This window comes from Lepisosteus platostomus, chromosome 21 (assembly GCF_059453375.1).
Source record: "Lepisosteus platostomus isolate fLepPlt1 chromosome 21, fLepPlt1.hap1, whole genome shotgun sequence".
Lineage (NCBI taxonomy): Eukaryota > Metazoa > Chordata > Actinopteri > Semionotiformes > Lepisosteidae > Lepisosteus > Lepisosteus platostomus.
The window spans coordinates 7,437,485-7,581,663 of NC_142631.1; positions in this window are offsets into that span (position 1 = coordinate 7,437,485).

A 144,179-nucleotide genomic window follows, 5' to 3' on the forward strand; every position below is an offset into this window, starting at 1 on the left:
GAAATAAACGCGTTTTTTCAGACAACTGAATCCCTATGTAACTGCAAGACTCAGAAGAGCCCACACACTCAGCTCTTAACCCCAGTGTGCAGAAAGTGTCAAAACATGATTTTCAGCTGAAATAAACATGTTTCTGCAAGTTTGGTCACCCCCATGTAAGTTATGGGGCAGTAACAGCACAATTTTGAAAACGTGTTTTTCAGCCCGAAATAAACGCGTTTTTTCAGACAACTGAATCCCTATGTAACTGCAAGACTCAGAAGAGCCCACACACTCAGCTCTTAACCCCAGTGTGCAGAAAGTGTCAAAACGTGATTTTCAGCTGAAATAAACATGTTTCTGCAAGTTTGGTCACCCCCATGTAAGTTATGGGGCAGTAACAGCACACTTTTGAAAACGTGTTTTTCAGCCCGAAATAAACGCGTTTTTTCAGACAACTGAATCCCTATGTAACTGCAAGGCTCAAAAGAGCCCACACACTCAGCTCTTAACCCTAGTGTGCAGAAAGTGTCAAAACGTGTTTTTCAGCAGAAATAAACATGTTTCTGCAAGTTTGGTCACCCCCATGTAATTTATGGGGCAGTAACAGCACACTTTTGAAAACGTGTTTTTCAGCCCGAAATAAACGCGTTTTTTCAGACAACTGAATCCCTATGTAACTGCAAGGCTCAAAAGAGCCCACACACTCAGCTCTTAACCCCAGTGTGCAGAAAGTGTCAAAACGTGATTTTCAGCAGAAATAAACATGTTTCTGCAAGTTTGGTCACCCCCATGTAAGTTATGGGGCAGTAACAGCACACTTTTGAAAACGTGTTTTTCAGCCCGAAATAAACGCGTTTTTTCAGACAACTGAATCCCTATGTAACTGCAAGGCTCAAAAGAGCCCACACACTCAGCTCTTAACCCAAGTGTGCAGAAAGTGTCAAAACGTGTTTTTCAGCAGAAATAAACATGTTTCTGCAAGTTTGGTCACCCCCATGTAAGTTATGGGGCAGTAACAGCACACTTTTGAAAACGTGTTTTTCAGCCCGAAATAAACGCGTTTTTTCAGACAACTGAATCCCTATGTAACTGCAAGGCTCAAAAGAGCCCACACACTCAGCTCTTAACCCCAGTGTGCAGAAAGTGTCAAAACGTGATTTTCAGCTGAAATAAACATGTTTCTGCAAGTTTGGTCACCCCCATGTAAGTTATGGGGCAGTAACAGCACACTTTTGAAAACGTGTTTTTCAGCCCGAAATAAACGCGTTTTTTCAGACAACTGAATCCCTATGTAACTGCAAGGCTCAAAAGAGCCCACACACTCAGCTCTTGACCCCAGTGTGCAGAAAGTGTCAAAACGTGATTTTCAGCAGAAATAAACATGTTTCTGCAAGTTTGGTCACCCCCATGTAAGTTATGGGGCAGTAACAGCACACTTTTGAAAACGTGTTTTTCAGCCCGAAATAAACGCGTTTTTTCAGACAACTGAATCCCTATGTAACTGCAAGGCTCAAAAGAGCCCACACACTCAGCTCTTAACCCCAGTGTGCAGAAAGTGTCAAAACGTGTTTTTCAGCAGAAATAAACATGTTTCTGCAAGTTTGGTCACCCCCATGTAAGTTATGGGGCAGTAACAGCACACTTTTGAAAACGTGTTTTTCAGCCCGAAATAAACGCGTTTTTTCAGACAACTGAATCCCTATGTAACTGCAAGGCTCAAAAGAGCCCACACACTCAGCTCTTAACCCCAGTGTGCAGAAAGTGTCAAAACGTGATTTTCAGCAGAAATAAACATGTTTCTGCAAGCTTGGTCACCCCCATGTAAGTTATGGGGCAGTAACAGCACACTTTTGAAAACGTGTTTTTCAGCCCGAAATAAACGCGTTTTTTCAGACAACTGAATCCCTATGTAACTGCAAGGCTCAAAAGAGCCCACACACTCAGCTCTTAACCCCAGTGTGCAGAAAGTGTCAAAACGTGTTTTTCAGCAGAAATAAACATGTTTCTGCAAGTTTGGTCACCCCCATGTAAGTTATGGGGCAGTAACAGCACACTTTTGAAAACGTGTTTTTCAGCCCGAAATAAACGCGTTTTTTCAGACAACTGAATCCCTATGTAACTGCAAGACTCAGAAGAGCCCACACACTCAGCTCTTAACCCCAGTGTGCAGAAAGTGTCAAAACGTGATTTTCAGCTGAAATAAACATGTTTCTGCAAGTTTGGTCACCCCCATGTAAGTTATGGGGCAGTAACAGCACAATTTTGAAAACGTGTTTTTCAGCCCGAAATAAACGCGTTTTTTCAGACAACTGAATCCCTATGTAACTGCAAGGCTCAAAAGAGCCCACACACTCAGCTCTTAACCCCAGTGTGCAGAAAGTGTCAAAACGTGTTTTTCAGCAGAAATAAACATCTTTCTGCAAGTTTGGTCACCCCCATGTAAGTTATGGGGCAGTAACAGCACACTTTTGAAAACGTGTTTTTCAGCCCGAAATAAACGCGTTTTTTCAGACAACTGAATCCCTATGTAACTGCAAGGCTCAGAAGAGCCCACACACTCAGCTCTTAACCCCAGTGTGCAGAAAGTGTCAAAACGTGATTTTCAGCAGAAATAAACATGTTTCTGCAAGTTTGGTCACCCCCATGTAAGTTATGGGGCAGTAACAGCACACTTTTGAAAACGTGTTTTTCAGCCCGAAATAAACGCGTTTTTTCAGACAACTGAATCCCTATGTAACTGCAAGGCTCAGAAGAGCCCACACACTCAGCTCTTAACCCCAGTGTGCAGAAAGTGTCAAAACGTGTTTTTCAGCAGAAATAAACATGTTTCTGCAAGTTTGGTCACCCCCATGTAAGTTATGGGGCAGTAACAGCACACTTTTGAAAACGTGTTTTTCAGCCCGAAATAAACGCGTTTTTTCAGACAACTGAATCCCTATGTAACTGCAAGACTCAGAAGAGCCCACACACTCAGCTCTTAACCCCAGTGTGCAGAAAGTGTCAAAACGTGATTTTCAGCTGAAATAAACATGTTTCTGCAAGTTTGGTCACCCCCATGTAAGTTATGGGGCAGTAACAGCACAATTTTGAAAACGTGTTTTTCAGCCCGAAATAAACGCGTTTTTTCAGACAACTGAATCCCTATGTAACTGCAAGACTCAGAAGAGCCCACACACTCAGCTCTTAACCCCAGTGTGCAGAAAGTGTCAAAACGTGTTTTTCAGCAGAAATAAACATGTTTCTGCAAGTTTGGTCACCCCCATGTAAGTTATGGGGCAGTAACAGCACACTTTTGAAAACGTGTTTTTCAGCCCGAAATAAACGCGTTTTTTCAGACAACTGAATCCCTATGTAACTGCAAGGCTCAAAAGAGCCCACACACTCAGCTCTTAACCCCAGTGTGCAGAAAGTGTCAAAACGTGTTTTTCAGCAGAAATAAACATGTTTCTGCAAGTTTGGTCACCCCCATGTAAGTTATGGGGCAGTAACAGCACACTTTTGAAAACGTGTTTTTCAGCCCGAAATAAACGCGTTTTTTCAGACAACTGAATCCCTATGTAACTGCAAGACTCAGAAGAGCCCACACACTCAGCTCTTAACCCCAGTGTGCAGAAAGTGTCAAAACGTGATTTTCAGCAGAAATAAACATGTTTCTGCAAGTTTTGTCACCCCCATGTAAGTTATGGGGCAGTAACAGCACACTTTTGAAAACGTGTTTTTCAGCCCGAAATAAACGCGTTTTTTCAGACAACTGAATCCCTATGTAACTGCAAGACTCAGAAGAGCCCACACACTCAGCTCTTAACCCCAGTGTGCAGAAAGTGTCAAAACGTGATTTTCAGCAGAAATAAACATGTTTCTGCAAGTTTGGTCACCCCCATGTAAGTTATGGGGCAGTAACAGCACACTTTTGAAAACGTGTTTTTCAGCCCGAAATAAACGCGTTTTTTTAGACAACTGAATCCCTATGTAACTGCAAGGCTCAAAAGAGCCCACACACTCAGCTCTTAACCCCAGTGTGCAGAAAGTGTCAAAACGTGTTTTTCAGCAGAAATAAACATGTTTCTGCAAGTTTGGTCACCCCCATGTAAGTTATGGGGCAGTAACAGCACACTTTTGAAAACGTGTTTTTCAGCCCGAAATAAACGCGTTTTTTCAGACAACTGAATCCCTATGTAACTGCAAGGCTCAGAAGAGCCCACACACTCAGCTCTTAACCCCAGTGTGCAGAAAGTGTCAAAACGTGATTTTCAGCAGAAATAAACATGTTTCTGCAAGTTTGGTCACCCCCATGTAAGTTATGGGGCAGTAACAGCACACTTTTGAAAACGTGTTTTTCAGCCCGAAATAAACGCGTTTTTTCAGACAACTGAATCCCTATGTAACTGCAAGGCTCACAAGAGCCCACACACTCAGCTCTTAACCCCAGTGTGCAGAAAGTGTCAAAACGTGTTTTTCAGCAGAAATAAACGTTTCTGCAAGTTTGGTCACCCCCATGTAAGTTATGGGGCAGTAACAGCACACTTTTGAAAACGTGTTTTTCAGCCCGAAATAAACGCGTTTTTTCAGACAACTGAATCCCTATGTAACTGCAAGACTCAGAAGAGCCCACACACTCAGCTCTTAACCCCAGTGTGCAGAACGTGTCAAAACGTGATTTTCAGCTGAAATAAACATGTTTCTGCAAGTTTGGTCACCCCCATGTAAGTTATGGGGCAGTAACAGCACAATTTTGAAAACGTGTTTTTCAGCCCGAAATAAACGCGTTTTTTCAGACAACTGAATCCCTATGTTACTGCAAGGCTCAAAAGGGCCCACACACTCAGCTCTTAACCCCAGTGTGCAGAAAGTGTCAAAACGTGTTTTTCAGCAGAAATAAACATGTTTCTGCAAGTTTGGTCACCCCCATTTAAGTTATGGGGCAGTAACAGCACACTTTTGAAAACCTGTTTTTCAGCCCGAAATAAACGCGTTTTTTCAGACAACTGAATCCCTATGTAACTGCAAGGCTCAAAAGAGCCCACACACTCAGCTCTTAACCCCAGTGTGCAGAAAGTGTCAAAACGTGTTTTTCAGCAGAAATAAACATGTTTCTGCAAGTTTGGTCAACCCCATGTAAGTTATGGGGCAGTAACAGCACACTTTTGAAAACGTGTTTTTCAGCCCGAAATAAACGCGTTTTTTCAGACAACTGAATCCCTATGTAACTGCAAGACTCAGAAGAGCCCACACACTCAGCTCTTAACCCCAGTGTGCAGAAAGTGTCAAAACGTGATTTTCAGCTGAAATAAACATGTTTCTGCAAGTTTGGTCAACCCCATGTAAGTTATGGGGCAGTAACAGCACAATTTTGAAAACGTGTTTTTCAGCCCGAAATAAACGCGTTTTTTCAGACAACTGAATCCCTATGTAACTGCAAGACTCAGAAGAGCCCACACACTCAGCTCTTAACCCCAGTGTGCAGAAAGTGTCAAAACGTGTTTTTCAGCAGAAATAAACATGTTTCTGCAAGTTTGGTCACCCCCATGTAAGTTATGGGGCAGTAACAGCACACTTTTGAAAACGTGTTTTTCAGCCCGAAATAAACGCGTTTTTTCAGACAACTGAATCCCTATGTAACTGCAAGGCTCAAAAGAGCCCACACACTCAGCTCTTAACCCCAGTGTGCAGAAAGTGTCAAAACGTGATTTTCAGCAGAAATAAACATGTTTCTGCAAGTTTTGTCACCCCCATGTAAGTTATGGGGCAGTAACAGCACAATTTTGAAAACGTGTTTTTCAGCCCGAAATAAACGCGTTTTTTCAGACAACTGAATCCCTATGTAACTGCAAGACTCAGAAGAGCCCACACACTCAGCTCTTAACCCCAGTGTGCAGAAAGTGTCAAAACGTGTTTTTCAGCAGAAATAAACATGTTTCTGCAAGTTTGGTCACCCCCATGTAAGTTATGGGGCAGTAACAGCACACTTTTGAAAACGTGTTTTTCAGCCCGAAATAAACGCGTTTTTTCAGACAACTGAATCCCTATGTAACTGCAAGGCTCAAAAGAGCCCACACACTCAGCTCTTAACCCCAGTGTGCAGAAAGTGTCAAAACGTGATTTTCAGCAGAAATAAACATGTTTCTGCAAGTTTTGTCACCCCCATGTAAGTTATGGGGCAGTAACAGCACACTTTTGAAAACGTGTTTTTCAGCCCGAAATAAACGCGTTTTTTCAGACAACTGAATCCCTATGTAACTGCAAGACTCAGAAGAGCCCACACACTCAGCTCTTAACCCCAGTGTGCAGAAAGTGTCAAAACGTGATTTTCAGCAGAAATAAACATGTTTCTGCAAGTTTGGTCACCCCCATGTAAGTTATGGGGCAGTAACAGCACACTTTTGAAAACGTGTTTTTCAGCCCGAAATAAACGCGTTTTTTCAGACAACTGAATCCCTATGTAACTGCAAGGCTCAAAAGAGCCCACACACTCAGCTCTTAACCCCAGTGTGCAGAAAGTGTCAAAACGTGTTTTTCAGCAGAAATAAACATGTTTCTGCAAGTTTGGTCACCCCCATGTAAGTTATGGGGCAGTAACAGCACACTTTTGAAAACGTGTTTTTCAGCCCGAAATAAACGCGTTTTTTCAGACAACTGAATCCCTATGTAACTGCAAGGCTCAAAAGAGCCCACACACTCAGCTCTTAACCCCAGTGTGCAGAAAGTGTCAAAACGTGATTTTCAGCAGAAATAAACATGTTTCTGCAAGTTTGGTCACCCCCATGTAAGTTATGGGGCAGTAACAGCACACTTTTGAAAACGTGTTTTTCAGCCCGAAATAAACGCGTTTTTTCAGACAACTGAATCCCTATGTAACTGCAAGGCTCAAAAGAGCCCACACACTCAGCTCTTGACCCCAGTGTGCAGAAAGTGTCAAAACGTGATTTTCAGCAGAAATAAACATGTTTCTGCAAGTTTGGTCACCCCCATGTAAGTTATGGGGCAGTAACAGCACACTTTTGAAAACGTGTTTTTCAGCCCGAAATAAACGCGTTTTTTCAGACAACTGAATCCCTATGTAACTGCAAGGCTCAAAAGAGCCCACACACTCAGCTCTTAACCCCAGTGTGCAGAAAGTGTCAAAACGTGTTTTTCAGCAGAAATAAACATGTTTCTGCAAGTTTGGTCACCCCCATGTAAGTTATGGGGCAGTAACAGCACACTTTTGAAAACGTGTTTTTCAGCCCGAAATAAACGCGTTTTTTCAGACAACTGAATCCCTATGTAACTGCAAGGCTCAAAAGAGCCCACACACTCAGCTCTTAACCCCAGTGTGCAGAAAGTGTCAAAACGTGATTTTCAGCAGAAATAAACATGTTTCTGCAAGTTTGGTCACCCCCATGTAAGTTATGGGGCAGTAACAGCACACTTTTGAAAACGTGTTTTTCAGCCCGAAATAAACGCGTTTTTTCAGACAACTGAATCCCTATGTAACTGCAAGGCTCAAAAGAGCCCACACACTCAGCTCTTAACCCCAGTGTGCAGAAAGTGTCAAAACGTGTTTTTCAGCAGAAATAAACATGTTTCTGCAAGTTTGGTCACCCCCATGTAAGTTATGGGGCAGTAACAGCACACTTTTGAAAACGTGTTTTTCAGCCCGAAATAAACGCGTTTTTTCAGACAACTGAATCCCTATGTAACTGCAAGACTCAGAAGAGCCCACACACTCAGCTCTTAACCCCAGTGTGCAGAAAGTGTCAAAACGTGATTTTCAGCTGAAATAAACATGTTTCTGCAAGTTTGGTCACCCCCATGTAAGTTATGGGGCAGTAACAGCACAATTTTGAAAACGTGTTTTTCAGCCCGAAATAAACGCGTTTTTTCAGACAACTGAATCCCTATGTTACTGCAAGGCTCAAAAGGGCCCACACACTCAGCTCTTAACCCCAGTGTGCAGAAAGTGTCAAAACGTGTTTTTCAGCAGAAATAAACATGTTTCTGCAAGTTTGGTCACCCCCATGTAAGTTATGGGGCAGTAACAGCACACTTTTGAAAACGTGTTTTTCAGCCCGAAATAAACGCGTTTTTTCAGACAACTGAATCCCTATGTAACTGCAAGGCTCAAAAGAGCCCACACACTCAGCTCTTAACCCCAGTGTGCAGAAAGTGTCAAAACGTGTTTTTCAGCAGAAATAAACATGTTTCTGCAAGTTTGGTCAACCCCATGTAAGTTATGGGACAGTAACAGCACACTTTTGAAAACGTGTTTTTCAGCCCGAAATAAACGCGTTTTTTCAGACAACTGAATCCCTATGTAACTGCAAGACTCAGAAGAGCCCACACACTCAGCTCTTAACCCCAGTGTGCAGAAAGTGTCAAAACGTGATTTTCAGCTGAAATAAACATGTTTCTGCAAGTTTGGTCACCCCCATGTAAGTTATGGGGCAGTAACAGCACAATTTTGAAAACGTGTTTTTCAGCCCGAAATAAACGCGTTCTTTCAGACAACTGAATCCCTATGTAACTGCAAGACTCAGAAGAGCCCACACACTCAGCTCTTAACCCCAGTGTGCAGAAAGTGTCAAAACGTGTTTTTCAGCAGAAATAAACATGTTTCTGCAAGTTTGGTCACCCCCATGTAAGTTATGGGGCAGTAACAGCACACTTTTGAAAACGTGTTTTTCAGCCCGAAATAAACGCGTTTTTTCAGACAACTGAATCCCTATGTAACTGCAAGGCTCAAAAGAGCCCACACACTCAGCTCTTAACCCCAGTGTGCAGAAAGTGTCAAAACGTGATTTTCAGCAGAAATAAACATGTTTCTGCAAGTTTTGTCACCCCCATGTAAGTTATGGGGCAGTAACAGCACAATTTTGAAAACGTGTTTTTCAGCCCGAAATAAACGCGTTTTTTCAGACAACTGAATCCCTATGTAACTGCAAGACTCAGAAGAGCCCACACACTCAGCTCTTAACCCCAGTGTGCAGAAAGTGTCAAAACGTGATTTTCAGCTGAAATAAACATGTTTCTGCAAGTTTGGTCACCCCCATGTAAGTTATGGGGCAGTAACAGCACACTTTTGAAAACGTGTTTTTCAGCCCGAAATAAACGCGTTTTTTCAGACAACTGAATCCCTATGTAACTGCAAGACTCAGAAGAGCCCTCACACTCAGCTCTTAACCCCAGTGTGCAGAAAGTGTCAAAACGTGATTTTCAGCTGAAATAAACATGTTTCTGCAAGTTTGGTCACCCCCATGTAAGTTATGGGGCAGTAACAGCACAATTTTGAAAACGTGTTTTTCAGCCCGAAATAAACGCGTTTTTTCAGACAACTGAATCCCTATGTAACTGCAAGACTCAGAAGAGCCCACACACTCAGCTCTTAACCCCAGTGTGCAGAAAGTGTCAAAACGTGATTTTCAGCAGAAATAAACATGTTTCTGCAAGTTTGGTCACCCCCATGTAAGTTATGGGGCAGTAACAGCACACTTTTGAAAACGTGTTTTTCAGCCCGAAATAAACGCGTTTTTTCAGACAACTGAATCCCTATGTAACTGCAAGGCTCAAAAGAGCCCACACACTCAGCTCTTAACCCCAGTGTGCAGAAAGTGTCAAAACGTGTTTTTCAGCAGAAATAAACATGTTTCTGCAAGTTTGGTCACCCCCATGTAAGTTATGGGGCAGTAACAGCACACTTTTGAAAACGTGTTTTTCAGCCCGAAATAAACGCGTTTTTTCAGACAACTGAATCCCTATGTAACTGCAAGACTCAGAAGAGCCCTCACACTCAGCTCTTAACCCCAGTGTGCAGAAAGTGTCAAAACGTGATTTTCAGCTGAAATAAACATGTTTCTGCAAGTTTGGTCACCCCCATGTAAGTTATGGGGCAGTAACAGCACAATTTTGAAAACGTGTTTTTCAGCCCGAAATAAACGCGTTTTTTCAGACAACTGAATCCCTATGTAACTGCAAGACTCAGAAGAGCCCACACACTCAGCTCTTAACCCCAGTGTGCAGAAAGTGTCAAAACGTGTTTTTCAGCAGAAATAAACATGTTTCTGCAAGTTTGGTCACCCCCATGTAAGTTATGGGGCAGTAACAGCACACTTTTGAAAACGTGTTTTTCAGCCCGAAATAAACGCGTTTTTTCAGACAACTGAATCCCTATGTAACTGCAAGACTCAGAAGAGCCCACACACTCAGCTCTTAACCCCAGTGTGCAGAAAGTGTCAAAACGTGATTTTCAGCAGAAATAAACATGTTTCTGCAAGTTTGGTCACCCCCATGTAAGTTATGGGGCAGTAACAGCACACTTTTGAAAACGTGTTTTTCAGCCCGAAATAAACGCGTTTTTTCAGACAACTGAATCCCTATGTAACTGCAAGGCTCAAAAGAGCCCACACACTCAGCTCTTAACCCCAGTGTGCAGAAAGTGTCAAAACGTGTTTTTCAGCAGAAATAAACATGTTTCTGCAAGTTTGGTCACCCCCATGTAAGTTATGGGGCAGTAACAGCACACTTTTGAAAACGTGTTTTTCAGCCCGAAATAAACGCGTTTTTTCAGACAACTGAATCCCTATGTAACTGCAAGACTCAGAAGAGCCCTCACACTCAGCTCTTAACCCCAGTGTGCAGAAAGTGTCAAAACGTGATTTTCAGCTGAAATAAACATGTTTCTGCAAGTTTGGTCACCCCCATGTAAGTTATGGGGCAGTAACAGCACAATTTTGAAAACGTGTTTTTCAGCCCGAAATAAACGCGTTTTTTCAGACAACTGAATCCCTATGTAACTGCAAGACTCAGAAGAGCCCACACACTCAGCTCTTAACCCCAGTGTGCAGAAAGTGTCAAAACGTGTTTTTCAGCAGAAATAAACATGTTTCTGCAAGTTTGGTCACCCCCATGTAAGTTATGGGGCAGTAACAGCACACTTTTGAAAACGTGTTTTTCAGCCCGAAATAAACGCGTTTTTTCAGACAACTGAATCCCTATGTAACTGCAAGGCTCAAAAGAGCCCACACACTCAGCTCTTAACCCCAGTGTGCAGAAAGTGTCAAAACGTGATTTTCAGCAGAAATAAACATCTTTCTGCAAGTTTGGTCACCCCCATGTAAGTTATGGGGCAGTAACAGCACACTTTTGAAAACGTGTTTTTCAGCCCGAAATAAACGCGTTTTTTCAGACAACTGAATCCCTATGTAACTGCAAGGCTCAGAAGAGCCCACACACTCAGCTCTTAACCCCAGTGTGCAGAAAGTGTCAAAACGTGTTTTTCAGCAGAAATAAACATGTTTCTGCAAGTTTGGTCACCCCCATGTAAGTTATGGGGCAGTAACAGCACACTTTTGAAAACGTGTTTTTCAGCCCGAAATAAACGCGTTTTTTCAGACAACTGAATCCCTATGTAACTGCAAGGCTCAGAAGAGCCCACACACTCAGCTCTTAACCCCAGTGTGCAGAAAGTGTCAAAACGTGTTTTTCAGCAGAAATAAACATGTTTCTGCAAGTTTGGTCACCCCCATGTAAGTTATGGGGCAGTAACAGCACACTTTTGAAAACGTGTTTTTCAGCCCGAAATAAACGCGTTTTTTCAGACAACTGAATCCCTATGTAACTGCAAGACTCAGAAGAGCCCACACACTCAGCTCTTAACCCCAGTGTGCAGAAAGTGTCAAAACGTGATTTTCAGCTGAAATAAACATGTTTCTGCAAGTTTGGTCACCCCCATGTAAGTTATGGGGCAGTAACAGCACAATTTTGAAAACGTGTTTTTCAGCCCGAAATAAACGCGTTCTTTCAGACAACTGAATCCCTATGTAACTGCAAGGCTCAAAAGAGCCCACACACTCAGCTCTTAACCCCAGTGTGCAGAAAGTGTCAAAACGTGTTTTTCAGCAGAAATAAACATCTTTCTGCAAGTTTGGTCACCCCCATGTAAGTTATGGGGCAGTAACAGCACACTTTTGAAAACGTGTTTTTCAGCCCGAAATAAACGCGTTTTTTCAGACAACTGAATCCCTATGTAACTGCAAGGCTCAGAAGAGCCCACACACTCAGCTCTTAACCCCAGTGTGCAGAAAGTGTCAAAACGTGTTTTTCAGCAGAAATAAACATGTTTCTGCAAGTTTGGTCACCCCCATGTAAGTTATGGGGCAGTAACAGCACACTTTTGAAAACGTGTTTTTCAGCCCGAAATAAACGCGTTTTTTCAGACAACTGAATCCCTATGTAACTGCAAGGCTCAGAAGAGCCCACACACTCAGCTCTTAACCCCAGTGTGCAGAAAGTGTCAAAACGTGTTTTTCAGCAGAAATAAACATGTTTCTGCAAGTTTGGTCACCCCCATGTAAGTTATGGGGCAGTAACAGCACACTTTTGAAAACGTGTTTTTCAGCCCGAAATAAACGCGTTTTTTCAGACAACTGAATCCCTATGTAACTGCAAGACTCAGAAGAGCCCACACACTCAGCTCTTAACCCCAGTGTGCAGAAAGTGTCAAAACGTGATTTTCAGCAGAAATAAACATGTTTCTGCAAGTTTGGTCACCCCCATGTAAGTTATGGGGCAGTAACAGCACACTTTTGAAAACGTGTTTTTCAGCCCGAAATAAACGCGTTTTTTCAGACAACTGAATCCCTATGTAACTGCAAGGCTCAAAAGAGCCCACACACTCAGCTCTTAACCCCAGTGTGCAGAAAGTGTCAAAACGTGTTTTTCAGCAGAAATAAACATGTTTCTGCAAGTTTGGTCACCCCCATGTAAGTTATGGGGCAGTAACAGCACACTTTTGAAAACGTGTTTTTCAGCCCGAAATAAACGCGTTTTTTCAGACAACTGAATCCCTATGTAACTGCAAGACTCAGAAGAGCCCTCACACTCAGCTCTTAACCCCAGTGTGCAGAAAGTGTCAAAACGTGATTTTCAGCTGAAATAAACATGTTTCTGCAAGTTTGGTCACCCCCATGTAAGTTATGGGGCAGTAACAGCACAATTTTGAAAACGTGTTTTTCAGCCCGAAATAAACGCGTTTTTTCAGACAACTGAATCCCTATGTAACTGCAAGACTCAGAAGAGCCCACACACTCAGCTCTTAACCCCAGTGTGCAGAAAGTGTCAAAACGTGTTTTTCAGCAGAAATAAACATGTTTCTGCAAGTTTGGTCACCCCCATGTAAGTTATGGGGCAGTAACAGCACACTTTTGAAAACGTGTTTTTCAGCCCGAAATAAACGCGTTTTTTCAGACAACTGAATCCCTATGTAACTGCAAGGCTCAAAAGAGCCCACACACTCAGCTCTTAACCCCAGTGTGCAGAAAGTGTCAAAACGTGATTTTCAGCAGAAATAAACATCTTTCTGCAAGTTTGGTCACCCCCATGTAAGTTATGGGGCAGTAACAGCACACTTTTGAAAACGTGTTTTTCAGCCCGAAATAAACGCGTTTTTTCAGACAACTGAATCCCTATGTAACTGCAAGGCTCAGAAGAGCCCACACACTCAGCTCTTAACCCCAGTGTGCAGAAAGTGTCAAAACGTGTTTTTCAGCAGAAATAAACATGTTTCTGCAAGTTTGGTCACCCCCATGTAAGTTATGGGGCAGTAACAGCACACTTTTGAAAACGTGTTTTTCAGCCCGAAATAAACGCGTTTTTTCAGACAACTGAATCCCTATGTAACTGCAAGGCTCAGAAGAGCCCACACACTCAGCTCTTAACCCCAGTGTGCAGAAAGTGTCAAAACGTGTTTTTCAGCAGAAATAAACATGTTTCTGCAAGTTTGGTCACCCCCATGTAAGTTATGGGGCAGTAACAGCACACTTTTGAAAACGTGTTTTTCAGCCCGAAATAAACGCGTTTTTTCAGACAACTGAATCCCTATGTAACTGCAAGACTCAGAAGAGCCCACACACTCAGCTCTTAACCCCAGTGTGCAGAAAGTGTCAAAACGTGATTTTCAGCAGAAATAAACATGTTTCTGCAAGTTTGGTCACCCCCATGTAAGTTATGGGGCAGTAACAGCACACTTTTGAAAACGTGTTTTTCAGCCGGAAATAAACGCGTTTTTTCAGACAACTGAATCCCTATGTAACTGCAAGGCTCAAAAGAGCCCACACACTCAGCTCTTAACCCCAGTGTGCAGAAAGTGTCAAAACGTGTTTTTCAGCAGAAATAAACATGTTTCTGCAAGTTTGGTCACCCCCATGTAAGTTATGGGGCAGTAACAGCACACTTTTGAAAACGTGTTTTTCAGCCCGAAATAAACGCGTTTTTTCAGACAACTGAATCCCTATGTAACTGCAAGACTCAGAAGAGCCCTCACACTCAGCTCTTAACCCCAGTGTGCAGAAAGTGTCAAAACGTGATTTTCAGCTGAAATAAACATGTTTCTGCAAGTTTGGTCACCCCCATGTAAGTTATGGGGCAGTAACAGCACAATTTTGAAAACGTGTTTTTCAGCCCGAAATAAACGCGTTTTTTCAGACAACTGAATCCCTATGTAACTGCAAGACTCAGAAGAGCCCACACACTCAGCTCTTAACCCCAGTGTGCAGAAAGTGTCAAAACGTGTTTTTCAGCAGAAATAAACATGTTTCTGCAAGTTTGGTCACCCCCATGTAAGTTATGGGGCAGTAACAGCACACTTTTGAAAACGTGTTTTTCAGCCCGAAATAAACGCGTTTTTTCAGACAACTGAATCCCTATGTAACTGCAAGGCTCAAAAGAGCCCACACACTCAGCTCTTAACCCCAGTGTGCAGAAAGTGTCAAAACGTGATTTTCAGCAGAAATAAACATCTTTCTGCAAGTTTGGTCACCCCCATGTAAGTTATGGGGCAGTAACAGCACACTTTTGAAAACGTGTTTTTCAGCCCGAAATAAACGCGTTTTTTCAGACAACTGAATCCCTATGTAACTGCAAGGCTCAGAAGAGCCCACACACTCAGCTCTTAACCCCAGTGTGCAGAAAGTGTCAAAACGTGTTTTTCAGCAGAAATAAACATGTTTCTGCAAGTTTGGTCACCCCCATGTAAGTTATGGGGCAGTAACAGCACACTTTTGAAAACGTGTTTTTCAGCCCGAAATAAACGCGTTTTTTCAGACAACTGAATCCCTATGTAACTGCAAGGCTCAGAAGAGCCCACACACTCAGCTCTTAACCCCAGTGTGCAGAAAGTGTCAAAACGTGTTTTTCAGCAGAAATAAACATGTTTCTGCAAGTTTGGTCACCCCCATGTAAGTTATGGGGCAGTAACAGCACACTTTTGAAAACGTGTTTTTCAGCCCGAAATAAACGCGTTTTTTCAGACAACTGAATCCCTATGTAACTGCAAGACTCAGAAGAGCCCACACACTCAGCTCTTAACCCCAGTGTGCAGAAAGTGTCAAAACGTGATTTTCAGCTGAAATAAACATGTTTCTGCAAGTTTGGTCACCCCCATGTAAGTTATGGGGCAGTAACAGCACAATTTTGAAAACGTGTTTTTCAGCCCGAAATAAACGCGTTCTTTCAGACAACTGAATCCCTATGTAACTGCAAGGCTCAAAAGAGCCCACACACTCAGCTCTTAACCCCAGTGTGCAGAAAGTGTCAAAACGTGTTTTTCAGCAGAAATAAACATCTTTCTGCAAGTTTGGTCACCCCCATGTAAGTTATGGGGCAGTAACAGCACACTTTTGAAAACGTGTTTTTCAGCCCGAAATAAACGCGTTTTTTCAGACAACTGAATCCCTATGTAACTGCAAGGCTCAGAAGAGCCCACACACTCAGCTCTTAACCCCAGTGTGCAGAAAGTGTCAAAACGTGATTTTCAGCAGAAATAAACATGTTTCTGCAAGTTTGGTCACCCCCATGTAAGTTATGGGGCAGTAACAGCACACTTTTGAAAACGTGTTTTTCAGCCCGAAATAAACGCGTTTTTTCAGACAACTGAATCCCTATGTAACTGCAAGGCTCAGAAGAGCCCACACACTCAGCTCTTAACCCCAGTGTGCAGAAAGTGTCAAAACGTGTTTTTCAGCAGAAATAAACATGTTTCTGCAAGTTTGGTCACCCCCATGTAAGTTATGGGGCAGTAACAGCACACTTTTGAAAACGTGTTTTTCAGCCCGAAATAAACGCGTTTTTTCAGACAACTGAATCCCTATGTAACTGCAAGACTCAGAAGAGCCCACACACTCAGCTCTTAACCCCAGTGTGCAGAAAGTGTCAAAACGTGATTTTCAGCAGAAATAAACATGTTTCTGCAAGTTTGGTCACCCCCATGTAAGTTATGGGGCAGTAACAGCACACTTTTGAAAACGTGTTTTTCAGCCCGAAATAAACGCGTTTTTTCAGACAACTGAATCCCTATGTAACTGCAAGGCTCAAAAGAGCCCACACACTCAGCTCTTAACCCCAGTGTGCAGAAAGTGTCAAAACGTGTTTTTCAGCAGAAATAAACATGTTTCTGCAAGTTTGGTCACCCCCATGTAAGTTATGGGGCAGTAACAGCACACTTTTGAAAACGTGTTTTTCAGCCCGAAATAAACGCGTTTTTTCAGACAACTGAATCCCTATGTAACTGCAAGACTCAGAAGAGCCCTCACACTCAGCTCTTAACCCCAGTGTGCAGAAAGTGTCAAAACGTGATTTTCAGCTGAAATAAACATGTTTCTGCAAGTTTGGTCACCCCCATGTAAGTTATGGGGCAGTAACAGCACAATTTTGAAAACGTGTTTTTCAGCCCGAAATAAACGCGTTTTTTCAGACAACTGAATCCCTATGTAACTGCAAGACTCAGAAGAGCCCACACACTCAGCTCTTAACCCCAGTGTGCAGAAAGTGTCAAAACGTGTTTTTCAGCAGAAATAAACATGTTTCTGCAAGTTTGGTCACCCCCATGTAAGTTATGGGGCAGTAACAGCACACTTTTGAAAACGTGTTTTTCAGCCCGAAATAAACGCGTTTTTTCAGACAACTGAATCCCTATGTAACTGCAAGGCTCAAAAGAGCCCACACACTCAGCTCTTAACCCCAGTGTGCAGAAAGTGTCAAAACGTGATTTTCAGCAGAAATAAACATCTTTCTGCAAGTTTGGTCACCCCCATGTAAGTTATGGGGCAGTAACAGCACACTTTTGAAAACGTGTTTTTCAGCCCGAAATAAACGCGTTTTTTCAGACAACTGAATCCCTATGTAACTGCAAGGCTCAGAAGAGCCCACACACTCAGCTCTTAACCCCAGTGTGCAGAAAGTGTCAAAACGTGTTTTTCAGCAGAAATAAACATGTTTCTGCAAGTTTGGTCACCCCCATGTAAGTTATGGGGCAGTAACAGCACACTTTTGAAAACGTGTTTTTCAGCCCGAAATAAACGCGTTTTTTCAGACAACTGAATCCCTATGTAACTGCAAGGCTCAGAAGAGCCCACACACTCAGCTCTTAACCCCAGTGTGCAGAAAGTGTCAAAACGTGTTTTTCAGCAGAAATAAACATGTTTCTGCAAGTTTGGTCACCCCCATGTAAGTTATGGGGCAGTAACAGCACACTTTTGAAAACGTGTTTTTCAGCCCGAAATAAACGCGTTTTTTCAGACAACTGAATCCCTATGTAACTGCAAGACTCAGAAGAGCCCACACACTCAGCTCTTAACCCCAGTGTGCAGAAAGTGTCAAAACGTGATTTTCAGCAGAAATAAACATGTTTCTGCAAGTTTGGTCACCCCCATGTAAGTTATGGGGCAGTAACAGCACACTTTTGAAAACGTGTTTTTCAGCCCGAAATAAACGCGTTTTTTCAGACAACTGAATCCCTATGTAACTGCAAGGCTCAAAAGAGCCCACACACTCAGCTCTTAACCCCAGTGTGCAGAAAGTGTCAAAACGTGTTTTTCAGCAGAAATAAACATGTTTCTGCAAGTTTGGTCACCCCCATGTAAGTTATGGGGCAGTAACAGCACACTTTTGAAAACGTGTTTTTCAGCCCGAAATAAACGCGTTTTTTCAGACAACTGAATCCCTATGTAACTGCAAGACTCAGAAGAGCCCTCACACTCAGCTCTTAACCCCAGTGTGCAGAAAGTGTCAAAACGTGATTTTCAGCTGAAATAAACATGTTTCTGCAAGTTTGGTCACCCCCATGTAAGTTATGGGGCAGTAACAGCACAATTTTGAAAACGTGTTTTTCAGCCCGAAATAAACGCGTTTTTTCAGACAACTGAATCCCTATGTAACTGCAAGACTCAGAAGAGCCCACACACTCAGCTCTTAACCCCAGTGTGCAGAAAGTGTCAAAACGTGTTTTTCAGCAGAAATAAACATGTTTCTGCAAGTTTGGTCACCCCCATGTAAGTTATGGGGCAGTAACAGCACACTTTTGAAAACGTGTTTTTCAGCCCGAAATAAACGCGTTTTTTCAGACAACTGAATCCCTATGTAACTGCAAGGCTCAAAAGAGCCCACACACTCAGCTCTTAACCCCAGTGTGCAGAAAGTGTCAAAACGTGATTTTCAGCAGAAATAAACATCTTTCTGCAAGTTTGGTCACCCCCATGTAAGTTATGGGGCAGTAACAGCACACTTTTGAAAACGTGTTTTTCAGCCCGAAATAAACGCGTTTTTTCAGACAACTGAATCCCTATGTAACTGCAAGGCTCAGAAGAGCCCACACACTCAGCTCTTAACCCCAGTGTGCAGAAAGTGTCAAAACGTGTTTTTCAGCAGAAATAAACATGTTTCTGCAAGTTTGGTCACCCCCATGTAAGTTATGGGGCAGTAACAGCACACTTTTGAAAACGTGTTTTTCAGCCCGAAATAAACGCGTTTTTTCAGACAACTGAATCCCTATGTAACTGCAAGGCTCAGAAGAGCCCACACACTCAGCTCTTAACCCCAGTGTGCAGAAAGTGTCAAAACGTGTTTTTCAGCAGAAATAAACATGTTTCTGCAAGTTTGGTCACCCCCATGTAAGTTATGGGGCAGTAACAGCACACTTTTGAAAACGTGTTTTTCAGCCCGAAATAAACGCGTTTTTTCAGACAACTGAATCCCTATGTAACTGCAAGACTCAGAAGAGCCCACACACTCAGCTCTTAACCCCAGTGTGCAGAAAGTGTCAAAACGTGATTTTCAGCTGAAATAAACATGTTTCTGCAAGTTTGGTCACCCCCATGTAAGTTATGGGGCAGTAACAGCACAATTTTGAAAACGTGTTTTTCAGCCCGAAATAAACGCGTTCTTTCAGACAACTGAATCCCTATGTAACTGCAAGGCTCAAAAGAGCCCACACACTCAGCTCTTAACCCCAGTGTGCAGAAAGTGTCAAAACGTGTTTTTCAGCAGAAATAAACATCTTTCTGCAAGTTTGGTCACCCCCATGTAAGTTATGGGGCAGTAACAGCACACTTTTGAAAACGTGTTTTTCAGCCCGAAATAAACGCGTTTTTTCAGACAACTGAATCCCTATGTAACTGCAAGGCTCAGAAGAGCCCACACACTCAGCTCTTAACCCCAGTGTGCAGAAAGTGTCAAAACGTGATTTTCAGCAGAAATAAACATGTTTCTGCAAGTTTGGTCACCCCCATGTAAGTTATGGGGCAGTAACAGCACACTTTTGAAAACGTGTTTTTCAGCCCGAAATAAACGCGTTTTTTCAGACAACTGAATCCCTATGTAACTGCAAGGCTCAGAAGAGCCCACACACTCAGCTCTTAACCCCAGTGTGCAGAAAGTGTCAAAACGTGTTTTTCAGCAGAAATAAACATGTTTCTGCAAGTTTGGTCACCCCCATGTAAGTTATGGGGCAGTAACAGCACACTTTTGAAAACGTGTTTTTCAGCCCGAAATAAACGCGTTTTTTCAGACAACTGAATCCCTATGTAACTGCAAGACTCAGAAGAGCCCACACACTCAGCTCTTAACCCCAGTGTGCAGAAAGTGTCAAAACGTGATTTTCAGCAGAAATAAACATGTTTCTGCAAGTTTGGTCACCCCCATGTAAGTTATGGGGCAGTAACAGCACACTTTTGAAAACGTGTTTTTCAGCCCGAAATAAACGCGTTTTTTCAGACAACTGAATCCCTATGTAACTGCAAGGCTCAAAAGAGCCCACACACTCAGCTCTTAACCCCAGTGTGCAGAAAGTGTCAAAACGTGTTTTTCAGCAGAAATAAACATGTTTCTGCAAGTTTGGTCACCCCCATGTAAGTTATGGGGCAGTAACAGCACACTTTTGAAAACGTGTTTTTCAGCCCGAAATAAACGCGTTTTTTCAGACAACTGAATCCCTATGTAACTGCAAGACTCAGAAGAGCCCTCACACTCAGCTCTTAACCCCAGTGTGCAGAAAGTGTCAAAACGTGATTTTCAGCTGAAATAAACATGTTTCTGCAAGTTTGGTCACCCCCATGTAAGTTATGGGGCAGTAACAGCACAATTTTGAAAACGTGTTTTTCAGCCCGAAATAAACGCGTTTTTTCAGACAACTGAATCCCTATGTAACTGCAAGACTCAGAAGAGCCCACACACTCAGCTCTTAACCCCAGTGTGCAGAAAGTGTCAAAACGTGTTTTTCAGCAGAAATAAACATGTTTCTGCAAGTTTGGTCACCCCCATGTAAGTTATGGGGCAGTAACAGCACACTTTTGAAAACGTGTTTTTCAGCCCGAAATAAACGCGTTTTTTCAGACAACTGAATCCCTATGTAACTGCAAGGCTCAAAAGAGCCCACACACTCAGCTCTTAACCCCAGTGTGCAGAAAGTGTCAAAACGTGATTTTCAGCAGAAATAAACATCTTTCTGCAAGTTTGGTCACCCCCATGTAAGTTATGGGGCAGTAACAGCACACTTTTGAAAACGTGTTTTTCAGCCCGAAATAAACGCGTTTTTTCAGACAACTGAATCCCTATGTAACTGCAAGGCTCAGAAGAGCCCACACACTCAGCTCTTAACCCCAGTGTGCAGAAAGTGTCAAAACGTGTTTTTCAGCAGAAATAAACATGTTTCTGCAAGTTTGGTCACCCCCATGTAAGTTATGGGGCAGTAACAGCACACTTTTGAAAACGTGTTTTTCAGCCCGAAATAAACGCGTTTTTTCAGACAACTGAATCCCTATGTAACTGCAAGGCTCAGAAGAGCCCACACACTCAGCTCTTAACCCCAGTGTGCAGAAAGTGTCAAAACGTGTTTTTCAGCAGAAATAAACATGTTTCTGCAAGTTTGGTCACCCCCATGTAAGTTATGGGGCAGTAACAGCACACTTTTGAAAACGTGTTTTTCAGCCCGAAATAAACGCGTTTTTTCAGACAACTGAATCCCTATGTAACTGCAAGACTCAGAAGAGCCCACACACTCAGCTCTTAACCCCAGTGTGCAGAAAGTGTCAAAACGTGATTTTCAGCAGAAATAAACATGTTTCTGCAAGTTTGGTCACCCCCATGTAAGTTATGGGGCAGTAACAGCACACTTTTGAAAACGTGTTTTTCAGCCCGAAATAAACGCGTTTTTTCAGACAACTGAATCCCTATGTAACTGCAAGGCTCAGAAGAGCCCACACACTCAGCTCTTAACCCCAGTGTGCAGAAAGTGTCAAAACGTGTTTTTCAGCAGAAATAAACATGTTTCTGCAAGTTTGGTCACCCCCATGTAAGTTATGGGGCAGTAACAGCACACTTTTGAAAACGTGTTTTTCAGCCCGAAATAAACGCGTTTTTTCAGACAACTGAATCCCTATGTAACTGCAAGACTCAGAAGAGCCCACACACTCAGCTCTTAACCCCAGTGTGCAGAAAGTGTCAAAACGTGATTTTCAGCTGAAATAAACATGTTTCTGCAAGTTTGGTCACCCCCATGTAAGTTATGGGGCAGTAACAGCACAATTTTGAAAACGTGTTTTTCAGCCCGAAATAAACGCGTTCTTTCAGACAACTGAATCCCTATGTAACTGCAAGGCTCAAAAGAGCCCACACACTCAGCTCTTAACCCCAGTGTGCAGAAAGTGTCAAAACGTGTTTTTCAGCAGAAATAAACATCTTTCTGCAAGTTTGGTCACCCCCATGTAAGTTATGGGGCAGTAACAGCACACTTTTGAAAACGTGTTTTTCAGCCCGAAATAAACGCGTTTTTTCAGACAACTGAATCCCTATGTAACTGCAAGGCTCAGAAGAGCCCACACACTCAGCTCTTAACCCCAGTGTGCAGAAAGTGTCAAAACGTGATTTTCAGCAGAAATAAACATGTTTCTGCAAGTTTGGTCACCCCCATGTAAGTTATGGGGCAGTAACAGCACACTTTTGAAAACGTGTTTTTCAGCCCGAAATAAACGCGTTTTTTCAGACAACTGAATCCCTATGTAACTGCAAGGCTCAGAAGAGCCCACACACTCAGCTCTTAACCCCAGTGTGCAGAAAGTGTCAAAACGTGTTTTTCAGCAGAAATAAACATGTTTCTGCAAGTTTGGTCACCCCCATGTAAGTTATGGGGCAGTAACAGCACACTTTTGAAAACGTGTTTTTCAGCCCGAAATAAACGCGTTTTTTCAGACAACTGAATCCCTATGTAACTGCAAGACTCAGAAGAGCCCACACACTCAGCTCTTAACCCCAGTGTGCAGAAAGTGTCAAAACGTGATTTTCAGCAGAAATAAACATGTTTCTGCAAGTTTGGTCACCCCCATGTAAGTTATGGGGCAGTAACAGCACACTTTTGAAAACGTGTTTTTCAGCCCGAAATAAACGCGTTTTTTCAGACAACTGAATCCCTATGTAACTGCAAGGCTCAAAAGAGCCCACACACTCAGCTCTTAACCCCAGTGTGCAGAAAGTGTCAAAACGTGTTTTTCAGCAGAAATAAACATGTTTCTGCAAGTTTGGTCACCCCCATGTAAGTTATGGGGCAGTAACAGCACACTTTTGAAAACGTGTTTTTCAGCCCGAAATAAACGCGTTTTTTCAGACAACTGAATCCCTATGTAACTGCAAGACTCAGAAGAGCCCTCACACTCAGCTCTTAACCCCAGTGTGCAGAAAGTGTCAAAACGTGATTTTCAGCTGAAATAAACATGTTTCTGCAAGTTTGGTCACCCCCATGTAAGTTATGGGGCAGTAACAGCACAATTTTGAAAACGTGTTTTTCAGCCCGAAATAAACGCGTTTTTTCAGACAACTGAATCCCTATGTAACTGCAAGACTCAGAAGAGCCCACACACTCAGCTCTTAACCCCAGTGTGCAGAAAGTGTCAAAACGTGTTTTTCAGCAGAAATAAACATGTTTCTGCAAGTTTGGTCACCCCCATGTAAGTTATGGGGCAGTAACAGCACACTTTTGAAAACGTGTTTTTCAGCCCGAAATAAACGCGTTTTTTCAGACAACTGAATCCCTATGTAACTGCAAGGCTCAAAAGAGCCCACACACTCAGCTCTTAACCCCAGTGTGCAGAAAGTGTCAAAACGTGATTTTCAGCAGAAATAAACATCTTTCTGCAAGTTTGGTCACCCCCATGTAAGTTATGGGGCAGTAACAGCACACTTTTGAAAACGTGTTTTTCAGCCCGAAATAAACGCGTTTTTTCAGACAACTGAATCCCTATGTAACTGCAAGGCTCAGAAGAGCCCACACACTCAGCTCTTAACCCCAGTGTGCAGAAAGTGTCAAAACGTGTTTTTCAGCAGAAATAAACATGTTTCTGCAAGTTTGGTCACCCCCATGTAAGTTATGGGGCAGTAACAGCACACTTTTGAAAACGTGTTTTTCAGCCCGAAATAAACGCGTTTTTTCAGACAACTGAATCCCTATGTAACTGCAAGGCTCAGAAGAGCCCACACACTCAGCTCTTAACCCCAGTGTGCAGAAAGTGTCAAAACGTGTTTTTCAGCAGAAATAAACATGTTTCTGCAAGTTTGGTCACCCCCATGTAAGTTATGGGGCAGTAACAGCACACTTTTGAAAACGTGTTTTTCAGCCCGAAATAAACGCGTTTTTTCAGACAACTGAATCCCTATGTAACTGCAAGACTCAGAAGAGCCCACACACTCAGCTCTTAACCCCAGTGTGCAGAAAGTGTCAAAACGTGATTTTCAGCAGAAATAAACATGTTTCTGCAAGTTTGGTCACCCCCATGTAAGTTATGGGGCAGTAACAGCACACTTTTGAAAACGTGTTTTTCAGCCCGAAATAAACGCGTTTTTTCAGACAACTGAATCCCTATGTAACTGCAAGGCTCAAAAGAGCCCACACACTCAGCTCTTAACCCCAGTGTGCAGAAAGTGTCAAAACGTGTTTTTCAGCAGAAATAAACATGTTTCTGCAAGTTTGGTCACCCCCATGTAAGTTATGGGGCAGTAACAGCACACTTTTGAAAACGTGTTTTTCAGCCCGAAATAAACGCGTTTTTTCAGACAACTGAATCCCTATGTAACTGCAAGACTCAGAAGAGCCCTCACACTCAGCTCTTAACCCCAGTGTGCAGAAAGTGTCAAAACGTGATTTTCAGCTGAAATAAACATGTTTCTGCAAGTTTGGTCACCCCCATGTAAGTTATGGGGCAGTAACAGCACAATTTTGAAAACGTGTTTTTCAGCCCGAAATAAACGCGTTTTTTCAGACAACTGAATCCCTATGTAACTGCAAGACTCAGAAGAGCCCACACACTCAGCTCTTAACCCCAGTGTGCAGAAAGTGTCAAAACGTGTTTTTCAGCAGAAATAAACATGTTTCTGCAAGTTTGGTCACCCCCATGTAAGTTATGGGGCAGTAACAGCACACTTTTGAAAACGTGTTTTTCAGCCCGAAATAAACGCGTTTTTTCAGACAACTGAATCCCTATGTAACTGCAAGGCTCAAAAGAGCCCACACACTCAGCTCTTAACCCCAGTGTGCAGAAAGTGTCAAAACGTGATTTTCAGCAGAAATAAACATCTTTCTGCAAGTTTGGTCACCCCCATGTAAGTTATGGGGCAGTAACAGCACACTTTTGAAAACGTGTTTTTCAGCCCGAAATAAACGCGTTTTTTCAGACAACTGAATCCCTATGTAACTGCAAGGCTCAGAAGAGCCCACACACTCAGCTCTTAACCCCAGTGTGCAGAAAGTGTCAAAACGTGTTTTTCAGCAGAAATAAACATGTTTCTGCAAGTTTGGTCACCCCCATGTAAGTTATGGGGCAGTAACAGCACACTTTTGAAAACGTGTTTTTCAGCCCGAAATAAACGCGTTTTTTCAGACAACTGAATCCCTATGTAACTGCAAGGCTCAGAAGAGCCCACACACTCAGCTCTTAACCCCAGTGTGCAGAAAGTGTCAAAACGTGTTTTTCAGCAGAAATAAACATGTTTCTGCAAGTTTGGTCACCCCCATGTAAGTTATGGGGCAGTAACAGCACACTTTTGAAAACGTGTTTTTCAGCCCGAAATAAACGCGTTTTTTCAGACAACTGAATCCCTATGTAACTGCAAGACTCAGAAGAGCCCACACACTCAGCTCTTAACCCCAGTGTGCAGAAAGTGTCAAAACGTGATTTTCAGCTGAAATAAACATGTTTCTGCAAGTTTGGTCACCCCCATGTAAGTTATGGGGCAGTAACAGCACAATTTTGAAAACGTGTTTTTCAGCCCGAAATAAACGCGTTCTTTCAGACAACTGAATCCCTATGTAACTGCAAGGCTCAAAAGAGCCCACACACTCAGCTCTTAACCCCAGTGTGCAGAAAGTGTCAAAACGTGTTTTTCAGCAGAAATAAACATCTTTCTGCAAGTTTGGTCACCCCCATGTAAGTTATGGGGCAGTAACAGCACACTTTTGAAAACGTGTTTTTCAGCCCGAAATAAACGCGTTTTTTCAGACAACTGAATCCCTATGTAACTGCAAGGCTCAGAAGAGCCCACACACTCAGCTCTTAACCCCAGTGTGCAGAAAGTGTCAAAACGTGATTTTCAGCAGAAATAAACATGTTTCTGCAAGTTTGGTCACCCCCATGTAAGTTATGGGGCAGTAACAGCACACTTTTGAAAACGTGTTTTTCAGCCCGAAATAAACGCGTTTTTTCAGACAACTGAATCCCTATGTAACTGCAAGGCTCAGAAGAGCCCACACACTCAGCTCTTAACCCCAGTGTGCAGAAAGTGTCAAAACGTGTTTTTCAGCAGAAATAAACATGTTTCTGCAAGTTTGGTCACCCCCATGTAAGTTATGGGGCAGTAACAGCACACTTTTGAAAACGTGTTTTTCAGCCCGAAATAAACGCGTTTTTTCAGACAACTGAATCCCTATGTAACTGCAAGACTCAGAAGAGCCCACACACTCAGCTCTTAACCCCAGTGTGCAGAAAGTGTCAAAACGTGATTTTCAGCAGAAATAAACATGTTTCTGCAAGTTTGGTCACCCCCATGTAAGTTATGGGGCAGTAACAGCACACTTTTGAAAACGTGTTTTTCAGCCCGAAATAAACGCGTTTTTTCAGACAACTGAATCCCTATGTAACTGCAAGGCTCAAAAGAGCCCACACACTCAGCTCTTAACCCCAGTGTGCAGAAAGTGTCAAAACGTGTTTTTCAGCAGAAATAAACATGTTTCTGCAAGTTTGGTCACCCCCATGTAAGTTATGGGGCAGTAACAGCACACTTTTGAAAACGTGTTTTTCAGCCCGAAATAAACGCGTTTTTTCAGACAACTGAATCCCTATGTAACTGCAAGACTCAGAAGAGCCCTCACACTCAGCTCTTAACCCCAGTGTGCAGAAAGTGTCAAAACGTGATTTTCAGCTGAAATAAACATGTTTCTGCAAGTTTGGTCACCCCCATGTAAGTTATGGGGCAGTAACAGCACAATTTTGAAAACGTGTTTTTCAGCCCGAAATAAACGCGTTTTTTCAGACAACTGAATCCCTATGTAACTGCAAGACTCAGAAGAGCCCACACACTCAGCTCTTAACCCCAGTGTGCAGAAAGTGTCAAAACGTGTTTTTCAGCAGAAATAAACATGTTTCTGCAAGTTTGGTCACCCCCATGTAAGTTATGGGGCAGTAACAGCACACTTTTGAAAACGTGTTTTTCAGCCCGAAATAAACGCGTTTTTTCAGACAACTGAATCCCTATGTAACTGCAAGGCTCAAAAGAGCCCACACACTCAGCTCTTAACCCCAGTGTGCAGAAAGTGTCAAAACGTGATTTTCAGCAGAAATAAACATCTTTCTGCAAGTTTGGTCACCCCCATGTAAGTTATGGGGCAGTAACAGCACACTTTTGAAAACGTGTTTTTCAGCCCGAAATAAACGCGTTTTTTCAGACAACTGAATCCCTATGTAACTGCAAGGCTCAGAAGAGCCCACACACTCAGCTCTTAACCCCAGTGTGCAGAAAGTGTCAAAACGTGTTTTTCAGCAGAAATAAACATGTTTCTGCAAGTTTGGTCACCCCCATGTAAGTTATGGGGCAGTAACAGCACACTTTTGAAAACGTGTTTTTCAGCCCGAAATAAACGCGTTTTTTCAGACAACTGAATCCCTATGTAACTGCAAGGCTCAGAAGAGCCCACACACTCAGCTCTTAACCCCAGTGTGCAGAAAGTGTCAAAACGTGTTTTTCAGCAGAAATAAACATGTTTCTGCAAGTTTGGTCACCCCCATGTAAGTTATGGGGCAGTAACAGCACACTTTTGAAAACGTGTTTTTCAGCCCGAAATAAACGCGTTTTTTCAGACAACTGAATCCCTATGTAACTGCAAGACTCAGAAGAGCCCACACACTCAGCTCTTAACCCCAGTGTGCAGAAAGTGTCAAAACGTGATTTTCAGCAGAAATAAACATGTTTCTGCAAGTTTGGTCACCCCCATGTAAGTTATGGGGCAGTAACAGCACACTTTTGAAAACGTGTTTTTCAGCCCGAAATAAACGCGTTTTTTCAGACAACTGAATCCCTATGTAACTGCAAGGCTCAAAAGAGCCCACACACTCAGCTCTTAACCCCAGTGTGCAGAAAGTGTCAAAACGTGATTTTCAGCAGAAATAAACATGTTTCTGCAAGTTTTGTCACCCCCATGTAAGTTATGGGGCAGTAACAGCACACTTTTGAAAACGTGTTTTTCAGCCCGAAATAAACGCGTTTTTTCAGACAACTGAATCCCTATGTAACTGCAAGACTCAGAAGAGCCCACACACTCAGCTCTTAACCCCAGTGTGCAGAAAGTGTCAAAACGTGATTTTCAGCAGAAATAAACATGTTTCTGCAAGTTTGGTCACCCCCATGTAAGTTATGGGGCAGTAACAGCACAATTTTGAAAACGTGTTTTTCAGCCCGAAATAAACGCGTTTTTTCAGACAACTGAATCCCTATGTAACTGCAAGACTCAGAAGAGCCCACACACTCAGCTCTTAACCCCAGTGTGCAGAAAGTGTCAAAACGTGTTTTTCAGCAGAAATAAACATGTTTCTGCAAGTTTGGTCACCCCCATGTAAGTTATGGGGCAGTAACAGCACACTTTTGAAAACGTGTTTTTCAGCCCGAAATAAACGCGTTTTTTCAGACAACTGAATCCCTATGTAACTGCAAGGCTCAAAAGAGCCCACACACTCAGCTCTTAACCCCAGTGTGCAGAAAGTGTCAAAACGTGTTTTTCAGCAGAAATAAACATGTTTCTGCAAGTTTGGTCACCCCCATGTAAGTTATGGGGCAGTAACAGCACACTTTTGAAAACGTGTTTTTCAGCCCGAAATAAACGCGTTTTTTCAGACAACTGAATCCCTATGTAACTGCAAGACTCAGAAGAGCCCACACACTCAGCTCTTAACCCCAGTGTGCAGAAAGTGTCAAAACATGATTTTCAGCTGAAATAAACATGTTTCTGCAAGTTTGGTCACCCCCATGTAAGTTATGGGGCAGTAACAGCACAATTTTGAAAACGTGTTTTTCAGCCCGAAATAAACGCGTTTTTTCAGACAACTGAATCCCTATGTAACTGCAAGACTCAGAAGAGCCCACACACTCAGCTCTTAACCCCAGTGTGCAGAAAGTGTCAAAACGTGATTTTCAGCTGAAATAAACATGTTTCTGCAAGTTTGGTCACCCCCATGTAAGTTATGGGGCAGTAACAGCACACTTTTGAAAACGTGTTTTTCAGCCCGAAATAAACGCGTTTTTTCAGACAACTGAATCCCTATGTAACTGCAAGGCTCAAAAGAGCCCACACACTCAGCTCTTAACCCCAGTGTGCAGAAAGTGTCAAAACGTGATTTTCAGCAGAAATAAACATGTTTCTGCAAGTTTTGTCACCCCCATGTAAGTTATGGGGCAGTAACAGCACACTTTTGAAAACGTGTTTTTCAGCCCGAAATAAACGCGTTTTTTCAGACAACTGAATCCCTATGTAACTGCAAGACTCAGAAGAGCCCACACACTCAGCTCTTAACCCCAGTGTGCAGAAAGTGTCAAAACGTGATTTTCAGCAGAAATAAACATGTTTCTGCAAGTTTGGTCACCCCCATGTAAGTTATGGGGCAGTAACAGCACAATTTTGAAAACGTGTTTTTCAGCCCGAAATAAACGCGTTTTTTCAGACAACTGAATCCCTATGTAACTGCAAGACTCAGAAGAGCCCACACACTCAGCTCTTAACCCCAGTGTGCAGAAAGTGTCAAAACGTGTTTTTCAGCAGAAATAAACATGTTTCTGCAAGTTTGGTCACCCCCATGTAAGTTATGGGGCAGTAACAGCACACTTTTGAAAACGTGTTTTTCAGCCCGAAATAAACGCGTTTTTTCAGACAACTGAATCCCTATGTAACTGCAAGGCTCAAAAGAGCCCACACACTCAGCTCTTAACCCCAGTGTGCAGAAAGTGTCAAAACGTGTTTTTCAGCAGAAATAAACATGTTTCTGCAAGTTTGGTCACCCCCATGTAAGTTATGGGGCAGTAACAGCACACTTTTGAAAACGTGTTTTTCAGCCCGAAATAAACGCGTTTTTTCAGACAACTGAATCCCTATGTAACTGCAAGACTCAGAAGAGCCCACACACTCAGCTCTTAACCCCAGTGTGCAGAAAGTGTCAAAACATGATTTTCAGCTGAAATAAACATGTTTCTGCAAGTTTGGTCACCCCCATGTAAGTTATGGGGCAGTAACAGCACAATTTTGAAAACGTGTTTTTCAGCCCGAAATAAACGCGTTTTTTCAGACAACTGAATCCCTATGTAACTGCAAGACTCAGAAGAGCCCACACACTCAGCTCTTAACCCCAGTGTGCAGAAAGTGTCAAAACGTGATTTTCAGCTGAAATAAACATGTTTCTGCAAGTTTGGTCACCCCCATGTAAGTTATGGGGCAGTAACAGCACACTTTTGAAAACGTGTTTTTCAGCCCGAAATAAACGCGTTTTTTCAGACAACTGAATCCCTATGTAACTGCAAGACTCAGAAGAGCCCACACACTCAGCTCTTAACCCCAGTGTGCAGAAAGTGTCAAAACGTGATTTTCAGCTGAAATAAACATGTTTCTGCAAGTTTGGTCACCCCCATGTAAGTTATGGGGCAGTAACAGCACAATTTTGAAAACGTGTTTTTCAGCCCGAAATAAACGCGTTTTTTCAGACAACTGAATCCCTATGTAACTGCAAGACTCAGAAGAGCCCACACACTCAGCTCTTAACCCCAGTGTGCAGAAAGTGTCAAAACGTGTTTTTCAGCAGAAATAAACATGTTTCTGCAAGTTTGGTCACCCCCATGTAAGTTATGGGGCAGTAACAGCACACTTTTGAAAACGTGTTTTTCAGCCAGAAATAAACGCGTTTTTTCAGACAACTGAATCCCTATGTAACTGCAAGGCTCAAAAGAGCCCACACACTCAGCTCTTAACCCCAGTGTGCAGAAAGTGTCAAAACGTGATTTTCAGCAGAAATAAACATGTTTCTGCAAGTTTGGTCACCCCCATGTAAGTTATGGGGCAGTAACAGCACACTTTTGAAAACGTGTTTTTCAGCCCGAAATAAACGCGTTTTTTCAGACAACTGAATCCCTATGTAACTGCAAGGCTCAAAAGAGCCCACACACTCAGCTCTTAACCCCAGTGTGCAGAAAGTGTCAAAACGTGTTTTTCAGCAGAAATAAACATCTTTCTGCAAGTTTGGTCACCCCCATGTAAGTTATGGGGCAGTAACAGCACACTTTTGAAAACGTGTTTTTCAGCCCGAAATAAACGCGTTTTTTCAGACAACTGAATCCCTATGTAACTGCAAGGCTCAGAAGAGCCCACACACTCAGCTCTTAACCCCAGTGTGCAGAAAGTGTCAAAACGTGTTTTTCAGCAGAAATAAACATGTTTCTGCAAGTTTGGTCACCCCCATGTAAGTTATGGGGCAGTAACAGCACACTTTTGAAAACGTGTTTTTCAGCCCGAAATAAACGCGTTTTTTCAGACAACTGAATCCCTATGTAACTGCAAGACTCAGAAGAGCCCACACACTCAGCTCTTAACCCCAGTGTGCAGAAAGTGTCAAAACGTGATTTTCAGCTGAAATAAACATGTTTCTGCAAGTTTGGTCACCCCCATGTAAGTTATGGGGCAGTAACAGCACAATTTTGAAAACGTGTTTTTCAGCCCGAAATAAACGCGTTCTTTCAGACAACTGAATCCCTATGTAACTGCAAGGCTCAAAAGAGCCCACACACTCAGCTCTTAACCCCAGTGTGCAGAAAGTGTCAAAACGTGTTTTTCAGCAGAAATAAACATCTTTCTGCAAGTTTGGTCACCCCCATGTAAGTTATGGGGCAGTAACAGCACACTTTTGAAAACGTGTTTTTCAGCCCGAAATAAACGCGTTTTTTCAGACAACTGAATCCCTATGTAACTGCAAGGCTCAGAAGAGCCCACACACTCAGCTCTTAACCCCAGTGTGCAGAAAGTGTCAAAACGTGATTTTCAGCAGAAATAAACATGTTTCTGCAAGTTTGGTCACCCCCATGTAAGTTATGGGGCAGTAACAGCACACTTTTGAAAACGTGTTTTTCAGCCCGAAATAAACGCGTTTTTTCAGACAACTGAATCCCTATGTAACTGCAAGGCTCAGAAGAGCCCACACACTCAGCTCTTAACCCCAGTGTGCAGAAAGTGTCAAAACGTGTTTTTCAGCAGAAATAAACATGTTTCTGCAAGTTTGGTCACCCCCATGTAAGTTATGGGGCAGTAACAGCACACTTTTGAAAACGTGTTTTTCAGCCCGAAATAAACGCGTTTTTTCAGACAACTGAATCCCTATGTAACTGCAAGACTCAGAAGAGCCCACACACTCAGCTCTTAACCCCAGTGTGCAGAAAGTGTCAAAACGTGATTTTCAGCAGAAATAAACATGTTTCTGCAAGTTTGGTCACCCCCATGTAAGTTATGGGGCAGTAACAGCACACTTTTGAAAACGTGTTTTTCAGCCCGAAATAAACGCGTTTTTTCAGACAACTGAATCCCTATGTAACTGCAAGGCTCAAAAGAGCCCACACACTCAGCTCTTAACCCCAGTGTGCAGAAAGTGTCAAAACGTGTTTTTCAGCAGAAATAAACATGTTTCTGCAAGTTTGGTCACCCCCATGTAAGTTATGGGGCAGTAACAGCACACTTTTGAAAACGTGTTTTTCAGCCCGAAATAAACGCGTTTTTTCAGACAACTGAATCCCTATGTAACTGCAAGACTCAGAAGAGCCCTCACACTCAGCTCTTAACCCCAGTGTGCAGAAAGTGTCAAAACGTGATTTTCAGCTGAAATAAACATGTTTCTGCAAGTTTGGTCACCCCCATGTAAGTTATGGGGCAGTAACAGCACAATTTTGAAAACGTGTTTTTCAGCCCGAAATAAACGCGTTTTTTCAGACAACTGAATCCCTATGTAACTGCAAGACTCAGAAGAGCCCACACACTCAGCTCTTAACCCCAGTGTGCAGAAAGTGTCAAAACGTGTTTTTCAGCAGAAATAAACATGTTTCTGCAAGTTTGGTCACCCCCATGTAAGTTATGGGGCAGTAACAGCACACTTTTGAAAACGTGTTTTTCAGCCCGAAATAAACGCGTTTTTTCAGACAACTGAATCCCTATGTAACTGCAAGGCTCAAAAGAGCCCACACACTCAGCTCTTAACCCCAGTGTGCAGAAAGTGTCAAAACGTGATTTTCAGCAGAAATAAACATGTTTCTGCAAGTTTTGTCACCGCCATGTAAGTTATGGGGCAGTAACAGCACACTTTTGAAAACGTGTTTTTCAGCCCGAAATAAACGCGTTTTTTCAGACAACTGAATCCCTATGTAACTGCAAGACTCAGAAGAGCCCACACACTCAGCTCTTAACCCCAGTGTGCAGAAAGTGTCAAAACGTGATTTTCAGCAGAAATAAACATGTTTCTGCAAGTTTGGTCACCCCCATGTAAGTTATGGGGCAGTAACAGCACACTTTTGAAAACGTGTTTTTCAGCCCGAAATAAACGCGTTTTTTCAGACAACTGAATCCCTATGTAACTGCAAGGCTCAAAAGAGCCCACACACTCAGCTCTTAACCCCAGTGTGCAGAAAGTGTCAAAACGTGATTTTCAGCAGAAATAAACATGTTTCTGCAAGTTTGGTCACCCCCATGTAAGTTATGGGGCAGTAACAGCACACTTTTGAAAACGTGTTTTTCAGCCCGAAATAAACGCGTTTTTTCAGACAACTGAATCCCTATGTAACTGCAAGGCTCAAAAGAGCCCACACACTCAGCTCTTAACCCCAGTGTGCAGAAAGTGTCAAAACGTGTTTTTCAGCAGAAATAAACATGTTTCTGCAAGTTTGGTCACCCCCATGTAAGTTATGGGGCAGTAACAGCACACTTTTGAAAACGTGTTTTTCAGCCCGAAATAAACGCGTTTTTTCAGACAACTGAATCCCTATGTAACTGCAAGACTCAGAAGAGCCCACACACTCAGCTCTTAACCCCAGTGTGCAGAAAGTGTCAAAACGTGATTTTCAGCTGAAATAAACATGATTCTGTAAGTTTGGTCACCCCCATGTAAGTTATGGGGCAGTAACAGCACAATTTTGAAAACGTGTTTTTCAGCCCGAAATAAACGAGTTTTTTCAGACAACTGAATCCCTATGTTACTGCAAGGCTCAAAAGGGCCCACACACTCAGCTCTTAACCCCAGTGTGCAGAAAGTGTCAAAACGTGTTTTTCAGCAGAAATAAACATGTTTCTGCAAGTTTGGTCACCCCCATGTAAGTTATGGGGCAGTAACAGCACACTTTTGAAAACGTGTTTTTCAGCCCGAAATAAACGCGTTTTTTCAGACAACTGAATCCCTATGTAACTGCAAGACTCAGAAGAGCCCACACACTCAGCTCTTAACCCCAGTGTGCAGAAAGTGTCAAAACGTGATTTTCAGCTGAAATAAACATGTTTCTGCAAGTTTGGTCACCCCCATGTAAGTTATGGGGCAGTAACAGCACAATTTTGAAAACGTATTTTTCAGCCCGAAATAAACGCGTTTTTTCAGACAACTGAATCCCTATGTTACTGCAAGGCTCAAAAGGGCCCACACACTCAGCTCTTAACCCCAGTGTGCAGAAAGTGTCAAAACGTGTTTTTCAGCAGAAATAAACATGTTTCTGCAAGTTTGGTCACCCCCATGTAAGTTATGGGGCAGTAACAGCACACTTTTGAAAACGTGTTTTTCAGCCCGAAATAAACGCGTTTTTTCAGACAACTGAATCCCTATGTAACTGCAAGACTCAGAAGAGCCCACACACTCAGCTCTTAACCCCAGTGTGCAGAAAGTGTCAAAACGTGATTTTCAGCAGAAATAAACATGTTTCTGCAAGTTTGGTCACCCCCATGTAAGTTATGGGGCAGTAACAGCACACTTTTGAAAACGTGTTTTTCAGCCCGAAATAAACGCGTTTTTTCAGACAACTGAATCCCTATGTAACTGCAAGGCTCAAAAGAGCCCACACACTCAGCTCTTAACCCCAGTGTGCAGAAAGTGTCAAAACGTGTTTTTCAGCAGAAATAAACATGTTTCTGCAAGTTTGGTCACCCCCATGTAAGTTATGGGGCAGTAACAGCACACTTTTGAAAACGTGTTTTTCAGCCCGAAATAAACGCGTTTTTTCAGACAACTGAATCCCTATGTAACTGCAAGGCTCAAAAGAGCCCACACACTCAGCTCTTAACCCCAGTGTGCAGAAAGTGTCAAAACGTGTTTTTCAGCAGAAATAAACATGTTTCTGCAAGTTTGGTCACCCCCATGTAAGTTATGGGGCAGTAACAGCACACTTTTGAAAACGTGTTTTTCAGCCCGAAATAAACGCGTTTTTTCAGACAACTGAATCCCTATGTAACTGCAAGACTCAGAAGAGCCCACACACTCAGCTCTTAACCCCAGTGTGCAGAAAGTGTCAAAACGTGATTTTCAGCTGAAATAAACATGTTTCTGTAAGTTTGGTCACCCCCATGTAAGTTATGGGGCAGTAACAGCACAATTTTGAAAACGTGTTTTTCAGCCCGAAATAAACGAGTTTTTTCAGACAACTGAATCCCTATGTTACTGCAAGGCTCAAAAGGGCCCACACACTCAGCTCTTAACCCCAGTGTGCAGAAAGTGTCAAAACGTGTTTTTCAGCAGAAATAAACATGTTTCTGCAAGTTTGGTCACCCCCATGTAAGTTATGGGGCAGTAACAGCACACTTTTGAAAACGTGTTTTTCAGCCCGAAATAAACGCGTTTTTTCAGACAACTGAATCCCTATGTAACTGCAAGACTCAGAAGAGCCCACACACTCAGCTCTTAACCCCAGTGTGCAGAAAGTGTCAAAACGTGATTTTCAGCGGAAATAAACATGTTTCTGCAAGTTTGGTCACCCCCATGTAAGTTATGGGGCAGTAACAGCACAATTTGGAAAACGTGTTTTTCAGCCCGAAATAAACGCGTTTTTTCAGACAACTGAATCCCTATGTAACTGCAAGACTCAGAAGAGCCCACACACTCAGCTCTTAACCCCAGTGTGCAGAAAGTGTCAAAACGTGATTTTCAGCTGAAATAAACATGTTTCTGCAAGTTTGGTCACCCCCATGTAAGTTATGGGGCAGTAACAGCACAATTTTGAAAACGTGTTTTTCAGCCCGAAATAAACGCGTTTTTTCAGACAACTGAATCCCTATGTAACTGCAAGACTCAGAAGAGCCCACACACTCAGCTCTTAACCCCAGTGTGCAGAAAGTGTCAAAACGTGTTTTTCAGCAGAAATAAACATGTTTCTGCAAGTTTGGTCACCCCCATGTAAGTTATGGGGCAGTAACAGCACACTTTTGAAAACGTGTTTTTCAGCCAGAAATAAACGCGTTTTTTCAGACAACTGAATCCCTATGTAACTGCAAGGCTCAAAAGAGCCCACACACTCAGCTCTTAACCCCAGTGTGCAGAAAGTGTCAAAACGTGATTTTCAGCAGAAATAAACATGTTTCTGCAAGTTTGGTCACCCCCATGTAAGTTATGGGGCAGTAACAGCACACTTTTGAAAACGTGTTTTTCAGCCCGAAATAAACGCGTTTTTTCAGACAACTGAATCCCTATGTAACTGCAAGGCTCAAAAGAGCCCACACACTCAGCTCTTAACCCCAGTGTGCAGAAAGTGTCAAAACGTGTTTTTCAGCAGAAATAAACATCTTTCTGCAAGTTTGGTCACCCCCATGTAAGTTATGGGGCAGTAACAGCACACTTTTGAAAACGTGTTTTTCAGCCCGAAATAAACGCGTTTTTTCAGACAACTGAATCCCTATGTAACTGCAAGGCTCAGAAGAGCCCACACACTCAGCTCTTAACCCCAGTGTGCAGAAAGTGTCAAAACGTGTTTTTCAGCAGAAATAAACATGTTTCTGCAAGTTTGGTCACCCCCATGTAAGTTATGGGGCAGTAACAGCACACTTTTGAAAACGTGTTTTTCAGCCCGAAATAAACGCGTTTTTTCAGACAACTGAATCCCTATGTAACTGCAAGACTCAGAAGAGCCCACACACTCAGCTCTTAACCCCAGTGTGCAGAAAGTGTCAAAACGTGATTTTCAGCTGAAATAAACATGTTTCTGCAAGTTTGGTCACCCCCATGTAAGTTATGGGGCAGTAACAGCACAATTTTGAAAACGTGTTTTTCAGCCCGAAATAAACGCGTTCTTTCAGACAACTGAATCCCTATGTAACTGCAAGGCTCAAAAGAGCCCACACACTCAGCTCTTAACCCCAGTGTGCAGAAAGTGTCAAAACGTGTTTTTCAGCAGAAATAAACATCTTTCTGCAAGTTTGGTCACCCCCATGTAAGTTATGGGGCAGTAACAGCACACTTTTGAAAACGTGTTTTTCAGCCCGAAATAAACGCGTTTTTTCAGACAACTGAATCCCTATGTAACTGCAAGGCTCAGAAGAGCCCACACACTCAGCTCTTAACCCCAGTGTGCAGAAAGTGTCAAAACGTGATTTTCAGCAGAAATAAACATGTTTCTGCAAGTTTGGTCACCCCCATGTAAGTTATGGGGCAGTAACAGCACACTTTTGAAAACGTGTTTTTCAGCCCGAAATAAACGCGTTTTTTCAGACAACTGAATCCCTATGTAACTGCAAGGCTCAGAAGAGCCCACACACTCAGCTCTTAACCCCAGTGTGCAGAAAGTGTCAAAACGTGTTTTTCAGCAGAAATAAACATGTTTCTGCAAGTTTGGTCACCCCCATGTAAGTTATGGGGCAGTAACAGCACACTTTTGAAAACGTGTTTTTCAGCCCGAAATAAACGCGTTTTTTCAGACAACTGAATCCCTATGTAACTGCAAGACTCAGAAGAGCCCACACACTCAGCTCTTAACCCCAGTGTGCAGAAAGTGTCAAAACGTGATTTTCAGCAGAAATAAACATGTTTCTGCAAGTTTGGTCACCCCCATGTAAGTTATGGGGCAGTAACAGCACACTTTTGAAAACGTGTTTTTCAGCCCGAAATAAACGCGTTTTTTCAGACAACTGAATCCCTATGTAACTGCAAGGCTCAAAAGAGCCCACACACTCAGCTCTTAACCCCAGTGTGCAGAAAGTGTCAAAACGTGTTTTTCAGCAGAAATAAACATGTTTCTGCAAGTTTGGTCACCCCCATGTAAGTTATGGGGCAGTAACAGCACACTTTTGAAAACGTGTTTTTCAGCCCGAAATAAACGCGTTTTTTCAGACAACTGAATCCCTATGTAACTGCAAGACTCAGAAGAGCCCACACACTCAGCTCTTAACCCCAGTGTGCAGAAAGTGTCAAAACGTGATTTTCAGCTGAAATAAACATGTTTCTGCAAGTTTGGTCACCCCCATGTAAGTTATGGGGCAGTAACAGCACAATTTTGAAAACGTGTTTTTCAGCCCGAAATAAACGCGTTTTTTCAGACAACTGAATCCCTATGTAACTGCAAGACTCAGAAGAGCCCACACACTCAGCTCTTAACCCCAGTGTGCAGAAAGTGTCAAAACGTGTTTTTCAGCAGAAATAAACATGTTTCTGCAAGTTTGGTCACCCCCATGTAAGTTATGGGGCAGTAACAGCACACTTTTGAAAACGTGTTTTTCAGCCAGAAATAAACGCGTTTTTTCAGACAACTGAATCCCTATGTAACTGCAAGGCTCAAAAGAGCCCACACACTCAGCTCTTAACCCCAGTGTGCAGAAAGTGTCAAAACGTGATTTTCAGCAGAAATAAACATGTTTCTGCAAGTTTGGTCACCCCCATGTAAGTTATGGGGCAGTAACAGCACACTTTTGAAAACGTGTTTTTCAGCCCGAAATAAACGCGTTTTTTCAGACAACTGAATCCCTATGTAACTGCAAGGCTCAAAAGAGCCCACACACTCAGCTCTTAACCCCAGTGTGCAGAAAGTGTCAAAACGTGTTTTTCAGCAGAAATAAACATCTTTCTGCAAGTTTGGTCACCCCCATGTAAGTTATGGGGCAGTAACAGCACACTTTTGAAAACGTGTTTTTCAGCCCGAAATAAACGCGTTTTTTCAGACAACTGAATCCCTATGTAACTGCAAGGCTCAGAAGAGCCCACACACTCAGCTCTTAACCCCAGTGTGCAGAAAGTGTCAAAACGTGTTTTTCAGCAGAAATAAACATGTTTCTGCAAGTTTGGTCACCCCCATGTAAGTTATGGGGCAGTAACAGCACACTTTTGAAAACGTGTTTTTCAGCCCGAAATAAACGCGTTTTTTCAGACAACTGAATCCCTATGTAACTGCAAGACTCAGAAGAGCCCACACACTCAGCTCTTAACCCCAGTGTGCAGAAAGTGTCAAAACGTGATTTTCAGCTGAAATAAACATGTTTCTGCAAGTTTGGTCACCCCCATGTAAGTTATGGGGCAGTAACAGCACAATTTTGAAAACGTGTTTTTCAGCCCGAAATAAACGCGTTCTTTCAGACAACTGAATCCCTATGTAACTGCAAGGCTCAAAAGAGCCCACACACTCAGCTCTTAACCCCAGTGTGCAGAAAGTGTCAAAACGTGTTTTTCAGCAGAAATAAACATCTTTCTGCAAGTTTGGTCACCCCCATGTAAGTTATGGGGCAGTAACAGCACACTTTTGAAAACGTGTTTTTCAGCCCGAAATAAACGCGTTTTTTCAGACAACTGAATCCCTATGTAACTGCAAGGCTCAGAAGAGCCCACACACTCAGCTCTTAACCCCAGTGTGCAGAAAGTGTCAAAACGTGATTTTCAGCAGAAATAAACATGTTTCTGCAAGTTTGGTCACCCCCATGTAAGTTATGGGGCAGTAACAGCACACTTTTGAAAACGTGTTTTTCAGCCCGAAATAAACGCGTTTTTTCAGACAACTGAATCCCTATGTAACTGCAAGGCTCAGAAGAGCCCACACACTCAGCTCTTAACCCCAGTGTGCAGAAAGTGTCAAAACGTGTTTTTCAGCAGAAATAAACATGTTTCTGCAAGTTTGGTCACCCCCATGTAAGTTATGGGGCAGTAACAGCACACTTTTGAAAACGTGTTTTTCAGCCCGAAATAAACGCGTTTTTTCAGACAACTGAATCCCTATGTAACTGCAAGACTCAGAAGAGCCCACACACTCAGCTCTTAACCCCAGTGTGCAGAAAGTGTCAAAACGTGATTTTCAGCAGAAATAAACATGTTTCTGCAAGTTTGGTCACCCCCATGTAAGTTATGGGGCAGTAACAGCACACTTTTGAAAACGTGTTTTTCAGCCCGAAATAAACGCGTTTTTTCAGACAACTGAATCCCTATGTAACTGCAAGGCTCAAAAGAGCCCACACACTCAGCTCTTAACCCCAGTGTGCAGAAAGTGTCAAAACGTGTTTTTCAGCAGAAATAAACATGTTTCTGCAAGTTTGGTCACCCCCATGTAAGTTATGGGGCAGTAACAGCACACTTTTGAAAACGTGTTTTTCAGCCCGAAATAAACGCGTTTTTTCAGACAACTGAATCCCTATGTAACTGCAAGACTCAGAAGAGCCCACACACTCAGCTCTTAACCCCAGTGTGCAGAAAGTGTCAAAACGTGATTTTCAGCTGAAATAAACATGTTTCTGCAAGTTTGGTCACCCCCATGTAAGTTATGGGGCAGTAACAGCACAATTTTGAAAACGTGTTTTTCAGCCCGAAATAAACGCGTTTTTTCAGACAACTGAATCCCTATGTAACTGCAAGACTCAGAAGAGCCCACACACTCAGCTCTTAACCCCAGTGTGCAGAAAGTGTCAAAACGTGTTTTTCAGCAGAAATAAACATGTTTCTGCAAGTTTGGTCACCCCCATGTAAGTTATGGGGCAGTAACAGCACACTTTTGAAAACGTGTTTTTCAGCCCGAAATAAACGCGTTTTTTCAGACAACTGAATCCCTATGTAACTGCAAGGCTCAAAAGAGCCCACACACTCAGCTCTTAACCCCAGTGTGCAGAAAGTGTCAAAACGTGATTTTCAGCAGAAATAAACATGTTTCTGCAAGTTTTGTCACCGCCATGTAAGTTATGGGGCAGTAACAGCACACTTTTGAAAACGTGTTTTTCAGCCCGAAATAAACGCGTTTTTTCAGACAACTGAATCCCTATGTAACTGCAAGACTCAGAAGAGCCCACACACTCAGCTCTTAACCCCAGTGTGCAGAAAGTGTCAAAACGTGATTTTCAGCAGAAATAAACATGTTTCTGCAAGTTTGGTCACCCCCATGTAAGTTATGGGGCAGTAACAGCACACTTTTGAAAACGTGTTTTTCAGCCCGAAATAAACGCGTTTTTTCAGACAACTGAATCCCTATGTAACTGCAAGGCTCAAAAGAGCCCACACACTCAGCTCTTAACCCCAGTGTGCAGAAAGTGTCAAAACGTGATTTTCAGCAGAAATAAACATGTTTCTGCAAGTTTGGTCACCCCCATGTAAGTTATGGGGCAGTAACAGCACACTTTTGAAAACGTGTTTTTCAGCCCGAAATAAACGCGTTTTTTCAGACAACTGAATCCCTATGTAACTGCAAGGCTCAAAAGAGCCCACACACTCAGCTCTTAACCCCAGTGTGCAGAAAGTGTCAAAACGTGTTTTTCAGCAGAAATAAACATGTTTCTGCAAGTTTGGTCACCCCCATGTAAGTTATGGGGCAGTAACAGCACACTTTTGAAAACGTGTTTTTCAGCCCGAAATAAACGCGTTTTTTCAGACAACTGAATCCCTATGTAACTGCAAGACTCAGAAGAGCCCACACACTCAGCTCTTAACCCCAGTGTGCAGAAAGTGTCAAAACGTGATTTTCAGCTGAAATAAACATGTTTCTGTAAGTTTGGTCACCCCCATGTAAGTTATGGGGCAGTAACAGCACAATTTTGAAAACGTGTTTTTCAGCCCGAAATAAACGAGTTTTTTCAGACAACTGAATCCCTATGTTACTGCAAGGCTCAAAAGGGCCCACACACTCAGCTCTTAACCCCAGTGTGCAGAAAGTGTCAAAACGTGTTTTTCAGCAGAAATAAACATGTTTCTGCAAGTTTGGTCACCCCCATGTAAGTTATGGGGCAGTAACAGCACACTTTTGAAAACGTGTTTTTCAGCCCGAAATAAACGCGTTTTTTCAGACAACTGAATCCCTATGTAACTGCAAGACTCAGAAGAGCCCACACACTCAGCTCTTAACCCCAGTGTGCAGAAAGTGTCAAAACGTGATTTTCAGCTGAAATAAACATGTTTCTGCAAGTTTGGTCACCCCCATGTAAGTTATGGGGCAGTAACAGCACAATTTTGAAAACGTGTTTTTCAGCCCGAAATAAACGCGTTTTTTCAGACAACTGAATCCCTATGTTACTGCAAGGCTCAAAAGGGCCCACACACTCAGCTCTTAACCCCAGTGTGCAGAAAGTGTCAAAACGTGTTTTTCAGCAGAAATAAACATGTTTCTGCAAGTTTGGTCACCCCCATGTAAGTTATGGGGCAGTAACAGCACACTTTTGAAAACGTGTTTTTCAGCCCGAAATAAACGCGTTTTTTCAGACAACTGAATCCCTATGTAACTGCAAGGCTCAAAAGAGCCCACACACTCAGCTCTTGACCCCAGTGTGCAGAAAGTGTCAAAACGTGATTTTCAGCAGAAATAAACATGTTTCTGCAAGTTTGGTCACCCCCATGTAAGTTATGGGGCAGTAACAGCACACTTTTGAAAACGTGTTTTTCAGCCCGAAATAAACGCGTTTTTTCAGACAACTGAATCCCTATGTAACTGCAAGGCTCAAAAGAGCCCACACACTCAGCTCTTAACCCCAGTGTGCAGAAAGTGTCAAAACGTGTTTTTCAGCAGAAATAAACATGTTTCTGCAAGTTTGGTCACCCCCATGTAAGTTATGGGGCAGTAACAGCACACTTTTGAAAACGTGTTTTTCAGCCCGAAATAAACGCGTTTTTTCAGACAACTGAATCCCTATGTAACTGCAAGGCTCAAAAGAGCCCACACACTCAGCTCTTAACCCCAGTGTGCAGAAAGTGTCAAAACGTGATTTTCAGCAGAAATAAACATGTTTCTGCAAGTTTGGTCACCCCCATGTAAGTTATGGGGCAGTAACAGCACACTTTTGAAAACGTGTTTTTCAGCCCGAAATAAACGCGTTTTTTCAGACAACTGAATCCCTATGTAACTGCAAGGCTCAAAAGAGCCCACACACTCAGCTCTTAACCCCAGTGTGCAGAAAGTGTCAAAACGTGTTTTTCAGCAGAAATAAACATGTTTCTGCAAGTTTGGTCACCCCCATGTAAGTTATGGGGCAGTAACAGCACACTTTTGAAAACGTGTTTTTCAGCCCGAAATAAACGCGTTTTTTCAGACAACTGAATCCCTATGTAACTGCAAGACTCAGAAGAGCCCACACACTCAGCTCTTAACCCCAGTGTGCAGAAAGTGTCAAAACGTGATTTTCAGCTGAAATAAACATGTTTCTGCAAGTTTGGTCACCCCCATGTAAGTTATGGGGCAGTAACAGCACAATTTTGAAAACGTGTTTTTCAGCCCGAAATAAACGCGTTTTTTCAGACAACTGAATCCCTATGTTACTGCAAGGCTCAAAAGGGCCCACACACTCAGCTCTTAACCCCAGTGTGCAGAAAGTGTCAAAACGTGTTTTTCAGCAGAAATAAACATGTTTCTGCAAGTTTGGTCACCCCCATGTAAGTTATGGGGCAGTAACAGCACACTTTTGAAAACGTGTTTTTCAGCCCGAAATAAACGCGTTTTTTCAGACAACTGAATCCCTATGTAACTGCAAGGCTCAAAAGAGCCCACACACTCAGCTCTTAACCCCAGTGTGCAGAAAGTGTCAAAACGTGTTTTTCAGCAGAAATAAACATGTTTCTGCAAGTTTGGTCAACCCCATGTAAGTTATGGGACAGTAACAGCACACTTTTGAAAACGTGTTTTTCAGCCCGAAATAAACGCGTTTTTTCAGACAACTGAATCCCTATGTAACTGCAAGACTCAGAAGAGCCCACACACTCAGCTCTTAACCCCAGTGTGCAGAAAGTGTCAAAACGTGATTTTCAGCTGAAATAAACATGTTTCTGCAAGTTTGGTCTCCCCCATGTAAGTTATGGGGCAGTAACAGCACAATTTTGAAAACGTGTTTTTCAGCCCGAAATAAACGCGTTCTTTCAGACAACTGAATCCCTATGTAACTGCAAGACTCAGAAGAGCCCACACACTCAGCTCTTAACCCCAGTGTGCAGAAAGTGTCAAAACGTGTTTTTCAGCAGAAATAAACATGTTTCTGCAAGTTTGGTCACCCCCATGTAAGTTATGGGGCAGTAACAGCACACTTTTGAAAACGTGTTTTTCAGCCCGAAATAAACGCGTTTTTTCAGACAACTGAATCCCTATGTAACTGCAAGGCTCAAAAGAGCCCACACACTCAGCTCTTAACCCCAGTGTGCAGAAAGTGTCAAAACGTGATTTTCAGCAGAAATAAACATGTTTCTGCAAGTTTTGTCACCCCCATGTAAGTTATGGGGCAGTAACAGCACACTTTTGAAAACGTGTTTTTCAGCCCGAAATAAACGCGTTTTTTCAGACAACTGAATCCCTATGTAACTGCAAGACTCAGAAGAGCCCACACACTCAGCTCTTAACCCCAGTGTGCAGAAAGTGTCAAAACGTGATTTTCAGCAGAAATAAACATGTTTCTGCAAGTTTGGTCACCCCCATGTAAGTTATGGGGCAGTAACAGCACAATTTTGAAAACGTGTTTTTCAGCCCGAAATAAACGCGTTTTTTCAGACAACTGAATCCCTATGTAACTGCAAGACTCAGAAGAGCCCACACACTCAGCTCTTAACCCCAGTGTGCAGAAAGTGTCAAAACGTGTTTTTCAGCAGAAATAAACATGTTTCTGCAAGTTTGGTCACCCCCATGTAAGTTATGGGGCAGTAACAGCACACTTTTGAAAACGTGTTTTTCAGCCCGAAATAAACGCGTTTTTTCAGACAACTGAATCCCTATGTAACTGCAAGGCTCAAAAGAGCCCACACACTCAGCTCTTAACCCCAGTGTGCAGAAAGTGTCAAAACGTGTTTTTCAGCAGAAATAAACATGTTTCTGCAAGTTTGGTCACCCCCATGTAAGTTATGGGGCAGTAACAGCACACTTTTGAAAACGTGTTTTTCAGCCCGAAATAAACGCGTTTTTTCAGACAACTGAATCCCTATGTAACTGCAAGACTCAGAAGAGCCCACACACTCAGCTCTTAACCCCAGTGTGCAGAAAGTGTCAAAACATGATTTTCAGCTGAAATAAACATGTTTCTGCAAGTTTGGTCACCCCCATGTAAGTTATGGGGCAGTAACAGCACAATTTTGAAAACGTGTTTTTCAGCCCGAAATAAACGCGTTTTTTCAGACAACTGAATCCCTATGTAACTGCAAGACTCAGAAGAGCCCACACACTCAGCTCTTAACCCCAGTGTGCAGAAAGTGTCAAAACGTGATTTTCAGCTGAAATAAACATGTTTCTGCAAGTTTGGTCACCCCCATGTAAGTTATGGGGCAGTAACAGCACACTTTTGAAAACGTGTTTTTCAGCCCGAAATAAACGCGTTTTTTCAGACAACTGAATCCCTATGTAACTGCAAGGCTCAAAAGAGCCCACACACTCAGCTCTTAACCCTAGTGTGCAGAAAGTGTCAAAACGTGTTTTTCAGCAGAAATAAACATGTTTCTGCAAGTTTGGTCACCCCCATGTAAGTTATGGGGCAGTAACAGCACACTTTTGAAAACGTGTTTTTCAGCCCGAAATAAACGCGTTTTTTCAGACAACTGAATCCCTATGTAACTGCAAGGCTCAAAAGAGCCCACACACTCAGCTCTTAACCCCAGTGTGCAGAAAGTGTCAAAACGTGATTTTCAGCAGAAATAAACATGTTTCTGCAAGTTTGGTCACCCCCATGTAAGTTATGGGGCAGTAACAGCACACTTTTGAAAACGTGTTTTTCAGCCCGAAATAAACGCGTTTTTTCAGACAACTGAATCCCTATGTAACTGCAAGGCTCAAAAGAGCCCACACACTCAGCTCTTAACCCAAGTGTGCAGAAAGTGTCAAAACGTGATTTTCAGCAGAAATAAACATGTTTCTGCAAGTTTTGTCACCCCCATGTAAGTTATGGGGCAGTAACAGCACACTTTTGAAAACGTGTTTTTCAGCCCGAAATAAACGCGTTTTTTCAGACAACTGAATCCCTATGTAACTGCAAGACTCAGAAGAGCCCACACACTCAGCTCTTAACCCCAGTGTGCAGAAAGTGTCAAAACGTGATTTTCAGCTGAAATAAACATGTTTCTGCAAGTTTGGTCACCCCCATGTAAGTTATGGGGCAGTAACAGCACAATTTTGAAAACGTGTTTTTCAGCCCGAAATAAACGCGTTCTTTCAGACAACTGAATCCCTATGTAACTGCAAGACTCAGAAGAGCCCACACACTCAGCTCTTAACCCCAGTGTGCAGAAAGTGTCAAAACGTGTTTTTCAGCAGAAATAAACATGTTTCTGCAAGTTTGGTCACCCCCATGTAAGTTATGGGGCAGTAACAGCACACTTTTGAAAACGTGTTTTTCAGCCCGAAATAAACGCGTTTTTTCAGACAACTGAATCCCTATGTAACTGCAAGGCTCAAAAGAGCCCACACACTCAGCTCTTAACCCCAGTGTGCAGAAAGTGTCAAAACGTGATTTTCAGCAGAAATAAACATGTTTCTGCAAGTTTTGTCACCCCCATGTAAGTTATGGGGCAGTAACAGCACACTTTTGAAAACGTGTTTTTCAGCCCGAAATAAACGCGTTTTTTCAGACAACTGAATCCCTATGTAACTGCAAGACTCAGAAGAGCCCACACACTCAGCTCTTAACCCCAGTGTGCAGAAAGTGTCAAAACGTGATTTTCAGCAGAAATAAACATGTTTCTGCAAGTTTGGTCACCCCCATGTAAGTTATGGGGCAGTAACAGCACAATTTTGAAAACGTGTTTTTCAGCCCGAAATAAACGCGTTTTTTCAGACAACTGAATCCCTATGTAACTGCAAGACTCAGAAGAGCCCACACACTCAGCTCTTAACCCCAGTGTGCAGAAAGTGTCAAAACGTGTTTTTCAGCAGAAATAAACATGTTTCTGCAAGTTTGGTCACCCCCATGTAAGTTATGGGGCAGTAACAGCACACTTTTGAAAACGTGTTTTTCAGCCCGAAATAAACGCGTTTTTTCAGACAACTGAATCCCTATGTAACTGCAAGGCTCAAAAGAGCCCACACACTCAGCTCTTAACCCCAGTGTGCAGAAAGTGTCAAAACGTGTTTTTCAGCAGAAATAAACATGTTTCTGCAAGTTTGGTCACCCCCATGTAAGTTATGGGGCAGTAACAGCACACTTTTGAAAACGTGTTTTTCAGCCCGAAATAAACGCGTTTTTTCAGACAACTGAATCCCTATGTAACTGCAAGACTCAGAAGAGCCCACACACTCAGCTCTTAACCCCAGTGTGCAGAAAGTGTCAAAACATGATTTTCAGCTGAAATAAACATGTTTCTGCAAGTTTGGTCACCCCCATGTAAGTTATGGGGCAGTAACAGCACAATTTTGAAAACGTGTTTTTCAGCCCGAAATAAACGCGTTTTTTCAGACAACTGAATCCCTATGTAACTGCAAGACTCAGAAGAGCCCACACACTCAGCTCTTAACCCCAGTGTGCAGAAAGTGTCAAAACGTGATTTTCAGCTGAAATAAACATGTTTCTGCAAGTTTGGTCACCCCCATGTAAGTTATGGGGCAGTAACAGCACACTTTTGAAAACGTGTTTTTCAGCCCGAAATAAACGCGTTTTTTCAGACAACTGAATCCCTATGTAACTGCAAGGCTCAAAAGAGCCCACACACTCAGCTCTTAACCCTAGTGTGCAGAAAGTGTCAAAACGTGTTTTTCAGCAGAAATAAACATGTTTCTGCAAGTTTGGTCACCCCCATGTAAGTTATGGGGCAGTAACAGCACACTTTTGAAAACGTGTTTTTCAGCCCGAAATAAACGCGTTTTTTCAGACAACTGAATCCCTATGTAACTGCAAGGCTCAAAAGAGCCCACACACTCAGCTCTTAACCCCAGTGTGCAGAAAGTGTCAAAACGTGATTTTCAGCAGAAATAAACATGTTTCTGCAAGTTTGGTCACCCCCATGTAAGTTATGGGGCAGTAACAGCACACTTTTGAAAACGTGTTTTTCAGCCCGAAATAAACGCGTTTTTTCAGACAACTGAATCCCTATGTAACTGCAAGGCTCAAAAGAGCCCACACACTCAGCTCTTAACCCAAGTGTGCAGAAAGTGTCAAAACGTGTTTTTCAGCAGAAATAAACATGTTTCTGCAAGTTTGGTCACCCCCATGTAAGTTATGGGGCAGTAACAGCACACTTTTGAAAACGTGTTTTTCAGCCCGAAATAAACGCGTTTTTTCAGACAACTGAATCCCTATGTAACTGCAAGGCTCAAAAGAGCCCACACACTCAGCTCTTAACCCCAGTGTGCAGAAAGTGTCAAAACGTGATTTTCAGCAGAAATAAACATGTTTCTGCAAGTTTGGTCACCCCCATGTAAGTTATGGGGCAGTAACAGCACACTTTTGAAAACGTGTTTTTCAGCCCGAAATAAACGCGTTTTTTCAGACAACTGAATCCCTATGTAACTGCAAGGCTCAAAAGAGCCCACACACTCAGCTCTTGACCCCAGTGTGCAGAAAGTGTCAAAACGTGATTTTCAGCAGAAATAAACATGTTTCTGCAAGTTTGGTCACCCCCATGTAAGTTATGGGGCAGTAACAGCACACTTTTGAAAACGTGTTTTTCAGCCCGAAATAAACGCGTTTTTTCAGACAACTGAATCCCTATGTAACTGCAAGGCTCAAAAGAGCCCACACACTCAGCTCTTATCCCCAGTGTGCAGAAAGTGTCAAAACGTGTTTTTCAGCAGAAATAAACATGTTTCTGCAAGTTTGGTCACCCCCATGTAAGTTATGGGGCAGTAACAGCACACTTTTGAAAACGTGTTTTTCAGCCCGAAATAAACGCGTTTTTTCAGTCAACTGAATCCCTATGTAACTGCAAGGCTCAAAAGAGCCCACACACTCAGCTCTTAACCCCAGTGTGCAGAAAGTGTCAAAACGTGATTTTCAGCAGAAATAAACATGTTTCTGCAAGTTTGGTCACCCCCATGTAAGTTATGGGGCAGTAACAGCACACTTTTGAAAACGTGTTTTTCAGCCCGAAATAAACGCGTTTTTTCAGACAACTGAATCCCTATGTAACTGCAAGGCTCAAAAGAGCCCACACACTCAGCTCTTAACCCCAGTGTGCAGAAAGTGTCAAAACGTGTTTTTCAGCAGAAATAAACATGTTTCTGCAAGTTTGGTCACCCCCATGTAAGTTATGGGGCAGTAACAGCACACTTTTGAAAACGTGTTTTTCAGCCCGAAATAAACGCGTTTTTTCAGACAACTGAATCCCTATGTAACTGCAAGACTCAGAAGAGCCCACACACTCAGCTCTTAACCCCAGTGTGCAGAAAGTGTCAAAACGTGATTTTCAGCTGAAATAAACATGTTTCTGCAAGTTTGGTCACCCCCATGTAAGTTATGGGGCAGTAACAGCACAATTTTGAAAACGTGTTTTTCAGCCCGAAATAAACGCGTTTTTTCAGACAACTGAATCCCTATGTAACTGCAAGGCTCAAAAGAGCCCACACACTCAGCTCTTAACCCCAGTGTGCAGAAAGTGTCAAAACGTGTTTTTCAGCAGAAATAAACATCTTTCTGCAAGTTTGGTCACCCCCATGTAAGTTATGGGGCAGTAACAGCACACTTTTGAAAACGTGTTTTTCAGCCCGAAATAAACGCGTTTTTTCAGACAACTGAATCCCTATGTAACTGCAAGGCTCAGAAGAGCCCACACACTCAGCTCTTAACCCCAGTGTGCAGAAAGTGTCAAAACGTGATTTTCAGCAGAAATAAACATGTTTCTGCAAGTTTGGTCACCCCCATGTAAGTTATGGGGCAGTAACAGCACACTTTTGAAAACGTGTTTTTCAGCCCGAAATAAACGCGTTTTTTCAGACAACTGAATCCCTATGTAACTGCAAGGCTCAGAAGAGCCCACACACTCAGCTCTTAACCCCAGTGTGCAGAAAGTGTCAAAACGTGTTTTTCAGCAGAAATAAACATGTTTCTGCAAGTTTGGTCACCCCCATGTAAGTTATGGGGCAGTAACAGCACACTTTTGAAAACGTGTTTTTCAGCCCGAAATAAACGCGTTTTTTCAGACAACTGAATCCCTATGTAACTGCAAGACTCAGAAGAGCCCACACACTCAGCTCTTAACCCCAGTGTGCAGAAAGTGTCAAAACGTGATTTTCAGCAGAAATAAACATGTTTCTGCAAGTTTGGTCACCCCCATGTAAGTTATGGGGCAGTAACAGCACACTTTTGAAAACGTGTTTTTCAGCCCGAAATAAACGCGTTTTTTCAGACAACTGAATCCCTATGTAACTGCAAGGCTCAAAAGAGCCCACACACTCAGCTCTTAACCCCAGTGTGCAGAAAGTGTCAAAACGTGATTTTCAGCAGAAATAAACATGTTTCTGCAAGTTTTGTCACCCCCATGTAAGTTATGGGGCAGTAACAGCACACTTTTGAAAACGTGTTTTTCAGCCCGAAATAAACGCGTTTTTTCAGACAACTGAATCCCTATGTAACTGCAAGACTCAGAAGAGCCCACACACTCAGCTCTTAACCCCAGTGTGCAGAAAGTGTCAAAACGTGATTTTCAGCAGAAATAAACATGTTTCTGCAAGTTTGGTCACCCCCATGTAAGTTATGGGGCAGTAACAGCACAATTTTGAAAACGTGTTTTTCAGCCCGAAATAAACGCGTTTTTTCAGACAACTGAATCCCTATGTAACTGCAAGACTCAGAAGAGCCCACACACTCAGCTCTTAACCCCAGTGTGCAGAAAGTGTCAAAACGTGTTTTTCAGCAGAAATAAACATGTTTCTGCAAGTTTGGTCACCCCCATGTAAGTTATGGGGCAGTAACAGCACACTTTTGAAAACGTGTTTTTCAGCCCGAAATAAACGCGTTTTTTCAGACAACTGAATCCCTATGTAACTGCAAGGCTCAAAAGAGCCCACACACTCAGCTCTTAACCCCAGTGTGCAGAAAGTGTCAAAACGTGTTTTTCAGCAGAAATAAACATGTTTCTGCAAGTTTGGTCACCCCCATGTAAGTTATGGGGCAGTAACAGCACACTTTTGAAAACGTGTTTTTCAGCCCGAAATAAACGCGTTTTTTCAGACAACTGAATCCCTATGTAACTGCAAGACTCAGAAGAGCCCACACACTCAGCTCTTAACCCCAGTGTGCAGAAAGTGTCAAAACATGATTTTCAGCTGAAATAAACATGTTTCTGCAAGTTTGGTCACCCCCATGTAAGTTATGGGGCAGTAACAGCACAATTTTGAAAACGTGTTTTTCAGCCCGAAATAAACGCGTTTTTTCAGACAACTGAATCCCTATGTAACTGCAAGACTCAGAAGAGCCCACACACTCAGCTCTTAACCCCAGTGTGCAGAAAGTGTCAAAACGTGATTTTCAGCTGAAATAAACATGTTTCTGCAAGTTTGGTCACCCCCATGTAAGTTATGGGGCAGTAACAGCACACTTTTGAAAACGTGTTTTTCAGCCCGAAATAAACGCGTTTTTTCAGACAACTGAATCCCTATGTAACTGCAAGGCTCAAAAGAGCCCACACACTCAGCTCTTAACCCCAGTGTGCAGAAAGTGTCAAAACGTGATTTTCAGCAGAAATAAACATGTTTCTGCAAGTTTTGTCACCCCCATGTAAGTTATGGGGCAGTAACAGCACACTTTTGAAAACGTGTTTTTCAGCCCGAAATAAACGCGTTTTTTCAGACAACTGAATCCCTATGTAACTGCAAGACTCAGAAGAGCCCACACACTCAGCTCTTAACCCCAGTGTGCAGAAAGTGTCAAAACGTGATTTTCAGCAGAAATAAACATGTTTCTGCAAGTTTGGTCACCCCCATGTAAGTTATGGGGCAGTAACAGCACACTTTTGAAAACGTGTTTTTCAGCCCGAAATAAACGCGTTTTTTCAGACAACTGAATCCCTATGTAACTGCAAGGCTCAAAAGAGCCCACACACTCAGCTCTTAACCCCAGTGTGCAGAAAGTGTCAAAACGTGATTTTCAGCAGAAATAAACATGTTTCTGCAAGTTTTGTCACCCCCATGTAAGTTATGGGGCAGTAACAGCACACTTTTGAAAACGTGTTTTTCAGCCCGAAATAAACGCGTTTTTTCAGACAACTGAATCCCTATGTAACTGCAAGACTCAGAAGAGCCCACACACTCAGCTCTTAACCCCAGTGTGCAGAAAGTGTCAAAACGTGTTTTTCAGCAGAAATAAACATGTTTCTGCAAGTTTGGTCACCCCCATGTAAGTTATGGGGCAGTAACAGCACACTTTTGAAAACGTGTTTTTCAGCCCGAAATAAACGCGTTTTTTCAGACAACTGAATCCCTATATAACTGCAAGGCTCAAAAGAGCCCACACACTGAGCTCTTAACCCCAGTGTGCAGAAAGTGTCAAAACGTGTTTTTCAGCAGAAATAAACATGTTTCTGCAAGTTTGGTCACCCCCATGTAAGTTATGGGGCAGTAACAGCACACTTTTGAAAACGTGTTTTTCAGCCCGAAATAAACGCGTTTTTTCAGACAACTGAATCCCTATGTAACTGCAAGACTCAGAAGAGCCCACACACTCAGCTCTTAACCCCAGTGTGCAGAAAGTGTCAAAACGTGATTTTCAGCGGAAATAAACATGTTTCTGCAAGTTTGGTCACCCCCATGTAAGTTATGGGGCAGTAACAGCACAATTTGGAAAACGTGTTTTTCAGCCCGAAATAAACGCGTTTTTTCAGACAACTGAATCCCTATGTAACTGCAAGACTCAGAAGAGCCCACACACTCAGCTCTTAACCCCAGTGTGCAGAAAGTGTCAAAACGTGATTTTCAGCTGAAATAAACATGTTTCTGCAAGTTTGGTCACCCCCATGTAAGTTATGGGGCAGTAACAGCACAATTTTGAAAACGTGTTTTTCAGCCCGAAATAAACGCGTTTTTTCAGACAACTGAATCCCTATGTAACTGCAAGACTCAGAAGAGCCCACACACTCAGCTCTTAACCCCAGTGTGCAGAAAGTGTCAAAACGTGTTTTTCAGCAGAAATAAACATGTTTCTGCAAGTTTGGTCACCCCCATGTAAGTTATGGGGCAGTAACAGCACACTTTTGAAAACGTATTTTTCAGCCAGAAATAAACGCGTTTTTTCAGACAACTGAATCCCTATGTAACTGCAAGGCTCAAAAGAGCCCACACACTCAGCTCTTAACCCCAGTGTGCAGAAAGTGTCAAAACGTGATTTTCAGCAGAAATAAACATGTTTCTGCAAGTTTGGTCACCCCCATGTAAGTTATGGGGCAGTAACAGCACACTTTTGAAAACGTGTTTTTCAGCCCGAAATAAACGCGTTTTTTCAGACAACTGAATCCCTATGTAACTGCAAGGCTCAAAAGAGCCCACACACTCAGCTCTTAACCCCAGTGTGCAGAAAGTGTCAAAACGTGTTTTTCAGCAGAAATAAACATCTTTCTGCAAGTTTGGTCACCCCCATGTAAGTTATGGGGCAGTAACAGCACACTTTTGAAAACGTGTTTTTCAGCCCGAAATAAACGCGTTTTTTCAGACAACTGAATCCCTATGTAACTGCAAGGCTCAGAAGAGCCCACACACTCAGCTCTTAACCCCAGTGTGCAGAAAGTGTCAAAACGTGTTTTTCAGCAGAAATAAACATGTTTCTGCAAGTTTGGTCACCCCCATGTAAGTTATGGGGCAGTAACAGCACACTTTTGAAAACGTGTTTTTCAGCCCGAAATAAACGCGTTTTTTCAGACAACTGAATCCCTATGTAACTGCAAGACTCAGAAGAGCCCACACACTCAGCTCTTAACCCCAGTGTGCAGAAAGTGTCAAAACGTGATTTTCAGCTGAAATAAACATGTTTCTGCAAGTTTGGTCACCCCCATGTAAGTTATGGGGCAGTAACAGCACAATTTTGAAAACGTGTTTTTCAGCCCGAAATAAACGCGTTCTTTCAGACAACTGAATCCCTATGTAACTGCAAGGCTCAAAAGAGCCCACACACTCAGCTCTTAACCCCAGTGTGCAGAAAGTGTCAAAACGTGTTTTTCAGCAGAAATAAACATGTTTCTGCAAGTTTGGTCACCCCCATGTAAGTTATGGGGCAGTAACAGCACACTTTTGAAAACGTGTTTTTCAGCCCGAAATAAACGCGTTTTTTCAGACAACTGAATCCCTATGTAACTGCAAGACTCAGAAGAGCCCACACACTCAGCTCTTAACCCCAGTGTGCAGAAAGTGTCAAAACGTGATTTTCAGCGGAAATAAACATGTTTCTGCAAGTTTGGTCACCCCCATGTAAGTTATGGGGCAGTAACAGCACAATTTGGAAAACGTGTTTTTCAGCCCGAAATAAACGCGTTTTTTCAGACAACTGAATCCCTATGTAACTGCAAGACTCAGAAGAGCCCACACACTCAGCTCTTAACCCCAGTGTGCAGAAAGTGTCAAAACGTGATTTTCAGCTGAAATAAACATGTTTCTGCAAGTTTGGTCACCCCCATGTAAGTTATGGGGCAGTAACAGCACAATTTTGAAAACGTGTTTTTCAGCCCGAAATAAACGCGTTTTTTCAGACAACTGAATCCCTATGTAACTGCAAGACTCAGAAGAGCCCACACACTCAGCTCTTAACCCCAGTGTGCAGAAAGTGTCAAAACGTGTTTTTCAGCAGAAATAAACATGTTTCTGCAAGTTTGGTCACCCCCATGTAAGTTATGGGGCAGTAACAGCACACTTTTGAAAACGTATTTTTCAGCCAGAAATAAACGCGTTTTTTCAGACAACTGAATCCCTATGTAACTGCAAGGCTCAAAAGAGCCCACACACTCAGCTCTTAACCCCAGTGTGCAGAAAGTGTCAAAACGTGATTTTCAGCAGAAATAAACATGTTTCTGCAAGTTTGGTCACCCCCATGTAAGTTATGGGGCAGTAACAGCACACTTTTGAAAACGTGTTTTTCAGCCCGAAATAAACGCGTTTTTTCAGACAACTGAATCCCTATGTAACTGCAAGGCTCAAAAGAGCCCACACACTCAGCTCTTAACCCCAGTGTGCAGAAAGTGTCAAAACGTGTTTTTCAGCAGAAATAAACATCTTTCTGCAAGTTTGGTCACCCCCATGTAAGTTATGGGGCAGTAACAGCACACTTTTGAAAACGTGTTTTTCAGCCCGAAATAAACGCGTTTTTTCAGACAACTGAATCCCTATGTAACTGCAAGGCTCAGAAGAGCCCACACACTCAGCTCTTAACCCCAGTGTGCAGAAAGTGTCAAAACGTGTTTTTCAGCAGAAATAAACATGTTTCTGCAAGTTTGGTCACCCCCATGTAAGTTATGGGGCAGTAACAGCACACTTTTGAAAACGTGTTTTTCAGCCCGAAATAAACGCGTTTTTTCAGACAACTGAATCCCTATGTAACTGCAAGACTCAGAAGAGCCCACACACTCAGCTCTTAACCCCAGTGTGCAGAAAGTGTCAAAACGTGATTTTCAGCTGAAATAAACATGTTTCTGCAAGTTTGGTCACCCCCATGTAAGTTATGGGGCAGTAACAGCACAATTTTGAAAACGTGTTTTTCAGCCCGAAATAAACGCGTTCTTTCAGACAACTGAATCCCTATGTAACTGCAAGGCTCAAAAGAGCCCACACACTCAGCTCTTAACCCCAGTGTGCAGAAAGTGTCAAAACGTGTTTTTCAGCAGAAATAAACATCTTTCTGCAAGTTTGGTCACCCCCATGTAAGTTATGGGGCAGTAACAGCACACTTTTGAAAACGTGTTTTTCAGCCCGAAATAAACGCGTTTTTTCAGACAACTGAATCCCTATGTAACTGCAAGGCTCAGAAGAGCCCACACACTCAGCTCTTAACCCCAGTGTGCAGAAAGTGTCAAAACGTGATTTTCAGCAGAAATAAACATGTTTCTGCAAGTTTGGTCACCCCCATGTAAGTTATGGGGCAGTAACAGCACACTTTTGAAAACGTGTTTTTCAGCCCGAAATAAACGCGTTTTTTCAGACAACTGAATCCCTATGTAACTGCAAGGCTCAGAAGAGCCCACACACTCAGCTCTTAACCCCAGTGTGCAGAAAGTGTCAAAACGTGTTTTTCAGCAGAAATAAACATGTTTCTGCAAGTTTGGTCACCCCCATGTAAGTTATGGGGCAGTAACAGCACACTTTTGAAAACGTGTTTTTCAGCCCGAAATAAACGCGTTTTTTCAGACAACTGAATCCCTATGTAACTGCAAGACTCAGAAGAGCCCACACACTCAGCTCTTAACCCCAGTGTGCAGAAAGTGTCAAAACGTGATTTTCAGCAGAAATAAACATGTTTCTGCAAGTTTGGTCACCCCCATGTAAGTTATGGGGCAGTAACAGCACACTTTTGAAAACGTGTTTTTCAGCCCGAAATAAACGCGTTTTTTCAGACAACTGAATCCCTATGTAACTGCAAGGCTCAAAAGAGCCCACACACTCAGCTCTTAACCCCAGTGTGCAGAAAGTGTCAAAACGTGTTTTTCAGCAGAAATAAACATGTTTCTGCAAGTTTGGTCACCCCCATGTAAGTTATGGGGCAGTAACAGCACACTTTTGAAAACGTGTTTTTCAGCCCGAAATAAACGCGTTTTTTCAGACAACTGAATCCCTATGTAACTGCAAGACTCAGAAGAGCCCACACACTCAGCTCTTAACCCCAGTGTGCAGAAAGTGTCAAAACGTGATTTTCAGCTGAAATAAACATGTTTCTGCAAGTTTGGTCACCCCCATGTAAGTTATGGGGCAGTAACAGCACAATTTTGAAAACGTGTTTTTCAGCCCGAAATAAACGCGTTTTTTCAGACAACTGAATCCCTATGTAACTGCAAGACTCAGAAGAGCCCACACACTCAGCTCTTAACCCCAGTGTGCAGAAAGTGTCAAAACGTGTTTTTCAGCAGAAATAAACATGTTTCTGCAAGTTTGGTCACCCCCATGTAAGTTATGGGGCAGTAACAGCACACTTTTGAAAACGTGTTTTTCAGCCCGAAATAAACGCGTTTTTTCAGACAACTGAATCCCTATGTAACTGCAAGGCTCAAAAGAGCCCACACACTCAGCTCTTAACCCCAGTGTGCAGAAAGTGTCAAAACGTGATTTTCAGCAGAAATAAACATGTTTCTGCAAGTTTTGTCACCGCCATGTAAGTTATGGGGCAGTAACAGCACACTTTTGAAAACGTGTTTTTCAGCCCGAAATAAACGCGTTTTTTCAGACAACTGAATCCCTATGTAACTGCAAGACTCAGAAGAGCCCACACACTCAGCTCTTAACCCCAGTGTGCAGAAAGTGTCAAAACGTGATTTTCAGCAGAAATAAACATGTTTCTGCAAGTTTGGTCACCCCCATGTAAGTTATGGGGCAGTAACAGCACACTTTTGAAAACGTGTTTTTCAGCCCGAAATAAACGCGTTTTTTCAGACAACTGAATCCCTATGTAACTGCAAGGCTCAAAAGAGCCCACACACTCAGCTCTTAACCCCAGTGTGCAGAAAGTGTCAAAACGTGATTTTCAGCAGAAATAAACATGTTTCTGCAAGTTTGGTCACCCCCATGTAAGTTATGGGGCAGTAACAGCACACTTTTGAAAACGTGTTTTTCAGCCCGAAATAAACGCGTTTTTTCAGACAACTGAATCCCTATGTAACTGCAAGGCTCAAAAGAGCCCACACACTCAGCTCTTAACCCCAGTGTGCAGAAAGTGTCAAAACGTGTTTTTCAGCAGAAATAAACATGTTTCTGCAAGTTTGGTCACCCCCATGTAAGTTATGGGGCAGTAACAGCACACTTTTGAAAACGTGTTTTTCAGCCCGAAATAAACGCGTTTTTTCAGACAACTGAATCCCTATGTAACTGCAAGACTCAGAAGAGCCCACACACTCAGCTCTTAACCCCAGTGTGCAGAAAGTGTCAAAACGTGATTTTCAGCTGAAATAAACATGTTTCTGTAAGTTTGGTCACCCCCATGTAAGTTATGGGGCAGTAACAGCACAATTTTGAAAACGTGTTTTTCAGCCCGAAATAAACGAGTTTTTTCAGACAACTGAATCCCTATGTTACTGCAAGGCTCAAAAGGGCCCACACACTCAGCTCTTAACCCCAGTGTGCAGAAAGTGTCAAAACGTGTTTTTCAGCAGAAATAAACATGTTTCTGCAAGTTTGGTCACCCCCATGTAAGTTATGGGGCAGTAACAGCACACTTTTGAAAACGTGTTTTTCAGCCCGAAATAAACGCGTTTTTTCAGACAACTGAATCCCTATGTAACTGCAAGACTCAGAAGAGCCCACACACTCAGCTCTTAACCCCAGTGTGCAGAAAGTGTCAAAACGTGATTTTCAGCTGAAATAAACATGTTTCTGCAAGTTTGGTCACCCCCATGTAAGTTATGGGGCAGTAACAGCACAATTTTGAAAACGTGTTTTTCAGCCCGAAATAAACGCGTTTTTTCAGACAACTGAATCCCTATGTTACTGCAAGGCTCAAAAGGGCCCACACACTCAGCTCTTAACCCCAGTGTGCAGAAAGTGTCAAAACGTGTTTTTCAGCAGAAATAAACATGTTTCTGCAAGTTTGGTCACCCCCATGTAAGTTATGGGGCAGTAACAGCACACTTTTGAAAACGTGTTTTTCAGCCCGAAATAAACGCGTTTTTTCAGACAACTGAATCCCTATGTAACTGCAAGGCTCAAAAGAGCCCACACACTCAGCTCTTAACCCCAGTGTGCAGAAAGTGTCAAAACGTGATTTTCAGCAGAAATAAACATGTTTCTGCAAGTTTGGTCACCCCCATGTAAGTTATGGGGCAGTAACAGCACACTTTTGAAAACGTGTTTTTCAGCCCGAAATAAACGCGTTTTTTCAGACAACTGAATCCCTATGTAACTGCAAGGCTCAGAAGAGCCCACACACTCAGCTCTTAACCCCAGTGTGCAGAAAGTGTCAAAACGTGTTTTTCAGCAGAAATAAACATGTTTCTGCAAGTTTGGTCACCCCCATGTAAGTTATGGGGCAGTAACAGCACACTTTTGAAAACGTGTTTTTCAGCCCGAAATAAACGCGTTTTTTCAGACAACTGAATCCCTATGTAACTGCAAGACTCAGAAGAGCCCACACACTCAGCTCTTAACCCCAGTGTGCAGAAAGTGTCAAAACGTGATTTTCAGCAGAAATAAACATGTTTCTGCAAGTTTGGTCACCCCCATGTAAGTTATGGGGCAGTAACAGCACACTTTTGAAAACGTGTTTTTCAGCCCGAAATAAACGCGTTTTTTCAGACAACTGAATCCCTATGTAACTGCAAGGCTCAAAAGAGCCCACACACTCAGCTCTTAACCCCAGTGTGCAGAAAGTGTCAAAACGTGTTTTTCAGCAGAAATAAACATGTTTCTGCAAGTTTGGTCACCCCCATGTAAGTTATGGGGCAGTAACAGCACACTTTTGAAAACGTGTTTTTCAGCCCGAAATAAACGCGTTTTTTCAGACAACTGAATCCCTATGTAACTGCAAGACTCAGAAGAGCCCACACACTCAGCTCTTAACCCCAGTGTGCAGAAAGTGTCAAAACGTGATTTTCAGCTGAAATAAACATGTTTCTGCAAGTTTGGTCACCCCCATGTAAGTTATGGGGCAGTAACAGCACAATTTTGAAAACGTGTTTTTCAGCCCGAAATAAACGCGTTTTTTCAGACAACTGAATCCCTATGTAACTGCAAGACTCAGAAGAGCCCACACACTCAGCTCTTAACCCCAGTGTGCAGAAAGTGTCAAAACGTGTTTTTCAGCAGAAATAAACATGTTTCTGCAAGTTTGGTCACCCCCATGTAAGTTATGGGGCAGTAACAGCACACTTTTGAAAACGTGTTTTTCAGCCCGAAATAAACGCGTTTTTTCAGACAACTGAATCCCTATGTAACTGCAAGGCTCAAAAGAGCCCACACACTCAGCTCTTAACCCCAGTGTGCAGAAAGTGTCAAAACGTGATTTTCAGCAGAAATAAACATGTTTCTGCAAGTTTTGTCACCGCCATGTAAGTTATGGGGCAGTAACAGCACACTTTTGAAAACGTGTTTTTCAGCCCGAAATAAACGCGTTTTTTCAGACAACTGAATCCCTATGTAACTGCAAGACTCAGAAGAGCCCACACACTCAGCTCTTAACCCCAGTGTGCAGAAAGTGTCAAAACGTGATTTTCAGCAGAAATAAACATGTTTCTGCAAGTTTGGTCACCCCCATGTAAGTTATGGGGCAGTAACAGCACACTTTTGAAAACGTGTTTTTCAGCCCGAAATAAACGCGTTTTTTCAGACAACTGAATCCCTATGTAACTGCAAGGCTCAAAAGAGCCCACACACTCAGCTCTTAACCCCAGTGTGCAGAAAGTGTCAAAACGTGATTTTCAGCAGAAATAAACATGTTTCTGCAAGTTTGGTCACCCCCATGTAAGTTATGGGGCAGTAACAGCACACTTTTGAAAACGTGTTTTTCAGCCCGAAATAAACGCGTTTTTTCAGACAACTGAATCCCTATGTAACTGCAAGGCTCAAAAGAGCCCACACACTCAGCTCTTAACCCCAGTGTGCAGAAAGTGTCAAAACGTGTTTTTCAGCAGAAATAAACATGTTTCTGCAAGTTTGGTCACCCCCATGTAAGTTATGGGGCAGTAACAGCACACTTTTGAAAACGTGTTTTTCAGCCCGAAATAAACGCGTTTTTTCAGACAACTGAATCCCTATGTAACTGCAAGACTCAGAAGAGCCCACACACTCAGCTCTTAACCCCAGTGTGCAGAAAGTGTCAAAACGTGATTTTCAGCTGAAATAAACATGTTTCTGTAAGTTTGGTCACCCCCATGTAAGTTATGGGGCAGTAACAGCACAATTTTGAAAACGTGTTTTTCAGCCCGAAATAAACGAGTTTTTTCAGACAACTGAATCCCTATGTTACTGCAAGGCTCAAAAGGGCCCACACACTCAGCTCTTAACCCCAGTGTGCAGAAAGTGTCAAAACGTGTTTTTCAGCAGAAATAAACATGTTTCTGCAAGTTTGGTCACCCCCATGTAAGTTATGGGGCAGTAACAGCACACTTTTGAAAACGTGTTTTTCAGCCCGAAATAAACGCGTTTTTTCAGACAACTGAATCCCTATGTAACTGCAAGACTCAGAAGAGCCCACACACTCAGCTCTTAACCCCAGTGTGCAGAAAGTGTCAAAACGTGATTTTCAGCTGAAATAAACATGTTTCTGCAAGTTTGGTCACCCCCATGTAAGTTATGGGGCAGTAACAGCACAATTTTGAAAACGTGTTTTTCAGCCCGAAATAAACGCGTTTTTTCAGACAACTGAATCCCTATGTTACTGCAAGGCTCAAAAGGGCCCACACACTCAGCTCTTAACCCCAGTGTGCAGAAAGTGTCAAAACGTGTTTTTCAGCAGAAATAAACATGTTTCTGCAAGTTTGGTCACCCCCATGTAAGTTATGGGGCAGTAACAGCACACTTTTGAAAACGTGTTTTTCAGCCCGAAATAAACGCGTTTTTTCAGACAACTGAATCCCTATGTAACTGCAAGGCTCAAAAGAGCCCACACACTCAGCTCTTAACCCCAGTGTGCAGAAAGTGTCAAAACGTGATTTTCAGCAGAAATAAACATGTTTCTGCAAGTTTTGTCACCCCCATGTAAGTTATGGGGCAGTAACAGCACACTTTTGAAAACGTGTTTTTCAGCCCGAAATAAACGCGTTTTTTCAGACAACTGAATCCCTATGTAACTGCAAGACTCAGAAGAGCCCACACACTCAGCTCTTAACCCCAGTGTGCAGAAAGTGTCAAAACGTGATTTTCAGCAGAAATAAACATGTTTCTGCAAGTTTGGTCACCCCCATGTAAGTTATGGGGCAGTAACAGCACACTTTTGAAAACGTGTTTTTCAGCCCGAAATAAACGCGTTTTTTCAGACAACTGAATCCCTATGTAACTGCAAGGCTCAAAAGAGCCCACACACTCAGCTCTTAACCCCAGTGTGCAGAAAGTGTCAAAACGTGTTTTTCAGCAGAAATAAACATGTTTCTGCAAGTTTGGTCACCCCCATGTAAGTTATGGGGCAGTAACAGCACACTTTTGAAAACGTGTTTTTCAGCCCGAAATAAACGCGTTTTTTCAGACAACTGAATCCCTATGTAACTGCAAGGCTCAAAAGAGCCCACACACTCAGCTCTTAACCCCAGTGTGCAGAAAGTGTCAAAACGTGTTTTTCAGCAGAAATAAACATGTTTCTGCAAGTTTGGTCACCCCCATGTAAGTTATGGGGCAGTAACAGCACACTTTTGAAAACGTGTTTTTCAGCCCGAAATAAACGCGTTTTTTCAGACAACTGAATCCCTATGTAACTGCAAGACTCAGAAGAGCCCACACACTCAGCTCTTAACCCCAGTGTGCAGAAAGTGTCAAAACGTGATTTTCAGCTGAAATAAACATGTTTCTGTAAGTTTGGTCACCCCCATGTAAGTTATGGGGCAGTAACAGCACAATTTTGAAAACGTGTTTTTCAGCCCGAAATAAACGAGTTTTTTCAGACAACTGAATCCCTATGTTACTGCAAGGCTCAAAAGGGCCCACACACTCAGCTCTTAACCCCAGTGTGCAGAAAGTGTCAAAACGTGTTTTTCAGCAGAAATAAACATGTTTCTGCAAGTTTGGTCACCCCCATGTAAGTTATGGGGCAGTAACAGCACACTTTTGAAAACGTGTTTTTCAGCCCGAAATAAACGCGTTTTTTCAGACAACTGAATCCCTATGTAACTGCAAGACTCAGAAGAGCCCACACACTCAGCTCTTAACCCCAGTGTGCAGAAAGTGTCAAAACGTGATTTTCAGCTGAAATAAACATGTTTCTGCAAGTTTGGTCACCCCCATGTAAGTTATGGGGCAGTAACAGCACAATTTTGAAAACGTGTTTTTCAGCCCGAAATAAACGCGTTTTTTCAGACAACTGAATCCCTATGTTACTGCAAGGCTCAAAAGGGCCCACACACTCAGCTCTTAACCCCAGTGTGCAGAAAGTGTCAAAACGTGTTTTTCAGCAGAAATAAACATGTTTCTGCAAGTTTGGTCACCCCCATGTAAGTTATGGGGCAGTAACAGCACACTTTTGAAAACGTGTTTTTCAGCCCGAAATAAACGCGTTTTTTCAGACAACTGAATCCCTATGTAACTGCAAGGCTCAAAAGAGCCCACACACTCAGCTCTTAACCCCAGTGTGCAGAAAGTGTCAAAACGTGATTTTCAGCAGAAATAAACATGTTTCTGCAAGTTTTGTCACCCCCATGTAAGTTATGGGGCAGTAACAGCACACTTTTGAAAACGTGTTTTTCAGCCCGAAATAAACGCGTTTTTTCAGACAACTGAATCCCTATGTAACTGCAAGACTCAGAAGAGCCCACACACTCAGCTCTTAACCCCAGTGTGCAGAAAGTGTCAAAACGTGATTTTCAGCAGAAATAAACATGTTTCTGCAAGTTTGGTCACCCCCATGTAAGTTATGGGGCAGTAACAGCACACTTTTGAAAACGTGTTTTTCAGCCCGAAATAAACGCGTTTTTTCAGACAACTGAATCCCTATGTAACTGCAAGGCTCAAAAGAGCCCACACACTCAGCTCTTAACCCCAGTGTGCAGAAAGTGTCAAAACGTGATTTTCAGCAGAAATAAACATGTTTCTGCAAGTTTGGTCACCCCCATGTAAGTTATGGGGCAGTAACAGCACACTTTTGAAAACGTGTTTTTCAGCCCGAAATAAACGCGTTTTTTCAGACAACTGAATTCCTATGTAACTGCAAGGCTCAAAAGAGCCCACACACTCAGCTCTTAACCCCAGTGTGCAGAAAGTGTCAAAACGTGTTTTTCAGCAGAAATAAACATGTTTCTGCAAGTTTGGTCACCCCCATGTAAGTTATGGGGCAGTAACAGCACACTTTTGAAAACGTGTTTTTCAGCCCGAAATAAACGCGTTTTTTCAGACAACTGAATCCCTATGTAACTGCAAGACTCAGAAGAGCCCACACACTCAGCTCTTAACCCCAGTGTGCAGAAAGTGTCAAAACGTGATTTTCAGCTGAAATAAACATGTTTCTGCAAGTTTGGTCACCCCCATGTAAGTTATGGGGCAGTAACAGCACAATTTTGAAAACGTGTTTTTCAGCCCGAAATAAACGCGTTTTTTCAGACAACTGAATCCCTATGTAACTGCAAGACTCAGAAGAGCCCACACACTCAGCTCTTAACCCCAGTGTGCAGAAAGTGTCAAAACGTGTTTTTCAGCAGAAATAAACATGTTTCTGCAAGTTTGGTCACCCCCATGTAAGTTATGGGGCAGTAACAGCACAATTTTGAAAACGTGTTTTTCAGCCCGAAATAAACGCGTTTTTTCAGACAACTGAATCCCTATGTAACTGCAAGGCTCAAAAGAGCCCACACACTCAGCTCTTAACCCCAGTGTGCAGAAAGTGTCAAAACGTGATTTTCAGCAGAAATAAACATGTTTCTGCAAGTTTTGTCACCCCCATGTAAGTTATGGGGCAGTAACAGCACACTTTTGAAAACGTGTTTTTCAGCCCGAAATAAACGCGTTTTTTCAGACAACTGAATCCCTATGTAACTGCAAGACTCAGAAGAGCCCACACACTCAGCTCTTAACCCCAGTGTGCAGAAAGTGTCAAAACGTGATTTTCAGGAGAAATAAACATGTTTCTGCAAGTTTGGTCACCCCCATGTAAGTTATGGGGCAGTAACAGCACACTTTTGAAAACGTGTTTTTCAGCCCGAAATAAACGCGTTTTTTCAGACAACTGAATCCCTATGTAACTGCAAGACTCAGAAGAGCCCACACACTCAGCTCTTAACCCCAGTGTGCAGAAAGTGTCAAAACGTGATTTTCAGCTGAAATAAACATGTTTCTGCAAGTTTGGTCACCCCCATGTAAGTTATGGGGCAGTAACAGCACAATTTTGAAAACGTGTTTTTCAGCCCGAAATAAACGCGTTTTTTCAGACAACTGAATCCCTATGTTACTGCAAGGCTCAAAAGGGCCCACACACTCAGCTCTTAACCCCAGTGTGCAGAAAGTGTCAAAACGTGTTTTTCAGCAGAAATAAACATGTTTCTGCAAGTTTGGTCACCCCCATGTAAGTTATGGGGCAGTAACAGCACACTTTTGAAAACGTGTTTTTCAGCCCGAAATAAACGCGTTTTTTCATACAACTGAATCCCTATGTAACTGCAAGGCTCAAAAGAGCCCACACACTCAGCTCTTAACCCCAGTGTGCAGAAAGTGTCAAAACGTGTTTTTCAGCAGAAATAAACATGTTTCTGCAAGTTTGGTCAACCCCATGTAAGTTATGGGGCAGTAACAGCACACTTTTGAAAACGTGTTTTTCAGCCCGAAATAAACGCGTTTTTTCAGACAACTGAATCCCTATGTAACTGCAAGGCTCAAAAGAGCCCACACACTCAGCTCTTAACCCCAGTGTGCAGAAAGTGTCAAAACGTGATTTTCAGCAGAAATAAACATGTTTCTGCAAGTTTTGTCACCCCCATGTAAGTTATGGGGCAGTAACAGCACACTTTTGAAAACGTGTTTTTCAGCCCGAAATAAACGCGTTTTTTCAGACAACTGAATCCCTATGTAACTGCAAGACTCAGAAGAGCCCACACACTCAGCTCTTAACCCCAGTGTGCAGAAAGTGTCAAAACGTGATTTTCAGCAGAAATAAACATGTTTCTGCAAGTTTGGTCACCCCCATGTAAGTTATGGGGCAGTAACAGCACACTTTTGAAAACGTGTTTTTCAGCCCGAAATAAACGCGTTTTTTCAGACAACTGAATCCCTATGTAACTGCAAGGCTCAAAAGAGCCCACACACTCAGCTCTTAACCCCAGTGTGCAGAAAGTGTCAAAACGTGTTTTTCAGCAGAAATAAACATGTTTCTGCAAGTTTGGTCACCCCCATGTAAGTTATGGGGCAGTAACAGCACACTTTTGAAAACGTGTTTTTCAGCCCGAAATAAACGCGTTTTTTCAGACAACTGAATCCCTATGTAACTGCAAGGCTCAAAAGAGCCCACACACTCAGCTCTTAACCCCAGTGTGCAGAAAGTGTCAAAACGTGATTTTCAGCAGAAATAAACATGTTTCTGCAAGTTTGGTCACCCCCATGTAAGTTATGGGGCAGTAACAGCACACTTTTGAAAACGTGTTTTTCAGCCCGAAATAAACGCGTTTTTTCAGACAACTGAATCCCTATGTAACTGCAAGGCTCAAAAGAGCCCACACACTCAGCTCTTAACCCCAGTGTGCAGAAAGTGTCAAAACGTGTTTTTCAGCAGAAATAAACATGTTTCTGCAAGTTTGGTCACCCCCATGTAAGTTATGGGGCAGTAACAGCACACTTTTGAAAACGTGTTTTTCAGCCCGAAATAAACGCGTTTTTTCAGACAACTGAATCCCTATGTAACTGCAAGACTCAGAAGAGCCCACACACTCAGCTCTTAACCCCAGTGTGCAGAAAGTGTCAAAACGTGATTTTCAGCTGAAATAAACATGTTTCTGCAAGTTTGGTCACCCCCATGTAAGTTATGGGGCAGTAACAGCACAATTTTGAAAACGTGTTTTTCAGCCCGAAATAAACGCGTTTTTTCAGACAACTGAATCCCTATGTAACTGCAAGACTCAGAAGAGCCCACACACTCAGCTCTTAACCCCAGTGTGCAGAAAGTGTCAAAACGTGTTTTTCAGCAGAAATAAACATGTTTCTGCAAGTTTGGTCACCCCCATGTAAGTTATGGGGCAGTAACAGCACACTTTTGAAAACGTGTTTTTCAGCCCGAAATAAACGCGTTTTTTCAGACAACTGAATCCCTATGTAACTGCAAGGCTCAGAAGAGCCCACACACTCAGCTCTTAACCCCAGTGTGCAGAAAGTGTCAAAACGTGTTTTTCAGTAGAAATAAACATGTTTCTGCAAGTTTGGTCACCCCCATGTAAGTTATGGGGCAGTAACAGCACACTTTTGAAAACGTGTTTTTCAGCCCGAAATAAACGCGTTTTTTCAGACAACTGAATCCCTATGTAACTGCAAGGCTCAAAAGAGCCCACACACTCAGCTCTTAACCCCAGTGTGCAGAAAGTGTCAAAACGTGATTTTCAGCAGAAATAAACATGTTTCTGCAAGTTTTGTCACCCCCATGTAAGTTATGGGGCAGTAACAGCACACTTTTGAAAACGTGTTTTTCAGCCCGAAATAAACGCGTTTTTTCAGACAACTGAATCCCTATGTAACTGCAAGACTCAGAAGAGCCCACACACTCAGCTCTTAACCCCAGTGTGCAGAAAGTGTCAAAACGTGATTTTCAGGAGAAATAAACATGTTTCTGCAAGTTTGGTCACCCCCATGTAAGTTATGGGGCAGTAACAGCACACTTTTGAAAACGTGTTTTTCAGCCCGAAATAAACGCGTTTTTTCAGACAACTGAATCCCTATGTAACTGCAAGGCTCAAAAGAGCCCACACACTCAGCTCTTAACCCCAGTGTGCAGAAAGTGTCAAAACGTGATTTTCAGCAGAAATAAACATGTTTCTGCAAGTTTTGTCACCCCCATGTAAGTTATGGGGCAGTAACAGCACACTTTTGAAAACGTGTTTTTCAGCCCGAAATAAACGCGTTTTTTCAGACAACTGAATCCCTATGTAACTGCAAGACTCAGAAGAGCCCACACACTCAGCTCTTAACCCCAGTGTGCAGAAAGTGTCAAAACGTGTTTTTCAGCAGAAATAAACATGTTTCTGCAAGTTTGGTCACCCCCATGTAAGTTATGGGGCAGTAACAGCACACTTTTGAAAACGTGTTTTTCAGCCCGAAATAAACGCGTTTTTTCAGACAACTGAATCCCTATGTAACTGCAAGGCTCAAAAGAGCCCACACACTCAGCTCTTAACCCCAGTGTGCAGAAAGTGTCAAAACGTGTTTTTCAGCAGAAATAAACATGTTTCTGCAAGTTTGGTCACCCCCATGTAAGTTATGGGGCAGTAACAGCACACTTTTGAAAACGTGTTTTTCAGCCCGAAATAAACGCGTTTTTTCAGACAACTGAATCCCTATGTAACTGCAAGACTCAGAAGAGCCCACACACTCAGCTCTTAACCCCAGTGTGCAGAAAGTGTCAAAACGTGATTTTCAGCGGAAATAAACATGTTTCTGCAAGTTTGGTCACCCCCATGTAAGTTATGGGGCAGTAACAGCACAATTTGGAAAACGTGTTTTTCAGCCCGAAATAAACGCGTTTTTTCAGACAACTGAATCCCTATGTAACTGCAAGACTCAGAAGAGCCCACACACTCAGCTCTTAACCCCAGTGTGCAGAAAGTGTCAAAACGTGATTTTCAGCTGAAATAAACATGTTTCTGCAAGTTTGGTCACCCCCATGTAAGTTATGGGGCAGTAACAGCACAATTTTGAAAACGTGTTTTTCAGCCCGAAATAAACGCGTTTTTTCAGACAACTGAATCCCTATGTAACTGCAAGACTCAGAAGAGCCCACACACTCAGCTCTTAACCCCAGTGTGCAGAAAGTGTCAAAACGTGTTTTTCAGCAGAAATAAACATGTTTCTGCAAGTTTGGTCACCCCCATGTAAGTTATGGGGCAGTAACAGCACACTTTTGAAAACGTGTTTTTCAGCCAGAAATAAACGCGTTTTTTCAGACAACTGAATCCCTATGTAACTGCAAGGCTCAAAAGAGCCCACACACTCAGCTCTTAACCCCAGTGTGCAGAAAGTGTCAAAACGTGATTTTCAGCAGAAATAAACATGTTTCTGCAAGTTTGGTCACCCCCATGTAAGTTATGGGGCAGTAACAGCACACTTTTGAAAACGTGTTTTTCAGCCCGAAATAAACGCGTTTTTTCAGACAACTGAATCCCTATGTAACTGCAAGGCTCAAAAGAGCCCACACACTCAGCTCTTAACCCCAGTGTGCAGAAAGTGTCAAAACGTGTTTTTCAGCAGAAATAAACATCTTTCTGCAAGTTTGGTCACCCCCATGTAAGTTATGGGGCAGTAACAGCACACTTTTGAAAACGTGTTTTTCAGCCCGAAATAAACGCGTTTTTTCAGACAACTGAATCCCTATGTAACTGCAAGGCTCAGAAGAGCCCACACACTCAGCTCTTAACCCCAGTGTGCAGAAAGTGTCAAAACGTGTTTTTCAGCAGAAATAAACATGTTTCTGCAAGTTTGGTCACCCCCATGTAAGTTATGGGGCAGTAACAGCACACTTTTGAAAACGTGTTTTTCAGCCCGAAATAAACGCGTTTTTTCAGACAACTGAATCCCTATGTAACTGCAAGACTCAGAAGAGCCCACACACTCAGCTCTTAACCCCAGTGTGCAGAAAGTGTCAAAACGTGATTTTCAGCTGAAATAAACATGTTTCTGCAAGTTTGGTCACCCCCATGTAAGTTATGGGGCAGTAACAGCACAATTTTGAAAACGTGTTTTTCAGCCCGAAATAAACGCGTTCTTTCAGACAACTGAATCCCTATGTAACTGCAAGGCTCAAAAGAGCCCACACACTCAGCTCTTAACCCCAGTGTGCAGAAAGTGTCAAAACGTGTTTTTCAGCAGAAATAAACATCTTTCTGCAAGTTTGGTCACCCCCATGTAAGTTATGGGGCAGTAACAGCACACTTTTGAAAACGTGTTTTTCAGCCCGAAATAAACGCGTTTTTTCAGACAACTGAATCCCTATGTAACTGCAAGGCTCAGAAGAGCCCACACACTCAGCTCTTAACCCCAGTGTGCAGAAAGTGTCAAAACGTGATTTTCAGCAGAAATAAACATGTTTCTGCAAGTTTGGTCACCCCCATGTAAGTTATGGGGCAGTAACAGCACACTTTTGAAAACGTGTTTTTCAGCCCGAAATAAACGCGTTTTTTCAGACAACTGAATCCCTATGTAACTGCAAGGCTCAGAAGAGCCCACACACTCAGCTCTTAACCCCAGTGTGCAGAAAGTGTCAAAACGTGTTTTTCAGCAGAAATAAACATGTTTCTGCAAGTTTGGTCACCCCCATGTAAGTTATGGGGCAGTAACAGCACACTTTTGAAAACGTGTTTTTCAGCCCGAAATAAACGCGTTTTTTCAGACAACTGAATCCCTATGTAACTGCAAGACTCAGAAGAGCCCACACACTCAGCTCTTAACCCCAGTGTGCAGAAAGTGTCAAAACGTGATTTTCAGCAGAAATAAACATGTTTCTGCAAGTTTGGTCACCCCCATGTAAGTTATGGGGCAGTAACAGCACACTTTTGAAAACGTGTTTTTCAGCCCGAAATAAACGCGTTTTTTCAGACAACTGAATCCCTATGTAACTGCAAGGCTCAAAAGAGCCCACACACTCAGCTCTTAACCCCAGTGTGCAGAAAGTGTCAAAACGTGTTTTTCAGCAGAAATAAACATGTTTCTGCAAGTTTGGTCACCCCCATGTAAGTTATGGGGCAGTAACAGCACACTTTTGAAAACGTGTTTTTCAGCCCGAAATAAACGCGTTTTTTCAGACAACTGAATCCCTATGTAACTGCAAGACTCAGAAGAGCCCACACACTCAGCTCTTAACCCCAGTGTGCAGAAAGTGTCAAAACGTGATTTTCAGCTGAAATAAACATGTTTCTGCAAGTTTGGTCACCCCCATGTAAGTTATGGGGCAGTAACAGCACAATTTTGAAAACGTGTTTTTCAGCCCGAAATAAACGCGTTTTTTCAGACAACTGAATCCCTATGTAACTGCAAGACTCAGAAGAGCCCACACACTCAGCTCTTAACCCCAGTGTGCAGAAAGTGTCAAAACGTGTTTTTCAGCAGAAATAAACATGTTTCTGCAAGTTTGGTCACCCCCATGTAAGTTATGGGGCAGTAACAGCACACTTTTGAAAACGTGTTTTTCAGCCCGAAATAAACGCGTTTTTTCAGACAACTGAATCCCTATGTAACTGCAAGGCTCAAAAGAGCCCACACACTCAGCTCTTAACCCCAGTGTGCAGAAAGTGTCAAAACGTGATTTTCAGCAGAAATAAACATGTTTCTGCAAGTTTTGTCACCGCCATGTAAGTTATGGGGCAGTAACAGCACACTTTTGAAAACGTGTTTTTCAGCCCGAAATAAACGCGTTTTTTCAGACAACTGAATCCCTATGTAACTGCAAGACTCAGAAGAGCCCACACACTCAGCTCTTAACCCCAGTGTGCAGAAAGTGTCAAAACGTGATTTTCAGCAGAAATAAACATGTTTCTGCAAGTTTGGTCACCCCCATGTAAGTTATGGGGCAGTAACAGCACACTTTTGAAAACGTGTTTTTCAGCCCGAAATAAACGCGTTTTTTCAGACAACTGAATCCCTATGTAACTGCAAGGCTCAAAAGAGCCCACACACTCAGCTCTTAACCCCAGTGTGCAGAAAGTGTCAAAACGTGATTTTCAGCAGAAATAAACATGTTTCTGCAAGTTTGGTCACCCCCATGTAAGTTATGGGGCAGTAACAGCACACTTTTGAAAACGTGTTTTTCAGCCCGAAATAAACGCGTTTTTTCAGACAACTGAATCCCTATGTAACTGCAAGGCTCAAAAGAGCCCACACACTCAGCTCTTAACCCCAGTGTGCAGAAAGTGTCAAAACGTGTTTTTCAGCAGAAATAAACATGTTTCTGCAAGTTTGGTCACCCCCATGTAAGTTATGGGGCAGTAACAGCACACTTTTGAAAACGTGTTTTTCAGCCCGAAATAAACGCGTTTTTTCAGACAACTGAATCCCTATGTAACTGCAAGACTCAGAAGAGCCCACACACTCAGCTCTTAACCCCAGTGTGCAGAAAGTGTCAAAACGTGATTTTCAGCTGAAATAAACATGTTTCTGTAAGTTTGGTCACCCCCATGTAAGTTATGGGGCAGTAACAGCACAATTTTGAAAACGTGTTTTTCAGCCCGAAATAAACGAGTTTTTTCAGACAACTGAATCCCTATGTTACTGCAAGGCTCAAAAGGGCCCACACACTCAGCTCTTAACCCCAGTGTGCAGAAAGTGTCAAAACGTGTTTTTCAGCAGAAATAAACATGTTTCTGCAAGTTTGGTCACCCCCATGTAAGTTATGGGGCAGTAACAGCACACTTTTGAAAACGTGTTTTTCAGCCCGAAATAAACGCGTTTTTTCAGACAACTGAATCCCTATGTAACTGCAAGACTCAGAAGAGCCCACACACTCAGCTCTTAACCCCAGTGTGCAGAAAGTGTCAAAACGTGATTTTCAGCTGAAATAAACATGTTTCTGCAAGTTTGGTCACCCCCATGTAAGTTATGGGGCAGTAACAGCACAATTTTGAAAACGTGTTTTTCAGCCCGAAATAAACGCGTTTTTTCAGACAACTGAATCCCTATGTTACTGCAAGGCTCAAAAGGGCCCACACACTCAGCTCTTAACCCCAGTGTGCAGAAAGTGTCAAAACGTGTTTTTCAGCAGAAATAAACATGTTTCTGCAAGTTTGGTCACCCCCATGTAAGTTATGGGGCAGTAACAGCACACTTTTGAAAACGTGTTTTTCAGCCCGAAATAAACGCGTTTTTTTCAGACAACTGAATCCACTGTGTAACTGCAAGGCTCAAAAGAGCCCACACACTCAGCTCTTAACCCCAGTGTGCAGAAAGTGTCAAAACGTGATTTTCAGCAGAAATAAACATGTTTCTGCAAGTTTTGTCACCCCCATGTAAGTTATGGGGCAGTAACAGCACACTTTTGAAAACGTGTTTTTCAGCCCGAAATAAACGCGTTTTTTCAGACAACTGAATCCCTATGTAACTGCAAGACTCAGAAGAGCCCACACACTCAGCTCTTAACCCCAGTGTGCAGAAAGTGTCAAAACGTGATTTTCAGCAGAAATAAACATGTTTCTGCAAGTTTGGTCACCCCCATGTAAGTTATGGGGCAGTAACAGCACACTTTTGAAAACGTGTTTTTCAGCCCGAAATAAACGCGTTTTTTCAGACAACTGAATCCCTATGTAACTGCAAGGCTCAAAAGAGCCCACACACTCAGCTCTTAACCCCAGTGTGCAGAAAGTGTCAAAACGTGTTTTTCAGCAGAAATAAACATGTTTCTGCAAGTTTGGTCACCCCCATGTAAGTTATGGGGCAGTAACAGCACACTTTTGAAAACGTGTTTTTCAGCCCGAAATAAACGCGTTTTTTCAGACAACTGAATCCCTATGTAACTGCAAGGCTCAAAAGAGCCCACACACTCAGCTCTTAACCCCAGTGTGCAGAAAGTGTCAAAACGTGATTTTCAGCAGAAATAAACATGTTTCTGCAAGTTTGGTCACCCCCATGTAAGTTATGGGGCAGTAACAGCACACTTTTGAAAACGTGTTTTTCAGCCCGAAATAAACGCGTTTTTTCAGACAACTGAATCCCTATGTAACTGCAAGGCTCAAAAGAGCCCACACACTCAGCTCTTAACCCCAGTGTGCAGAAAGTGTCAAAACGTGTTTTTCAGCAGAAATAAACATGTTTCTGCAAGTTTGGTCACCCCCATGTAAGTTATGGGGCAGTAACAGCACACTTTTGAAAACGTGTTTTTCAGCCCGAAATAAACGCGTTTTTTCAGACAACTGAATCCCTATGTAACTGCAAGGCTCAGAAGAGCCCACACACTCAGCTCTTAACCCCAGTGTGCAGAAAGTGTCAAAACGTGTTTTTCAGCAGAAATAAACATGTTTCTGCAAGTTTGGTCACCCCCATGTAAGTTATGGGGCAGTAACAGCACACTTTTGAAAACGTGTTTTTCAGCCCGAAATAAACGCGTTTTTTCAGACAACTGAATCCCTATGTAACTGCAAGACTCAGAAGAGCCCACACACTCAGCTCTTAACCCCAGTGTGCAGAAAGTGTCAAAACGTGATTTTCAGCTGAAATAAACATGTTTCTGCAAGTTTGGTCACCCCCATGTAAGTTATGGGGCAGTAACAGCACAATTTTGAAAACGTGTTTTTCAGCCCGAAATAAACGCGTTTTTTCAGACAACTGAATCCCTATGTAACTGCAAGACTCAGAAGAGCCCACACACTCAGCTCTTAACCCCAGTGTGCAGAAAGTGTCAAAACGTGTTTTTCAGCAGAAATAAACATGTTTCTGCAAGTTTGTTCACCCCCATGTAAGTTATGGGGCAGTAACAGCACACTTTTGAAAACGTGTTTTTCAGCCCGAAATAAACGCGTTTTTTCAGACAACTGAATCCCTATGTAACTGCAAGGCTCAAAAGAGCCCACACACTCAGCTCTTAACCCCAGTGTGCAGAAAGTGTCAAAACGTGTTTTTCAGCAGAAATAAACATGTTTCTGCAAGTTTGGTCACCCCCATGTAAGTTATGGGGCAGTAACAGCACACTTTTGAAAACGTGTTTTTCAGCCCGAAATAAACGCGTTTTTTCAGACAACTGAATCCCTATGTAACTGCAAGGCTCAAAAGAGCCCACACACTCAGCTCTTAACCCCAGTGTGCAGAAAGTGTCAAAACGTGATTTTCAGCAGAAATAAACATGTTTCTGCAAGTTTGGTCACCCCCATGTAAGTTATGGGGCAGTAACAGCACACTTTTGAAAACGTGTTTTTCAGCCCGAAATAAACGCGTTTTTTCAGACAACTGAATCCCTAAGTAACTGCAAGACTCAGAAGAGCCCACACACTCAGCTCTTAACCCCAGTGTGCAGAAAGTGTCAAAACGTGATTTTCAGCTGAAATAAACATGTTTCTGCAAGTTTGGTCACCCCCATGTAAGTTATGGGGCAGTAACAGCACAATTTTGAAAACGTGTTTTTCAGCCCGAAATAAACGCGTTTTTTCAGACAACTGAATCCCTATGTAACTGCAAGACTCAGAAGAGCCCACACACTCAGCTCTTAACCCCAGTGTGCAGAAAGTGTCAAAACGTGTTTTTCAGCAGAAATAAACATGTTTCTGCAAGTTTGGTCACCCCCATGTAAGTTATGGGGCAGTAACAGCACACTTTTGAAAACGTGTTTTTCAGCCCGAAATAAACGCGTTTTTTCAGACAACTGAATCCCTATGTAACTGCAAGGCTCAAAAGAGCCCACACACTCAGCTCTTAACCCCAGTGTGCAGAAAGTGTCAAAACGTGATTTTCAGCAGAAATAAACATGTTTCTGCAAGTTTTGTCATCCCCATGTAAGTTATGGGGCAGTAACAGCACACTTTTGAAAACGTGTTTTTCAGCCCGATATAAACGCGTTTTTTCAGACAACTGAATCCCTATGTAACTGCAAGACTCAGAAGAGCCCACACACTCAGCTCTTAACCCCAGTGTGCAGAAAGTGTCAAAACGTGATTTTCAGCAGAAATAAACATGTTTCTGCAAGTTTGGTCACCCCCATGTAAGTTATGGGGCAGTAACAGCACACTTTTGAAAACGTGTTTTTCAGCCCGAAATAAACGCGTTTTTTCAGACAACTGAATCCCTATGTAACTGCAAGGCTCAAAAGAGCCCACACACTCAGCTCTTAACCCCAGTGTGCAGAAAGTGTCAAAACGTGATTTTCAGCAGAAATAAACATGTTTCTGCAAGTTTGGTCACCCCCATGTAAGTTATGGGGCAGTAACAGCACACTTTTGAAAACGTGTTTTTCAGCCCGAAATAAACGCGTTTTTTCAGACAACTGAATCCCTAAGTAACTGCAAGACTCAGAAGAGCCCACACACTCAGCTCTTAACCCCAGTGTGCAGAAAGTGTCAAAACGTGATTTTCAGCTGAAATAAACATGTTTCTGCAAGTTTGGTCACCCCCATGTAAGTTATGGGGCAGTAACAGCACAATTTTGAAAACGTGTTTTTCAGCCCGAAATAAACGCGTTTTTTCAGACAACTGAATCCCTATGTAACTGCAAGACTCAGAAGAGCCCACACACTCAGCTCTTAACCCCAGTGTGCAGAAAGTGTCAAAACGTGTTTTTCAGCAGAAATAAACATGTTTCTGCAAGTTTGGTCACCCCCATGTAAGTTATGGGGCAGTAACAGCACACTTTTGAAAACGTGTTTTTCAGCCCGAAATAAACGCGTTTTTTCAGACAACTGAATCCCTATGTAACTGCAAGGCTCAAAAGAGCCCACACACTCAGCTCTTAACCCCAGTGTGCAGAAAGTGTCAAAACGTGATTTTCAGCAGAAATAAACATGTTTCTGCAAGTTTTGTCATCCCCATGTAAGTTATGGGGCAGTAACAGCACACTTTTGAAAACGTGTTTTTCAGCCCGATATAAACGCGTTTTTTCAGACAACTGAATCCCTATGTAACTGCAAGACTCAGAAGAGCCCACACACTCAGCTCTTAACCCCAGTGTGCAGAAAGTGTCAAAACGTGATTTTCAGCAGAAATAAACATGTTTCTGCAAGTTTGGTCACCCCCATGTAAGTTATGGGGCAGTAACAGCACACTTTTGAAAACGTGTTTTTCAGCCCGAAATAAACGCGTTTTTTCAGACAACTGAATCCCTATGTAACTGTAAGGCTCAAAAGAGCCCACACACTCAGCTCTTAACCCCAGTGTGCAGAAAGTGTCAAAACGTGATTTTCAGCAGAAATAAACATGTTTCTGCAAGTTTGGTCACCCCCATGTAAGTTATGGGGCAGTAACAGCACACTTTTGAAAACGTGTTTTTCAGCCCGAAATAAACGCGTTTTTTCAGACAACTGAATCCCTAAGTAACTGCAAGGCTCAGAAGAGCCCACACACTCAGCTCTTAACCCCAGTGTGCAGAAAGTGTCAAAACGTGATTTTCAGCTGAAATAAACATGTTTCTGCAAGTTTGGTCACCCCCATGTAAGTTATGGGGCAGTAACAGCACAATTTTGAAAACGTGTTTTTCAGCCCGAAATAAACGCGTTTTTTCAGACAACTGAATCCCTATGTAACTGCAAGACTCAGAAGAGCCCACACACTCAGCTCTTAACCCCAGTGTGCAGAAAGTGTCAAAACGTGTTTTTCAGCAGAAATAAACATGTTTCTGCAAGTTTGGTCACCCCCATGTAAGTTATGGGGCAGTAACAGCACACTTTTGAAAACGTGTTTTTCAGCCCGAAATAAACGCGTTTTTTCAGACAACTGAATCCCTATGTAACTGCAAGGCTCAAAAGAGCCCACACACTCAGCTCTTAACCCCAGTGTGCAGAAAGTGTCAAAACGTGATTTTCAGCAGAAATAAACATGTTTCTGCAAGTTTTGTCACCCCCATGTAAGTTATGGGGCAGTAACAGCACACTTTTGAAAACGTGTTTTTCAGCCCGAAATAAACGCGTTTTTTCAGACAACTGAATCCCTATGTAACTGCAAGACTCAGAAGAGCCCACACACTCAGCTCTTAACCCCAGTGTGCAGAAAGTGTCAAAACGTGATTTTCAGCAGAAATAAACATGTTTCTGCAAGTTTGGTCACCCCCATGTAAGTTATGGGGCAGTAACAGCACACTTTTGAAAACGTGTTTTTCAGCCCGAAATAAACGCGTTTTTTCAGACAACTGAATCCCTATGTAACTGCAAGGCTCAAAAGAGCCCACACACTCAGCTCTTAACCCCAGTGTGCAGAAAGTGTCAAAACGTGATTTTCAGCAGAAATAAACATGTTTCTGCAAGTTTGGTCACCCCCATGTAAGTTATGGTTCAGTAACAGCACACTTTTGAAAACGTGTTTTTCAGCCCGAAATAAACGCGTTTTTTCAGACAACTGAATCCCTATGTAACTGCAAGACTCAGAAGAGCCCACACACTCAGCTCTTAACCCCAGTGTGCAGAAAGTGTCAAAACGTGTTTTTCAGCAGAAATAAACATGTTTCTGCAAGTTTGGTCACCCCCATGTAAGTTATGGGGCAGTAACAGCACACTTTTGAAAACGTGTTTTTCAGCCCGAAATAAACGCGTTTTTTCAGACAACTGAATCCCTATGTAACTGCAAGGCTCAAAAGAGCCCACACACTCAGCTCTTAACCCCAGTGTGCAGAAAGTGTCAAAACGTGATTTTCAGCAGAAATAAACATGTTTCTGCAAGGTTTGTCACCCCCATGTAAGTTATGGGGCAGTAACAGCACACTTTTGAAAACGTGTTTTTCAGCCCGAAATAAACGCGTTTTTTCAGACAACTGAATCCCTATGTAACTGCAAGACTCAGAAGAGCCCACACACTCAGCTCTTAACCCCAGTGTGCAGAAAGTGTCAAAACGTGATTTTCAGCAGAAATAAACATGTTTCTGCAAGTTTGGTCACCCCCATGTAAGTTATGGGGCAGTAACAGCACACTTTTGAAAACGTGTTTTTCAGCCCGAAATAAACGCGTTTTTTCAGACAACTGAATCCCTATGTAACTGCAAGGCTCAAAAGAGCCCACACACTCAGCTCTTAACCCCAGTGTGCAGAAAGTGTCAAAACGTGTTTTTCAGCAGAAATAAACATGTTTCTGCAAGTTTGGTCACCCCCATGTAAGTTATGGGGCAGTAACAGCACACTTTTGAAAACGTGTTTTTCAGCCCGAAATAAACGCGTTTTTTCAGACAACTGAATCCCTATGTAACTGCAAGGCTCAAAAGAGCCCACACACTCAGCTCTTAACCCCAGTGTGCAGAAAGTGTCAAAACGTGTTTTTCAGCAGAAATAAACATGTTTCTGCAAGTTTGGTCACCCCCATGTAAGTTATGGGGCAGTAACAGCACACTTTTGAAAACGTGTTTTTCAGCCCGAAATAAACGCGTTTTTTCAGACAACTGAATCCCTATGTAACTGCAAGACTCAGAAGAGCCCACACACTCAGCTCTTAACCCCAGTGTGCAGAAAGTGTCAAAACGTGATTTTCAGCTGAAATAAACATGTTTCTGCAAGTTTGGTCACCCCCATGTAAGTTATGGGGCAGTAACAGCACACTTTTGAAAACGTGTTTTTCAGCCCGAAATAAACGCGTTTTTTCAGACAACTGAATCCCTATGTAACTGCAAGGCTCAAAAGAGCCCACACACTCAGCTCTTAACCCCAGTGTGCAGAAAGTGTCAAAACGTGATTTTCAGCAGAAATAAACATGTTTCTGCAAGTTTTGTCACCCCCATGTAAGTTATGGGGCAGTAACAGCACACTTTTGAAAACGTGTTTTTCAGCCCGAAATAAACGCGTTTTTTCAGACAACTGAATCCCTATGTAACTGCAAGACTCAGAAGAGCCCACACACTCAGCTCTTAACCCCAGTGTGCAGAAAGTGTCAAAACGTGATTTTCAGCAGAAATAAACATGTTTCTGCAAGTTTGGTCACCCCCATGTAAGTTATGGGGCAGTAACAGCACACTTTTGAAAACGTGTTTTTCAGCCCGAAATAAACGCGTTTTTTCAGACAACTGAATCCCTATGTAACTGCAAGGCTCAAAAGAGCCCACACACTCAGCTCTTAACCCCAGTGTGCAGAAAGTGTCAAAACGTGTTTTTCAGCAGAAATAAACATGTTTCTGCAAGTTTGGTCACCCCCATGTAAGTTATGGGGCAGTAACAGCACACTTTTGAAAACGTGTTTTTCAGCCCGAAATAAACGCGTTTTTTCAGACAACTGAATCCCTATGTAACTGCAAGGCTCAAAAGAGCCCACACACTCAGCTCTTAACCCCAGTGTGCAGAAAGTGTCAAAACGTGATTTTCAGCAGAAATAAACATGTTTCTGCAAGTTTGGTCACCTCCATGTAAGTTATGGGGCAGTAACAGCACACTTTTGAAAACGTGTTTTTCAGCCCGAAATAAACGCGTTTTTTCAGACAACTGAATCCCTATGTAACTGCAAGGCTCAAAAGAGCCCACACACTCAGCTCTTAACCCCAGTGTGCAGAAAGTGTCAAAACGTGTTTTTCAGCAGAAATAAACATGTTTCTGCAAGTTTGGTCACCCCCATGTAAGTTATGGGGCAGTAACAGCACACTTTTGAAAACGTGTTTTTCAGCCCGAAATAAACGCGTTTTTTCAGACAACTGAATCCCTATGTAACTGCAAGACTCAGAAGAGCCCACACACTCAGCTCTTAACCCCAGTGTGCAGAAAGTGTCAAAACGTGATTTTCAGCTGAAATAAACATGTTTCTGCAAGTTTGGTCACCCCCATGTAAGTTATGGGGCAGTAACAGCACAATTTTGAAAACGTGTTTTTCAGCCCGAAATAAACGCGTTTTTTCAGACAACTGAATCCCTATGTAACTGCAAGACTCAGAAGAGCCCACACACTCAGCTCTTAACCCCAGTGTGCAGAAAGTGTCAAAACGTGTTTTTCAGCAGAAATAAACATGTTTCTGCAAGTTTGGTCACCCCCATGTAAGTTATGGGGCAGTAACAGCACACTTTTGAAAACGTGTTTTTCAGCCCGAAATAAACGCGTTTTTTCAGACAACTGAATCCCTATGTAACTGCAAGGCTCAAAAGAGCCCACACACTCAGCTCTTAACCCCAGTGTGCAGAAAGTGTCAAAACGTGTTTTTCAGCAGAAATAAACATGTTTCTGCAAGTTTGGTCACCCCCATGTAAGTTATGGGGCAGTAACAGCACACTTTTGAAAACGTGTTTTTCAGCCCGAAATAAACGCGTTTTTTCAGACAACTGAATCCCTATGTAACTGCAAGACTCAGAAGAGCCCACACACTCAGCTCTTAACCCCAGTGTGCAGAAAGTGTCAAAACGTGATTTTCAGCTGAAATAAACATGTTTCTGCAAGTTTGGTCACCCCCATGTAAGTTATGGGGCAGTAACAGCACAATTTTGAAAACGTGTTTTTCAGCCCGAAATAAACGCGTTTTTTCAGACAACTGAATCCCTATGTAACTGCAAGACTCAGAAGAGCCCACACACTCAGCTCTTAACCCCAGTGTGCAGAAAGTGTCAAAACGTGTTTTTCAGCAGAAATAAACATGTTTCTGCAAGTTTGGTCACCCCCATGTAAGTTATGGGGCAGTAACAGCACACTTTTGAAAACGTGTTTTTCAGCCCGAAATAAACGCGTTTTTTCAGACAACTGAATCCCTATGTAACTGCAAGGCTCAAAAGAGCCCACACACTCAGCTCTTAACCCCAGTGTGCAGAAAGTGTCAAAACGTGATTTTCAGCAGAAATAAACATGTTTCTGCAAGTTTTGTCACCCCCATGTAAGTTATGGGGCAGTAACAGCACACTTTTGAAAACGTGTTTTTCAGCCCGAAATAAACGCGTTTTTTCAGACAACTGAATCCCTATGTAACTGCAAGACTCAGAAGAGCCCACACACTCAGCTCTTAACCCCAGTGTGCAGAAAGTGTCAAAACGTGATTTTCAGCAGAAATAAACATGTTTCTGCAAGTTTGGTCACCCCCATGTAAGTTATGGGGCAGTAACAGCACACTTTTGAAAACGTGTTTTTCAGCCCGAAATAAACGCGTTTTTTCAGACAACTGAATCCCTATGTAACTGCAAGGCTCAAAAGAGCCCACACACTCAGCTCTTAACCCCAGTGTGCAGAAAGTGTCAAAACGTGTTTTTCAGCAGAAATAAACATGTTTCTGCAAGTTTGGTCACCCCCATGTAAGTTATGGGGCAGTAACAGCACACTTTTGAAAACGTGTTTTTCAGCCCGAAATAAACGCGTTTTTTCAGACAACTGAATCCCTATGTAACTGCAAGTCTCAAAAGAGCCCACACACTCAGCTCTTAACCCCAGTGTGCAGAAAGTGTCAAAACGTGATTTTCAGCAGAAATAAACATGTTTCTGCAAGTTTGGTCACCCCCATGTAAGTTATGGGGCAGTAACAGCACACTTTTGAAAACGTGTTTTTCAGCCCGAAATAAACGCGTTTTTTCAGACAACTGAATCCCTATGTAACTGCAAGGCTCAAAAGAGCCCACACACTCAGCTCTTAACCCCAGTGTGCAGAAAGTGTCAAAACGTGTTTTTCAGCAGAAATAAACATGTTTCTGCAAGTTTGGTCACCCCCATGTAAGTTATGGGGCAGTAACAGCACACTTTTGAAAACGTGTTTTTCAGCCCGAAATAAACGCGTTTTTTCAGACAACTGAATCCCTATGTAACTGCAAGGCTCAAAAGAGCCCACACACTCAGCTCTTAACCCCAGTGTGCAGAAAGTGTCAAAACGTGTTTTTCAGCAGAAATAAACATGTTTCTGCAAGTTTGGTCAACCCCATGTAAGTTATGGGACAGTAACAGCACACTTTTGAAAACGTGTTTTTCAGCCCGAAATAAACGCGTTTTTTCAGACAACTGAATCCCTATGTAACTGCAAGACTCAGAAGAGCCCACACACTCAGCTCTTAACCCCAGTGTGCAGAAAGTGTCAAAACGTGATTTTCAGCTGAAATAAACATGTTTCTGCAAGTTTGGTCACCCCCATGTAAGTTATGGGGCAGTAACAGCACAATTTTGAAAACGTGTTTTTCAGCCCGAAATAAACGCGTTTTTTCAGACAACTGAATCCCTATGTAACTGCAAGACTCAGAAGAGCCCACACACTCAGCTCTTAACCCCAGTGTGCAGAAAGTGTCAAAACGTGTTTTTCAGCAGAAATAAACATGTTTCTGCAAGTTTGGTCACCCCCATGTAAGTTATGGGGCAGTAACAGCACACTTTTGAAAACGTGTTTTTCAGCCCGAAATAAACGCGTTTTTTCAGACAACTGAATCCCTATGTAACTGCAAGGCTCAAAAGAGCCCACACACTCAGCTCTTAACCCCAGTGTGCAGAAAGTGTCAAAACGTGATTTTCAGCAGAAATAAACATGTTTCTGCAAGTTTTGTCACCCCCATGTAAGTTATGGGGCAGTAACAGCACACTTTTGAAAACGTGTTTTTCAGCCCGAAATAAACGCGTTTTTTCAGACAACTGAATCCCTATGTAACTGCAAGACTCAGAAGAGCCCACACACTCAGCTCTTAACCCCAGTGTGCAGAAAGTGTCAAAACGTGATTTTCAGCAGAAATAAACATGTTTCTGCAAGTTTGGTCACCCCCATGTAAGTTATGGGGCAGTAACAGCACACTTTTGAAAACGTGTTTTTCAGCCCGAAATAAACGCGTTTTTTCAGACAACTGAATCCCTATGTAACTGCAAGGCTCAAAAGAGCCCACACACTCAGCTCTTAACCCCAGTGTGCAGAAAGTGTCAAAACGTGTTTTTCAGCAGAAATAAACATGTTTCTGCAAGTTTGGTCACCCCCATGTAAGTTATGGGGCAGTAACAGCACACTTTTGAAAACGTGTTTTTCAGCCCGAAATAAACGCGTTTTTTCAGACAACTGAATCCCTATGTAACTGCAAGGCTCAAAAGAGCCCACACACTCAGCTCTTAACCCCAGTGTGCAGAAAGTGTCAAAACGTGTTTTTCAGCAGAAATAAACATGTTTCTGCAAGTTTGGTCACCCCCATGTAAGTTATGGGGCAGTAACAGCACACTTTTGAAAACGTGTTTTTCAGCCCGAAATAAACGCGTTTTTTCAGACAACTGAATCCCTATGTAACTGCAAGACTCAGGAGAGCCCACACACTCAGCTCTTAACCCCAGTGTGCAGAAAGTGTCAAAACGTGTTTTTCAGCAGAAATAAACATGTTTCTGCAAGTTTGGTCACCCCCATGTAAGTTATGGGGCAGTAACAGCACACTTTTGAAAACGTGTTTTTCAGCCCGAAATAAACGCGTTTTTTCAGACAACTGAATCCCTATGTAACTGCAAGGCTCAAAAGAGCCCACACACTCAGCTCTTAACCCCAGTGTGCAGAAAGTGTCAAAACGTGTTTTTCAGCAGAAATAAACATGTTTCTGCAAGTTTGGTCACCCCCATGTAAGTTATGGGGCAGTAACAGCACACTTTTGAAAACGTGTTTTTCAGCCCGAAATAAACGCGTTTTTTCAGACAACTGAATCCCTATGTAACTGCAAGACTCAGAAGAGCCCACACACTCAGCTCTTAACCCCAGTGTGCAGAAAGTGTCAAAACGTGATTTTCAGCTGAAATAAACATGTTTCTGCAAGTTTGGTCACCCCCATGTAAGTTATGGGGCAGTAACAGCACAATTTTGAAAACGTGTTTTTCAGCCCGAAATAAACGCGTTTTTTCAGACAACTGAATCCCTATGTAACTGCAAGACTCAGAAGAGCCCACACACTCAGCTCTTAACCCCAGTGTGCAGAAAGTGTCAAAACGTGTTTTTCAGCAGAAATAAACATGTTTCTGCAAGTTTTGTCACCCCCATGTAAGTTATGGGGCAGTAACAGCACACTTTTGAAAACGTGTTTTTCAGCCCGAAATAAACGCGTTTTTTCAGACAACTGAATCCCTATGTAACTGCAAGACTCAGAAGAGCCCACACACTCAGCTCTTAACCCCAGTGTGCAGAAAGTGTCAAAACGTGATTTTCAGCAGAAATAAACATGTTTCTGCAAGTTTGGTCACCCCCATGTAAGTTATGGGGCAGTAACAGCACACTTTTGAAAACGTGTTTTTCAGCCCGAAATAAACGCGTTTTTTCAGACAACTGAATCCCTATGTAACTGCAAGGCTCAAAAGAGCCCACACACTCAGCTCTTAACCCCAGTGTGCAGAAAGTGTCAAAACGTGTTTTTCAGCAGAAATAAACATGTTTCTGCAAGTTTGGTCACCCCCATGTAAGTTATGGGGCAGTAACAGCACACTTTTGAAAACGTGTTTTTCAGCCCGAAATAAACGCGTTTTTTCAGACAACTGAATCCCTATGTAACTGCAAGGCTCAAAAGAGCCCACACACTCAGCTCTTAACCCCAGTGTGCAGAAAGTGTCAAAACGTGATTTTCAGCAGAAATAAACATGTTTCTGCAAGTTTGGTCACCCCCATGTAAGTTATGGGGCAGTAACAGCACACTTTTGAAAACGTGTTTTTCAGCCCGAAATAAACGCGTTTTTTCAGACAACTGAATCCCTATGTAACTGCAAGGCTCAAAAGAGCCCACACACTCAGCTCTTAACCCCAGTGTGAAGAAAGTGTCAAAACGTGTTTTTCAGCAGAAATAAACATGTTTCTGCAAGTTTGGTCACCCCCATGTAAGTTATGGGGCAGTAACAGCACACTTTTGAAAACGTGTTTTTCAGCCCGAAATAAACGCGTTTTTTCAGACAACTGAATCCCTATGTAACTGCAAGGCTCAAAAGAGCCCACACACTCAGCTCTTAACCCCAGTGTGCAGAAAGTGTCAAAACGTGTTTTTCAGCAGAAATAAACATGTTTCTGCAAGTTTGGTCACCCCCATGTAAGTTATGGGGCAGTAACAGCACACTTTTGAAAACGTGTTTTTCAGCCCGAAATAAACGCGTTTTTTCAGACAACTGAATCCCTATGTAACTGCAAGGCTCAAAAGAGCCCACACACTCAGCTCTTAACCCCAGTGTGCAGAAAGTGTCAAAACGTGATTTTCAGCAGAAATAAACATGTTTCTGCAAGTTTGGTCACCCCCATGTAAGTTATGGGGCAGTAACAGCACACTTTTGAAAACGTGTTTTTCAGCCCGAAATAAACGCGTTTTTTCAGACAACTGAATCCCTATGTAACTGCAAGGCTCAAAAGAGCCCACACACTCAGCTCTTAACCCCAGTGTGCAGAAAGTGTCAAAACGTGATTTTCAGCAGAAATAAACATGTTTCTGCAAGTTTTGTCACCCCCATGTAAGTTATGGGGCAGTAACAGCACACTTTTGAAAACGTGTTTTTCAGCCCGATATAAACGCGTTTTTTCAGACAACTGAATCCCTATGTAACTGCAAGACTCAGAAGAGCCCACACACTCAGCTCTTAACCCCAGTGTGCAGAAAGTGTCAAAACGTGATTTTCAGCAGAAATAAACATATTTCTGCAAGTTTGGTCACCCCCATGTAAGTTATGGGGCAGTAACAGCACACTTTTGAAAACGTGTTTTTCAGCCCGAAATAAACGCGTTTTTTCAGACAACTGAATCCCTATGTAACTGTAAGGCTCAAAAGAGCCCACACACTCAGCTCTTAACCCCAGTGTGCAGAAAGTGTCAAAACGTGATTTTCAGCAGAAATAAACATGTTTCTGCAAGTTTGGTCACCCCCATGTAAGTTATGGGGCAGTAACAGCACACTTTTGAAAACGTGTTTTTCAGCCCGAAATAAACGCGTTTTTTCAGACAACTGAATCCCTATGTAACTGCAAGGCTCAGAAGAGCCCACACACTCAGCTCTTAACCCCAGTGTGCAGAAAGTGTCAAAACGTGTTTTTCAGCAGAAATAAACATGTTTCTGCAAGTTTGGTCACCCCCATGTAAGTTATGGGGCAGTAACAGCACACTTTTGAAAACGTGTTTTTCAGCCCGAAATAAACGCGTTTTTTCAGACAACTGAATCCCTATGTAACTGCAAGACTCAGAAGAGCCCACACACTCAGCTCTTAACCCCAGTGTGCAGAAAGTGTCAAAACGTGATTTTCAGCTGAAATAAACATGTTTCTGCAAGTTTGGTCACCCCCATGTAAGTTATGGGGCAGTAACAGCACAATTTTGAAAACGTGTTTTTCAGCCCGAAATAAACGCGTTTTTTCAGACAACTGAATCCCTATGTAACTGCAAGACTCAGAAGAGCCCACACACTCAGCTCTTAACCCCAGTGTGCAGAAAGTGTCAAAACGTGTTTTTCAGCAGAAATAAACATGTTTCTGCAAGTTTGGTCACCCCCATGTAAGTTATGGGGCAGTAACAGCACACTTTTGAAAACGTGTTTTTCAGCCCGAAATAAACGCGTTTTTTCAGACAACTGAATCCCTATGTAACTGCAAGACTCAAAAGAGCCCACACACTCAGCTCTTAACCCCAGTGTGCAGAAAGTGTCAAAACGTGTTTTTCAGCTGAAATAAACATGTTTCTGCAAGTTTGGTCACCCCCATGTAAGTTATGGGGCAGTAACAGCACAATTTTGAAAACGTGTTTTTCAGCCCGAAATAAACGCGTTTTTTCAGACAACTGAATCCCTATGTAACTGCAAGACTCAGAAGAGCCCACACACTCAGCTCTTAACCCCAGTGTGCAGAAAGTGTCAAAACGTGTTTTTCAGCAGAAATAAACATGTTTCTGCAAGTTTGGTCACCCCCATGTAAGTTATGGGGCAGTAACAGCACACTTTTGAAAACGTGTTTTTCAGCCCGAAATAAACGCGTTTTTTCAGACAACTGAATCCCTATGTAACTGCAAGACTCAGAAGAGCCCACACACTCAGCTCTTAACCCCAGTGTGCAGAAAGTGTCAAAACGTGTTTTTCAGCAGAAATAAACATGTTTCTGCAAGTTTGGTCACCCCCATGTAAGTTATGGGGCAGTAACAGCACACTTTTGAAAACGTGTTTTTCAGCCCGAAATAAACGCGTTTTTTCAGACAACTGAATCCCTATGTAACTGCAAGACTCAGAAGAGCCCACACACTCAGCTCTTAACCCCAGTGTGCAGAAAGTGTCAAAACGTGATTTTCAGCTGAAATAAACATGTTTCTGCAAGTTTGGTCACCCCCATGTAAGTTATGGGGCAGTAACAGCACAATTTTGAAAACGTGTTTTTCAGCCCGAAATAAACGCGTTTTTTCAGACAACTGAATCCCTATGTAACTGCAAGACTCAGAAGAGCCCACACACTCAGCTCTTAACCCCAGTGTGCAGAAAGTGTCAAAACGTGTTTTTCAGCAGAAATAAACATGTTTCTGCAAGTTTGGTCACCCCCATGTAAGTTATGGGGCAGTAACAGCACACTTTTGAAAACGTGTTTTTCAGCCCGAAATAAACGCGTTTTTTCAGACAACTGAATCCCTATGTAACTGCAAGGCTCAAAAGAGCCCACACACTCAGCTCTTAACCCCAGTGTGCAGAAAGTGTCAAAACGTGATTTTCAGCAGAAATAAACATGTTTCTGCAAGTTTTGTCACCCCCATGTAAGTTATGGGGCAGTAACAGCACACTTTTGAAAACGTGTTTTTCAGCCCGAAATAAACGCGTTTTTTCAGACAACTGAATCCCTATGTAACTGCAAGACTCAGAAGAGCCCACACACTCAGCTCTTAACCCCAGTGTGCAGAAAGTGTCAAAACGTGATTTTCAGCAGAAATAAACATGTTTCTGCAAGTTTGGTCACCCCCATGTAAGTTATGGGGCAGTAACAGCACACTTTTGAAAACGTGTTTTTCAGCCCGAAATAAACGCGTTTTTTCAGACAACTGAATCCCTATGTAACTGCAAGGCTCAAAAGAGCCCACACACTCAGCTCTTAACCCCAGTGTGCAGAAAGTGTCAAAACGTGTTTTTCAGCAGAAATAAACATGTTTCTGCAAGTTTGGTCACCCCCATGTAAGTTATGGGGCAGTAACAGCACACTTTTGAAAACGTGTTTTTCAGCCCGAAATAAACGCGTTTTTTCAGACAACTGAATCCCTATGTAACTGCAAGGCTCAAAAGAGCCCACACACTCAGCTCTTAACCCCAGTGTGCAGAAAGTGTCAAAACGTGTTTTTCAGCAGAAATAAACATGTTTCTGCAAGTTTGGTCACCCCCATGTAAGTTATGGGGCAGTAACAGCACACTTTTGAAAACGTGTTTTTCATCCCGAAATAAACGCGTTTTTTCAGACAACTGAATCCCTATGTAACTGCAAGACTCAGGAGAGCCCACACACTCAGCTCTTAACCCCAGTGTGCAGAAAGTGTCAAAACGTGTTTTTCAGCAGAAATAAACATGTTTCTGCAAGTTTGGTCACCCCCATGTAAGTTATGGGGCAGTAACAGCACACTTTTGAAAACGTGTTTTTCAGCCCGAAATAAACGCGTTTTTTCAGACAACTGAATCCCTATGTAACTGCAAGGCTCAAAAGAGCCCACACACTCAGCTCTTAACCCCAGTGTGCAGAAAGTGTCAAAACGTGTTTTTCAGCAGAAATAAACATGTTTCTGCAAGTTTGGTCACCCCCATGTAAGTTATGGGGCAGTAACAGCACACTTTTGAAAACGTGTTTTTCAGCCCGAAATAAACGCGTTTTTTCAGACAACTGAATCCCTATGTAACTGCAAGGCTCAAAAGAGCCCACACACTCAGCTCTTAACCCCAGTGTGCAGAAAGTGTCAAAACGTGATTTTCAGCAGAAATAAACATGTTTCTGCAAGTTTGGTCACCCCCATGTAAGTTATGGGGCAGTAACAGCACACTTTTGAAAACGTGTTTTTCAGCCCGAAATAAACGCGTTTTTTCAGACAACTGAATCCCTATGTAACTGCAAGGCTCAAAAGAGCCCACACACTCAGCTCTTAACCCCAGTGTGCAGAAAGTGTCAAAACGTGTTTTTCAGCAGAAATAAACATGTTTCTGCAAGTTTGGTCACCCCCATGTAAGTTATGGGGCAGTAACAGCACACTTTTGAAAACGTGTTTTTCAGCCCGAAATAAACGCGTTTTTTCAGACAACTGAATCCCTATGTAACTGCAAGGCTCAAAAGAGCCCACACACTCAGCTCTTAACCCCAGTGTGCAGAAAGTGTCAAAACGTGTTTTTCAGCAGAAATAAACATGTTTCTGCAAGTTTGGTCACCCCCATGTAAGTTATGGGGCAGTAACAGCACACTTTTGAAAACGTGTTTTTCAGCCCGAAATAAACGCGTTTTTTCAGACAACTGAATCCCTATGTAACTGCAAGGCTCAAAAGAGCCCACACACTCAGCTCTTTATCCCAGTGTGCAGAAAGTGTCAAAACGTGATTTTCAGCAGAAATAAACATGTTTCTGCAAGTTTGGTCACCCCCATGTAAGTTATGGGGCAGTAACAGCACACTTTTGAAAACGTGTTTTTCAGCCCGAAATAAACGCGTTTTTTCAGACAACTGAATCCCTATGTAACTGCAAGGCTCAAAAGAGCCCACACACTCAGCTCTTAACCCCAGTGTGCAGAAAGTGTCAAAACGTGATTTTCAGCAGAAATAAACATGTTTCTGCAAGTTTTGTCACCCCCATGTAAGTTATGGGGCAGTAACAGCACACTTTTGAAAACGTGTTTTTCAGCCCGATATAAACGCGTTTTTTCAGACAACTGAATCCCTATGTAACTGCAAGACACAGAAGAGCCCACACACTCAGCTCTTAACCCCAGTGTGCAGAAAGTGTCAAAACGTGATTTTCAGCAGAAATAAACATGTTTCTGCAAGTTTGGTCACCCCCATGTAAGTTATGGGGCAGTAACAGCACACTTTTGAAAACGTGTTTTTCAGCCCGAAATAAACGCGTTTTTTCAGACAACTGAATCCCTAAGTAACTGTAAGGCTCAAAAGAGCCCACACACTCAGCTCTTAACCCCAGTGTGCAGAAAGTGTCAAAACGTGATTTTCAGCAGAAATAAACATGTTTCTGCAAGTTTGGTCACCCCCATGTAAGTTATGGGGCAGTAACAGCACACTTTTGAAAACGTGTTTTTCAGCCCGAAATAAACGCGTTTTTTCAGACAACTGAATCCCTATGTAACTGCAAGACTCAGAAGAGCCCACACACTCAGCTCTTAACCCCAGTGTGCAGAAAGTGTCAAAACGTGATTTTCAGCTGAAATAAACATGTTTCTGCAAGTTTGGTCACCCCCATGTAAGTTATGGGGCAGTAACAGCACAATTTTGAAAACGTGTTTTTCAGCCCGAAATAAACGCGTTTTTTCAGACAACTGAATCCCTATGTAACTGCAAGACTCAGAAGAGCCCACACACTCAGCTCTTAACCCCAGTGTGCAGAAAGTGTCAAAACGTGTTTTTCAGCAGAAATAAACATGTTTCTGCAAGTTTGGTCACCCCCATGTAAGTTATGGGGCAGTAACAGCACACTTTTGAAAACGTGTTTTTCAGCCCGAAATAAACGCGTTTTTTCAGACAACTGAATCCCTATGTAACTGCAAGGCTCAAAAGAGCCCACACACTCAGCTCTTAACCCCAGTGTGCAGAAAGTGTCAAAACGTGATTTTCAGCAGAAATAAACATGTTTCTGCAAGTTTTGTCACCCCCATGTAAGTTATGGGGCAGTAACAGCACACTTTTGAAAACGTGTTTTTCAGCCCGAAATAAACGCGTTTTTTCAGACAACTGAATCCCTATGTAACTGCAAGACTCAGAAGAGCCCACACACTCAGCTCTTAACCCCAGTGTGCAGAAAGTGTCAAAACGTGATTTTCAGCAGAAATAAACATGTTTCTGCAAGTTTGGTCACCCCCATGTAAGTTATGGGGCAGTAACAGCACACTTTTGAAAACGTGTTTTTCAGCCCGAAATAAACGCGTTTTTTCAGACAACTGAATCCCTATGTAACTGCAAGGCTCAAAAGAGCCCACACACTCAGCTCTTAACCCCAGTGTGCAGAAAGTGTCAAAACGTGTTTTTCAGCAGAAATAAACATGTTTCTGCAAGTTTGGTCACCCCCATGTAAGTTATGGGGCAGTAACAGCACACTTTTGAAAACGTGTTTTTCAGCCCGAAATAAACGCGTTTTTTCAGACAACTGAATCCCTATGTAACTGCAAGGCTCAAAAGAGCCCACACACTCAGCTCTTAACCCCAGTGTGCAGAAAGTGTCAAAACGTGTTTTTCAGCAGAAATAAACATGTTTCTGCAAGTTTGGTCACCCCCATGTAAGTTATGGGGCAGTAACAGCACACTTTTGAAAACGTGTTTTTCATCCCGAAATAAACGCGTTTTTTCAGACAACTGAATCCCTATGTAACTGCAAGACTCAGGAGAGCCCACACACTCAGCTCTTAACCCCAGTGTGCAGAAAGTGTCAAAACGTGTTTTTCAGCAGAAATAAACATGTTTCTGCAAGTTTGGTCACCCCCATGTAAGTTATGGGGCAGTAACAGCACACTTTTGAAAACGTGTTTTTCAGCCCGAAATAAACGCGTTTTTTCAGACAACTGAATCCCTATGTAACTGCAAGGCTCAAAAGAGCCCACACACTCAGCTCTTAACCCCAGTGTGCAGAAAGTGTCAAAACGTGTTTTTCAGCAGAAATAAACATGTTTCTGCAAGTTTGGTCACCCCCATGTAAGTTATGGGGCAGTAACAGCACACTTTTGAAAACGTGTTTTTCAGCCCGAAATAAACGCGTTTTTTCAGACACCTGAATCCCTATGTAACTGCAAGGCTCAAAAGAGCCCACACACTCAGCTCTTAACCCCAGTGTGCAGAAAGTGTCAAAACGTGTTTTTCAGCAGAAATAAACATGTTTCTGCAAGTTTGGTCACCCCCATGTAAGTTATGGGGCAGTAACAGCACACTTTTGAAAACGTGTTTTTCAGCCCGAAATAAACGCGTTTTTTCAGACAACTGAATCCCTATGTAACTGCAAGACTCAGAAGAGCCCACACACTCAGCTCTTAACCCCAGTGTGCAGAAAGTGTCAAAACGTGATTTTCAGCTGAAATAAACATGTTTCTGCAAGTTTGGTCACCCCCATGTAAGTTATGGGGCAGTAACAGCACAATTTTGAAAACGTGTTTTTCAGCCCGAAATAAACGCGTTTTTTCAGACAACTGAATCCCTATGTAACTGCAAGACTCAGAAGAGCCCACACACTCAGCTCTTAACCCCAGTGTGCAGAAAGTGTCAAAACGTGTTTTTCAGCAGAAATAAACATGTTTCTGCAAGTTTTGTCACCCCCATGTAAGTTATGGGGCAGTAACAGCACACTTTTGAAAACGTGTTTTTCAGCCCGAAATAAACGCGTTTTTTCAGACAACTGAATCCCTATGTAACTGCAAGACTCAGAAGAGCCCACACACTCAGCTCTTAACCCCAGTGTGCAGAAAGTGTCAAAACGTGATTTTCAGCAGAAATAAACATGTTTCTGCAAGTTTGGTCACCCCCATGTAAGTTATGGGGCAGTAACAGCACACTTTTGAAAACGTGTTTTTCAGCCCGAAATAAACGCGTTTTTTCAGACAACTGAATCCCTATGTAACTGCAAGGCTCAAAAGAGCCCACACACTCAGCTCTTAACCCCAGTGTGCAGAAAGTGTCAAAACGTGTTTTTCAGCAGAAATAAACATGTTTCTGCAAGTTTGGTCACCCCCATGTAAGTTATGGGGCAGTAACAGCACACTTTTGAAAACGTGTTTTTCAGCCCGAAATAAACGCGTTTTTTCAGACAACTGAATCCCTATGTAACTGCAAGGCTCAAAAGAGCCCACACACTCAGCTCTTAACCCCAGTGTGCAGAAAGTGTCAAAACGTGATTTTCAGCAGAAATAAACATGTTTCTGCAAGTTTGGTCACCCCCATGTAAGTTATGGGGCAGTAACAGCACACTTTTGAAAACGTGTTTTTCAGCCCGAAATAAACGCGTTTTTTCAGACAACTGAATCCCTATGTAACTGCAAGGCTCAAAAGAGCCCACACACTCAGCTCTTAACCCCAGTGTGCAGAAAGTGTCAAAACGTGTTTTTCAGCAGAAATAAACATGTTTCTGCAAGTTTGGTCACCCCCATGTAAGTTATGGGGCAGTAACAGCACACTTTTGAAAACGTGTTTTTCAGCCCGAAATAAACGCGTTTTTTCAGACAACTGAATCCCTATGTAACTGCAAGGCTCAAAAGAGCCCACACACTCAGCTCTTAACCCCAGTGTGCAGAAAGTGTCAAAACGTGTTTTTCAGCAGAAATAAACATGTTTCTGCAAGTTTGGTCACCCCCATGTAAGTTATGGGGCAGTAACAGCACACTTTTGAAAACGTGTTTTTCAGCCCGAAATAAACGCGTTTTTTCAGACAACTGAATCCCTATGTAACTGCAAGGCTCAAAAGAGCCCACACACTCAGCTCTTTATCCCAGTGTGCAGAAAGTGTCAAAACGTGATTTTCAGCAGAAATAAACATGTTTCTGCAAGTTTGGTCACCCCCATGTAAGTTATGGGGCAGTAACAGCACACTTTTGAAAACGTGTTTTTCAGCCCGAAATAAACGCGTTTTTTCAGACAACTGAATCCCTATGTAACTGCAAGGCTCAAAAGAGCCCACACACTCAGCTCTTAACCCCAGTGTGCAGAAAGTGTCAAAACGTGATTTTCAGCAGAAATAAACATGTTTCTGCAAGTTTTGTCACCCCCATGTAAGTTATGGGGCAGTAACAGCACACTTTTGAAAACGTGTTTTTCAGCCCGATATAAACGCGTTTTTTCAGACAACTGAATCCCTATGTAACTGCAAGACACAGAAGAGCCCACACACTCAGCTCTTAACCCCAGTGTGCAGAAAGTGTCAAAACGTGATTTTCAGCAGAAATAAACATGTTTCTGCAAGTTTGGTCACCCCCATGTAAGTTATGGGGCAGTAACAGCACACTTTTGAAAACGTGTTTTTCAGCCCGAAATAAACGCGTTTTTTCAGACAACTGAATCCCTAAGTAACTGTAAGGCTCAAAAGAGCCCACACACTCAGCTCTTAACCCCAGTGTGCAGAAAGTGTCAAAACGTGATTTTCAGCAGAAATAAACATGTTTCTGCAAGTTTGGTCACCCCCATGTAAGTTATGGGGCAGTAACAGCACACTTTTGAAAACGTGTTTTTCAGCCCGAAATAAACGCGTTTTTTCAGACAACTGAATCCCTATGTAACTGCAAGGCTCAGAAGAGCCCACACACTCAGCTCTTAACCCCAGTGTGCAGAAAGTGTCAAAACGTGATTTTCAGCAGAAATAAACATGTTTCTGCAAGTTTGGTCACCCCCATGTAAGTTATGGGGCAGTAACAGCACAATTTTGAAAACGTGTTTTTCAGCCCGAAATAAACGCGTTTTTTCAGACAACTGAATCCCTATGTAACTGCAAGACTCAGAAGAGCCCACACACTCAGCTCTTAACCCCAGTGTGCAGAAAGTGTCAAAACGTGTTTTTCAGCAGAAATAAACATGTTTCTGCAAGTTTGGTCACCCCCATGTAAGTTATGGGGCAGTAACAGCACACTATTGAAAACGTGTTTTTCAGCCCGAAATAAACGCGTTTTTTCAGACAACTGAATCCCTATGTAACTGCAAGGCTCAAAAGAGCCCACACACTCAGCTCTTAACCCCAGTGTGCAGAAAGTGTCAAAACGTGATTTTCAGCAGAAATAAACATGTTTCTGCAAGTTTTGTCACCCCCATGTAAGTTATGGGGCAGTAACAGCACACTTTTGAAAACGTGTTTTTCAGCCCGAAATAAACGCGTTTTTTCAGACAACTGAATCCCTATGTAACTGCAAGACTCAGAAGAGCCCACACACTCAGCTCTTAACCCCAGTGTGCAGAAAGTGTCAAAACGTGATTTTCAGCAGAAATAAACATGTTTCTGCAAGTTTGGTCACCCCCATGTAAGTTATGGGGCAGTAACAGCACACTTTTGAAAACGTGTTTTTCAGCCCGAAATAAACGCGTTTTTTCAGACAACTGAATCCCTATGTAACTGCAAGGCTCAAAAGAGCCCACACACTCAGCTCTTAACCCCAGTGTGCAGAAAGTGTCAAAACGTGATTTTCAGCAGAAATAAACATGTTTCTGCAAGTTTGGTCACCCCCATGTAAGTTATGGGGCAGTAACAGCACACTTTTGAAAACATGTTTTTCAGCCCGAAATAAACGCGTTTTTTCAGACAACTGAATCCCTATGTAACTGCAAGGCTCAAAAGAGCCCACACACTCAGCTCTTAACCCCAGTGTGCAGAAAGTGTCAAAACGTGTTTTTCAGCAGAAATAAACATGTTTCTGCAAGTTTGGTCACCCCCATGTAAGTTATGGGGCAGTAACAGCACACTTTTGAAAACGTGTTTTTCAGCCCGAAATAAACGCGTTTTTTCAGACAACTGAATCCCTATGTAACTGCAAGACTCAGAAGAGCCCACACACTCAGCTCTTAACCCCAGTGTGCAGAAAGTGTCAAAACGTGATTTTCAGCTGAAATAAACATGTTTCTGCAAGTTTGGTCACCCCCATGTAAGTTATGGGGCAGTAACAGCACAATTTTGAAAACGTGTTTTTCAGCCCGAAATAAACGCGTTTTTTCAGACAACTGAATCCCTATGTTACTGCAAGGCTCAAAAGGGCCCACACACTCAGCTCTTAACCCCAGTGTGCAGAAAGTGTCAAAACGTGTTTTTCAGCAGAAATAAACATGTTTCTGCAAGTTTGGTCACCCCCATGTAAGTTATGGGGCAGTAACAGCACACTTTTGAAAACGTGTTTTTAAGCCCGAAATAAACGCGTTTTTTCAGACAACTGAATCCCTATGTAACTGCAAGGCTCAAAAGAGCCCACACACTCAGCTCTTAACCCCAGTGTGCAGAAAGTGTCAAAACGTGTTTTTCAGCAGAAATAAACATGTTTCTGCAAGTTTGGTCAACCCCATGTAAGTTATGGGACAGTAACAGCACACTTTTGAAAACGTGTTTTTCAGCCCGAAATAAACGCGTTTTTTCAGACAACTGAATCCCTATGTAACTGCAAGACTCAGAAGAGCCCACACACTCAGCCCTTAACCCCAGTGTGCAGAAAGTGTCAAAACGTGATTTTCAGCAGAAATAAACATGTTTCTGCAAGGTTTGTCACCCCCATGTAAGTTATGGGGCAGTAACAGCACACTTTTGAAAACGTGTTTTTCAGCCCGAAATAAACGCGTTTTTTCAGACAATTGAATCCCTATGTAACTGCAAGACTCAGAAGAGCCCACACACTCAGCTCTTAACCCCAGTGTGCAGAAAGTGTCAAAACGTGATTTTCAGCAGAAATAAACATGTTTCTGCAAGTTTGGTCACCCCCATGTAAGTTATGGGGCAGTAACAGCACACTTTTGAAAACGTGTTTTTCAGCCCGAAATAAACGCGTTTTTTCAGACAACTGAATCCCTATGTAACTGCAAGGCTCAAAAGAGCCCACACACTCAGCTCTTAACCCCAGTGTGCAGAAAGTGTCAAAACGTGTTTTTCAGCAGAAATAAACATGTTTCTGCAAGTTTTGTCACCCCCATGTAAGTTATGGGGCAGTAACAGCACACTTTTGAAAACGTGTTTTTCAGCCCGAAATAAACGCGTTTTTTCAGACAACTGAATCCCTATGTAACTGCAAGGCTCAAAAGAGCCCACACACTCAGCTCTTAACCCCAGTGTGCAGAAAGTGTCAAAACGTGTTTTTCAGCAGAAATAAACATGTTTCTGCAAGTTTGGTCACCCCCATGTAAGTTATGGGGCAGTAACAGCACACTTTTGAAAACGTGTTTTTCAGCCCGAAATAAACGCGTTTTTTCAGACAACTGAATCCCTATGTAACTGCAAGACTCAGAAGAGCCCACACACTCAGCTCTTAACCCCAGTGTGCAGAAAGTGTCAAAACGTGATTTTCAGCTGAAATAAACATGTTTCTGCAAGTTTGGTCACCCCCATGTAAGTTATGGGGCAGTAACAGCACAATTTTGAAAACGTGTTTTTCAGCCCGAAATAAACGCGTTTTTTCAGACAACTGAATCCCTATGTAACTGCAAGACTCAGAAGAGCCCACACACTCAGCTCTTAACCCCAGTGTGCAGAAAGTGTCAAAACGTGTTTTTCAGCAGAAATAAACATGTTTCTGCAAGTTTTGTCACCCCCATGTAAGTTATGGGGCAGTAACAGCACACTTTTGAAAACGTGTTTTTCAGCCCGAAATAAACGCGTTTTTTCAGACAACTGAATCCCTATGTAACTGCAAGACTCAGAAGAGCCCACACACTCAGCTCTTAACCCCAGTGTGCAGAAAGTGTCAAAACGTGATTTTCAGCAGAAATAAACATGTTTCTGCAAGTTTGGTCACCCCCATGTAAGTTATGGGGCAGTAACAGCACACTTTTGAAAACGTGTTTTTCAGCCCGAAATAAACGCGTTTTTTCAGACAACTGAATCCCTATGTAACTGCAAGGCTCAAAAGAGCCCACACACTCAGCTCTTAACCCCAGTGTGCAGAAAGTGTCAAAACGTGTTTTTCAGCAGAAATAAACATGTTTCTGCAAGTTTGGTCACCCCCATGTAAGTTATGGGGCAGTGACAGCACACTTTTGAAAACGTGTTTTTCAGCCCGAAATAAACGCGTTTTTTCAGACAACTGAATCCCTATGTAACTGCAAGGCTCAAAAGAGCCCACACACTCAGCTCTTAACCCCAGTGTGCAGAAAGTGTCAAAACGTGATTTTCAGCAGAAATAAACATGTTTCTGCAAGTTTGGTCACCCCCATGTAAGTTATGGGGCAGTAACAGCACACTTTTGAAAACGTGTTTTTCAGCCCGAAATAAACGCGTTTTTTCAGACAACTGAATCCCTATGTAACTGCAAGGCTCAAAAGAGCCCACACACTCAGCTCTTAACCCCAGTGTGCAGAAAGTGTCAAAACGTGTTTTTCAGCAGAAATAAACATGTTTCTGCAAGTTTGGTCACCCCCATGTAAGTTATGGGGCAGTAACAGCACACTTTTGAAAACGTGTTTTTCAGCCCGAAATAAACGCGTTTTTTCAGACAACTGAATCCCTATGTAACTGCAAGGCTCAAAAGAGCCCACACACTCAGCTCTTAACCCCAGTGTGCAGAAAGTGTCAAAACGTGTTTTTCAGCAGAAATAAACATGTTTCTGCAAGTTTGGTCACCCCCATGTAAGTTATGGGGCAGTAACAGCACACTTTTGAAAACGTGTTTTTCAGCCCGAAATAAACGCGTTTTTTCAGACAACTGAATCCCTATGTAACTGCAAGGCTCAAAAGAGCCCACACACTCAGCTCTTTATCCCAGTGTGCAGAAAGTGTCAAAACGTGATTTTCAGCAGAAATAAACATGTTTCTGCAAGTTTGGTCACCCCCATGTAAGTTATGGGGCAGTAACAGCACACTTTTGAAAACGTGTTTTTCAGCCCGAAATAAACGCGTTTTTTCAGACAACTGAATCCCTATGTAACTGCAAGGCTCAAAAGAGCCCACACACTCAGCTCTTAACCCCAGTGTGCAGAAAGTGTCAAAACGTGATTTTCAGCAGAAATAAACATGTTTCTGCAAGTTTTGTCACCCCCATGTAAGTTATGGGGCAGTAACAGCACACTTTTGAAAACGTGTTTTTCAGCCCGATATAAACGCGTTTTTTCAGACAACTGAATCCCTATGTAACTGCAAGACACAGAAGAGCCCACACACTCAGCTCTTAACCCCAGTGTGCAGAAAGTGTCAAAACGTGATTTTCAGCAGAAATAAACATGTTTCTGCAAGTTTGGTCACCCCCATGTAAGTTATGGGGCAGTAACAGCACACTTTTGAAAACGTGTTTTTCAGCCCGAAATAAACGCGTTTTTTCAGACAACTGAATCCCTAAGTAACTGTAAGGCTCAAAAGAGCCCACACACTCAGCTCTTAACCCCAGTGTGCAGAAAGTGTCAAAACGTGATTTTCAGCAGAAATAAACATGTTTCTGCAAGTTTGGTCACCCCCATGTAAGTTATGGGGCAGTAACAGCACACTTTTGAAAACGTGTTTTTCAGCCCGAAATAAACGCGTTTTTTCAGACAACTGAATCCCTATGTAACTGCAAGGCTCAGAAGAGCCCACACACTCAGCTCTTAACCCCAGTGTGCAGAAAGTGTCAAAACGTGATTTTCAGCAGAAATAAACATGTTTCTGCAAGTTTGGTCACCCCCATGTAAGTTATGGGGCAGTAACAGCACAATTTTGAAAACGTGTTTTTCAGCCCGAAATAAACGCGTTTTTTCAGACAACTGAATCCCTATGTAACTGCAAGACTCAGAAGAGCCCACACACTCAGCTCTTAACCCCAGTGTGCAGAAAGTGTCAAAACGTGTTTTTCAGCAGAAATAAACATGTTTCTGCAAGTTTGGTCACCCCCATGTAAGTTATGGGGCAGTAACAGCACACTATTGAAAACGTGTTTTTCAGCCCGAAATAAACGCGTTTTTTCAGACAACTGAATCCCTATGTAACTGCAAGGCTCAAAAGAGCCCACACACTCAGCTCTTAACCCCAGTGTGCAGAAAGTGTCAAAACGTGATTTTCAGCAGAAATAAACATGTTTCTGCAAGTTTTGTCACCCCCATGTAAGTTATGGGGCAGTAACAGCACACTTTTGAAAACGTGTTTTTCAGCCCGAAATAAACGCGTTTTTTCAGACAACTGAATCCCTATGTAACTGCAAGACTCAGAAGAGCCCACACACTCAGCTCTTAACCCCAGTGTGCAGAAAGTGTCAAAACGTGATTTTCAGCAGAAATAAACATGTTTCTGCAAGTTTGGTCACCCCCATGTAAGTTATGGGGCAGTAACAGCACACTTTTGAAAACGTGTTTTTCAGCCCGAAATAAACGCGTTTTTTCAGACAACTGAATCCCTATGTAACTGCAAGGCTCAAAAGAGCCCACACACTCAGCTCTTAACCCCAGTGTGCAGAAAGTGTCAAAACGTGATTTTCAGCAGAAATAAACATGTTTCTGCAAGTTTGGTCACCCCCATGTAAGTTATGGGGCAGTAACAGCACACTTTTGAAAACATGTTTTTCAGCCCGAAATAAACGCGTTTTTTCAGACAACTGAATCCCTATGTAACTGCAAGGCTCAAAAGAGCCCACACACTCAGCTCTTAACCCCAGTGTGCAGAAAGTGTCAAAACGTGTTTTTCAGCAGAAATAAACATGTTTCTGCAAGTTTGGTCACCCCCATGTAAGTTATGGGGCAGTAACAGCACACTTTTGAAAACGTGTTTTTCAGCCCGAAATAAACGCGTTTTTTCAGACAACTGAATCCCTATGTAACTGCAAGACTCAGAAGAGCCCACACACTCAGCTCTTAACCCCAGTGTGCAGAAAGTGTCAAAACGTGATTTTCAGCTGAAATAAACATGTTTCTGCAAGTTTGGTCACCCCCATGTAAGTTATGGGGCAGTAACAGCACAATTTTGAAAACGTGTTTTTCAGCCCGAAATAAACGCGTTTTTTCAGACAACTGAATCCCTATGTTACTGCAAGGCTCAAAAGGGCCCACACACTCAGCTCTTAACCCCAGTGTGCAGAAAGTGTCAAAACGTGTTTTTCAGCAGAAATAAACATGTTTCTGCAAGTTTGGTCACCCCCATGTAAGTTATGGGGCAGTAACAGCACACTTTTGAAAACGTGTTTTTAAGCCCGAAATAAACGCGTTTTTTCAGACAACTGAATCCCTATGTAACTGCAAGGCTCAAAAGAGCCCACACACTCAGCTCTTAACCCCAGTGTGCAGAAAGTGTCAAAACGTGTTTTTCAGCAGAAATAAACATGTTTCTGCAAGTTTGGTCAACCCCATGTAAGTTATGGGACAGTAACAGCACACTTTTGAAAACGTGTTTTTCAGCCCGAAATAAACGCGTTTTTTCAGACAACTGAATCCCTATGTAACTGCAAGACTCAGAAGAGCCCACACACTCAGCCCTTAACCCCAGTGTGCAGAAAGTGTCAAAACGTGATTTTCAGCAGAAATAAACATGTTTCTGCAAGGTTTGTCACCCCCATGTAAGTTATGGGGCAGTAACAGCACACTTTTGAAAACGTGTTTTTCAGCCCGAAATAAACGCGTTTTTTCAGACAACTGAATCCCTATGTAACTGCAAGACTCAGAAGAGCCCACACACTCAGCTCTTAACCCCAGTGTGCAGAAAGTGTCAAAACGTGATTTTCAGCAGAAATAAACATGTTTCTGCAAGTTTGGTCACCCCCATGTAAGTTATGGGGCAGTAACAGCACACTTTTGAAAACGTGTTTTTCAGCCCGAAATAAACGCGTTTTTTCAGACAACTGAATCCCTATGTAACTGCAAGGCTCAAAAGAGCCCACACACTCAGCTCTTAACCCCAGTGTGCAGAAAGTGTCAAAACGTGTTTTTCAGCAGAAATAAACATGTTTCTGCAAGTTTTGTCACCCCCATGTAAGTTATGGGGCAGTAACAGCACACTTTTGAAAACGTGTTTTTCAGCCCGAAATAAACGCGTTTTTTCAGACAACTGAATCCCTATGTAACTGCAAGACTCAGAAGAGCCCACACACTCAGCTCTTAACCCCAGTGTGCAGAAAGTGTCAAAACGTGATTTTCAGCAGAAATAAACATGTTTCTGCAAGTTTGGTCACCCCCATGTAAGTTATGGGGCAGTAACAGCACACTTTTGAAAACGTGTTTTTCAGCCCGAAATAAACGCGTTTTTTCAGACAACTGAATCCCTATGTAACTGCAAGGCTCAAAAGAGCCCACACACTCAGCTCTTAACCCCAGTGTGCAGAAAGTGTCAAAACGTGTTTTTCAGCAGAAATAAACATGTTTCTGCAAGTTTGGTCACCCCCATGTAAGTTATGGGGCAGTAACAGCACACTTTTGAAAACGTGTTTTTCAGCCCGAAATAAACGCGTTTTTTCAGACAACTGAATCCCTATGTAACTGCAAGGCTCAAAAGAGCCCACACACTCAGCTCTTAACCCCAGTGTGCAGAAAGTGTCAAAACGTGATTTTCAGCAGAAATAAACATGTTTCTGCAAGTTTGGTCACCTCCATGTAAGTTATGGGGCAGTAACAGCACACTTTTGAAAACGTGTTTTTCAGCCCGAAATAAACGCGTTTTTTCAGACAACTGAATCCCTATGTAACTGCAAGGCTCAAAAGAGCCCACACACTCAGCTCTTAACCCCAGTGTGCAGAAAGTGTCAAAACGTGTTTTTCAGCAGAAATAAACATGTTTCTGCAAGTTTGGTCACCCCCATGTAAGTTATGGGGCAGTAACAGCACACTTTTGAAAACGTGTTTTTCAGCCCGAAATAAACGCGTTTTTTCAGACAACTGAATCCCTATGTAACTGCAAGGCTCAAAAGAGCCCACACACTCAGCTCTTAACCCCAGTGTGCAGAAAGTGTCAAAACGTGATTTTCAGCAGAAATAAACATGTTTCTGCAAGTTTGGTCACCCCCATGTAAGTTATGGGGCAGTAACAGCACACTTTTGAAAACGTGTTTTTCAGCCCGAAATAAACGCGTTTTTTCAGACAACTGAATCCCTATGTAACTGCAAGGCTCAAAAGAGCCCACACACTCAGCTCTTAACCCCAGTGTGCAGAAAGTGTCAAAACGTGTTTTTCAGCAGAAATAAACATGTTTCTGCAAGTTTGGTCACCCCCATGTAAGTTATGGGGCAGTAACAGCACACTTTTGAAAACGTGTTTTTCAGCCCGAAATAAACGCGTTTTTTCAGACAACTGAATCCCTATGTAACTGCAAGGCTCAAAAGAGCCCACACACTCAGCTCTTAACCCCAGTGTGCAGAAAGTGTCAAAACGTGTTTTTCAGCAGAAATAAACATGTTTCTGCAAGTTTGGTCACCCCCATGTAAGTTATGGGGCAGTAACAGCACACTTTTGAAAACGTGTTTTTCAGCCCGAAATAAACGCGTTTTTTCAGACAACTGAATCCCTATGTAACTGCAAGGCTCAAAAGAGCCCACACACTCAGCTCTTAACCCCAGTGTGCAGAAAGTGTCAAAACGTGATTTTCAGCAGAAATAAACATGTTTCTGCAAGTTTGGTCACCCCCATGTAAGTTATGGGGCAGTAACAGCACACTTTTGAAAACGTGTTTTTCAGCCCGAAATAAACGCGTTTTTTCAGACAACTGAATCCCTATGTAACTGCAAGGCTCAAAAGAGCCCACACACTCAGCTCTTAACCCCAGTGTGCAGAAAGTGTCAAAACGTGATTTTCAGCAGAAATAAACATGTTTCTGCAAGTTTTGTCACCCCCATGTAAGTTATGGGGCAGTAACAGCACACTTTTGAAAACGTGTTTTTCAGCCCGATATAAACGCGTTTTTTCAGACAACTGAATCCCTATGTAACTGCAAGACTCAGAAGAGCCCACACACTCAGCTCTTAACCCCAGTGTGCAGAAAGTGTCAAAACGTGATTTTCAGCAGAAATAAACATGTTTCTGCAAGTTTGGTCACCCCCATGTAAGTTATGGGGCAGTAACAGCACACTTTTGAAAACGTGTTTTTCAGCCCGAAATAAACGCGTTTTTTCAGACAACTGAATCCCTATGTAACTGTAAGGCTCAAAAGAGCCCACACACTCAGCTCTTAACCCCAGTGTGCAGAAAGTGTCAAAACGTGATTTTCAGCAGAAATAAACATGTTTCTGCAAGTTTGGTCACCCCCATGTAAGTTATGGGGCAGTAACAGCACACTTTTGAAAACGTGTTTTTCAGCCCGAAATAAACGCGTTTTTTCAGACAACTGAATCCCTATGTAACTGCAAGACTCAGAAGAGCCCACACACTCAGCTCTTAACCCCAGTGTGCAGAAAGTGTCAAAACGTGATTTTCAGCTGAAATAAACATGTTTCTGCAAGTTTGGTCACCCCCATGTAAGTTATGGGGCAGTAACAGCACAATTTTGAAAACGTGTTTTTCAGCCCGAAATAAACGCGTTTTTTCAGACAACTGAATCCCTATGTAACTGCAAGACTCAGAAGAGCCCACACACTCAGCTCTTAACCCCAGTGTGCAGAAAGTGTCAAAACGTGATTTTCAGCTGAAATAAACATGTTTCTGCAAGTTTGGTCACCCCCATGTAAGTTATGGGGCAGTAACAGCACACTTTTGAAAACGTGTTTTTCAGCCCGAAATAAACGCGTTTTTTCAGACAACTGAATCCCTATGTAACTGCAAGGCTCAAAAGAGCCCACACACTCAGCCCTTAACCCCAGTGTGCAGAAAGTGTCAAAACGTGATTTTCAGCAGAAATAAACATGTTTCTGCAAGGTTTGTCACCCCCATGTAAGTTATGGGGCAGTAACAGCACACTTTTGAAAACGTGTTTTTCAGCCCGAAATAAACGCGTTTTTTCAGACAACTGGATCCCTATGTAACTGCAAGACTCAGAAGAGCCCACACACTCAGCTCTTAACCCCAGTGTGCAGAAAGTGTCAAAACGTGATTTTCAGCAGAAATAAACATGTTTCTGCAAGTTTGGTCACCCCCATGTAAGTTATGGGGCAGTAACAGCACACTTTTGAAAACGTGTTTTTCAGCCCGAAATAAACGCGTTTTTTCAGACAACTGAATCCCTATGTAACTGCAAGGCTCAAAAGAGCCCACACACTCAGCTCTTAACCCCAGTGTGCAGAAAGTGTCAAAACGTGTTTTTCAGCAGAAATAAACATGTTTCTGCAAGTTTTGTCACCCCCATGTAAGTTATGGGGCAGTAACAGCACACTTTTGAAAACGTGTTTTTCAGCCCGAAATAAACGCGTTTTTTCAGACAACTGAATCCCTATGTAACTGCAAGACTCAGAAGAGCCCACACACTCAGCTCTTAACCCCAGTGTGCAGAAAGTGTCAAAACGTGATTTTCAGCAGAAATAAACATGTTTCTGCAAGTTTGGTCACCCCCATGTAAGTTATGGGGCAGTAACAGCACACTTTTGAAAACGTGTTTTTCAGCCCGAAATAAACGCGTTTTTTCAGACAACTGAATCCCTATGTAACTGCAAGGCTCAAAAGAGCCCACACACTCAGCTCTTAACCCCAGTGTGCAGAAAGTGTCAAAACGTGTTTTTCAGCAGAAATAAACATGTTTCTGCAAGTTTGGTCACCCCCATGTAAGTTATGGGGCAGTAACAGCACACTTTTGAAAACGTGTTTTTCAGCCCGAAATAAACGCGTTTTTTCAGACAACTGAATCCCTATGTAACTGCAAGGCTCAAAAGAGCCCACACACTCAGCTCTTAACCCCAGTGTGCAGAAAGTGTCAAAACGTGATTTTCAGCAGAAATAAACATGTTTCTGCAAGTTTGGTCACCTCCATGTAAGTTATGGGGCAGTAACAGCACACTTTTGAAAACGTGTTTTTCAGCCCGAAATAAACGCGTTTTTTCAGACAACTGAATCCCTATGTAACTGCAAGGCTCAAAAGAGCCCACACACTCAGCTCTTAACCCCAGTGTGCAGAAAGTGTCAAAACGTGTTTTTCAGCAGAAATAAACATGTTTCTGCAAGTTTGGTCACCCCCATGTAAGTTATGGGGCAGTAACAGCACACTTTTGAAAACGTGTTTTTCAGCCCGAAATAAACGCGTTTTTTCAGACAACTGAATCCCTATGTAACTGCAAGGCTCAAAAGAGCCCACACACTCAGCTCTTAACCCCAGTGTGCAGAAAGTGTCAAAACGTGATTTTCAGCAGAAATAAACATGTTTCTGCAAGTTTGGTCACCCCCATGTAAGTTATGGGGCAGTAACAGCACACTTTTGAAAACGTGTTTTTCAGCCCGAAATAAACGCGTTTTTTCAGACAACTGAATCCCTATGTAACTGCAAGGCTCAAAAGAGCCCACACACTCAGCTCTTAACCCCAGTGTGCAGAAAGTGTCAAAACGTGTTTTTCAGCAGAAATAAACATGTTTCTGCAAGTTTGGTCACCCCCATGTAAGTTATGGGGCAGTAACAGCACACTTTTGAAAACGTGTTTTTCAGCCCGAAATAAACGCGTTTTTTCAGACAACTGAATCCCTATGTAACTGCAAGGCTCAAAAGAGCCCACACACTCAGCTCTTAACCCCAGTGTGCAGAAAGTGTCAAAACGTGTTTTTCAGCAGAAATAAACATGTTTCTGCAAGTTTGGTCACCCCCATGTAAGTTATGGGGCAGTAACAGCACACTTTTGAAAACGTGTTTTTCAGCCCGAAATAAACGCGTTTTTTCAGACAACTGAATCCCTATGTAACTGCAAGGCTCAAAAGAGCCCACACACTCAGCTCTTAACCCCAGTGTGCAGAAAGTGTCAAAACGTGATTTTCAGCAGAAATAAACATGTTTCTGCAAGTTTGGTCACCCCCATGTAAGTTATGGGGCAGTAACAGCACACTTTTGAAAACGTGTTTTTCAGCCCGAAATAAACGCGTTTTTTCAGACAACTGAATCCCTATGTAACTGCAAGGCTCAAAAGAGCCCACACACTCAGCTCTTAACCCCAGTGTGCAGAAAGTGTCAAAACGTGATTTTCAGCAGAAATAAACATGTTTCTGCAAGTTTTGTCACCCCCATGTAAGTTATGGGGCAGTAACAGCACACTTTTGAAAACGTGTTTTTCAGCCCGATATAAACGCGTTTTTTCAGACAACTGAATCCCTATGTAACTGCAAGACTCAGAAGAGCCCACACACTCAGCTCTTAACCCCAGTGTGCAGAAAGTGTCAAAACGTGATTTTCAGCAGAAATAAACATGTTTCTGCAAGTTTGGTCACCCCCATGTAAGTTATGGGGCAGTAACAGCACACTTTTGAAAACGTGTTTTTCAGCCCGAAATAAACGCGTTTTTTCAGACAACTGAATCCCTATGTAACTGTAAGGCTCAAAAGAGCCCACACACTCAGCTCTTAACCCCAGTGTGCAGAAAGTGTCAAAACGTGATTTTCAGCAGAAATAAACATGTTTCTGCAAGTTTGGTCACCCCCATGTAAGTTATGGGGCAGTAACAGCACACTTTTGAAAACGTGTTTTTCAGCCCGAAATAAACGCGTTTTTTCAGACAACTGAATCCCTATGTAACTGCAAGACTCAGAAGAGCCCACACACTCAGCTCTTAACCCCAGTGTGCAGAAAGTGTCAAAACGTGTTTTTCAGCAGAAATAAACATGTTTCTGCAAGTTTGGTCACCCCCATGTAAGTTATGGGGCAGTAACAGCACACTTTTGAAAACGTGTTTTTCAGCCCGAAATAAACGCGTTTTTTCAGACAACTGAATCCCTATGTAACTGCAAGGCTCAAAAGAGCCCACACACTCAGCTCTTAACCCCAGTGTGCAGAAAGTGTCAAAACGTGATTTTCAGCAGAAATAAACATGTTTCTGCAAGTTTGGTCACCCCCATGTAAGTTATGGGGCAGTAACAGCACACTTTTGAAAACGTGTTTTTCAGCCCGAAATAAACGCGTTTTTTCAGACAACTGAATCCCTATGTAACTGCAAGGCTCAAAAGAGCCCACACACTCAGCTCTTAACCCCAGTGTGCAGAAAGTGTCAAAACGTGTTTTTCAGCAGAAATAAACATGTTTCTGCAAGTTTGGTCACCCCCATGTAAGTTATGGGGCAGTAACAGCACACTTTTGAAAACGTGTTTTTCAGCCCGAAATAAACGCGTTTTTTCAGACAACTGAATCCCTATGTAACTGCAAGGCTCAAAAGAGCCCACACACTCAGCTCTTAACCCCAGTGTGCAGAAAGTGTCAAAACGTGTTTTTCAGCAGAAATAAACATGTTTCTGCAAGTTTGGTCACCCCCATGTAAGTTATGGGGCAGTAACAGCACACTTTTGAAAACGTGTTTTTCAGCCCGAAATAAACGCGTTTTTTCAGACAACTGAATCCCTATGTAACTGCAAGGCTCAAAAGAGCCCACACACTCAGCTCTTAACCCCAGTGTGCAGAAAGTGTCAAAACGTGATTTTCAGCAGAAATAAACATGTTTCTGCAAGTTTGGTCACCCCCATGTAAGTTATGGGGCAGTAACAGCACACTTTTGAAAACGTGTTTTTCAGCCCGAAATAAACGCGTTTTTTCAGACAACTGAATCCCTATGTAACTGCAAGGCTCAAAAGAGCCCACACACTCAGCTCTTAACCCCAGTGTGCAGAAAGTGTCAAAACGTGATTTTCAGCAGAAATAAACATGTTTCTGCAAGTTTTGTCACCCCCATGTAAGTTATGGGGCAGTAACAGCACACTTTTGAAAACGTGTTTTTCAGCCCGATATAAACGCGTTTTTTCAGACAACTGAATCCCTATGTAACTGCAAGACTCAGAAGAGCCCACACACTCAGCTCTTAACCCCAGTGTGCAGAAAGTGTCAAAACGTGATTTTCAGCAGAAATAAACATGTTTCTGCAAGTTTGGTCACCCCCATGTAAGTTATGGGGCAGTAACAGCACACTTTTGAAAACGTGTTTTTCAGCCCGAAATTAACGCGTTTTTTCAGACAACTGAATCCCTATGTAACTGTAAGGCTCAAAAGAGCCCACACACTCAGCTCTTAACCCCAGTGTGCAGAAAGTGTCAAAACGTGATTTTCAGCAGAAATAAACATGTTTCTGCAAGTTTGGTCACCCCCATGTAAGTTATGGGGCAGTAACAGCACACTTTTGAAAACGTGTTTTTCAGCCCGAAATAAACGCGTTTTTTCAGACAACTGAATCCCTATGTAACTGCAAGACTCAGAAGAGCCCACACACTCAGCTCTTAACCCCAGTGTGCAGAAAGTGTCAAAACGTGATTTTCAGCTGAAATAAACATGTTTCTGCAAGTTTGGTCACCCCCATGTAAGTTATGGGGCAGTAACAGCACAATTTTGAAAACGTGTTTTTCAGCCCGAAATAAACGCGTTTTTTCAGACAACTGAATCCCTATGTAACTGCAAGACTCAGAAGAGCCCACACACTCAGCTCTTAACCCCAGTGTGCAGAAAGTGTCAAAACGTGATTTTCAGCTGAAATAAACATGTTTCTGCAAGTTTGGTCACCCCCATGTAAGTTATGGGGCAGTAACAGCACACTTTTGAAAACGTGTTTTTCAGCCCGAAATAAACGCGTTTTTTCAGACAACTGAATCCCTATGTAACTGCAAGGCTCAAAAGAGCCCACACACTCAGCCCTTAACCCCAGTGTGCAGAAAGTGTCAAAACGTGATTTTCAGCAGAAATAAACATGTTTCTGCAAGGTTTGTCACCCCCATGTAAGTTATGGGGCAGTAACAGCACACTTTTGAAAACGTGTTTTTCAGCCCGAAATAAACGCGTTTTTTCAGACAACTGGATCCCTATGTAACTGCAAGACTCAGAAGAGCCCACACACTCAGCTCTTAACCCCAGTGTGCAGAAAGTGTCAAAACGTGATTTTCAGCAGAAATAAACATGTTTCTGCAAGTTTGGTCACCCCCATGTAAGTTATGGGGCAGTAACAGCACACTTTTGAAAACGTGTTTTTCAGCCCGAAATAAACGCGTTTTTTCAGACAACTGAATCCCTATGTAACTGCAAGGCTCAAAAGAGCCCACACACTCAGCTCTTAACCCCAGTGTGCAGAAAGTGTCAAAACGTGTTTTTCAGCAGAAATAAACATGTTTCTGCAAGTTTTGTCACCCCCATGTAAGTTATGGGGCAGTAACAGCACACTTTTGAAAACGTGTTTTTCAGCCCGAAATAAACGCGTTTTTTCAGACAACTGAATCCCTATGTAACTGCAAGACTCAGAAGAGCCCACACACTCAGCTCTTAACCCCAGTGTGCAGAAAGTGTCAAAACGTGATTTTCAGCAGAAATAAACATGTTTCTGCAAGTTTGGTCACCCCCATGTAAGTTATGGGGCAGTAACAGCACACTTTTGAAAACGTGTTTTTCAGCCCGAAATAAACGCGTTTTTTCAGACAACTGAATCCCTATGTAACTGCAAGGCTCAAAAGAGCCCACACACTCAGCTCTTAACCCCAGTGTGCAGAAAGTGTCAAAACGTGTTTTTCAGCAGAAATAAACATGTTTCTGCAAGTTTGGTCACCCCCATGTAAGTTATGGGGCAGTAACAGCACACTTTTGAAAACGTGTTTTTCAGCCCGAAATAAACGCGTTTTTTCAGACAACTGAATCCCTATGTAACTGCAAGGCTCAAAAGAGCCCACACACTCAGCTCTTAACCCCAGTGTGCAGAAAGTGTCAAAACGTGATTTTCAGCAGAAATAAACATGTTTCTGCAAGTTTGGTCACCTCCATGTAAGTTATGGGGCAGTAACAGCACACTTTTGAAAACGTGTTTTTCAGCCCGAAATAAACGCGTTTTTTCAGACAACTGAATCCCTATGTAACTGCAAGGCTCAAAAGAGCCCACACACTCAGCTCTTAACCCCAGTGTGCAGAAAGTGTCAAAACGTGTTTTTCAGCAGAAATAAACATGTTTCTGCAAGTTTGGTCACCCCCATGTAAGTTATGGGGCAGTAACAGCACACTTTTGAAAACGTGTTTTTCAGCCCGAAATAAACGCGTTTTTTCAGACAACTGAATCCCTATGTAACTGCAAGGCTCAAAAGAGCCCACACACTCAGCTCTTAACCCCAGTGTGCAGAAAGTGTCAAAACGTGATTTTCAGCAGAAATAAACATGTTTCTGCAAGTTTGGTCACCCCCATGTAAGTTATGGGGCAGTAACAGCACACTTTTGAAAACGTGTTTTTCAGCCCGAAATAAACGCGTTTTTTCAGACAACTGAATCCCTATGTAACTGCAAGGCTCAAAAGAGCCCACACACTCAGCTCTTAACCCCAGTGTGCAGAAAGTGTCAAAACGTGTTTTTCAGCAGAAATAAACATGTTTCTGCAAGTTTGGTCACCCCCATGTAAGTTATGGGGCAGTAACAGCACACTTTTGAAAACGTGTTTTTCAGCCCGAAATAAACGCGTTTTTTCAGACAACTGAATCCCTATGTAACTGCAAGGCTCAAAAGAGCCCACACACTCAGCTCTTAACCCCAGTGTGCAGAAAGTGTCAAAACGTGTTTTTCAGCAGAAATAAACATGTTTCTGCAAGTTTGGTCACCCCCATGTAAGTTATGGGGCAGTAACAGCACACTTTTGAAAACGTGTTTTTCAGCCCGAAATAAACGCGTTTTTTCAGACAACTGAATCCCTATGTAACTGCAAGGCTCAAAAGAGCCCACACACTCAGCTCTTAACCCCAGTGTGCAGAAAGTGTCAAAACGTGATTTTCAGCAGAAATAAACATGTTTCTGCAAGTTTGGTCACCCCCATGTAAGTTATGGGGCAGTAACAGCACACTTTTGAAAACGTGTTTTTCAGCCCGAAATAAACGCGTTTTTTCAGACAACTGAATCCCTATGTAACTGCAAGGCTCAAAAGAGCCCACACACTCAGCTCTTAACCCCAGTGTGCAGAAAGTGTCAAAACGTGATTTTCAGCAGAAATAAACATGTTTCTGCAAGTTTTGTCACCCCCATGTAAGTTATGGGGCAGTAACAGCACACTTTTGAAAACGTGTTTTTCAGCCCGATATAAACGCGTTTTTTCAGACAACTGAATCCCTATGTAACTGCAAGACTCAGAAGAGCCCACACACTCAGCTCTTAACCCCAGTGTGCAGAAAGTGTCAAAACGTGATTTTCAGCAGAAATAAACATGTTTCTGCAAGTTTGGTCACCCCCATGTAAGTTATGGGGCAGTAACAGCACACTTTTGAAAACGTGTTTTTCAGCCCGAAATAAACGCGTTTTTTCAGACAACTGAATCCCTATGTAACTGTAAGGCTCAAAAGAGCCCACACACTCAGCTCTTAACCCCAGTGTGCAGAAAGTGTCAAAACGTGATTTTCAGCAGAAATAAACATGTTTCTGCAAGTTTGGTCACCCCCATGTAAGTTATGGGGCAGTAACAGCACACTTTTGAAAACGTGTTTTTCAGCCCGAAATAAACGCGTTTTTTCAGACAACTGAATCCCTATGTAACTGCAAGGCTCAGAAGAGCCCACACACTCAGCTCTTAACCCCAGTGTGCAGAAAGTGTCAAAACGTGATTTTCAGCTGAAATAAACATGTTTCTGCAAGTTTGGTCACCCCCATGTAAGTTATGGGGCAGTAACAGCACAATTTTGAAAACGTGTTTTTCAGCCCGAAATAAACGCGTTTTTTCAGACAACTGAATCCCTATGTAACTGCAAGACTCAGAAGAGCCCACACACTCAGCTCTTAACCCCAGTGTGCAGAAAGTGTCAAAACGTGTTTTTCAGCAGAAATAAACATGTTTCTGCAAGTTTGGTCACCCCCATGTAAGTTATGGGGCAGTAACAGCACACTTTTGAAAACGTGTTTTTCAGCCCGAAATAAACGCGTTTTTTCAGACAACTGAATCCCTATGTAACTGCAAGGCTCAAAAGAGCCCACACACTCAGCTCTTAACCCCAGTGTGCAGAAAGTGTCAAAACGTGATTTTCAGCAGAAATAAACATGTTTCTGCAAGTTTTGTCACCCCCATGTAAGTTATGGGGCAGTAACAGCACACTTTTGAAAACGTGTTTTTCAGCCCGAAATAAACGCGTTTTTTCAGACAACTGAATCCCTATGTAACTGCAAGACTCAGAAGAGCCCACACACTCAGCTCTTAACCCCAGTGTGCAGAAAGTGTCAAAACGTGATTTTCAGCAGAAATAAACATGTTTCTGCAAGTTTGGTCACCCCCATGTAAGTTATGGGGCAGTAACAGCACACTTTTGAAAACGTGTTTTTCAGCCCGAAATAAACGCGTTTTTTCAGACAACTGAATCCCTATGTAACTGCAAGGCTCAAAAGAGCCCACACACTCAGCTCTTAACCCCAGTGTGCAGAAAGTGTCAAAACGTGATTTTCAGCAGAAATAAACATGTTTCTGCAAGTTTGGTCACCCCCATGTAAGTTATGGGGCAGTAACAGCACACTTTTGAAAACGTGTTTTTCAGCCCGAAATAAACGCGTTTTTTCAGACAACTGAATCCCTATGTAACTGCAAGGCTCAAAAGAGCCCACACACTCAGCTCTTAACCCCAGTGTGCAGAAAGTGTCAAAACGTGTTTTTCAGCAGAAATAAACATGTTTCTGCAAGTTTGGTCACCCCCATGTAAGTTATGGGGCAGTAACAGCACACTTTTGAAAACGTGTTTTTCAGCCCGAAATAAACGCGTTTTTTCAGACAACTGAATCCCTATGTAACTGCAAGACTCAGAAGAGCCCACACACTCAGCTCTTAACCCCAGTGTGCAGAAAGTGTCAAAACGTGATTTTCAGCTGAAATAAACATGTTTCTGCAAGTTTGGTCACCCCCATGTAAGTTATGGGGCAGTAACAGCACAATTTTGAAAACGTGTTTTTCAGCCCGAAATAAACGCGTTTTTTCAGACAACTGAATCCCTATGTTACTGCAAGGCTCAAAAGGGCCCACACACTCAGCTCTTAACCCCAGTGTGCAGAAAGTGTCAAAACGTGTTTTTCAGCAGAAATAAACATGTTTCTGCAAGTTTGGTCACCTCCATGTAAGTTATGGGGCAGTAACAGCACACTTTTGAAAACGTGTTTTTCAGCCCGAAATAAACGCGTTTTTTCAGACAACTGAATCCCTATGTAACTGCAAGGCTCAAAAGAGCCCACACACTCAGCTCTTAACCCCAGTGTGCAGAAAGTGTCAAAACGTGTTTTTCAGCAGAAATAAACATGTTTCTGCAAGTTTGGTCAACCCCATGTAAGTTATGGGACAGTAACAGCACACTTTTGAAAACGTGTTTTTCAGCCCGAAATAAACGCGTTTTTTCAGACAACTGAATCCCTATGTAACTGCAAGACTCAGAAGAGCCCACACACTCAGCTCTTAACCCCAGTGTGCAGAAAGTGTCAAAACGTGATTTTCAGCTGAAATAAACATGTTTCTGCAAGTTTGGTCACCCCCATGTAAGTTATGGGGCAGTAACAGCACAATTTTGAAAACGTGTTTTTCAGCCCGAAATAAACGCGTTTTTTCAGACAACTGAATCCCTATGTAACTGCAAGACTCAGAAGAGCCCACACACTCAGCTCTTAACCCCAGTGTGCAGAAAGTGTCAAAACGTGTTTTTCAGCAGAAATAAACATGTTTCTGCAAGTTTGGTCACCCCCATGTAAGTTATGGGGCAGTAACAGCACACTTTTGAAAACGTGTTTTTCAGCCCGAAATAAACGCGTTTTTTCAGACAACTGAATCCCTATGTAACTGCAAGGCTCAAAAGAGCCCACACACTCAGCTCTTAACCCCAGTGTGCAGAAAGTGTCAAAACGTGATTTTCAGCAGAAATAAACATGTTTCTGCAAGGTTTGTCACCCCCATGTAAGTTATGGGGCAGTAACAGCACACTTTTGAAAACGTGTTTTTCAGCCCGAAATAAACGCGTTTTTTCAGACAACTGAATCCCTATGTAACTGCAAGACTCAGAAGAGCCCACACACTCAGCTCTTAACCCCAGTGTGCAGAAAGTGTCAAAACGTGATTTTCAGCAGAAATAAACATGTTTCTGCAAGTTTGGTCACCCCCATGTAAGTTATGGGGCAGTAACAGCACACTTTTGAAAACGTGTTTTTCAGCCCGAAATAAACGCGTTTTTTCAGACAACTGAATCCCTATGTAACTGCAAGGCTCAAAAGAGCCCACACACTCAGCTCTTAACCCCAGTGTGCAGAAAGTGTCAAAACGTGTTTTTCAGCAGAAATAAACATGTTTCTGCAAGTTTTGTCACCCCCATGTAAGTTATGGGGCAGTAACAGCACACTTTTGAAAACGTGTTTTTCAGCCCGAAATAAACGCGTTTTTTCAGACAACTGAATCCCTATGTAACTGCAAGACTCAGAAGAGCCCACACACTCAGCTCTTAACCCCAGTGTGCAGAAAGTGTCAAAACGTGTTTTTCAGCAGAAATAAACATGTTTCTGCAAGTTTGGTCACCCCCATGTAAGTTATGGGGCAGTAACAGCACACTTTTGAAAACGTGTTTTTCAGCCCGAAATAAACGCGTTTTTTCAGACAACTGAATCCCTATGTAACTGCAAGGCTCAAAAGAGCCCACACACTCAGCTCTTAACCCCAGTGTGCAGAAAGTGTCAAAACGTGTTTTTCAGCAGAAATAAACATGTTTCTGCAAGTTTGGTCACCCCCATGTAAGTTATGGGGCAGTAACAGCACACTTTTGAAAACGTGTTTTTCAGCCCGAAATAAACGCGTTTTTTCAGACAACTGAATCCCTATGTAACTGCAAGGCTCAAAAGAGCCCACACACTCAGCTCTTAACCCCAGTGTGCAGAAAGTGTCAAAACGTGATTTTCAGCAGAAATAAACATGTTTCTGCAAGTTTGGTCACCTCCATGTAAGTTATGGGGCAGTAACAGCACACTTTTGAAAACGTGTTTTTCAGCCCGAAATAAACGCGTTTTTTCAGACAACTGAATCCCTATGTAACTGCAAGGCTCAAAAGAGCCCACACACTCAGCTCTTAACCCCAGTGTGCAGAAAGTGTCAAAACGTGTTTTTCAGCAGAAATAAACATGTTTCTGCAAGTTTGGTCACCCCCATGTAAGTTATGGGGCAGTAACAGCACACTTTTGAAAACGTGTTTTTCAGCCCGAAATAAACGCGTTTTTTCAGACAACTGAATCCCTATGTAACTGCAAGACTCAGAAGAGCCCACACACTCAGCTCTTAACCCCAGTGTGCAGAAAGTGTCAAAACGTGATTTTCAGCTGAAATAAACATGTTTCTGCAAGTTTGGTCACCCCCATGTAAGTTATGGGGCAGTAACAGCACAATTTTGAAAACGTGTTTTTCAGCCCAAAATAAACGCGTTTTTTCAGACAACTGAATCCCTATGTAACTGCAAGACTCAGAAGAGCCCACACACTCAGCTCTTAACCCCAGTGTGCAGAAAGTGTCAAAACGTGTTTTTCAGCAGAAATAAACATGTTTCTGCAAGTTTGGTCACCCCCATGTAAGTTATGGGGCAGTAACAGCACACTTTTGAAAACGTGTTTTTCAGCCCGAAATAAACGCGTTTTTTCAGACAACTGAATCCCTATGTAACTGCAAGGCTCAAAAGAGCCCACACACTCAGCTCTTAACCCCAGTGTGCAGAAAGTGTCAAAACGTGTTTTTCAGCAGAAATAAACATGTTTCTGCAAGTTTGGTCACCCCCATGTAAGTTATGGGGCAGTAACAGCACACTTTTGAAAACGTGTTTTTCAGCCCGAAATAAACGCGTTTTTTCAGACAACTGAATCCCTATGTAACTGCAAGACTCAGAAGAGCCCACACACTCAGCTCTTAACCCCAGTGTGCAGAAAGTGTCAAAACGTGTTTTTCAGCAGAAATAAACATGTTTCTGCAAGTTTGGTCACCCCCATGTAAGTTATGGGGCAGTAACAGCACACTTTTGAAAACGTGTTTTTCAGCCCGAAATAAACGCGTTTTTTCAGACAACTGAATCCCTATGTAACTGCAAGGCTCAAAAGAGCCCACACACTCAGCTCTTAACCCCAGTGTGCAGAAAGTGTCAAAACGTGATTTTCAGCAGAAATAAACATGTTTCTGCAAGGTTTGTCACCCCCATGTAAGTTATGGGGCAGTAACAGCACACTTTTGAAAACGTGTTTTTCAGCCCGAAATAAACGCGTTTTTTCAGACAACTGAATCCCTATGTAACTGCAAGACTCAGAAGAGCCCACACACTCAGCTCTTAACCCCAGTGTGCAGAAAGTGTCAAAACGTGATTTTCAGCAGAAATAAACATGTTTCTGCAAGTTTGGTCACCCCCATGTAAGTTATGGGGCAGTAACAGCACACTTTTGAAAACGTGTTTTTCAGCCCGAAATAAACGCGTTTTTTCAGACAACTGAATCCCTATGTAACTGCAAGGCTCAAAAGAGCCCACACACTCAGCTCTTAACCCCAGTGTGCAGAAAGTGTCAAAACGTGTTTTTCAGCAGAAATAAACATGTTTCTGCAAGTTTTGTCACCCCCATGTAAGTTATGGGGCAGTAACAGCACACTTTTGAAAACGTGTTTTTCAGCCCGAAATAAACGCGTTTTTTCAGACAACTGAATCCCTATGTAACTGCAAGACTCAGAAGAGCCCACACACTCAGCTCTTAACCCCAGTGTGCAGAAAGTGTCAAAACGTGATTTTCAGCAGAAATAAACATGTTTCTGCAAGTTTGGTCACCCCCATGTAAGTTATGGGGCAGTAACAGCACACTTTTGAAAACGTGTTTTTCAGCCCGAAATAAACGCGTTTTTTCAGACAACTGAATCCCTATGTAACTGCAAGGCTCAAAAGAGCCCACACACTCAGCTCTTAACCCCAGTGTGCAGAAAGTGTCAAAACGTGTTTTTCAGCAGAAATAAACATGTTTCTGCAAGTTTGGTCACCCCCATGTAAGTTATGGGGCAGTAACAGCACACTTTTGAAAACGTGTTTTTCAGCCCGAAATAAACGCGTTTTTTCAGACAACTGAATCCCTATGTAACTGCAAGGCTCAAAAGAGCCCACACACTCAGCTCTTAACCCCAGTGTGCAGAAAGTGTCAAAACGTGATTTTCAGCAGAAATAAACATGTTTCTGCAAGTTTGGTCACCTCCATGTAAGTTATGGGGCAGTAACAGCACACTTTTGAAAACGTGTTTTTCAGCCCGAAATAAACGCGTTTTTTCAGACAACTGAATCCCTATGTAACTGCAAGGCTCAAAAGAGCCCACACACTCAGCTCTTAACCCCAGTGTGCAGAAAGTGTCAAAACGTGTTTTTCAGCAGAAATAAACATGTTTCTGCAAGTTTGGTCACCCCCATGTAAGTTATGGGGCAGTAACAGCACACTTTTGAAAACGTGTTTTTCAGCCCGAAATAAACGCGTTTTTTCAGACAACTGAATCCCTATGTAACTGCAAGACTCAGAAGAGCCCACACACTCAGCTCTTAACCCCAGTGTGCAGAAAGTGTCAAAACGTGATTTTCAGCTGAAATAAACATGTTTCTGCAAGTTTGGTCACCCCCATGTAAGTTATGGGGCAGTAACAGCACAATTTTGAAAACGTGTTTTTCAGCCCGAAATAAACGCGTTTTTTCAGACAACTGAATCCCTATGTAACTGCAAGACTCAGAAGAGCCCACACACTCAGCTCTTAACCCCAGTGTGCAGAAAGTGTCAAAACGTGTTTTTCAGCAGAAATAAACATGTTTCTGCAAGTTTGGTCACCCCCATGTAAGTTATGGGGCAGTAACAGCACACTTTTGAAAACGTGTTTTTCAGCCCGAAATAAACGCGTTTTTTCAGACAACTGAATCCCTATGTAACTGCAAGGCTCAAAAGAGCCCACACACTCAGCTCTTAACCCCAGTGTGCAGAAAGTGTCAAAACGTGTTTTTCAGCAGAAATAAACATGTTTCTGCAAGTTTGGTCACCCCCATGTAAGTTATGGGGCAGTAACAGCACACTTTTGAAAACGTGTTTTTCAGCCCGAAATAAACGCGTTTTTTCAGACAACTGAATCCCTATGTAACTGCAAGACTCAGAAGAGCCCACACACTCAGCTCTTAACCCCAGTGTGCAGAAAGTGTCAAAACGTGATTTTCAGCTGAAATAAACATGTTTCTGCAAGTTTGGTCACCCCCATGTAAGTTATGGGGCAGTAACAGCACAATTTTGAAAACGTGTTTTTCAGCCCGAAATAAACGCGTTTTTTCAGACAACTGAATCCCTATGTAACTGCAAGACTCAGAAGAGCCCACACACTCAGCTCTTAACCCCAGTGTGCAGAAAGTGTCAAAACGTGTTTTTCAGCAGAAATAAACATGTTTCTGCAAGTTTGGTCACCCCCATGTAAGTTATGGGGCAGTAACAGCACACTTTTGAAAACGTGTTTTTCAGCCCGAAATAAACGCGTTTTTTCAGACAACTGAATCCCTATGTAACTGCAAGGCTCAAAAGAGCCCACACACTCAGCTCTTAACCCCAGTGTGCAGAAAGTGTCAAAACGTGATTTTCAGCAGAAATAAACATGTTTCTGCAAGTTTTGTCACCCCCATGTAAGTTATGGGGCAGTAACAGCACACTTTTGAAAACGTGTTTTTCAGCCCGAAATAAACGCGTTTTTTCAGACAACTGAATCCCTATGTAACTGCAAGACTCAGAAGAGCCCACACACTCAGCTCTTAACCCCAGTGTGCAGAAAGTGTCAAAACGTGATTTTCAGCAGAAATAAACATGTTTCTGCAAGTTTGGTCACCCCCATGTAAGTTATGGGGCAGTAACAGCACACTTTTGAAAACGTGTTTTTCAGCCCGAAATTAACGCGTTTTTTCAGACAACTGAATCCCTATGTAACTGCAAGGCTCAAAAGAGCCCACACACTCAGCTCTTAACCCCAGTGTGCAGAAAGTGTCAAAACGTGTTTTTCAGCAGAAATAAACATGTTTCTGCAAGTTTGGTCACCCCCATGTAAGTTATGGGGCAGTAACAGCACACTTTTGAAAACGTGTTTTTCAGCCCGAAATAAACGCGTTTTTTCAGACAACTGAATCCCTATGTAACTGCAAGGCTCAAAAGAGCCCACACACTCAGCTCTTAACCCCAGTGTGCAGAAAGTGTCAAAACGTGTTTTTCAGCAGAAATAAACATGTTTCTGCAAGTTTGGTCACCCCCATGTAAGTTATGGGGCAGTAACAGCACACTTTTGAAAACGTGTTTTTCAGCCCGAAATAAACGCGTTTTTTCAGACAACTGAATCCCTATGTAACTGCAAGGCTCAAAAGAGCCCACACACTCAGCTCTTAACCCCAGTGTGCAGAAAGTGTCAAAACGTGTTTTTCAGCAGAAATAAACATGTTTCTGCAAGTTTGGTCAACCCCATGTAAGTTATGGGACAGTAACAGCACACTTTTGAAAACGTGTTTTTCAGCCCGAAATAAACGCGTTTTTTCAGACAACTGAATCCCTATGTAACTGCAAGACTCAGAAGAGCCCACACACTCAGCTCTTAACCCCAGTGTGCAGAAAGTGTCAAAACGTGATTTTCAGCTGAAATAAACATGTTTCTGCAAGTTTGGTCACCCCCATGTAAGTTATGGGGCAGTAACAGCACAATTTTGAAAACGTGTTTTTCAGCCCGAAATAAACGCGTTTTTTCAGACAACTGAATCCCTATGTAACTGCAAGACTCAGAAGAGCCCACACACTCAGCTCTTAACCCCAGTGTGCAGAAAGTGTCAAAACGTGTTTTTCAGCAGAAATAAACATGTTTCTGCAAGTTTGGTCACCCCCATGTAAGTTATGGGGCAGTAACAGCACACTTTTGAAAACGTGTTTTTCAGCCCGAAATAAACGCGTTTTTTCAGACAACTGAATCCCTATGTAACTGCAAGGCTCAAAAGAGCCCACACACTCAGCTCTTAACCCCAGTGTGCAGAAAGTGTCAAAACGTGATTTTCAGCAGAAATAAACATGTTTCTGCAAGTTTTGTCACCCCCATGTAAGTTATGGGGCAGTAACAGCACACTTTTGAAAACGTGTTTTTCAGCCCGAAATAAACGCGTTTTTTCAGACAACTGAATCCCTATGTAACTGCAAGGCTCAAAAGAGCCCACACACTCAGCTCTTAACCCCAGTGTGCAGAAAGTGTCAAAACGTGTTTTTCAGCAGAAATAAACATGTTTCTGCAAGTTTGGTCACCCCCATGTAAGTTATGGGGCAGTAACAGCACACTTTTGAAAACGTGTTTTTCAGCCCGAAATAAACGCGTTTTTTCAGACAACTGAATCCCTATGTAACTGCAAGGCTCAAAAGAGCCCACACACTCAGCTCTTAACCCCAGTGTGCAGAAAATGTCAAAACGTGTTTTTCAGCAGAAATAAACATGTTTCTGCAAGTTTGGTCACCCCCATGTAAGTTATGGGGCAGTAACAGCACACTTTTGAAAACGTGTTTTTCAGCCCGAAATAAACGCGTTTTTTCAGACAACTGAATCCCTATGTAACTGCAAGGCTCAAAAGAGCCCACACACTCAGCTCTTAACCCCAGTGTGCAGAAAGTGTCAAAACGTGATTTTCAGCAGAAATAAACATGTTTCTGCAAGTTTTGTCACCCCCATGTAAGTTATGGGGCAGTAACAGCACACTTTTGAAAACGTGTTTTTCAGCCCGAAATAAACGCGTTTTTTCAGACAACTGAATCCCTATGTAACTGCAAGACTCAGAAGAGCCCACACACTCAGCTCTTAACCCCAGTGTGCAGAAAGTGTCAAAACGTGATTTTCAGCAGAAATAAACATGTTTCTGCAAGTTTGGTCACCCCCATGTAAGTTATGGGGCAGTAACAGCACACTTTTGAAAACGTGTTTTTCAGCCCGAAATAAACGCGTTTTTTCAGACAACTGAATCCCTATGTAACTGCAAGGCTCAAAAGAGCCCACACACTCAGCTCTTAACCCCAGTGTGCAGAAAGTGTCAAAACGTGATTTTCAGCAGAAATAAACATGTTTCTGCAAGTTTGGTCACCCCCATGTAAGTTATGGGGCAGTAACAGCACACTTTTGAAAACGTGTTTTTCAGCCCGAAATAAACGCGTTTTTTCAGACAACTGAATCCCTATGTAACTGCAAGGCTCAAAAGAGCCCACACACTCAGCTCTTAACCCCAGTGTGCAGAAAGTGTCAAAACGTGTTTTTCAGCAGAAATAAACATGTTTCTGCAAGTTTGGTCACCCCCATGTAAGTTATGGGGCAGTAACAGCACACTTTTGAAAACGTGTTTTTCAGCCCGAAATAAACGCGTTTTTTCAGACAACTGAATCCCTATGTAACTGCAAGACTCAGAAGAGCCCACACACTCAGCTCTTAACCCCAGTGTGCAGAAAGTGTCAAAACGTGATTTTCAGCTGAAATAAACATGTTTCTGCAAGTTTGGTCACCCCCATGTAAGTTATGGGGCAGTAACAGCACAATTTTGAAAACGTGTTTTTCAGCCCGAAATAAACGCGTTTTTTCAGACAACTGAATCCCTATGTTACTGCAAGGCTCAAAAGGGCCCACACACTCAGCTCTTAACCCCAGTGTGCAGAAAGTGTCAAAACGTGTTTTTCAGCAGAAATAAACATGTTTCTGCAAGTTTGGTCACCTCCATGTAAGTTATGGGGCAGTAACAGCACACTTTTGAAAACGTGTTTTTCAGCCCGAAATAAACGCGTTTTTTCAGACAACTGAATCCCTATGTAACTGCAAGGCTCAAAAGAGCCCACACACTCAGCTCTTAACCCCAGTGTGCAGAAAGTGTCAAAACGTGTTTTTCAGCAGAAATAAACATGTTTCTGCAAGTTTGGTCAACCCCATGTAAGTTATGGGACAGTAACAGCACACTTTTGAAAACGTGTTTTTCAGCCCGAAATAAACGCGTTTTTTCAGACAACTGAATCCCTATGTAACTGCAAGACTCAGAAGAGCCCACACACTCAGCTCTTAACCCCAGTGTGCAGAAAGTGTCAAAACGTGATTTTCAGCTGAAATAAACATGTTTCTGCAAGTTTGGTCACCCCCATGTAAGTTATGGGGCAGTAACAGCACAATTTTGAAAACGTGTTTTTCAGCCCGAAATAAACGCGTTTTTTCAGACAACTGAATCCCTATGTAACTGCAAGACTCAGAAGAGCCCACACACTCAGCTCTTAACCCCAGTGTGCAGAAAGTGTCAAAACGTGTTTTTCAGCAGAAATAAACATGTTTCTGCAAGTTTGGTCACCCCCATGTAAGTTATGGGGCAGTAACAGCACACTTTTGAAAACGTGTTTTTCAGCCCGAAATAAACGCGTTTTTTCAGACAACTGAATCCCTATGTAACTGCAAGGCTCAAAAGAGCCCACACACTCAGCTCTTAACCCCAGTGTGCAGAAAGTGTCAAAACGTGATTTTCAGCAGAAATAAACATGTTTCTGCAAGGTTTGTCACCCCCATGTAAGTTATGGGGCAGTAACAGCACACTTTTGAAAACGTGTTTTTCAGCCCGAAATAAACGCGTTTTTTCAGACAACTGAATCCCTATGTAACTGCAAGACTCAGAAGAGCCCACACACTCAGCTCTTAACCCCAGTGTGCAGAAAGTGTCAAAACGTGATTTTCAGCAGAAATAAACATGTTTCTGCAAGTTTGGTCACCCCCATGTAAGTTATGGGGCAGTAACAGCACACTTTTGAAAACGTGTTTTTCAGCCCGAAATAAACGCGTTTTTTCAGACAACTGAATCCCTATGTAACTGCAAGGCTCAAAAGAGCCCACACACTCAGCTCTTAACCCCAGTGTGCAGAAAGTGTCAAAACGTGTTTTTCAGCAGAAATAAACATGTTTCTGCAAGTTTTGTCACCCCCATGTAAGTTATGGGGCAGTAACAGCACACTTTTGAAAACGTGTTTTTCAGCCCGAAATAAACGCGTTTTTTCAGACAACTGAATCCCTATGTAACTGCAAGACTCAGAAGAGCCCACACACTCAGCTCTTAACCCCAGTGTGCAGAAAGTGTCAAAACGTGTTTTTCAGCAGAAATAAACATGTTTCTGCAAGTTTGGTCACCCCCATGTAAGTTATGGGGCAGTAACAGCACACTTTTGAAAACGTGTTTTTCAGCCCGAAATAAACGCGTTTTTTCAGACAACTGAATCCCTATGTAACTGCAAGGCTCAAAAGAGCCCACACACTCAGCTCTTAACCCCAGTGTGCAGAAAGTGTCAAAACGTGTTTTTCAGCAGAAATAAACATGTTTCTGCAAGTTTGGTCACCCCCATGTAAGTTATGGGGCAGTAACAGCACACTTTTGAAAACGTGTTTTTCAGCCCGAAATAAACGCGTTTTTTCAGACAACTGAATCCCTATGTAACTGCAAGGCTCAAAAGAGCCCACACACTCAGCTCTTAACCCCAGTGTGCAGAAAGTGTCAAAACGTGATTTTCAGCAGAAATAAACATGTTTCTGCAAGTTTGGTCACCTCCATGTAAGTTATGGGGCAGTAACAGCACACTTTTGAAAACGTGTTTTTCAGCCCGAAATAAACGCGTTTTTTCAGACAACTGAATCCCTATGTAACTGCAAGGCTCAAAAGAGCCCACACACTCAGCTCTTAACCCCAGTGTGCAGAAAGTGTCAAAACGTGTTTTTCAGCAGAAATAAACATGTTTCTGCAAGTTTGGTCACCCCCATGTAAGTTATGGGGCAGTAACAGCACACTTTTGAAAACGTGTTTTTCAGCCCGAAATAAACGCGTTTTTTCAGACAACTGAATCCCTATGTAACTGCAAGACTCAGAAGAGCCCACACACTCAGCTCTTAACCCCAGTGTGCAGAAAGTGTCAAAACGTGATTTTCAGCTGAAATAAACATGTTTCTGCAAGTTTGGTCACCCCCATGTAAGTTATGGGGCAGTAACAGCACAATTTTGAAAACGTGTTTTTCAGCCCAAAATAAACGCGTTTTTTCAGACAACTGAATCCCTATGTAACTGCAAGACTCAGAAGAGCCCACACACTCAGCTCTTAACCCCAGTGTGCAGAAAGTGTCAAAACGTGTTTTTCAGCAGAAATAAACATGTTTCTGCAAGTTTGGTCACCCCCATGTAAGTTATGGGGCAGTAACAGCACACTTTTGAAAACGTGTTTTTCAGCCCGAAATAAACGCGTTTTTTCAGACAACTGAATCCCTATGTAACTGCAAGGCTCAAAAGAGCCCACACACTCAGCTCTTAACCCCAGTGTGCAGAAAGTGTCAAAACGTGTTTTTCAGCAGAAATAAACATGTTTCTGCAAGTTTGGTCACCCCCATGTAAGTTATGGGGCAGTAACAGCACACTTTTGAAAACGTGTTTTTCAGCCCGAAATAAACGCGTTTTTTCAGACAACTGAATCCCTATGTAACTGCAAGACTCAGAAGAGCCCACACACTCAGCTCTTAACCCCAGTGTGCAGAAAGTGTCAAAACGTGTTTTTCAGCAGAAATAAACATGTTTCTGCAAGTTTGGTCACCCCCATGTAAGTTATGGGGCAGTAACAGCACACTTTTGAAAACGTGTTTTTCAGCCCGAAATAAACGCGTTTTTTCAGACAACTGAATCCCTATGTAACTGCAAGGCTCAAAAGAGCCCACACACTCAGCTCTTAACCCCAGTGTGCAGAAAGTGTCAAAACGTGATTTTCAGCAGAAATAAACATGTTTCTGCAAGGTTTGTCACCCCCATGTAAGTTATGGGGCAGTAACAGCACACTTTTGAAAACGTGTTTTTCAGCCCGAAATAAACGCGTTTTTTCAGACAACTGAATCCCTATGTAACTGCAAGACTCAGAAGAGCCCACACACTCAGCTCTTAACCCCAGTGTGCAGAAAGTGTCAAAACGTGATTTTCAGCAGAAATAAACATGTTTCTGCAAGTTTGGTCACCCCCATGTAAGTTATGGGGCAGTAACAGCACACTTTTGAAAACGTGTTTTTCAGCCCGAAATAAACGCGTTTTTTCAGACAACTGAATCCCTATGTAACTGCAAGGCTCAAAAGAGCCCACACACTCAGCTCTTAACCCCAGTGTGCAGAAAGTGTCAAAACGTGTTTTTCAGCAGAAATAAACATGTTTCTGCAAGTTTTGTCACCCCCATGTAAGTTATGGGGCAGTAACAGCACACTTTTGAAAACGTGTTTTTCAGCCCGAAATAAACGCGTTTTTTCAGACAACTGAATCCCTATGTAACTGCAAGACTCAGAAGAGCCCACACACTCAGCTCTTAACCCCAGTGTGCAGAAAGTGTCAAAACGTGATTTTCAGCAGAAATAAACATGTTTCTGCAAGTTTGGTCACCCCCATGTAAGTTATGGGGCAGTAACAGCACACTTTTGAAAACGTGTTTTTCAGCCCGAAATAAACGCGTTTTTTCAGACAACTGAATCCCTATGTAACTGCAAGGCTCAAAAGAGCCCACACACTCAGCTCTTAACCCCAGTGTGCAGAAAGTGTCAAAACGTGTTTTTCAGCAGAAATAAACATGTTTCTGCAAGTTTGGTCACCCCCATGTAAGTTATGGGGCAGTAACAGCACACTTTTGAAAACGTGTTTTTCAGCCCGAAATAAACGCGTTTTTTCAGACAACTGAATCCCTATGTAACTGCAAGGCTCAAAAGAGCCCACACACTCAGCTCTTAACCCCAGTGTGCAGAAAGTGTCAAAACGTGATTTTCAGCAGAAATAAACATGTTTCTGCAAGTTTGGTCACCTCCATGTAAGTTATGGGGCAGTAACAGCACACTTTTGAAAACGTGTTTTTCAGCCCGAAATAAACGCGTTTTTTCAGACAACTGAATCCCTATGTAACTGCAAGGCTCAAAAGAGCCCACACACTCAGCTCTTAACCCCAGTGTGCAGAAAGTGTCAAAACGTGTTTTTCAGCAGAAATAAACATGTTTCTGCAAGTTTGGTCACCCCCATGTAAGTTATGGGGCAGTAACAGCACACTTTTGAAAACGTGTTTTTCAGCCCGAAATAAACGCGTTTTTTCAGACAACTGAATCCCTATGTAACTGCAAGACTCAGAAGAGCCCACACACTCAGCTCTTAACCCCAGTGTGCAGAAAGTGTCAAAACGTGTTTTTCAGCAGAAATAAACATGTTTCTGCAAGTTTGGTCACCCCCATGTAAGTTATGGGGCAGTAACAGCACACTTTTGAAAACGTGTTTTTCAGCCCGAAATAAACGCGTTTTTTCAGACAACTGAATCCCTATGTAACTGCAAGGCTCAAAAGAGCCCACACACTCAGCTCTTAACCCCAGTGTGCAGAAAGTGTCAAAACGTGATTTTCAGCAGAAATAAACATGTTTCTGCAAGTTTTGTCACCCCCATGTAAGTTATGGGGCAGTAACAGCACACTTTTGAAAACGTGTTTTTCAGCCCGAAATAAACGCGTTTTTTCAGACAACTGAATCCCTATGTAACTGCAAGACTCAGAAGAGCCCACACACTCAGCTCTTAACCCCAGTGTGCAGAAAGTGTCAAAACGTGATTTTCAGCAGAAATAAACATGTTTCTGCAAGTTTGGTCACCCCCATGTAAGTTATGGGGCAGTAACAGCACACTTTTGAAAACGTGTTTTTCAGCCCGAAATTAACGCGTTTTTTCAGACAACTGAATCCCTATGTAACTGCAAGGCTCAAAAGAGCCCACACACTCAGCTCTTAACCCCAGTGTGCAGAAAGTGTCAAAACGTGTTTTTCAGCAGAAATAAACATGTTTCTGCAAGTTTGGTCACCCCCATGTAAGTTATGGGGCAGTAACAGCACACTTTTGAAAACGTGTTTTTCAGCCCGAAATAAACGCGTTTTTTCAGACAACTGAATCCCTATGTAACTGCAAGGCTCAAAAGAGCCCACACACTCAGCTCTTAACCCCAGTGTGCAGAAAGTGTCAAAACGTGTTTTTCAGCAGAAATAAACATGTTTCTGCAAGTTTGGTCACCCCCATGTAAGTTATGGGGCAGTAACAGCACACTTTTGAAAACGTGTTTTTCAGCCCGAAATAAACGCGTTTTTTCAGACAACTGAATCCCTATGTAACTGCAAGGCTCAAAAGAGCCCACACACTCAGCTCTTAACCCCAGTGTGCAGAAAGTGTCAAAACGTGTTTTTCAGCAGAAATAAACATGTTTCTGCAAGTTTGGTCAACCCCATGTAAGTTATGGGACAGTAACAGCACACTTTTGAAAACGTGTTTTTCAGCCCGAAATAAACGCGTTTTTTCAGACAACTGAATCCCTATGTAACTGCAAGACTCAGAAGAGCCCACACACTCAGCTCTTAACCCCAGTGTGCAGAAAGTGTCAAAACGTGATTTTCAGCTGAAATAAACATGTTTCTGCAAGTTTGGTCACCCCCATGTAAGTTATGGGGCAGTAACAGCACAATTTTGAAAACGTGTTTTTCAGCCCGAAATAAACGCGTTTTTTCAGACAACTGAATCCCTATGTAACTGCAAGACTCAGAAGAGCCCACACACTCAGCTCTTAACCCCAGTGTGCAGAAAGTGTCAAAACGTGTTTTTCAGCAGAAATAAACATGTTTCTGCAAGTTTGGTCACCCCCATGTAAGTTATGGGGCAGTAACAGCACACTTTTGAAAACGTGTTTTTCAGCCCGAAATAAACGCGTTTTTTCAGACAACTGAATCCCTATGTAACTGCAAGGCTCAAAAGAGCCCACACACTCAGCTCTTAACCCCAGTGTGCAGAAAGTGTCAAAACGTGATTTTCAGCAGAAATAAACATGTTTCTGCAAGTTTTGTCACCCCCATGTAAGTTATGGGGCAGTAACAGCACACTTTTGAAAACGTGTTTTTCAGCCCGAAATAAACGCGTTTTTTCAGACAACTGAATCCCTATGTAACTGCAAGGCTCAAAAGAGCCCACACACTCAGCTCTTAACCCCAGTGTGCAGAAAGTGTCAAAACGTGTTTTTCAGCAGAAATAAACATGTTTCTGCAAGTTTGGTCACCCCCATGTAAGTTATGGGGCAGTAACAGCACACTTTTGAAAACGTGTTTTTCAGCCCGAAATAAACGCGTTTTTTCAGACAACTGAATCCCTATGTAACTGCAAGGCTCAAAAGAGCCCACACACTCAGCTCTTAACCCCAGTGTGCAGAAAATGTCAAAACGTGTTTTTCAGCAGAAATAAACATGTTTCTGCAAGTTTGGTCACCCCCATGTAAGTTATGGGGCAGTAACAGCACACTTTTGAAAACGTGTTTTTCAGCCCGAAATAAACGCGTTTTTTCAGACAACTGAATCCCTATGTAACTGCAAGGCTCAAAAGAGCCCACACACTCAGCTCTTAACCCCAGTGTGCAGAAAGTGTCAAAACGTGATTTTCAGCAGAAATAAACATGTTTCTGCAAGTTTTGTCACCCCCATGTAAGTTATGGGGCAGTAACAGCACACTTTTGAAAACGTGTTTTTCAGCCCGAAATAAACGCGTTTTTTCAGACAACTGAATCCCTATGTAACTGCAAGACTCAGAAGAGCCCACACACTCAGCTCTTAACCCCAGTGTGCAGAAAGTGTCAAAACGTGATTTTCAGCAGAAATAAACATGTTTCTGCAAGTTTTGTCACCCCCATGTAAGTTATGGGGCAGTAACAGCACACTTTTGAAAACGTGTTTTTCAGCCCGAAATAAACGCGTTTTTTCAGACAACTGAATCCCTATGTAACTGCAAGACTCAGAAGAGCCCACACACTCAGCTCTTAACCCCAGTGTGCAGAAAGTGTCAAAACGTGATTTTCAGCAGAAATAAACATGTTTCTGCAAGTTTGGTCACCCCCATGTAAGTTATGGGGCAGTAACAGCACACTTTTGAAAACGTGTTTTTCAGCCCGAAATTAACGCGTTTTTTCAGACAACTGAATCCCTATGTAACTGCAAGGCTCAAAAGAGCCCACACACTCAGCTCTTAACCCCAGTGTGCAGAAAGTGTCAAAACGTGTTTTTCAGCAGAAATAAACATGTTTCTGCAAGTTTGGTCACCCCCATGTAAGTTATGGGGCAGTAACAGCACACTTTTGAAAACGTGTTTTTCAGCCCGAAATAAACGCGTTTTTTCAGACAACTGAATCCCTATGTAACTGCAAGGCTCAAAAGAGCCCACACACTCAGCTCTTAACCCCAGTGTGCAGAAAGTGTCAAAACGTGATTTTCAGCAGAAATAAACATGTTTCTGCAAGTTTGGTCACCTCCATGTAAGTTATGGGGCAGTAACAGCACACTTTTGAAAACGTGTTTTTCAGCCCGAAATAAACGCGTTTTTTCAGACAACTGAATCCCTATGTAACTGCAAGGCTCAAAAGAGCCCACACACTCAGCTCTTAACCCCAGTGTGCAGAAAGTGTCAAAACGTGTTTTTCAGCAGAAATAAACATGTTTCTGCAAGTTTGGTCACCCCCATGTAAGTTATGGGGCAGTAACAGCACACTTTTGAAAACGTGTTTTTCAGCCCGAAATAAACGCGTTTTTTCAGACAACTGAATCCCTATGTAACTGCAAGACTCAGAAGAGCCCACACACTCAGCTCTTAACCCCAGTGTGCAGAAAGTGTCAAAACGTGATTTTCAGCAGAAATAAACATGTTTCTGCAAGTTTGGTCACCCCCATGTAAGTTATGGGGCAGTAACAGCACACTTTTGAAAACGTGTTTTTCAGCCCGAAATAAACGCGTTTTTTCAGACAACTGAATCCCTATGTAACTGCAAGGCTCAAAAGAGCCCACACACTCAGCTCTTAACCCCAGTGTGCAGAAAGTGTCAAAACGTGTTTTTCAGCAGAAATAAACATGTTTCTGCAAGTTTTGTCACCCCCATGTAAGTTATGGGGCAGTAACAGCACACTTTTGAAAACGTGTTTTTCAGCCCGAAATAAACGCGTTTTTTCAGACAACTGAATCCCTATGTAACTGCAAGACTCAGAAGAGCCCACACACTCAGCTCTTAACCCCAGTGTGCAGAAAGTGTCAAAACGTGATTTTCAGCAGAAATAAACATGTTTCTGCAAGTTTGGTCACCCCCATGTAAGTTATGGGGCAGTAACAGCACACTTTTGAAAACGTGTTTTTCAGCCCGAAATAAACGCGTTTTTTCAGACAACTGAATCCCTATGTAACTGCAAGGCTCAAAAGAGCCCACACACTCAGCTCTTAACCCCAGTGTGCAGAAAGTGTCAAAACGTGTTTTTCAGCAGAAATAAACATGTTTCTGCAAGTTTGGTCACCCCCATGTAAGTTATGGGGCAGTAACAGCACACTTTTGAAAACGTGTTTTTCAGCCCGAAATAAACGCGTTTTTTCAGACAACTGAATCCCTATGTAACTGCAAGGCTCAAAAGAGCCCACACACTCAGCTCTTAACCCCAGTGTGCAGAAAGTGTCAAAACGTGATTTTCAGCAGAAATAAACATGTTTCTGCAAGTTTGGTCACCTCCATGTAAGTTATGGGGCAGTAACAGCACACTTTTGAAAACGTGTTTTTCAGCCCGAAATAAACGCGTTTTTTCAGACAACTGAATCCCTATGTAACTGCAAGGCTCAAAAGAGCCCACACACTCAGCTCTTAACCCCAGTGTGCAGAAAGTGTCAAAACGTGTTTTTCAGCAGAAATAAACATGTTTCTGCAAGTTTGGTCACCCCCATGTAAGTTATGGGGCAGTAACAGCACACTTTTGAAAACGTGTTTTTCAGCCCGAAATAAACGCGTTTTTTCAGACAACTGAATCCCTATGTAACTGCAAGACTCAGAAGAGCCCACACACTCAGCTCTTAACCCCAGTGTGCAGAAAGTGTCAAAACGTGATTTTCAGCTGAAATAAACATGTTTCTGCAAGTTTGGTCACCCCCATGTAAGTTATGGGGCAGTAACAGCACAATTTTGAAAACGTGTTTTTCAGCCCGAAATAAACGCGTTTTTTCAGACAACTGAATCCCTATGTAACTGCAAGACTCAGAAGAGCCCACACACTCAGCTCTTAACCCCAGTGTGCAGAAAGTGTCAAAACGTGTTTTTCAGCAGAAATAAACATGTTTCTGCAAGTTTGGTCACCCCCATGTAAGTTATGGGGCAGTAACAGCACACTTTTGAAAACGTGTTTTTCAGCCCGAAATAAACGCGTTTTTTCAGACAACTGAATCCCTATGTAACTGCAAGGCTCAAAAGAGCCCACACACTCAGCTCTTAACCCCAGTGTGCAGAAAGTGTCAAAACGTGTTTTTCAGCAGAAATAAACATGTTTCTGCAAGTTTGGTCACCCCCATGTAAGTTATGGGGCAGTAACAGCACACTTTTGAAAACGTGTTTTTCAGCCCGAAATAAACGCGTTTTTTCAGACAACTGAATCCCTATGTAACTGCAAGACTCAGAAGAGCCCACACACTCAGCTCTTAACCCCAGTGTGCAGAAAGTGTCAAAACGTGATTTTCAGCTGAAATAAACATGTTTCTGCAAGTTTGGTCACCCCCATGTAAGTTATGGGGCAGTAACAGCACAATTTTGAAAACGTGTTTTTCAGCCCGAAATAAACGCGTTTTTTCAGACAACTGAATCCCTATGTAACTGCAAGACTCAGAAGAGCCCACACACTCAGCTCTTAACCCCAGTGTGCAGAAAGTGTCAAAACGTGTTTTTCAGCAGAAATAAACATGTTTCTGCAAGTTTGGTCACCCCCATGTAAGTTATGGGGCAGTAACAGCACACTTTTGAAAACGTGTTTTTCAGCCCGAAATAAACGCGTTTTTTCAGACAACTGAATCCCTATGTAACTGCAAGGCTCAAAAGAGCCCACACACTCAGCTCTTAACCCCAGTGTGCAGAAAGTGTCAAAACGTGATTTTCAGCAGAAATAAACATGTTTCTGCAAGTTTTGTCACCCCCATGTAAGTTATGGGGCAGTAACAGCACACTTTTGAAAACGTGTTTTTCAGCCCGAAATAAACGCGTTTTTTCAGACAACTGAATCCCTATGTAACTGCAAGACTCAGAAGAGCCCACACACTCAGCTCTTAACCCCAGTGTGCAGAAAGTGTCAAAACGTGATTTTCAGCAGAAATAAACATGTTTCTGCAAGTTTGGTCACCCCCATGTAAGTTATGGGGCAGTAACAGCACACTTTTGAAAACGTGTTTTTCAGCCCGAAATTAACGCGTTTTTTCAGACAACTGAATCCCTATGTAACTGCAAGGCTCAAAAGAGCCCACACACTCAGCTCTTAACCCCAGTGTGCAGAAAGTGTCAAAACGTGTTTTTCAGCAGAAATAAACATGTTTCTGCAAGTTTGGTCACCCCCATGTAAGTTATGGGGCAGTAACAGCACACTTTTGAAAACGTGTTTTTCAGCCCGAAATAAACGCGTTTTTTCAGACAACTGAATCCCTATGTAACTGCAAGGCTCAAAAGAGCCCACACACTCAGCTCTTAACCCCAGTGTGCAGAAAGTGTCAAAACGTGTTTTTCAGCAGAAATAAACATGTTTCTGCAAGTTTGGTCACCCCCATGTAAGTTATGGGGCAGTAACAGCACACTTTTGAAAACGTGTTTTTCAGCCCGAAATAAACGCGTTTTTTCAGACAACTGAATCCCTATGTAACTGCAAGGCTCAAAAGAGCCCACACACTCAGCTCTTAACCCCAGTGTGCAGAAAGTGTCAAAACGTGTTTTTCAGCAGAAATAAACATGTTTCTGCAAGTTTGGTCAACCCCATGTAAGTTATGGGACAGTAACAGCACACTTTTGAAAACGTGTTTTTCAGCCCGAAATAAACGCGTTTTTTCAGACAACTGAATCCCTATGTAACTGCAAGACTCAGAAGAGCCCACACACTCAGCTCTTAACCCCAGTGTGCAGAAAGTGTCAAAACGTGATTTTCAGCTGAAATAAACATGTTTCTGCAAGTTTGGTCACCCCCATGTAAGTTATGGGGCAGTAACAGCACAATTTTGAAAACGTGTTTTTCAGCCCGAAATAAACGCGTTTTTTCAGACAACTGAATCCCTATGTAACTGCAAGACTCAGAAGAGCCCACACACTCAGCTCTTAACCCCAGTGTGCAGAAAGTGTCAAAACGTGTTTTTCAGCAGAAATAAACATGTTTCTGCAAGTTTGGTCACCCCCATGTAAGTTATGGGGCAGTAACAGCACACTTTTGAAAACGTGTTTTTCAGCCCGAAATAAACGCGTTTTTTCAGACAACTGAATCCCTATGTAACTGCAAGGCTCAAAAGAGCCCACACACTCAGCTCTTAACCCCAGTGTGCAGAAAGTGTCAAAACGTGATTTTCAGCAGAAATAAACATGTTTCTGCAAGTTTGGTCACCCCCATGTAAGTTATGGGGCAGTAACAGCACACTTTTGAAAACGTGTTTTTCAGCCCGAAATAAACGCGTTTTTTCAGACAACTGAATCCCTATGTAACTGCAAGACTCAGAAGAGCCCACACACTCAGCTCTTAACCCCAGTGTGCAGAAAGTGTCAAAACGTGATTTTCAGCAGAAATAAACATGTTTCTGCAAGTTTGGTCACCCCCATGTAAGTTATGGGGCAGTAACAGCACACTTTTGAAAACGTGTTTTTCAGCCCGAAATAAACGCGTTTTTTCAGACAACTGAATCCCTATGTAACTGCAAGGCTCAAAAGAGCCCACACACTCAGCTCTTAACCCCAGTGTGCAGAAAGTGTCAAAACGTGATTTTCAGCAGAAATAAACATGTTTCTGCAAGTTTGGTCACCCCCATGTAAGTTATGGGGCAGTAACAGCACACTTTTGAAAACGTGTTTTTCAGCCCGAAATAAACGCGTTTTTTCAGACAACTGAATCCCTATGTAACTGCAAGGCTCAAAAGAGCCCACACACTCAGCTCTTAACCCCAGTGTGCAGAAAGTGTCAAAACGTGTTTTTCAGCAGAAATAAACATGTTTCTGCAAGTTTGGTCACCCCCATGTAAGTTATGGGGCAGTAACAGCACACTTTTGAAAACGTGTTTTTCAGCCCGAAATAAACGCGTTTTTTCAGACAACTGAATCCCTATGTAACTGCAAGACTCAGAAGAGCCCACACACTCAGCTCTTAACCCCAGTGTGCAGAAAGTGTCAAAACGTGATTTTCAGCTGAAATAAACATGTTTCTGCAAGTTTGGTCACCCCCATGTAAGTTATGGGGCAGTAACAGCACAATTTTGAAAACGTGTTTTTCAGCCCGAAATAAACGCGTTTTTTCAGACAACTGAATCCCTATGTTACTGCAAGGCTCAAAAGGGCCCACACACTCAGCTCTTAACCCCAGTGTGCAGAAAGTGTCAAAACGTGTTTTTCAGCAGAAATAAACATGTTTCTGCAAGTTTGGTCACCTCCATGTAAGTTATGGGGCAGTAACAGCACACTTTTGAAAACGTGTTTTTCAGCCCGAAATAAACGCGTTTTTTCAGACAACTGAATCCCTATGTAACTGCAAGGCTCAAAAGAGCCCACACACTCAGCTCTTAACCCCAGTGTGCAGAAAGTGTCAAAACGTGTTTTTCAGCAGAAATAAACATGTTTCTGCAAGTTTGGTCAACCCCATGTAAGTTATGGGACAGTAACAGCACACTTTTGAAAACGTGTTTTTCAGCCCGAAATAAACGCGTTTTTTCAGACAACTGAATCCCTATGTAACTGCAAGACTCAGAAGAGCCCACACACTCAGCTCTTAACCCCAGTGTGCAGAAAGTGTCAAAACGTGATTTTCAGCTGAAATAAACATGTTTCTGCAAGTTTGGTCACCCCCATGTAAGTTATGGGGCAGTAACAGCACAATTTTGAAAACGTGTTTTTCAGCCCGAAATAAACGCGTTTTTTCAGACAACTGAATCCCTATGTAACTGCAAGACTCAGAAGAGCCCACACACTCAGCTCTTAACCCCAGTGTGCAGAAAGTGTCAAAACGTGTTTTTCAGCAGAAATAAACATGTTTCTGCAAGTTTGGTCACCCCCATGTAAGTTATGGGGCAGTAACAGCACACTTTTGAAAACGTGTTTTTCAGCCCGAAATAAACGCGTTTTTTCAGACAACTGAATCCCTATGTAACTGCAAGGCTCAAAAGAGCCCACACACTCAGCTCTTAACCCCAGTGTGCAGAAAGTGTCAAAACGTGTTTTTCAGCAGAAATAAACATGTTTCTGCAAGTTTGGTCACCCCCATGTAAGTTATGGGGCAGTAACAGCACACTTTTGAAAACGTGTTTTTCAGCCCGAAATAAACGCGTTTTTTCAGACAACTGAATCCCTATGTAACTGCAAGACTCAGAAGAGCCCACACACTCAGCTCTTAACCCCAGTGTGCAGAAAGTGTCAAAACGTGATTTTCAGCTGAAATAAACATGTTTCTGCAAGTTTGGTCACCCCCATGTAAGTTATGGGGCAGTAACAGCACAATTTTGAAAACGTGTTTTTCAGCCCGAAATAAACGCGTTTTTTCAGACAACTGAATCCCTATGTAACTGCAAGACTCAGAAGAGCCCACACACTCAGCTCTTAACCCCAGTGTGCAGAAAGTGTCAAAACGTGTTTTTCAGCAGAAATAAACATGTTTCTGCAAGTTTGGTCACCCCCATGTAAGTTATGGGGCAGTAACAGCACACTTTTGAAAACGTGTTTTTCAGCCCGAAATAAACGCGTTTTTTCAGACAACTGAATCCCTATGTAACTGCAAGGCTCAAAAGAGCCCACACACTCAGCTCTTAACCCCAGTGTGCAGAAAGTGTCAAAACGTGATTTTCAGCAGAAATAAACATGTTTCTGCAAGTTTTGTCACCCCCATGTAAGTTATGGGGCAGTAACAGCACACTTTTGAAAACGTGTTTTTCAGCCCGAAATAAACGCGTTTTTTCAGACAACTGAATCCCTATGTAACTGCAAGACTCAGAAGAGCCCACACACTCAGCTCTTAACCCCAGTGTGCAGAAAGTGTCAAAACGTGATTTTCAGCAGAAATAAACATGTTTCTGCAAGTTTGGTCACCCCCATGTAAGTTATGGGGCAGTAACAGCACACTTTTGAAAACGTGTTTTTCAGCCCGAAATTAACGCGTTTTTTCAGACAACTGAATCCCTATGTAACTGCAAGGCTCAAAAGAGCCCACACACTCAGCTCTTAACCCCAGTGTGCAGAAAGTGTCAAAACGTGTTTTTCAGCAGAAATAAACATGTTTCTGCAAGTTTGGTCACCCCCATGTAAGTTATGGGGCAGTAACAGCACACTTTTGAAAACGTGTTTTTCAGCCCGAAATAAACGCGTTTTTTCAGACAACTGAATCCCTATGTAACTGCAAGGCTCAAAAGAGCCCACACACTCAGCTCTTAACCCCAGTGTGCAGAAAGTGTCAAAACGTGTTTTTCAGCAGAAATAAACATGTTTCTGCAAGTTTGGTCACCCCCATGTAAGTTATGGGGCAGTAACAGCACACTTTTGAAAACGTGTTTTTCAGCCCGAAATAAACGCGTTTTTTCAGACAACTGAATCCCTATGTAACTGCAAGGCTCAAAAGAGCCCACACACTCAGCTCTTAACCCCAGTGTGCAGAAAGTGTCAAAACGTGTTTTTCAGCAGAAATAAACATGTTTCTGCAAGTTTGGTCAACCCCATGTAAGTTATGGGACAGTAACAGCACACTTTTGAAAACGTGTTTTTCAGCCCGAAATAAACGCGTTTTTTCAGACAACTGAATCCCTATGTAACTGCAAGACTCAGAAGAGCCCACACACTCAGCTCTTAACCCCAGTGTGCAGAAAGTGTCAAAACGTGATTTTCAGCTGAAATAAACATGTTTCTGCAAGTTTGGTCACCCCCATGTAAGTTATGGGGCAGTAACAGCACACTTTTGAAAACGTGTTTTTCAGCCCGAAATAAACGCGTTTTTTCAGACAACTGAATCCCTATGTAACTGCAAGGCTCAAAAGAGCCCACACACTCAGCTCTTAACCCCAGTGTGCAGAAAGTGTCAAAACGTGTTTTTCAGCAGAAATAAACATGTTTCTGCAAGTTTGGTCACCCCCATGTAAGTTATGGGGCAGTAACAGCACACTTTTGAAAACGTGTTTTTCAGCCCGAAATAAACGCGTTTTTTCAGACAACTGAATCCCTATGTAACTGCAAGACTCAGAAGAGCCCACACACTCAGCTCTTAACCCCAGTGTGCAGAAAGTGTCAAAACGTGATTTTCAGCTGAAATAAACATGTTTCTGCAAGTTTGGTCACCCCCATGTAAGTTATGGGGCAGTAACAGCACAATTTTGAAAACGTGTTTTTCAGCCCGAAATAAACGCGTTTTTTCAGACAACTGAATCCCTATGTAACTGCAAGACTCAGAAGAGCCCACACACTCAGCTCTTAACCCCAGTGTGCAGAAAGTGTCAAAACGTGTTTTTCAGCAGAAATAAACATGTTTCTGCAAGTTTGGTCACCCCCATGTAAGTTATGGGGCAGTAACAGCACACTTTTGAAAACGTGTTTTTCAGCCCGAAATAAACGCGTTTTTTCAGACAACTGAATCCCTATGTAACTGCAAGGCTCAAAAGAGCCCACACACTCAGCTCTTAACCCCAGTGTGCAGAAAGTGTCAAAACGTGATTTTCAGCAGAAATAAACATGTTTCTGCAAGTTTTGTCACCCCCATGTAAGTTATGGGGCAGTAACAGCACACTTTTGAAAACGTGTTTTTCAGCCCGAAATAAACGCGTTTTTTCAGACAACTGAATCCCTATGTAACTGCAAGACTCAGAAGAGCCCACACACTCAGCTCTTAACCCCAGTGTGCAGAAAGTGTCAAAACGTGATTTTCAGCAGAAATAAACATGTTTCTGCAAGTTTGGTCACCCCCATGTAAGTTATGGGGCAGTAACAGCACACTTTTGAAAACGTGTTTTTCAGCCCGAAATAAACGCGTTTTTTCAGACAACTGAATCCCTATGTAACTGCAAGGCTCAAAAGAGCCCACACACTCAGCTCTTAACCCCAGTGTGCAGAAAGTGTCAAAACGTGTTTTTCAGCAGAAATAAACATGTTTCTGCAAGTTTGGTCACCCCCATGTAAGTTATGGGGCAGTAACAGCACACTTTTGAAAACGTGTTTTTCAGCCCGAAATAAACGCGTTTTTTCAGACAACTGAATCCCTATGTAACTGCAAGGCTCAAAAGAGCCCACACACTCAGCTCTTAACCCCAGTGTGCAGAAAGTGTCAAAACGTGATTTTCAGCAGAAATAAACATGTTTCTGCAAGTTTGGTCACCCCCATGTAAGTTATGGGGCAGTAACAGCACACTTTTGAAAACGTGTTTTTCAGCCCGAAATAAACGCGTTTTTTCAGACAACTGAATCCCTATGTAACTGCAAGGCTCAAAAGAGCCCACACACTCAGCTCTTAACCCCAGTGTGCAGAAAGTGTCAAAACGTGTTTTTCAGCAGAAATAAACATGTTTCTGCAAGTTTGGTCACCCCCATGTAAGTTATGGGGCAGTAACAGCACACTTTTGAAAACGTGTTTTTCAGCCCGAAATAAACGCGTTTTTTCAGACAACTGAATCCCTATGTAACTGCAAGGCTCAAAAGAGCCCACACACTCAGCTCTTAACCCCAGTGTGCAGAAAGTGTCAAAACGTGATTTTCAGCAGAAATAAACATGTTTCTGCAAGTTTTGTCACCCCCATGTAAGTTATGGGGCAGTAACAGCACACTTTTGAAAACGTGTTTTTCAGCCCGAAATAAACGCGTTTTTTCAGACAACTGAATCCCTATGTAACTGCAAGACTCAGAAGAGCCCACACACTCAGCTCTTAACCCCAGTGTGCAGAAAGTGTCAAAACGTGATTTTCAGCAGAAATAAACATGTTTCTGCAAGTTTGGTCACCCCCATGTAAGTTATGGGGCAGTAACAGCACACTTTTGAAAACGTGTTTTTCAGCCCGAAATAAACGCGTTTTTTCAGACAACTGAATCCCTATGTAACTGCAAGGCTCAAAAGAGCCCACACACTCAGCTCTTAACCCCAGTGTGCAGAAAGTGTCAAAACGTGTTTTTCAGCAGAAATAAACATGTTTCTGCAAGTTTGGTCACCCCCATGTAAGTTATGGGGCAGTAACAGCACACTTTTGAAAACGTGTTTTTCAGCCCGAAATAAACGCGTTTTTTCAGACAACTGAATCCCTATGTAACTGCAAGGCTCAAAAGAGCCCACACACTCAGCTCTTAACCCCAGTGTGCAGAAAGTGTCAAAACGTGATTTTCAGCAGAAATAAACATGTTTCTGCAAGTTTGGTCACCCCCATGTAAGTTATGGGGCAGTAACAGCACACTTTTGAAAACGTGTTTTTCAGCCCGAAATAAACGCGTTTTTTCAGACAACTGAATCCCTATGTAACTGCAAGGCTCAAAAGAGCCCACACACTCAGCTCTTAACCCCAGTGTGCAGAAAGTGTCAAAACGTGTTTTTCAGCAGAAATAAACATGTTTCTGCAAGTTTGGTCACCCCCATGTAAGTTATGGGGCAGTAACAGCACACTTTTGAAAACGTGTTTTTCAGCCCGAAATAAACGCGTTTTTTCAGACAACTGAATCCCTATGTAACTGCAAGGCTCAAAAGAGCCCACACACTCAGCTCTTAACCCCAGTGTGCAGAAAGTGTCAAAACGTGTTTTTCAGCAGAAATAAACATGTTTCTGCAAGTTTGGTCACCCCCATGTAAGTTATGGGGCAGTAACAGCACACTTTTGAAAACGTGTTTTTCAGCCCGAAATAAACGCGTTTTTTCAGACAACTGAATCCCTATGTAACTGCAAGGCTCAAAAGAGCCCACACACTCAGCTCTTAACCCCAGTGTGCAGAAAGTGTCAAAACGTGTTTTTCAGCAGAAATAAACATGTTTCTGCAAGTTTGGTCACCCCCATGTAAGTTATGGGGCAGTAACAGCACACTTTTGAAAACGTGTTTTTCAGCCCGAAATAAACGCGTTTTTTCAGACAACTGAATCCCTATGTAACTGCAAGACTCAGAAGAGCCCACACACTCAGCTCTTAACCCCAGTGTGCAGAAAGTGTCAAAACGTGATTTTCAGCTGAAATAAACATGTTTCTGCAAGTTTGGTCACCCCCATGTAAGTTATGGGGCAGTAACAGCACAATTTTGAAAACGTGTTTTTCAGCCCGAAATAAACGCGTTTTTTCAGACAACTGAATCCCTATGTAACTGCAAGACTCAGAAGAGCCCACACACTCAGCTCTTAACCCCAGTGTGCAGAAAGTGTCAAAACGTGTTTTTCAGCAGAAATAAACATGTTTCTGCAAGTTTGGTCACCCCCATGTAAGTTATGGGGCAGTAACAGCACACTTTTGAAAACGTGTTTTTCAGCCCGAAATAAACGCGTTTTTTCAGACAACTGAATCCCTATGTAACTGCAAGGCTCAAAAGAGCCCACACACTCAGCTCTTAACCCCAGTGTGCAGAAAGTGTCAAAACGTGATTTTCAGCAGAAATAAACATGTTTCTGCAAGTTTTGTCACCCCCATGTAAGTTATGGGGCAGTAACAGCACACTTTTGAAAACGTGTTTTTCAGCCCGAAATAAACGCGTTTTTTCAGACAACTGAATCCCTATGTAACTGCAAGACTCAGAAGAGCCCACACACTCAGCTCTTAACCCCAGTGTGCAGAAAGTGTCAAAACGTGATTTTCAGCAGAAATAAACATGTTTCTGCAAGTTTGGTCACCCCCATGTAAGTTATGGGGCAGTAACAGCACACTTTTGAAAACGTGTTTTTCAGCCCGAAATAAACGCGTTTTTTCAGACAACTGAATCCCTATGTAACTGCAAGGCTCAAAAGAGCCCACACACTCAGCTCTTAACCCCAGTGTGCAGAAAGTGTCAAAACGTGTTTTTCAGCAGAAATAAACATGTTTCTGCAAGTTTGGTCACCCCCATGTAAGTTATGGGGCAGTAACAGCACACTTTTGAAAACGTGTTTTTCAGCCCGAAATAAACGCGTTTTTTCAGACAACTGAATCCCTATGTAACTGCAAGGCTCAAAAGAGCCCACACACTCAGCTCTTAACCCCAGTGTGCAGAAAGTGTCAAAACGTGATTTTCAGCAGAAATAAACATGTTTCTGCAAGTTTGGTCACCCCCATGTAAGTTATGGGGCAGTAACAGCACACTTTTGAAAACGTGTTTTTCAGCCCGAAATAAACGCGTTTTTTCAGACAACTGAATCCCTATGTAACTGCAAGGCTCAAAAGAGCCCACACACTCAGCTCTTAACCCCAGTGTGCAGAAAGTGTCAAAACGTGTTTTTCAGCAGAAATAAACATGTTTCTGCAAGTTTGGTCACCCCCATGTAAGTTATGGGGCAGTAACAGCACACTTTTGAAAACGTGTTTTTCAGCCCGAAATAAACGCGTTTTTTCAGACAACTGAATCCCTATGTAACTGCAAGACTCAGAAGAGCCCACACACTCAGCTCTTAACCCCAGTGTGCAGAAAGTGTCAAAACGTGATTTTCAGCTGAAATAAACATGTTTCTGCAAGTTTGGTCACCCCCATGTAAGTTATGGGGCAGTAACAGCACAATTTTGAAAACGTGTTTTTCAGCCCGAAATAAACGCGTTTTTTTCAGACAACTGAATCCCTATGTAACTGCAAGACTCAGAAGAGCCCACACACTCAGCTCTTAACCCCAGTGTGCAGAAAGTGTCAAAACGTGTTTTTCAGCAGAAATAAACATGTTTCTGCAAGTTTGGTCACCCCCATGTAAGTTATGGGGCAGTAACAGCACACTTTTGAAAACGTGTTTTTCAGCCCGAAATAAACGCGTTTTTTCAGACAACTGAATCCCTATGTAACTGCAAGGCTCAAAAGAGCCCACACACTCAGCTCTTAACCCCAGTGTGCAGAAAGTGTCAAAACGTGATTTTCAGCAGAAATAAACATGTTTCTGCAAGTTTGGTCACCCCCATGTAAGTTATGGGGCAGTAACAGCACACTTTTGAAAACGTGTTTTTCAGCCCGAAATAAACGCGTTTTTTCAGACAACTGAATCCCTATGTAACTGCAAGGCTCAAAAGAGCCCACACACTCAGCTCTTAACCCCAGTGTGCAGAAAGTGTCAAAACGTGTTTTTCAGCAGAAATAAACATGTTTCTGCAAGTTTGGTCACCCCCATGTAAGTTATGGGGCAGTAACAGCACACTTTTGAAAACGTGTTTTTCAGCCCGAAATAAACGCGTTTTTTCAGACAACTGAATCCCTATGTAACTGCAAGGCTCGAAAGAGCCCACACACTCAGCTCTTAACCCCAGTGTGCAGAAAGTGTCAAAACGTGATTTTCAGCAGAAATAAACATGTTTCTGCAAGTTTGGTCACCTCCATGTAAGTTATGGGGCAGTAACAGCACACTTTTGAAAACGTGTTTTTCAGCCCGAAATAAACGCGTTTTTTCAGACAACTGAATCCCTATGTAACTGCAAGGCTCAAAAGAGCCCACACACTCAGCTCTTAACCCCAGTGTGCAGAAAGTGTCAAAACGTGTTTTTCAGCAGAAATAAACATGTTTCTGCAAGTTTGGTCACCCCCATGTAAGTTATGGGGCAGTAACAGCACACTT